This window comes from Peromyscus eremicus, chromosome 4, assembly GCF_949786415.1.
Source record: "Peromyscus eremicus chromosome 4, PerEre_H2_v1, whole genome shotgun sequence".
Lineage (NCBI taxonomy): Eukaryota > Metazoa > Chordata > Mammalia > Rodentia > Cricetidae > Peromyscus > Peromyscus eremicus.
Genome location: NC_081419.1, coordinates 136,108,339 through 136,252,517, shown reverse-complemented (window position 1 = coordinate 136,252,517; position 144,179 = coordinate 136,108,339). Strand labels below are relative to the sequence as shown.

The 144,179-nt window shown below is 45.7% G+C and overlaps 2 protein-coding genes and 1 pseudogene across 3 annotated transcripts in view; all 3 read right to left on the bottom strand.

The window, feature by feature from the left end:
* Window positions 1-16,264, bottom strand: part of L3mbtl1 (L3MBTL histone methyl-lysine binding protein 1) — a 29,345-nt gene extending 13,081 nt beyond the window's left edge. Inside the window, exons 1-10 of one of the 2 annotated variants that reach the window (XM_059261845.1) lie at window positions 16,129-16,264; window positions 15,592-15,809; window positions 15,209-15,341; window positions 14,852-14,999; window positions 14,556-14,673; window positions 13,638-13,719; window positions 1,927-2,015; window positions 1,334-1,438; window positions 457-592; window positions 44-135 (exon numbers count right to left, since the gene is read on the bottom strand). In XM_059261845.1, the coding sequence (XP_059117828.1) occupies window positions 44-135; window positions 457-592; window positions 1,334-1,438; window positions 1,927-2,015; window positions 13,638-13,719; window positions 14,556-14,673; window positions 14,852-14,999; window positions 15,209-15,341; window positions 15,592-15,809; window positions 16,129-16,264 (1,257 nt within the window). Of the gene's footprint in view, window positions 1-43; window positions 136-456; window positions 593-1,333; window positions 1,439-1,926; window positions 2,016-13,637; window positions 13,720-14,555; window positions 14,674-14,851; window positions 15,003-15,208; window positions 15,342-15,591; window positions 15,810-16,128 lie in introns of both variants that reach the window. The other variant, XM_059261846.1, reaches the window with a different exon arrangement.
* A 13,137-nt stretch (window positions 16,265-29,401) lies between these two features.
* On the bottom strand, window positions 29,402-32,963 carry Srsf6 (serine and arginine rich splicing factor 6). The gene is made up of 6 exons (XM_059261843.1): window positions 32,724-32,963; window positions 32,369-32,517; window positions 30,980-31,104; window positions 30,668-30,876; window positions 30,429-30,512; window positions 29,402-30,327 (listed from the first exon to the last, which is right to left on the bottom strand). Exons 1-6 carry the CDS (start codon window positions 32,828-32,830, stop codon window positions 29,982-29,984), a joined length of 1,020 nt encoding a protein of 339 aa, XP_059117826.1. The 5' UTR covers window positions 32,831-32,963; the 3' UTR covers window positions 29,402-29,981.
* Window positions 32,964-45,175: 12,212 nt separating this feature from the next.
* On the bottom strand, window positions 45,176-132,472 carry LOC131907911 (putative ribosomal protein uL10-like; annotated as a pseudogene).
* Window positions 132,473-144,179: the final 11,707 nt, after the last annotated feature.

The following is a 144,179-nucleotide window of genomic DNA, read 5'->3' as shown; positions in this document are numbered from 1 at the left end:
ACTTTGGCCTGAGGGTGATGTTCACTTTTACTTGGATACTCACGTGGCCTTGGCTTGCAAACAGATGCTTGGGGGCTGCCTGAGCTCTCATGCTGCGCAGGTACTGGCTCCAGCTGAACTCTTCTGCCTTGTAACCTGGGCCCCTCGGGGGAATGAACAGAGCGCTGTGCAGAGGCTGGGCCAAGGTGAGGGCCCCAGTAATGAAGTAGAAACAGGCAGGTCCCTAAACCCTCGGGGCCCTTCTGCTGAAGGAGGACAGGACCTGGTGAACACTCAAAGAGTTTAGAAGCCTCAGAGTGGAGCTGTATCAGAATGGGGCAGAGAAACTGACCAAAGTTTAGGTTTGGTTTTGTTTTTAACAAAAAATAAATGTGGGATACAGGGTGACCCTGAAGGGAGTAAGGAACGGGTCCGGGGACTCACTGCCTTCCATGGACCAACCCAGGGCGGTCTTACCTTTGGGAGGCTGCAGCTTGTGTCCAGTCTTCTCAAACCAGCCAGCAGGATGAATGTCAGGGGAGTTGGCATTGACCCAGAAGTCATGGCACTCAGAATACCCATCAAAGTGCAGGCGCAGCCGGTAGCCACACACCTGGCCATGAAAACAATCGGAGGCACGTCAATGCCATCAGATGCCACCTTCTTCCCACTCCTTCCCTTGTCCTGGTCCAGCCCGCAATCTCAGGGATCCAACGCTAGCAGGTGCCCTGAGTGCTGAGTGTAAGGTGGGTAGACTATGGCAGCCTGCTGCCCTCCTGAGCCCCGGATATGCTGTGGAAAGTACTATAGGTTGTCCTGTGCCCCTGGGGTCTTTCCTCCAGCCACCTGCTCTCACTGTACGTTCTCAGTACACCCTGATATGGTCACACTCTATCTCATGCCCCAGGACCCATTTTGCTGCATCTGCTTGGACTTTCCTGCTCAAACACAGGACATGGCAGGTAGACCTGCCTACACTTTTCCTATCCCCTCAGGCCAAATGGGATATTCCTTGATCTGCAAGCCCATGGCCCATCACTGCTGTGCTCACCTCACAGGTTCCCTTCCCAGAGGACAAAGGCCCTGTTTGATTGGAGACAGCATCCCCACCTTTTGAACCGTTCATATCTACCCCCAGCCCCAGCATAGACAATTTATACTATTCAGTAACACCAGGGTCCTACTGCTCCTCATCTGCTTTCCCAATTTTGCTTTTAGCTTTCCCTATATTCCAATGAATCCTCTTGTAGTCTGGGCTTCCTGAGGCAAAGCAGTGCCTCCCTCCCACCCCCAGCCCCACCCCCACTGGCTCCGTCACTCTACACTAAGACATTGGAGGGTATTTCCAGCTCACCTCAGCCACGGTGAGGATGAAGTACATGGACGGGTGTTGAGGGTCAATGCCTTCCAGCTTCATGCCCAGTTTGAAGCCATTCTTGTGACGGGTGACTGCCTGGGACTGTCAACGCACAGAGTGGAGAGGACCCGGCTTCCATGCAGCCTTATCCTTGCCTAGTGGGCTTGGGGTGAAGGAGCTGCCATCTTTAGAGGCCCCATCTGCCTGCTGGTCTCATAGGGGTGACTTATTGGGGATCTGTCCTGCAAGAGGTTCCCAGAGGGCAAGAGAGCTGCAGGACTATTCTGAAGGGCTGGGTCAGGGCTAGAGTCAAGGGCTCTCTCATCTACCTCCCGGTGCGGTCAATGCTGAACCGGGGAAAATGTACCAGAATCCACAAGTCAGCAGGTGAGGGGTGAGTCTGAAGGGCACCTCCTTATTTCTTCACACCCAGGAAGTCCCTTACAGGATGCCCTTTTCAACTCTGGACATCTTCATTCTGCTAATATGTCAAGGATTGTCCAGAAGAAAACACCAGAAGGCCTGTGCTTGGGGATGAGTTCCTGAACTGAGAAGATAAAATCTCCTTAGACTGAAATTGCCCAACTCACGTCCAGGAAGAGGCTGACTGGGGCAGTGACAGCCTTCTGCTCCTCCAAGTAGGACTCCCAGGACCAGCCTTCCTTCTTCTCTCCCGACACTGCAGAGACAAGACAGGCAGGCTGGCTCCTGGGTTGCCTCCAAGGCATGGACAATCGTCCTCGGTTTCCCAGATTGAGCTCTGTCTTAACCTCTATCTTAACCTCCGAGCAAACCTTTATTTGTCCACATGTGTACCTCTTATCACACTCAGCTATGACAGTGCCGGGCACAGAGGGGCTCAGATTCTATTTGTTCCTCCTCCGCCCCCAAGCCACTGTCAGCAGAAGCTCTTTGGATTATACAGCAACTAAGGTCACAAAGTCTCAGCCACTCTGTCCTTGGAAACATGTAGGGTGAGGATTAGTGATGAAGCCTAAGCCAGAGGACTTAATCATACCGCTACCTAAGCTCACAAAGGGAAGAGGAAGTGGAGAGTCAGGGAGAACAGGTCGGAAAAAGTGAAGGCGAGAATACACAGAAATAAGGAACCTTTCTAAAGATTGTTTTCTTAAGTACTTACAGGCATAGACATACATGTGGGTGTGAGCCTAGTGTGCTCCAGTACGTGGACCAATTCTACAGTCTTCGCAGACATGTACATGCTTAGGGTGAGCATATATGTGTGTGATGGGTACATGCATTCATGGACATGAGCGTGTGCAAATACACACACACACATACACACACACACACACACACACAGGCCCACACAAATACTACAGTTCAGGTCCTGTTCATACCCTTAAGAGTGCCTGGGGCAGGAGGGATGGGAAGTTTTCCTGCTGGTAGATTCCTGGCCTCCATGCACAGGACACCTTAAAGGCTATGACAACCAGTCACCCAGAAGGTAGGCTGACCAGCTCAGCTGAGCTGCTTTCCACTGAAGGCCACAGACAATCAGAGACTCAACACTGTATAAGAATTGGCTTATATTTTGGGTGGAAACAGCTCTAATTTCTGTAAATGGACTCAGTTTTGTGATGCTATCTACCATAAAGCGCTTGTGAGGATTCTGTAACACGTGGTCCAGAAACACCTTATGAAATACCAAGACTAGAGTCAGGTTACTGATTCTTTCTGCTCTTACTCAAGACTGACTGAGCCAGCTCCTCCTTGCTCTGGTTCACTCAGCGTTGGGTCATTCAAGCTTGTGGTGGTGTGTTGCTCAGGAAGATGGTTTGTTCCTCAGTGGAACTCAAGTTTGTTCTACAGCTGCCTAAATTCCTCAGTCACTGTACCAAACCTTGAGCTCCCGATGACCTGACCCAACTGGGCTAAGACAAATATTGATCAGTTCATCTACTGATCAATCAAGCTATCAAACTCTCTCAGAGATATATGTCAATGCCAAATATCTAGTGAACATCTCTTCAGGGCATCCTTTGCCCCGAGTAAGACTTCTACTACACTCCTCCAGAACTCCCCTAGCTCTTTTTGTTTTGTTTGGTTTTCCGAGACAGGGTTTCTCTGTGTTGCTTTGGTGCCTGTCCTGGAGCTTGCTCTGTAGACCAGGCTGGCCTTGAACTCACAGAGATCCGCCTGACTCTAGAGATCCGCCTGACTCTAGAGATCCGCCTGACTCTACCTCCCGAGTGCTGGGATTAAGGCGTGCGCCACCACTGCCCGTCTTCTCCCCTAGCCCTTTACACAGCTTTATACAGCTTCATAAATACTCACTGAGCAGGGGCACAAAGAAACAAAATCAGAGCTCAGGATGCCAGGCTATTCATGTTGGTGCTTTTTTTGGCTGCTGGGATGCCACACCATCCTATCTGACTCTTTATTTTATCCAGATGACCACTGCACTGGCCAAGCAATATCCAGGTCTTTCTCCCTGGATAACACCCCATTTGCCTTCCCTTCCCCAAGCTGTGGCACAAGCTCAGTCAGCGGCTGAGAACTTCCCAGCATTCTCATCTCAGGCACCTTTATTGCTCCTAGGCCCTTCGGTCCTGAGTTCACTCCCCTTTACCCCTCCTCTAACACAGCCAAGCTGTAAGACACACTCCCGACGCCGTAGCAGATGTTTCTCACAGGCACTTTGGTGATCCGTTTGCTCTTACACCACCAGTCCTCCTTCCCATCACTTCCTTCCCTGCGCCAGTACTTAACTTTTAATTTTTAAAAAATGTATATGGTGTCTTACCTGCATGTCTGTCTATGCACTATGTATATGCAGTGCCCATGGAGGCCAGAAGAGGGCATCAGATCCCTCTGGAACCGGAGTTACAAATGGTTGTGAGCCACCATGTGGATGCTGGGAATTGAACCCAGGTCCTCTGAGAAGCAGCCAGTGATCTTAACCATTGAGCCATCTCTATAGCCTCCACCAATGCTATCGTGATGCTCTCACTGGACATAACATGTAACAGGTCTTCAGCCTTCTGTCTCCTATCACACACCACCTTGTTTTACCTTAACTATTCCTTTTACCATTTAGTGGAGCCATCTGTATGCCATGTCTGCTGCCAGAAATTGGGAGTTCAGAGATGCCTCAAGTATTTCATATACATCATCTCTTTTAGAGCTCTCAATGCCTTGAGGTGACAGGAAGGACTGGTAGGTACCTCTTATACAGATGAGAAAAGGAGATCTTGTATTGTGTATCTTCCACTGAAAAGAGGTCTGGTTGCCATACTTCTCTGTAATATCTGGATTCCTCCCATGGACAAGCCCCTTGCTCCCTCCAGTGTCCTGCATCCTTTCCCCTGGAAAACTTTTAGCCTCATCTCCAAGCTCAAGTAAGTCCTAAAGCTCCCCTGTGTGGTTGCACAATCTATATACTCCACACTGACACCCAGGCAAGGAGCTGCAGGGGCTGATGTCCAGGCTGGGTTCCTCGCCAAGTCATGTGGCTGTCTGTTGCTGGGTATTTGTACACTGTGTGAAGATGAGTCGTTGTGACCAGTTTAGTAAAAAGCTGAACAGCCAATAGCTAGACAGGAGAAGTTAGGTGGGACTTTCAGGCAGAGAGAGAAACTGAGGGGATGAATCGAGGCACATGAGAGATGTCATTGAGACATGGAGTTGGACATACAGAATGGAGGAGAGGTAAAATACCACGTGGCGAGCCGGGCGGTGGTGGCGCACGCCTTTAATCCCAGCACTCGGGAGGCAGAGCCAGGCGGATCTCTGTGAGTTCGAGGCCAGCCTGGGCTACCAAGTGAGTCCCAGGAAAGGCGCAAAGCTACACAGAGAAACCCTGTCTCGAAAAACAAAAAAACAAACAAACAAACAAAAAAATACCACGTGGCAAAATGCAGATGATTAATAGAAACTGGTTAATTTAAGTTATAAGAGCTGGTTGGAAACAAGCCTAAGCTAAGGACAAGCATTCATAATTAATAATAAGTCTCTGTGTCATTATTTGGGGGCTGGCAGTCCCCAAAGAAAGTCTGACAAGAAAGTACAACTACTTTGGCACCCAACATGGGGTCATGTATATCCACATAGGGCCCAAGAAAGCTGAAAAAAAAAAAAAAAGTTCCGAACATGGAATCAGACATGACTTCTTAGTAACTGCATCTCCTAAGCAGGCCCAATGCTAGCAGTGTACAGAGATGTGGCTCTTTTGAGAGGCCCTGCTGTGTAGCTGAGCACTTGAAAGCCTGCACACTACTCAGCACGAGGTACAAACTGCAGCACAGACACAACCTTCCAGAACTGAGATGGTTAGGCGAGGTGTGGCTGGGACAGTCAGGTGTGGCTCCCACCACTGCCTGAGGACCTGAAGAGGACAGAGTCAGCCGCTAGCACCATGTGCTTAGCCAGCCACACAGTGGAGTGCCTGGCCATTTAAAGTTTGTCTTCCACAGTCAGAGAAGGCTGTAGACTTTGCAGAGAAGACCGCTGCTGTAGGATGTTCTGTATGGCAAATATGTTAATAAATAAACACTGATTGGCCAGTAGCCAGACAGGAAGTATAGGTGGGACTAACAGAGAGGAGAATTAAGGGAACAGGAAGGGAAGGAGGAGACTGCCTGCAGCCACCGCCAGGACAAGAAAGATGTAAGGTACCAGTAAGCCACGAGCCATGTGGCAAAGTATAGATTAATAGAAATGGGCTGAATATAAGAGTAAGAGCTATTCAATGGTAGGCCTGAGCTAATGGCCAAGCAGTTTAAATAATATAAGCGTCTGTGTGTTTATTTTATAAGTGGGCTAAGGAACTGCCGGGGCTTGGCGGGACCCAGAGAGAAAACTCCAGGTACAGACTGCAAAAAGTCAGGTCCATGCTGAGAAAACCTCTGAATAGGTAGAGTATGCTTGAAAATGTGCTTAGATAGCTTGGCAGTGGTGGCGCATGCCTTTAATCCCAGCACTCGGGAGGCAGAGCCAGGCAGATCTTTGTGAGTGAGGCCAGCCTGGTCTACAGAACGAGATCCAGGACAGGCACCAAAACTACACAGAGAAACCCTATTGGAAAAAAAAAGAAAAAAGAAAATGTGCTTAGATGCTGAAGAAAGAAAAGAAAATGGGTAAAGTCATAGAAAAAATAGTTTAAAAATTAAAGTCTTTAAAGAGAGAGTAAAGTAATATAAAATAAATAAGCCACTAAAGGATGGGAAATATAACACAGGATGTCTGGATCCTGTATAGCACTTTAGCAACTTTAAATTTTTTAAATGCTAATGAACAAAAAATGGCAGCTGCTGAGAGATATTGGATTGTGGGAAAAACTACTGAATTAAACCAGTCTATATATTTTAAGAATGTCTTAACTTTAGAATGGAAGTCAAAAAATGTGCTGTGTTAGGGGAGAGGTGTGCCTTTGTTTCCACAGGAAACAAAAAGCTATGGATTCCTTCAAAATTAATAAAGATGAGATTTAATTGGGAAACCTCCTGAAAATCTTGGCTGCAGACATGAAGGAAGAAACCAAGAAAAACAATAAGACAGGTGACATATAAAGTTCATCCCTGGACATGGGCACAGCTCTGAGACTGGATGAGACATGATAAATCTTGTTAGCTACAGAGTTCTCATGACTTATTATTACATGCCATATTTTCATCTAGCATGGAATGAGATTTATATTAGTTTGATTATACAGTCCGAATGGACTTATAAAGTTGACAGACGTCTTTTACCTGCTCAAACATGGAACAGAGAATCATCTTTAGCTGATTTGTGCATACTGCACATTCCATACTTGTGTGAATGCAGATATGTATGTTACCTTTAAAAGTTTCTGTGTTTTCAGGAAAAAAAAAAAGGACCAAACATCAATGGAGACAAGTAGCCTAGGTGATCCAGCCTCTCAGAATGCCTCTGTTGCAGCTTCCTCAACAATCTGTATCCAGAACAACTTCAAAGCAGCTGGCTGAGATGGTCCAGCCTCACAGACTACTCTAGCCAGGACTTCAGGACTTCAGTTAAGCCCTGCACTTTCCCAATACACAGAGACTGGACAACAAATGATACAGCTAGCTCTCTCAGGACTTGACCATTATCCCAATTTTCTCAGAGTCCCCTAAAGATGCTATCACCCCCAGATAACAGGAAGTAATTTTAAGAACATGATGCCTACATTCCTGAGAGGTGGGGTGGGTGGTTTGGGATATTTGTCATTGTTTAGAGGTATTTGTGGTGGTATTGTGTTCCTCAAAATATTGTGCATGCTAATAAATTTATCTGGGGTTAGAGAAGAGAACAGCCACAATATCAAACATAGAGGATAGGGAGCAGTAGCACATGTCTTTAATCCTAGCATTCCAGAGGCAGAAATCCCTCCGGATCTCTGTGAGTTCAAGGCCACACTGGAAACAGCCAGGCATGGTGACACATGCCTTTAATCCCAAGAAGTGAGCCTTTAATCCCAGGGAGTAATGGCAGAAAGCAAAAAGATATATAAGGCATGAAGAGCAGAAACTAGCAGCATTTTGGCTGGTTAAGCTTTCAGGCTTCTAGCAGCAGTTCAGCTGAGAGCCATTCAGATATGAGGACACAGAGGATTCCAGTCTGAGGAAACAAGATCAGCTGAGAAGTGGCCAGGTGAGGTTAGCTCTGGCTTGTTCTGCTTCTCTGATCTTCCAGCGTTCACCCCAGTAACTGGCCTCAGGTTTGATTTTATTTTATTTTATTTATCATTTATTTATTTATTTATTTTTGGTTTTTTGAGACAGGGTTTCTCTGTGTAGCTTTGCGCATTTCCTGGATCTCACTCTGTAGACCAGGCTGGCCTCGAATCCACAGAGATCTGCCTAGCTCTGCCTCCCAAGTGCTGGGATTAAAGGCTTGCGCCACCACTGTCTGGCTGATTTTATTAATAAATACCTTTAAGATTCGTGCTACAGGTATTGGTTGTAAATTGTTACTGGTTGTGGTAAGGGAGGAAAAAAGCAAGGGAGGTTAGATTCAAGGATCTGTTTCTCAAAAGAAGAAGTGGTAATACATAAATGACAGGATAAAAGGATAGATTATTAAATCTACTTTTAAACTAAAAAGTAACTATCAATCTCAAATATTTTACATTGGTATGGATTTTTGTATATTTATACAAATTTAAGATTATTTTGTTATAACATGCTGTATATATGTTTCTACTCTTTTTAAAGGTATTTTTGTTTATTGATAAAAATTTAAGGTTATTTTTGTTATAACATACTGTAAGGTAATGTACCTATGCAGCTCATTTAAAAATGTAATGTAAAGTTCTAGTTCTTAAAAGCTATTATTATAAACTATTTAGGATAATTTAAAAATGCAGGTTAGTAGTTATCTATAACAATCAAACTTGTAGTCATGTTAGGTATGTTTTCAAGGTCAAACAGAGACATTTTTAGATACCGCGATGCTCTTCAACACTTCAGAGACCTACCAAATATAGCATTTAAGATGTTTTAATAACATAAGGCTTTTCATGACAGTGAGGTATATCTGTTCCTGGCAGCATCAATTTACTTCAGAGAAAATGATGGGCATTGAAGAACCTCCATGTGGAGTTTGCTTTCAATGTGGCAAAGCCAGCCATTGGGCAAGAAACTGCCCTTGCCTCAATTGCTGACAGTATGCTGTTCACACTGGACAAGCAGGACACAAAAGAAAGTTACTGCCAAACTTTGCCAAGACAGGGTAGGACAGTTCTTCAAAAATTTCCTGCTTAACAAAAAAGTCTGTCAGATATTCTAGGCCTGTAGGCCCAAGATAGATGCCCCAACGTTGCAGAGGAACCTTGGGTGACTGTCCAGGCAGCCAGCTGTTTCTGTCATTTCTATAGTTTTGGAAGTTGTTTTCTCTGTACTTCCTGTTTACTCAGGTAATAGTATATCCTTCTCAGGTGTTTGATGGGGTTGAAGACTAGATAGTTATACTGTTTTCTTTGTTACCAAGTTCAAAAAAGAAACTTACAAAAGAGATATAAAGTTTATAAGGTTGAGAGACATAAAAGCTTAAGTCATCCATCTAAGAAAATGTTTTTAGGTCTAAAAAGATACTTTTAGATTGGTAATACAAGTTATAATAGAAAGCAGTTATATATAAAACTTTGGACTTATCAAGAGAGATAGATAATAGAGCAATTTCTCCAAATTGCCAAATACAAATGGACTGAGTATTGTAAATGTAATTCTTACCTGATAATTGTTCTTTTTTTTTTTTTTTTTTTTTTTTTTTGGTTTTTCGAGACAGGGTTTCTCTGTGTAGCTTTGCGCCTTTCCAGGAACTCACTTGGTAGCCCAGGCTGGCCTCGAACTCACAGAGATCCACCTGCCTCTGCCTCCCGAGTGCTGGGATTAAAGGCGTGCGCCACCACTGCCCGGCTAATTGTTCTTATTGTATATAGTTTTACTATGTCAGAGTTAAAACCTCTCCTTTTTATTTAGACAAAAGGGGGGGAATGTTGTGGGATATTTGTACAGTGTGTGAAGATGTGTTGTTGTGATTGGTTTAATAAAAAGCTTAATGGCCAATAACTAAGCAGAAGAGGTTAGGCTGGACTTCTGGGCAGAGAGAGAAACTGAAGGGATGAATCTAGGCACATGAGAGATGCCAGTGAGACACAGAGGGAGTCGGACATACAGAATAGAGGAAAGGTAGAAAGCCATGTGGCAAAATGTAGATTAATAGAAACTGGTTAATTTAAGTTATGAGAGCTAGCTGGAAACAAGCCTAAGCTAAGGCCAAACTTTCATAATTAATAAGTCTTTGTGTCATTAGTTGGGGGCTGGCGGTCCCAAAAGAAAATCCGACAAGAAAGTCCAACTACAACTGTCTACAGTGAAGAAGGAGCCCTCTTCTGACTGGTCTGCAAATAAGAGGCATCTTTACATGATTTGTGTGAAGGCATCACAGAGGCCAGCTGTAAACGGATCCTCTCTGGCTTCCAGAAATGCTCCTTTGCTTGTTCCTGCTTCCTCAGATGCCCTGGGCAAGCTTAGCCTGATCAAAACCAACCTGGAAACTACGACACCAAAGCTTGTGGCCCTTTTGGTACTGTGTATCCCAGATAGTGGCACCTCCATCCAGTCATCTAGCCAGGGACCTGGCACTGACCTGTGTGCTTCTCTATTCCCCAGAATCCTCTAGTCCTGCTGATTCCAACTCCTGTGTCTGCTGAGTCTCTCTCCACCTCTCCTCATTTAGTCCTTACTCTGAACCAGTCCAAGATCCCCCTTCTTGATCTTTCTGTTCCAAACTTATTATACTTCTAAAACATCTCTGAAGTAAAGAGTTTTTTTCTTAAGTCCTACAGTATCTTCTCATTTCCAACCACACACAAAACCAGCAAAGCCCTCTGTGAGCTAGCCACTCCTTCCTGCTCACGCTTCACCATGAGCCTCTCCACCTCTGTACCTGTGGCTTTGCACAGGCTCAGCCCTCTAGCTCAGGTATCCTGCTCCACAATTTTCTTCCATCCTCCTATTTTTTCCTCACCCTCTAAGACCCAGACCCAGCTACATCATCTAGCTAAGGCTTTACAAGGAGTAGATGTTCAACAAGTGTTCATTATATGACTAGAGAAAAGATGGATGTACCAAGTCATGAAATGGCTGACTGCATGTGGCAGTTGTCCTGTGAAACAGCTTTGTGTTTACGTATTTCACACATGATACTTGTTATATGATATATAACATACTGTTATGTGATATATATAATACATCATACTGTTATATGACAGATACTTGTCTACATATCCATCTCTGCAACTGTGAGCTCCTTAGGTGAGTCCTAGTGTCTAGCTCACTCTGAATGCTCAGCTCCATACACAGTGGACAATATCTAGAGAAAGAGGGAGAAAATGTAGCAAACAGGATGCCAACATTCATGAGCCATCTAAGGCTACATAGTGAGATCCTGTCTAAAAGACAGGTGGAGTAGGGAGAGATGACTAGGTCATGAGGACAGTGCCCGCATGAACATGCTGCTATTGAGGAAATATTCTGAAAAGCTAACAAAAGGCAGGGACCATCTTCTCCCTCCAAGTTAAGGGTTTGTAGAATTTTGCATGGATATTTGAATTAGGAACTTCAGTCAAAAAAGTGTTTCTATAGTTGAGCATGGTGGCATATGCCTGTAATATCAGCTCTATAGAGGCAGAGGCAAGGTCAGCTTGAGATGCATCATGAGTTCCAGGCCAGCCTGGACTTATCGAATGAGAAGATGTAACAAACAAACAAACAAACAAACAAGAATCAGAATGCATTTCTAAGCTGGGTGAGGTGGCTCGTGCCTGTAACTTAGGATCTGCAAAGCAGAGGCAAGAAGACTGTAAATTGGAGTCTAGCTGGAGCCAAAGGTTAAGACCTTGTCTCAAAAAACAAAAATACCTCACTAAACCAGATGGGATGGTACATGCCTTATAATCTTAGCGCTTGGCTGAGGCAGGAGAATCATTCCTTTGAGGCCAACCTAGGTTGTATAATGAGACTCTGAATCAAAAAACAAAAGGCCCAGGAGTGGTGGCACACATCTTTAATCCCAGTACCAGGGAAACAGAGGCAGATGGATCTCTGAATTTGAGGCCAGTGTGGTCTATGTAGCAAGTTCCAGGCCAGCCAGAGCTACACAGTGAGACCCTGTTTCAAAACAAAACAGAACATCATCCTAAAAAGCCAAAAGGAATTCTGAAAGAAAGGGGTTGGGGAGGAAGAGGAAGAGAGGAAGAGAAGGCAAGTGAGAAGCAGGAGAGTCCCTGAAGTTGATTCCTGACTGGTGTCTATACTGAACTACACTCATATTCTCAGGCCCCTCCCAATTCCGTATGTCACTATAGCATTTTAACATAGAGTCAGCTGCTTACATTCAATTTAAAAATAAGCAAGGGTCTGAGTTTCTCCAAAGAAAATATATAGATGGCCAATAAATTCATAAAAAGGATGTCCAACATATCACTTACTAGTCATTAGGAAAACACAAATCCAAACAACAGGGAGATAGCATGCCACCCCCACAGGATGGCTAAGATAGGAAAAACAAAGAGATGTCACTAAGTGTTGAGGACAGGGATAAGCTAGAATCCTGCACATTCTGTCAGGGATGTATAGCCACTTTGGAAAACAGCCTAGTAATGTATCCAAATGATAAACACAGAGTTATTATGTGAAAGAAAAATTCACTCCTAGGTATATGCCCAATAGAAATGAATCATAAATCTACACAAAACTGTGTACAATAATTCAGATAAGAGTACATAACAGTCCAAAATAGAAGCAATCTGCCCATCAATTGATGGATAACCACAGTATGGATGTCATTCAACAAAAGGGAATCAAGTCCCCACGGATACTAAAATATGGCTAGACCTTGATACCACCATGCTAAAGCAAATGAAGTCAGCCACACAGGACAACACGCATGATGCCATGTGAATGAAATGGCCCAAACAGGCAAATCTATATGCAGAAGGCAAACTGTTGGTTATTTGGGGGGGGAAAGGTGGCTTGTGGAGATGACCACTGGTGGGCACAATTCACCCACCGAACAGGCATTCTTTGAGAACCCACTCTATACCAGGCTCTAGGCTAAATGTCCAAGACACAGTGATTAATAACCTTAGTCTCGGGCTGGCAAGATGGCTCAGTGTGTAAAGGCACTCGCTGCCAAGCCTGATGACCAATCATTGATCCCCAGGACCCATGTGGTGGAAGGAGAGAACTGACTCCGGAAAATTGTCATCTGACCTCCAACAGGCTCCAAGGCACATGTGCCTCCCCCCAATAGATAAATGTAATAAAACTATAAATAAACAGATAAATAAATTCAGGCCCTGTGTTGATAAATTTAAGTGTTTGGGGAGGAAGACATAAAATTGATACATAGATGATTACCAGTATGATAAGCTCTGCTTAGATCCAGCTGACAGCTGTCACCTGGGACTATAGAAATACTAACAGCAGGCCTGAGGGCTAAAGCTAGCTATGAAGGACCTCTTTCTTAGAACCAGAAGATCAGGAAAGGGGCCCAAAAAGGAAGGCCAGGCTAACGAACAGTGTGGGCTTACCAATACCACCAAGGGGAAGTAATACTACACGCTCCTCAAGTCTTCAGAAACCAAGCCCAGACTTCCCAGTAGGGCCTCCTCACAGCTGAATAATGCAAGATAAACAACCCCAAGAATAAACATATAGTCATGCACAAACCACAAGTGGTCTCACTCAGTTTCTTTCACATCCACTAACCTGTGCTCACATGTACTGTATACAACCACAACCATGACCTACACTTCAGTCCCACACCTTACCCAGCTGGCTCCTGCTCCACTCTTCACTCTCTGGGGTGTTGGCAGTAGGCTGTCTCTCTGGATCTTTTCCTTCTCCTTGCTTCTGCAGAAAGAAAGCCTGACTCTAGCTTCCTGCCCTCATGGGTTGGGACATAAGTTCAGCCTCTGGTCCCTGGCCCCTGCCTGGCTATCTGGTCCAATGTTATGCCCGAAATTGGAAGCGTTTCCTCTAGGGTACTGCAAGATCTCTGCTCTTGCAGTCAGTCATTGCTTGGGTCTGTACCATTGGGGGAGGGTACAGACTCGTGTGAGTACACATACCCTTGTCACACAGCCTGACTACAACTTTCATTCCCAGATGGGGAAACTGAGTATATGAACATCTGCTCTGTGCTGACTTTACCTGCCTAAGAGAACCTTCCTGCATCTACAGCTTCAGCCCTGTGTTTCCTGACCTCTCATTTCAGTACTAAACTCCAGAGATTTCTTTTTCCACCTCCACACATCTACTTCGGGTGCCAGTTCCCTTGCGTGTGCTGTAACCCTGACACCAGGCCAGGATGGGAGCCACAGAAAATTAGGAGAGTGATTTGTAGGAGGTGTGGTCAGGAGGTAGAGGCAGAAAGATAGGGGTTAAGGCCAGTCCCATCTACTGAGTAAGTTCAAATCCAGCCTGGCTACTAGGCTATATACTAAATGATTCTTTCCTTCTTTCTTTCCTTCCTTCCTTCCTTCCTTCCTTCCTTCCCTCCCTCCCTCCCTCCCTCCCTCCCTTCCTTCTTCCTTCCTTCCTTTAATTAGGTCTATACCTGATTCAAAATGGAACCAGAAAATATGGGAGTAGGTCACAACAGAAGCGCCAACCCCCATCTTTGATTGACAAGACTACAAAACTGAGGCTCCAGCTTCACATTTCTCCCCCTGAGCCCCTCCTTTTACCATGGCCTCTGGCTCCGACTCCTCTGACGGACTCTGGTACTCCCTATGTTTCCTCTTCTTCATGGGTTTTAGGAGCTCAGAAGCGATGGTACAGCCTGAGTTCTCTACTATGACTGACCTACAAAAGGAACGGTCTCATTTGAGAAAAACAAAACAACAATTAAAAAAAATCCCCAAAACCCCTATACAGTTTGTAGTATATAGTGTATCCACATTTTCCTAAGCACGGAGCCGGAAAGGGACCTTAAGGGCTAAAAACCGGGCGAGAAAGGCTGTAACCCGTCGTTCTTACTTACCGCTTCTGAAAAGGCGGAGGGAAGCGGTCGCCTGAAGAACCCAGGTCTGGGGCAGTGCCTTGTTGAGGTCCACAAGTCTGGCACTCGCAGGAGCTCGCGTCCTTTGGGGGTTCCTGAGAGGTGACTTCTTGAGGGTTCCGGTGGACATCTTCTGTGGGAGCCCACTGGGCCTTAGTCTTCCCATCCCTGGACAACCACATCCAGGCCCCGCCCACATCCCTGCAGCGCATCTCCTACTGGACAGCATCCTTCAAGCCTTCTCCGCTTAGGACTGCCTCTGGTTACATGCCCATCCAAGAGTCCTCAGGGAGCTAAGCCTCACCCACCCACGCATTGCCCTGGGGAGCAGGATCCTACCGGGGTGCTGGGTGCCCGTATCGCCTCCCGTAGGGCCACCTTCATGTCTGACCAGCCCTTCTTGCTGTCGTTCCGGGCATGGTGGTCGTTCTACTCCCATCATATTCAGTGGCGCGTACTCACTTATCCGGAACTAGGGATGCAGAAAATTCTGAGGACTGTGACTTCTGCACTAGCTCTCTACCCACCTTGGGTCACCCACACTTCATTTTGCTCTGCCAGCTACACTTCAGGCCTATAGACTCCGCCCACTCCTCCCCAACCACGCCCCCACCTACGGACCAGTCTAAACCACGCCCACCATCCTCAGCCTTTCTGCCTCAAGCCCCGCCTTCAAGCCCACATGCCCCGCCCCACAGCTGCCAATCCTCTTGGGCACTAACCCGCAGGCCACTCCCAGCTGAAGGTGTGGAAACCCCTGTCCAATCCAGAAGCCTGACTGTGCTATTGGTCCCCGACCCGGTGCTTAGCTGTGGCAGAATGGTGGCAGTAACTGGTTCACTGGTGCTAGTCACCCGCTCCAGGGTGCCCACATGGACTGGCTCCCGGGGATAGGACACATCCAGGGCTGTGCTGGGCAGACCAAGGGTAGCTGCATTGGCTAGAAACAGATACACAGATAAAACAGGGCACAGATGAGCCTGGTGACCCATGCAGGTAAAAAGCAGAGCGTGGTGGCACATGCCTTTAATCCCTGCACTTAGGAGGCAGAGGCAGGCAGATCACTGAGTTCGAGGTCAGCCTGGTCTACAGAGCGAATTCCAGGACAGCCAGGGCTACATAGAGAAACCCTGTCGCAAACAAAACAAAACAAAACAAAACACAATAATAAAAAGATGGAAAATTGGTATCCTCATCTGCCCTCTATCCACACCCTCTTGAGTAAGTATGTGACCTCCAGACCTCTGACTTTGACTTACTAGGAATAATAAAGGCAGTTGCAGGCAGGTGAGGACGGGAGCCTGCGCTGTCTCTGGCCACCAGGTGCACACTGACCTCCCCTGTGGAAGATCCCTTCAGTGTCCTTAGTATCTCCATTTCCGTGTGCCCCTCCATCCAGAAGAGTCTACAAATCAAACACAGCCACCAGGATGATGAGGATGGGGAGGGAAGGGGCTTTTTGGAGGAGAAACTGGTCACTTTCACATCAGCAACATGCTGAGAAAGGTCTCATCTCTGAGAGGAGTAGAATGTCCTAGGACACCAGCGTCAGGTCTGACTCCTGGCCTTCACCCAGGTTATACAGAACTCTGGCCAGGCCCTGCATCTGCCCCTGCCCATTATTTGTGGCATAATGGCATGTGTGAGGATAACATACACACTGCGTGTAGAAATGGCTTATAGGAAGTGTGATTCAGGCCAAGGTTGTTTTGGCCAGTGACAAAGCCCAGGCTAAGTCCAAATCATCTCTTTCTTGATCCCCCACTCCCATTCCCTTTCTTTGAGAACTCAGAGTCTTCAGGTACCACATTCTCCTCTATCCAAATAAGGTCGGTCTTTGTGGAAGACCATCTTTCCTGATCTTGTTCTTTCGTGTTTCCCTGTGCACTACTCCCACCAAACCCAGCCATGAATGATTAGTTGAAAGAAGGGTATAATGCCTCAGTGAAAACCTCTCTTGAACAAATGCACGTACCTGAATAGCAAAAGTGTAGCATATGAAAACCCAGTCAGCACAAGGTCCAGAAGCTGGAGGTATAAGCCTATTGGCAAAGCACTTGACTAGCATGCATGAGTCCTGTGTTCAAATCCAGCAGAGGGGTTGGGGGATGGAGAAGAGGAGGGGAGGGGAGGAAAGGAGAGAGAACAGTATTCTGTAGCATGGTTGCTACTCAGTTGTCCCTTAGCAGCCATGGCTTAAGTGGTAAGGAAGGAGCATGAGGCTGAGTCCAGGACGGAGTCTTGAGTTAGATGCTCAACTTCTCTACATTTTCACCTGTGACTCCAGAGAGCAGCCTTCCCACTCTGGGCCTCAGTTTTCTTTTCTTTGCCTTTTTTTTTAAACACATAGGATTTTTTTTAAATAGATTTATTTATTTATTATATATACAATGTGTTCTGTCTGTGTGCATCCCTGCAGGCCAGAAGAGGGCACCAGATCTCATTACAGATGGTCGTGAGCCACCATGTGGGTGCTGGAAATTGAACTCAGGACCTCTGGAAGAGCAGCCAGTGTTCTTAACCACTGAGCCATCTCTCCAGTCCCCTTTTCTTTGCCTTTTTTTGTTTATTGTTTGAGACAGGGTTTCTTTGTGTAGCTCTGGCTGTCCTGGAACTCATTCTCTAGATCAGGCTGGCCTCGAACTCACAGAGATCTGCCTGCTTCTGCCTCCCGTGTGCTGGGATTAAAGGTGTGCGCCACCACTGCCCGGTGAGCCTCAGTTTTCTTAACTGTAAAATAAAATAAAGGTGGTAATGGCACCTACCTGAAGGGGCTCTGGTGAATGCTGGCCGTGAGGTAGCGATACCAGCAAGTCTTTCACAAATAGAACTCCTCTCCCTTTAGACAGACACTCCAGGTTGGTTGGCAGCTTCTAGCCAATACCATGGGCACTGTCCACTCGCAAAATCAGGTTGCAATGGCTGCTGTCTTGTGCCTACCCTCCCTCTCTCTTGCTGTTCTTGTGTGCTCATTTATTTCCAAGAGTTTCCTTCCTAAAATGGAATATATTATAGATGTCTGTCATTGCAAGTATAAAGCCATGGTATAAACAGATAAGGTCAGATATGTGACCTAATTAAAGAAGCATTCAACCCAAACAAGATGAATTTATAATCCAGAATCCCACAAATTTCAATCCAATTTATTTTGCTTTTCACAGCTTAAGTGTTTATACCATTTAGAAATATTTACTTTTATTTTATGTGTACAGTTGTTTTTACTGGAATGTGTCTGGGCACGTGCATGCAGTACCTGCTGGGGCCAGAAGAAGGCTTCGGATCCCCCTGAAACTGGAGCTCCAGATGGTTGTCAGACACTATGTGGGTGCTGGGAACTGAACCTGGGTCCTCTGCAAGAGCAACAGGTGCTCTTAACCCTGAGCCATCTCTCCACCCATGCCTTTGTGCCCCTTTTAATTATTTTAAATAGAATAAATCTTTTATTTAAAATACTAACGATCATGAAGAGTGGCTGCTTATTCAAAGAACTCTTTCAAAAACCAGTCCCAGAAAAGCAGCTGAAGATGCCCTTTCTGACAGGGCTTGCTGTCTGCTCTCAGCAAGTCCTGGAGAACCAATGAAGTGCCAGCACTGCTCTATGCTCTGGGGACACTGGTGCTACCAGGACAAAGGGCTCTCATGAGGCTTATACTTTAAAGACAAAAGGAAGAGGGTGGAGCTGGAGACATACTTGAAAGTTGTTGTACACAGATGATATTTAAGACATAGGAGGGAATGCGGAGAAAAGAGTGGAGCCTTGGAGCACCAAAACAATTACAGGTTGGGAGGGCAAGGGAGATGCAGTGCCAGTGTGAGGAAAGCCTGCAGTGACGGGCCTGCAGTGAGGGGGAGGAGAGTCAGAGGAGGCCCCCTTCTGGAGACTAATGGATAACCGGCAGCCATCAGCCTCAGGTTCTCCGGAATTGGCCAGGGGACTCATTCAAATGTTCTCTCCCCAAATCAGCTCTAGATGACCAGATGACAGAGGGCTATAAAAGCCCCACCCCTTTACCTTCATTCAAGGCATCTCTGTAGGGTCGTCTCAGGTTTAGGGCGTCCTGCTCCACAGGCTGAGGCCTCTGTTGAGATTCCACCAGCATTTTACCGTCTCTGTTCCATCTTGCTGGCTTCAAAGGCTACTCCCATAAACCTACACTTAAATCTGTGTTTCCAGGGAATCCTACTTAAAATGAGAGTAATTGCACATAGCAGATGTTCAATAAACAATTTTTGAGCGTGTCCACGCTGCTGTCTCTTGCTGTCTGTCAAGCTTTCCACACACACTCCACCCAGAGCCCTTTGAGGCCTTGTATACAGTAGACACCCAATAAATGCCCTGGTGGTAAGTGTTGGAGAGAGGGGAGATAGTGCTGGAGGCACACAGAAAACTTGGGGGGTCCCCTAGCTCGCTCCCGCCAAAGCTGCAACGTGACGCTAGCGGGTGGAAGCGGCCCTGAGCAGTTGGAGTGTCCAAACCCGCCACCAGCCTCCCTAGACTAACTAATGCAGACAGTCGCGGGCGGGGCGGTCACTGATCCACCCGCTCTGCAGAAGGGTTACTTTTTTAAACGCCAAAATGGCGGAATTCTTTAGCTCTTTCTTTCCCGCTTCATAGCCAATTTTTTTTTTAAATCTCATTTTCTGTTAAAAATATTGAAAATTAATGACAGCGGAAAGTTTGCCAAATGGCCTATGGAAACCCCAAACTCGCCCTCCACACCCTCTCATTAATGGAAACTCTTAATCGATTACATCTCTTTGCAAGGCCGAACCTCTGTCCTCCCCGCCGCTCTGGATGCAGATAGCAGTGCCCGTGGGGCTCGCTCGCCCGGCATCCCGCAGCCCCCACAGGCAGCGCCCATCCCTGGGTCTGCGGAGCCACCTCCCCAGCCCGCGGTCGGTGCGGCAGGAGCTGGGAAAGGACCTGGGGCGGGGCCCACAGGACACCAACACTCGCCGTGCCGGCCGGCTGGGACTGGCCGGGACTGGGGTGTGATGTTCCGAGAGCACCCAGCCCGAGCCCACCGACCCGTGCTTACCTGCAAGGCTAGCGGGTGCAGCCCGCGCCAAGTGACCGTAGGAGCCCGGTGCGGCGCGCGCCTGCGCACACAGGGGGGCGGGCCCGTTCCCTGCAGAGCGCAGCGCGGAGCTCCTTAGCCGCCTGGTCTGAGCAGCCATGGACCCATGTTGCCGCTTTTGCACAGGGGTGGGATGGGGGTGCAGGCTTAATTGCCGCTTCCCCACGGGACCTGCTAGCTTCTCGGGAGAAGTGGGTGGGGATTCTTACAGTATTCTGGGAATCACCGAGCCTGGAGCAGCACCCAGCCTGATGGACCTCCAGCTGAATGGTCTGTACCAGGCAAAGCACCCAGGTCCCACATTTGGAGAAGGGGACTTCAGGAGTTTTGGGCAACTCTCCTAGGACGGGTGAAGAGCACGCACAGCAAGAGCAAGGAAGCCTGGCACCAGGCGGGTCTGGCCTTGAACTTGCCTGGCATGAAGGACCCCAGCCGTGGCCAGCCTTTGGGTGACCCACTGCCACTGGCTGATGTGTCCTGGCAACATTACAGTCAATATTGGAAGACTGTCATGCTGTGTTCTAGAGTTCGATAATGGTTCCTGTGGTGTTGATTCCAACAAGTCACCGGCTCCTCTTTTGCCATCCATTTCCCTAACTCAAGTCTCTACCAGACCTCTACTTTCATTGGTTCTTATTCTAGCCCCAGGGCTGTAACGTCACAGAGACTTGAGTAATTCAAGAGTTAAGGAGGGCCTGCGCTCTAGGATGAAGGAAACCCACCAGTTTTTAGTATCCCCAGTTCCTAGCAGAGTGGGTACTAATTAATAAATGTCTTCTGATTGGCTCTTCAGTGGCCCACTTTCCCCTTACACACTGGTTTTTAATTTTACCCCCTTATTTCACAGAAAAAGAAACAGGTCTATTTGGCTCTTAGGTGGTAGCTATCAGCCAAATCCTTAGACTCCCAGACTAGATGAAAAAGTTTACTTAAATGGTAAATTCTCCCAATTGCTGTGACCAACAGTTTAAATTTATGCAGATTTTAACTGTTCTTTTCATGTGTTCTGTCTGGCCTCGACGGTTTTAATCACATTTTGTGTTCATAGGGACAAGATTAGTCAGAAAAAGGATGGAGACTGCCATAATCATAGAAGCCTCTTTATATACACCAACACACAACCATCACTCAGTTGTCTTTTATCTCTATTCAGACTCTAAGATTCCAAGATGGTTAAGTATTAAAGGGGTAAACCTATCAGAACACATGGTTTCTTAATTACAAATCCATCTTTTAGTGGTTCAAACAGATGCATCAAATTTGAGCAGGTGGGATCCAGAAACAGCCCACATAGACTTCAGTTGCTATTTTCTGCCCATTTACATCCTCACCAGTCTTAATACCTGTTGTTCATTCCAACACCTTCAGGGATGGAGAGCCGCTTCCAAGCTGATGTGATGTGGGCAGCTCTGTTCTTATGCTCACTTTACCCTCTGGTCCCAGCTTGCCTTTAGGAGAGAGTGAGCAAGTCCAGTGCTTCCTTCACATTCCACCCCCTTCCCAAGAATGGGCCCAGATGGTGTTGCATAGAGAAGCATGGAGGAAACTGTTGTTTGGAAGCAGCCCACACTTCTGTTTCATTAGGAGTTGAAGTCACTGTTGCAGTAGTCCAAGGGTCTCAGAATAACAGGGTTTTGCCCTTCACATGTGGAAACATTTCTGCTTCCACAGACACATCGGACTGTGCAAATCTGGAACCCTTCTAACAGACACCTAAAAAGGCTACATAAAAATATCACAAGGGGGCTTGGAGAGGTGGCTCAGTGGTTTAGAGCACTTGTTGCTATTGCTGAGAACCTAGGTTTGCCATGTGGCTCATAACCATCTGTAACTCTAGTTCCAGAGGCTCCGATGCCAACTTCTGTGGTACACATGCATGCATGCATACATACATACATACTATATACAGACATGCAAGCAAAACAGAAGGATTGGAAGCAAATTCGCTGAACTTGTAAGGGGAAATTGTCAGGAGCAGCAGCACACGGGGAAGCAGCAACTCTGCCCTGGCATCTCTTCTTGTGGAGGTAGTTTTGGGGTTGGGCAAGGCCCAAGCGGCCAGTCTTGGGTTTTATCACTCACAGTGACAGCAGATGGGACATTAAGCCCTTGTGGTATTGTGGACTTGGGACTGAAATTCCCTAAAGACCACTCACTCACTTCAGGATGGGGAGCCCCTTTGAAATTGTCCTTTGCTTCCTTCACCGGAGTAAACAGTCATTACCGACTGACTCCATTCTTTACCTCTGGTTTGTTCTAAGTCATTTCCCCTCAGCTCATACTGACTTCCAGAAACAGCCCTGCAGGCTGGTAATCTTATGTCAGAACTTAACTGCCCACTCAATGATTTCCCAGGTGGCAGCAATAACTCCCTAGAACTAGCCCTGTATGACCAGGCTATGTGTATTTCTTGCCCCGAGTTCTGTCTCTTCTTCAGGTCAAGCTTCCGTTAGTACCTTGAAGGGGCTTATGGCACTGGTCCCATTTCTTCCAGACCAGCCATACTAAATTCTTTACTGGGTACAGAACCTAAGGATTCATGCATGCTAGACCAAACCAACCAACCCAAAAAAACCAAACCCCCTCTTTTATTAAAAAAAAAAAAAAAAAAGTCATATTGAGACAGTCTAATATAATCCTTTGTCAGCCTCCCAAGTAGTTGGGATCACAGGTATAACGGGCCCAATTTAGTCATTATTATGATTCTTAAGGCAGATAGCCAAATTTGGTCTTTAGAGACCAAGAATCAGGCCTCTGGCAACTACCTCACAGGCCATTTGGGGTGGGGCTCAGGAAGTGTTTTCCCTTGTTTGGATGCTCAGTGCTTAGTGGAGACAAGTCATGTGAGGAGGATCAAATCCCTAAGCTCATACCACATGCACTGGGACTCTGAAAGTTCATCCCACCCTTTAAAAAGTATTGTACGATGTGTGAGTGCAGGTATATGTGTGCCAAGGCTCATGAACGGAGGTCAGAGAACACCTTTTGGGAGTCAGTTCTTTTCTTCCACCATGGGTTCCAAGGATCAAACTCCTGATGGCAAGTTTGTGTGGCAAAGCTTTTCCTGGTGAGCCATCTCCCTGGGCCTACCCTCTTGGCACTCATACTGAAGCCAGAAAGGCAAAGCAAAATCTGTTCTGGGCAAGTGATTCACTTGTACAATTAAATGTACTACTCCAAAGAGACAAAACACCAGAGTCATGGGAACAACCTGCTCATTTAACCATCAGACTTGTTAAGTAGGGAAGAGTAGTATCCACACTGACTTGAGATACCAGTACAATTTGAAGAGTATTGGCACAAAGGCACATTCATGTAGTAGTTCTGGTGATTGAGGCAAGATTTCTTGAGCCCAGTTCTGGACTTGCTTGGGCAACATAACAAGGTACCATACTGTTAACAGGTTACCTTCAGACTGCTTTATAAGGATGTTCTGCCTGCATGTTACATTTGTGTTCCTCTTGTGTACTTGGATCCCCTGGGATTGGAGTTACCATGTGGCGCTGGGATTTGAACCCGGGTCCTCTCAAAGGGCAGCCAGTGCTCTTAACCACTGAGTCATCTCTCTCTAGCCCGCATACTGCTTTCTTTGCAATTAATAGGGCAGAGGGGACCTCCCTATACTGCTGAGACTGGTTTTTGAAATTTTGCTTTCACTTGATTTCTTGGAAAGTCACCCAAATAGCTTAATTTGGGTTGGTTGGTAACAGAACTTTTACCAGAAATAACTCCTCCATGTTAGTCTATTGTGGTGTTTACACATTCTGTTTTGTGTATGCATGCAACATGCTTACATGTCTAGAGGACAACTTGCAGTTTTTTGACCATGTGGGTCCCAAGGACTGGACTCAGGTTGTCAGGCTTGGTGGAAGGCGCTTTGACCTGTTGAACCATTATCTTTTACCCCCATTTTGGTCTGTTCTTTTAGGGTCTACTGCTGGAGCTAAATCCCAAACAATGGCCTCCTGTAAGCTTTCACATAGGAAGGAAGCTCATTCTTTTTGGCTTGTGAGCCCACCCTAAGACTACAAATGCTCCATCACCTCTTGAACCTACAGGTCCCAACACTCAACTGTACTGACAGCTTGCTTGCTCTTCATGCCTTTAGAGTTGAAGTACAGTAGTCACCAATGGAAACTTATGGTGGAGGAGGAGGAAGAAATGTGTACTGCTGAAGGATTAGAATCCTCCAATTCCTAATCAAAATACCACTGAGGTGGCCGGGAGGCCCAGTTGCTAAAAGCACTTGCTGCCAATCTGGTCACTTGAGTTTGATTTCCAGGACCCACATGGCAGGAGAGGGCTTCTGAACGCAGTCTTTTAGCATCCACATATGTAACAGTAATAAGAAAAAATACCATTATGAGTTGGGAATATAGCTGTGGTGGAATACCTGCCTGGAACACACAAAGTCCCAGCAGCTTTGCTCCCTACTACAGAATGCCACAAAGCACTGAGTTCTCAGGAGTCCAGAGGTTTGGAATGCAGATTGTTAATAGCTGCATAAACACTTTCCTGAAAACCTGGGTGTAGCTCCATTTTCTCCAGCTTTTTGCAGTGGCAGGCACTGTACTAGCTGGGGCCTTGTATGTGCTTTAACACTTCAGCTGTTAACTTTCCTGGCCTGGCTATGACTCAACTGTACTGAAATTATAGGCAGGTGCCACACACAGGTCCAGAGCAGGCTCTGGGTGGCAGGGCCAGTGGAACTTGATGAGTTAGTGACTGAACATGTGGAGCTCATCTGTGATGGCAGTGGTGTGTTTTGGAGTGCAAGGTATCAAACCCATAGCTAACTTAAACACAACCCAGATCCACAACATTGTATTAAGGTAACCATTCTGTTAGGGGAACTCAGAACTGGGTGTAGTCACAACTACCATGAACTATAAATAATTAGTAAATCTAAAGATAAAATTGTCTTCTGCTTCTAGAATCAGGCACCATCTACCTTAGAAATCAAGTGCTCTGATGAACTGAGCAGAATGGCTTCACAGGCAGAGGAGGGTTGAAGGAACAGAAGAAGGTGGGGTCCTTCATTTCAGTGTTCCTTTTCTTATAAAGGCCAAAGCAGAAGGTCTTCCTTTTCAGGCCAGGCAGGACGGGTCTAAGTGAGGCTCTACCTATTGGCCTTTCTCATTTCTTGGAAGGCTACTAAACAACTTTGCTTTTTGCATGACTTCAAATTTCAGCATGAATGGTTTCTCTCTGCTCGGTTGGGCCTGGTACAGACGGTCTAAACCCACACCCTTTTCAAAATTTCACATTAGAACCACTTGAGAGCTTATTGGGACATGTAAGGCTGGATGGATTCCACCCAGTATTTCTGGGTCAGTGTGTCTGGGGGTGGGTTGGGGGACCTGAGATGCTGCATTTCAAACACGTCCCCAGTTGGTGGTTTAGGTAAACATCTGTGAAAAGTAACAATCTAAAATCTAGCCATTTACAGCAAATGCAAGGCACAGAATATACTTAACTAGAGCAAAACCAAGATTAGGAAAATATACAATGACCCAGCTTCTTCAATCAAGGTGGAGCAATGGGAAAATGGATTTAGAAACCCATCTTCCTTTTTGGGACAATCTTACCTATTTAGCCCAGGTGCACCCTGATCTCAAAAATCATCTTGTGTTGGATTACAGGCTTTTGCCACATTTTAGATGCCCTCTAGAATTATGTACTATATTATTACCATTATTAAATGCCTAGGGTTACCTTCAAAATTGGAAGTGCACAGGTATATACCGTTAAAGCTTAAGTGGGTGGTAGCTCATCCCACTATTCATACTAGTGTTTTAAATTCACTATAAAAGTAACAGCCTGTAATCCTAGCTCTCAGGCCGAGGCAAGACTGTTGTGTGAGTTTGAGACCACCTAGGTCAGAGCACTGTCTCAAAACATGAATTCAACATATTTAGTACACAAAGGCCATTCATGAATGAACAAAATGGATTCGGTACATCTACCAACTGTTCTTGTATACTCTTAACCCTTCAAAACTTCCTCTTACAGATTGTCATTTCCCAAATAATGGCCTAATGGCTATTATATATAGTAACCTAAAAATGGCTGGGGGTTTTGTTGGCTGAGGACTAGTGCACTGGAATCAGTGCCCTGGGATATTACTATATGTATGATCTATTACTCAGGCTGTCAAGAAGCATCTCCAAAGGAGTATAACACTAGCATGTCCTGCTTTCTCCAAGGAATTATAGGGGATTTTGCTGCATTACCTTTTGTCTACATTTTATTTTTGAATTGAAATTCCTTTCTGATAAAACCAGTGTCAATCACTTTACTAAATGCAATAGAAGCCTGTAAATTACTAAGAGTCAGGTCTACCTACAAAAGCTATTTATTTAGGATCTGGAAGACAACTGTATTAGCCACCCTTTTAGCAAAATGGTACATTTAATGTGGTTAGGAATTTATAAATATACTTCCTATTCAAGATACAATCATGGACTGAAAATACATAAGCTTGAAGTAGCCTTGTGAATATGTGTTGTAATTCATGTTACACGAAATAAAATTTTCAATTTTGAGGAATGTATGCTGTACATTCAACAGAATATTCATTATAACTCATTGCCACGTATTGTGTAAAATCAAGTTACGTATTACTCAAGGTGTGAACAAACTGTTAAAAACAAGACAGATGTGGTGTGGTGGCTCATGCCTATAATCCCAGTACTCAAGAGTCTGAGGTGGTAGGAATGCTGAGTTGGAGGCCAGCCCTAAATGCATAGTGTCAAGAAAAAAGCGACAAGCACACGTACAAGCGTGATAGTACATGCCATTGATACTGCCTGAAGATCACAAGTCCAAAGTCATCCTTAGCTATAGTTTGAGAGACCAGCCTAACATATAAAAAGATACTTTAAGTAGTGCCTACCTTAGTAACTGGACACACAAAATTATTTTATACTCTAAGTGCCCCTCCCCTGAAAGCTACCTTGCTAATTATCACTGGCTGGCCTCAAATTCAGAGCAATCTTTCTGCCTTAGAGCCTACCATGCTAAGATTAAGAGCGAGTACCACACTACAATCAGTCCCTGTGTATATGTGAGAGAGAGCTGCTTGCACAATGAGTACTGAATGCAGGGCACTACACATACTGAAATTAAACGCTCATCCTGAACTATACTTACAGCCCTAGATTATTCTTATAAAACAAGAAAATGAAGCTCCACACTAGGTTCCCACCATATGTCTGAAATCAGATCAACCACTAGTGAAGCTTTTAAGAACAAGATTAAGCAATAGGAGTGCAATGGTATTGAAGGAATGCCTAGAGTGCCCAGGATTAAGGACATAGGTTAAGGATTTGCAAGGTATTTTAAACTTCCTAATTTGAGAAACTGTGTTGAAAAATATCAACCACAAGAAAAAATGGACAAGAGTAAACACATGAAAATGAAGCAAGTTATTAGGAACATAAGACAAACCATCTACTGTCGGCCCCCAAACCCTGCTTTCTAGAGCTAAAACAAGAACACACATCAATGGCTAGCCAATGGTAACTACAATTCAAAAAAACTACTGGCCAAGTACTCTGTGCCAAGGGACAACACAATAAATTCAGAACAAGTCTTTCCCTTGGTAAGCATTTTATTGAGTATGCATAAAATAGGTTAACAAAGTAGAAAAAAAGAATATTCAAGATGAAAGCAATGTCAACACAGGAGGAGTGGGAACATAAAGACTGAAGTAGGCAGGACTCAAACTGGCCATAAAGGCACTGTGGCATATCAAGAAACGCTATCATGTCCAACTGGACTCAAGATGTTCCCCACTTCTCTTGTGCTCTTTATCAGTTGGTGCTGCTGATACTCCACCCAGGGCATCAACCAATGTGTGCAAGATGGGACTCTTAGATTCTGCGCATTAGTTGGCAGGGAACTGAATTCACTAGTCAGTAAGGAACTAAACATTTTAAGTCAGTCAATTCTGCTAAGGCCAACGCTTGAAATGCAGTGGTTTGTTTAGTGCATTTAATAACTAGGGTCTACAGGTATGAAACAGGCCTAGAGTTTTAATAAAACAGCCTTTGCCCCCACTAGGAAAATTATACGGGCGTTGGCATTTACCTATATGTTATATTACTTATTGGGGCAGCTAGAAATAGTCAAATGCCTCCATCATGTACTACATTAACAGACGGCAAGCCCAGCTGAAGATGTGTGCAGTCAGAAGAGTCAAATTTTACTGATAGCCTTTCCTCTTTAAAAGGCTGTGGCTCAGAAAGCTTTTATTATATTTTTCCCTGAAAACAAAGAACTTTGGTCAAATCCAATTCTTAAAGAGCCATCACTTCTGTCTTTGAACAGGCAAAATAGTAAACTACAACCAGAAACAATTTTAACTTCTGAAATGTACACTGGAAAAATAAACCTATTTCTTATAAACTTATCTAAACAAAGCATCAAAGGAAAGATGACTGACTGAAGCAGCAGCTTTATTTGACACTATATCCTAAAGTTAAGTCTCTACGATTCTGTAACAGAAAGACATTTCTTGAAAACATTCTCCTTTCCCTGTTGCCAAGTATTCCCAGCTACTGACACCTATCTAGGTCCTTGAATATCCATTTTTTCCACTCAGCCTCATTTTATTGCCATGTCTTCTGATTATTTAGTCCCACACACCATCCCCACAACACTATGTTTTATTATAATCCAACCTTTGCTAGGTTATGTAGCAACAGCTGAGGAAGGTATTAAACCTTAGCCAATTCATCTACACCTTGACTAAAGACTGAGGTGAAGTATTTAGGATGAAATGACTTTAACATGTCCAAACAATGAAAGGGTTGTAAGGTAATTCACTTAATGGATTGCAGTCTCAACTAACTGGGCATTTGGATGCATGGAAACTGTGAATCCAGTTATTCCTACAAGTTTGCACTATTCATTTTAACTTGGTTTCCACAGTATTCATTATACTTTACTTACAAAGTACAAAGCATTTTAGCTTATCCATGTCACTGTTTTTTCAAACCAACCACAAATGCCCCACCAATACGGTGAGGACTGATTGTTGGAAAGAATTTTAACCAGCAAATATCTTACCAAATAGTCTGCTAAGCACCTGTTAAAATATAATCACTTTTCAGCAGAAACACAGCATATGCGCTTTTCCACTTTGAATAAGATAACTAAATTTCGAATCAAAGGCTACTTCTGTTTTCCAAACATTAAAGACCACCAAACCATATACACTAACACTAATCACGATGACCACTTCCAGAACACAGGATAACAAGATCCCAAGTACTAGGAACCTACTTCTTGAGTTCAAATTGTAATCCTTTAGTTTCATTTATTTAAAAACCTATTAATTAGACAAAATCTTGTGACACTAACTACAAAGTCCCTTTTACTTTTAACTCAACTTACTAAAGGGGCAGATAAAAAAAACTTTGGTAGATTTGATTAACAGCACAAAATAAGGTTATCCAAACTGATTAATTTATTGCTGGTCTGAGGCTTGCCTTGTTTTACACTTCAGTGGAATTTACACTGTCTCCAGAAATGGCAGGTATCAACACTTACAGGGCCCTAGTAGTGACCTATTCAATAAGGCAATCATCTTGGTAGCAAACTTTTATTTAACGAGCTTCATAAAAAGCCAACATAATTGAAAAATTGGGTTCTCCCTCTAAAGCCTGCAGTATCCAAAGCTTCAAACAGTTAATTTAAAAATAAGCAAACAAAACAGAACCCTGCAGCAGATTCTGCTGCAATATTAAAAAAAAAAAATCTAAATGAGCTTAATCTTTACAAAAGTTATTTTAGGCTCAAAGGCTATAAAATCAAAATTATCTTAATTCTAAAAAGAAGGGAGAGGGCGTCATACCACCATTTTAGAACCTCATCTGTTTCTCATTAAATTTGGCCACAAATTAAATTCCTGTGTTCCCTTTTCAGGAAATCCTCTTGAAGAAGAGGCCAAGTACAAACTCGGAAGAGTAACTGCCTAAGCAAGTAGGAAAGTGTTCCGTTATAGTGTGCAAAGAACATAGAGTTCAGGGTTAATCTCTGGAACTTGATCTGGACCTTGAACGAGATCTAGAACGGGACCTGGAAGCTCTTTTTGGCGGAGGGGACATGGAACGAGCCTTTGAAGGTGGAGCAGGCAGAGGTGAATGGGATCGAGACTGGCTTCGGGATCTGGATTTTGACTTTATATCTCCTTTTCCATTTTCTTTGGGGGACCGAGAACGTGACCTACTTCGGGACTTCCCATACTCATCCTTAGATCTGCTTCTTGAGTGTGAATGGGAACCCCGATCAGACTTGGGCTTAGATTTGCTCTTTGATCTGGATTTCCTGCCTTTTGAGCGGGACCGGGATCGACCTTTGCTCCGCGACCTAGATCTGTGTAAGAAAAGCCAGATTTCTTTCAGTATCTTGTCAGAAAACACATGTACTCCACCAACAGGTAAAATTAAAGAGAGACCCAACACCACATTATTTACCGGGAGCGACTTTTTGAGATACTTCGAGATCTACTGCGGCTGCTCCTGCGACTCCTACTCCGTGACCGTCTTCTAGACCGTGATCTACACACAAGAGACAGTGACATTTTAATCTCTTTCAGAATGCATTTGTACTACTCAGCCGTGGCTGAAGTATCTGCTTACTACAACCAAGAAAAGCTGCAAGTTCAATTAAGCAACAACCGAAAACTACAAGCCGCCCCAGTGTCTCATGTTACCTGGATCTACTTCCAGAGTAAGAGCGCCTATGGCTTGTTCGTGGTTTATCTTCAATAAGCCTAATATTTCTGCCATTTATTTCTGTGCCATCCAGTTTATCCAAAGCACGCTTCATGTCGGAGTAGGATCTAAATTCAATTACACCCTCATTTGTGCGTTCTTTGTGAGCATCTGCATAAGTCACCTCTCCTGCTTGCCGCATGAAATCCTAAAACAGTAAGACTGATAAGCCCCAGGAATCTAAAGCACATCTATGTAGCACTAACTCTTAAGGAAATGACTGCCCACTGTCATTTAATTCCAGGCCATACCTTTAAGTCCTGCCAACTGCAGCGACTAGACAGATTTTCTACAATAAGCCTGTATTCTGTACGAACAGGTGGTCCATATTTGTCTCTGCCAGAAGTTCTCCGACTGCTGTATCCACCTCCACCACCTTTATCACACGGAGGGAGTAATTAGATGCATTGCAATGACAGGTACGCATGTTTTTGAAAGTTAGTACAAACATAGCAACGTTTATTACTGGAGTAGGACTTTGCTATTATACTGCTAAACCCTCGATACATTTGTGATTTGCCACAAATTAAATTAAGGGCAAGTCAAATAGACTAAATCCAACTAACCCTCTCCTACAATCTGTTAGAGAGTGACTGCTCCTTTATTCAATTTACCTCGCTAAGTTTTATTTTACAGAACATTGTAAAATATAAAACTTAACTGATTACATGCATTTCTACATTTTACAAAAATGTTTACTAGTTACACTAAGTACTTACATCACAGTGTGAGGTTTTTGGTGGTGGTTTGGCCACAAAACACGCAAGGTAACAGTCACCTAGTTCAGATTAACCAGTTTTGTCTAACCCTTGGAATCCTCACCATCACCCTGCGTCTAATGGCAAAAGGCTGCTGTCGTCATGGCTTCCGGTAAGGTCAGCCAAAGGGTCATAGGGCAAGGGTCACACAATGTATGGAAAAGCCAAGGCCAATCAGGAAAGGCAGTCATCTTAGCCTCAGTGGACACAGCCTCAGCCCCATTGGTCACTTTTAAATTGAAACATCAAGGACTTGTTAAAAAGTTTGAATTCAACATGCAACAATTTCAACAATAAACATTTCACATAACCAAAATCCCCCCAACCCCCTCCCAGTAACATGCCCCAACTAATTCAAATACAGCATAAAGCTCATTTACATTTACTTTGTGGTGTTCTACCACATTAGTTTAAAATGGCATTTTCTTTGGCCCTCGCCAAGTCTCCCATCTCCTAAGACTTATGCTCCAGGCTCCGCCCCTTTCCCCGCCCCCTGCCCCACCTCCACCCCAGCTTTCCTCGAAACTTCCTCGATGCTAGCTAAAGCACTGACAGATAAGCAAGGGGGAATACTACAAATACAAGCAACCCTCGCTTTCAACGCGGGCAGAAGCCACGTCAGTGCCAACGAGGGCCAACTGAAGCCACCCCCTTCCAAACTTAGCCAACCGGCCACCCGACCCGATCCCCGCGCTCCGGTGTCCCATGGCTACCCGAGCATGCGTGGAGGGAGAGGGGCCCGGGAAGACCCAGGGCCAACGACCCCCTGCCTCCGCGCCTGCCCGGGTTGGGGAGGTCCCACCCTGCACCCGCCCCCTCGCGTCTGCACCCGCCGCCCGCTCCCGGTACCCAGGACGCGGAGCGCGCGGGGGTAGAACTCACTGCGGCTTCCGTAGCTGTAGCCATCGCGGTCGCGGCGCGGGCCCCGGGCGTGCTCTACGATCACGCGCTCGCCGCACAGTTCCTTGCTGTTCAGCTCGTAAACGGCGTCGTCGGCGTCGCGGGAGTCCTCGAACTCCACGAAACCGTACCTGAGGAGGGGCGGGGCGCGGGCCGCGCACCGGCGGGCGTGTCGTTAGCCGGCGCTGCGCGCTCCCGCGGCCTCACCCCCCCCGCGCGCGCGCTCGAGGCGCCGCCGCCATTTTGGAGGCCCTGCCACGCGGCGCCGCGGCCTTGGTCGACTCGGTCCTTGGGGGCTCCCTCCGCCACGGGGCGCGGACCCCCAGACCCGACTCACCCATTTTTGAGGTCGATCTCGAGGAGGCGGCCGTAGCCGCTGAAAAAGCGCTGGATGTCCTTCTCGCGGACGTTGTAGCTCAGGCGTCCTATGTAGACGCGCGGCATGGCCGTGGCGGGTGGGCTCCCGGAGGCTAGCTGAGGTGCGGCGGGCCGCGGGGCAGGGCTGCGGTGCGGGTGCGGGGACGGCGAAGGCCCGAACACGCGCCTCACACCGCAGCGGCGGCCGAGTCAGCCACACAATGGTGCGCGCGCGCGCCGGCCTACGCTATAAGCGTCCGGGGGCGGGGCGCGGCGCGTGACGTCGGCGCGCAGCACGTCCCCCTCCCGCGCCGCGGTCGGCTCCCGGGAGATCGGCGCTGCTGCGGCGCGCGCGGGGTTGGCGCCAGCCGACCTCGCTTCCGTCATGTTCCCCTGGCGCTCGGTACCCGTCTCCGTGCACAGCCGAAGCCGGGGCCTTTGACCGGTGCCTTTTAAGAAACTGCTCGCGTGCCCAAGCACGCGGAGAGCGGTCGCTGTTTCTCATTGGTTCTCAGGGCCGTCCGTCTAGGCCATTTTAGCCTCTGATTGGTTTCCTAAAAAAAGAGGTTGCGCTTTCCCTTCAGCGGTTGGCTCGCACAGGTTTCGGTGGGAACGTGCTCTTGGACTCGGTCAGTTCCTTGGTTTCTCAGCCGCGGGAGATCTGGCCGGGGAGATCGTCGTGACCAGCGAGGCAGGTGCTGTGTGGCGGCGGGTCTCGGTGACATCCTTCATCCTGCTCCGAACGCTGACAGCTCTGAATCCCGCGCTTACCGCGGCTGCTCACAAAGGGAGCGTGGCAGGGCCCCGCGCACCAACAGGCGGGTGCCCTCAGGGTTGAGTCCGACCTGGTGGTCCCCCAAGAACACCGAGCCCCTTCCCTACGCACACTATCCTTAACCAGGTTGCCTCGGAAGGCACGGTATTTATGTGGCAGAAATACGCACTTAGGAGTTTATAACGCTGTAGAGCTAGATAAAACACCCCGGTTCCGGAGTAAATTTAACTATCGAGGAGCATGCCTTGGGGATATTCAGAAATTTACTAAAGTGCAGCAAAGGAGTGACTAGAGAGGTTAGAAAACTGAAAGCATGGCATGGTGTGATGGAAGCTGGGAGAACAGACTGTCACTGAGTTACTACCTGCTCTCGAAGCAGGGCATCCCCAGTCTTTCCAGCTAAGGTGGGAAGGAGCGTCCCCTCTAGAGACAGGCAACGTTGATTGTAGCGAATGGGGGGTGAGTTAATACTAGTATCTAGTGGGGAGAGGTTCTTAAATAACATTAGAAATAAAAAAAAAAAATAGGGGCTGGAGAGATCGCTCAGAGGTTAAGAGCACTGCCTGTTCTTCCAGAGGTCCTGAGTTCAATTCCCAGCAACCACATGGTGGCTCACAACCATTTATAATAAGATCTGGTGCCATCTTATGGTGTGCAGGCATGCATGCAGATAGAACACTGTATACATAAATAAAGAAATCTTTAAAAATTATCTATGTAAAAAATACGGGTAGACAGCTTTTTAAAAAGAAAATATTCATGGTACGTAGTTACAATGAATTCAACAAATAACTTTTCTCATTATCAAATTGTCAATTTCTTTTATCATCATCATTATCATTATTATTTGGTTTTTCGAGACAGTTTCTCTGTCTAGTTCTGCCTGTCCTGGAACTCGCTCTATAGACCAGGCTGGCCTTAACACACAGAGATTCGCTTGCCTCTACCTCCCAAGTGATGGGATTAAAGGCTGTGCCACCACCGCCAGGTCAAATGGTCACTTTCTGAAAATGTGTTAGAACTTATTATTTGTGGGCTGGTGAGATGACCGAAGCAGGTAAAAGTGCTTGCTACCAAGCTTGAGGACCCGAGTTTGATTCTAGAGACCATACTGTAGAAGGAAAAAAACCAACTCAAGATATCCTGTGACCTCCACATGTGTATCATGTTCCCAATAAATAAATAACTAAACGTGATAACACATTTAAATTTACTATTTGTAACAGCAAATATATCTATATCTATCTACATATATATGTATACATACACACACACGGACATACATATGTATATCTGGATTCCATGTGAGGAAAAAAGTATTTGTCAGTTCATCCTATTACCGTCCTTTGTTCCCTCCACATAGTGCCCTTTCTACATTCATGACCCCCCACACACACACCCCTAGTTTCTGAATATAAGAGCAAACGTGGGATACTTTTCTACAGCGCCTCGTTAGGTGAGCAGCACTGTGGGGGCTTGTTGTGACTTAACTTGGTACTTTGGAGGAACAGTGTAAAGGTGAGGGCAGGTGTGCGACATGAGGATTTATTATTTCCCGTCTAGTGGCTTATGGGGAGGGGAAAGGAGCTGAGCTGGGAGGATTGCTGTGGGTTCTAGATCAGCCTTGGTTACAGTGAGACGTTGTCTTAACAACCAGGAAGGGAGGGGGCATTTGGGAAAGTGCTAGCCGCAGGAGCTTGAGGACCCGTGTTTGATCCCCTCCAGAAGAATGACACCTAAAGTGACCCTCGGCCCCCACACTTGATGCACATGCTCACAAGGGCTCTCATAGGTACACTTTTGCACACATACACAAAACCAAAATGCCAAATAAAATCAGAGTTGGATGGAAACTCTTTACTGTGTTTCCTGTTTCTGCAGCTTTTGGACAGTCTAGTATGGACCATCAGAGCCTCCATACTGATGAGAACCAATCCCTACGGGTGTACCCCCCAGCTCCCATGCTCACCCATTCATTCTGTTCCCATGTGGAATCCCAACCAACGAAGCTACCCAAGAGTATTGTGGGGAATGGAGTGAATGTAACAGGCTGCTTTGGGCACACCATCCAGAACTGGAAGGTGTCTGTGACAGAGTTAGGAAGAATTACTAGTCAGGTAGGCTTCTGAGGTTTGTCTGACTGGGAGACGGGTAAGCGTTGCCAGTCTAGTCCAAACCCTTGTTTAAAGACATGTGAGCCAGGTGTGGGGGTGCAGACCTGTAATGCCAGCAGGATCAGGCTTCCTAGCAAGAGGATCAGTCTACTTAGCAATGTCCTGGGATATGGGTCGATGGTGAGGAGGGCATACTGTTCTTGCAGAGGATCTAAATTCATTTCCTAGAACAAAAGGCAAACAGCTCACAACTGCCTGTAACTCTAGCTCCAGCGGGATCCAATGCCTCTAGCCCCTGTGGGCTTCTGCACACACAAGCACATACCTACATACACACACACACACACACACACACACACACACACACAAACAAACACACGCTTTTAGATAAAAATAAATATTTATATTTATTAAAAATCGTCTCTGCTCCTGTTCCCAAGAAGCTACTGATGATGGCTGGCATTGATGACCGATACACATCAGCCAGGGGCTGCACTGCCACCCTGGGCAACTTTGTCAAGGCCACCTTTGATGTTATCTCTAAGACCTACAGCTACCTGACCCCTGACCTCTGGAAAGAGACTGTGTTCACCAAGTCTCCTTATCAGGAATTCACTGACCATCTTGTGAAAACCTACACCAGAGTTCAGAGGACCTAGGCTCCACCTGTGGCCACCATATAAGGGTTTTTATACAAGAAAAAAAAAGTGAATTAAGTCTGTTAAAAAAAAAAAAAGCTCCAAATATGCCTCAGCACTCAGGAGGCAGAGGTAGGGCCATCTCTGTGACTTCGAGGGCAGCTTGGTGAGTTCCAGGTCACCCAGGGCTACATACTGAGATCCTTTCTCAACCAAACAAACATCCCTAAGAAAAATAAAAAGTTCAAAACAAGCCAGGCGGTCGGTCGTGGCGCACGCCTTTAATCCCAGCACTCGGGAGGCAGAGCCAGGCGGATCTCTGTGAGTTCGAGGCCAGCCTGGGCTACCAAGTGAGTTCCAGGAGAGGCGCAAAGCTACACAGAGAAACCCTGTCTCGAAAAACCAAAAAAAAAAAAAAAAAAAAAAAAGTTCAAAACATCTGTACAAGATCCATTTAGAGCTGGGTTCCTCAGACTCCACACTGCTGGCGTTTGGGGCTGATCATTGTTTGTCGTGGGCTGTCCTTTGTGCTGTGTGACATTCAGCAGGCTGCCTGAGCTCTGCCCACTCGGTGCCATTAGTGTCCTTCCATCTCCAGTGTGACTGAAAAAATAAAAAGTCTCAAGCCTTCAGATAGTGACAGATGCCGCCGAGGGACAGAATTGCCCCCTGTAGAGAACTGGTTCTGACTGGGAGGACCTGACCTGCTTCGCTTGTGTTTGTGTGGTTAAGGATTAACCGGAGTTTTCAAAAAGATGTCACTGGACAGTGAAGTTGCCTTGCCTAAGAGCAGACGTATGCTGAACTAGCTAAAGATTTGATATTATCTGGCTATGCTGAGGGCATCTAATGGTTACAGTGTAAACATACATTTTTGTCATAGTAAGCACACAAATCTGGACCTACAGCACCCAAGTCCATACCTGGCAAAATGCTTCCAATATGAACTTGTTAACAAGCTCTGTCAGTGCTACATGGGAAAGCATGGAGGACCTGATAGACAAGTCTTCGAGTTGTTATAAGGAGGATGAAAACTCTGAAGAGGATGAACTGCAGAGCAGATCCAAGCATCATGTTCTGAGAGTTCGATTCCTGTCTGTATACAATTTGTGTGCTGCTGGGGACTGAACCCAGCCAGGGCTTTGTGAATCCGAGGCAAGTGCTCTTCCACCAAGCTCTACCCTCAGCCATCAACTCCTCTGTACACATCTTAAGGCTGCTGTAGCAAAGTACCAGCAATCCAGTGGCTTAAAGCATTCCAAATCTGTTATCTTCAGGTCTGGAGATCAGAAGTCTGCTCTGATTTCCAGGGCAAAACAAGGGCGACATTGTGACCTTGTCTTCCGGAGGCTCCAGGGGGAGAATCTATCCCTTTTGCCTTCTCCAGTGTCCAGAGGCTATTTGCCTTCTCTGGCGTGTGGCTCCTGCCGTTTTCAAAGCTATTGACTTGATGGAATCTATTACACATGTCACTTGGACTCCAACCCCAGCTTCCCACTTGTCCCTCTCTGAGCCAGTTCTCTCTGTGTGGACCCTGGTGAGGACATCGGGCTCATGGGCATAAATCAAGACAAACTCTCCACCTGAAGTTGCCTAAGGTAAAGGCCTCTGCAAAGTTCCCTTTGCTACATAGGGTGACTTCCGCACGTTCCACGGATTAGGATGTAGACATCTTTAAGGGAGGGAACATTTTGCTTAACATGGGAACTCTGAAACTGAGTCGAATTCAGGAAAATCAAGTAGGGGGTGGTGGCTAAGGAGGCAGAAGAAGAACCCAGCTCTCAAGAATGCATAGCACAGATGGTAGAAATGGGAAGGACTTCAAGGAACTAGTGATACTAAGTTCATAAGCTTTGACTCAGCAACCTCACACCTAGACATCTATGTGATGAATAAGAGGTCCAGTTTGTCGCCTGGAGTACAGTATGCTTGTCCCAGCTCTGGGATACTCTCTGTTAAAGAGAACACAGTTCATTCATTCACCAAATGGTGATTGTGTGAACTATTCTCACCATTGAGGATTCAACTATGCACGTGTCCCGGCAAACTAGAGCCTCAGCCACAACTGGTCCGCTACTTGTTTTGTAAATAAAGTTTTATTGGCATGCGGACACATCCATTCACTTACATAGGGTCTATGGCTTCTCTCAAGTTGTAACAGTATTGCATAGTTATTGTGTTGGAGTAGTTGCTACAAAGACTGGTCTGAAAAACTTTAAAAATTTATTTAATTAAATTAGTTAATTTTGGGGTCAGGATTTCACTATGCAGCCCTGGCTGGTCTGAAACTTGCTGAGTAGATCAGGCTAGCTTCAAACAGAGATCCACCTGCCTCTGCTTCTTAGTTGCTGGGAATAAAGGTGTGTGCACCACCAAGTTCCACTTTATTTTTTAAAGATTTCTCTCTCTTTTAATTGTGCGTGCGCGTGCGCATGTGTGTATGTGTGTGCCATGTGTGTAGATGCCCATAAAGGCCAAGAGAGGGCATCGTGTTCTCTGGAGCTGAAGTTACAGGCAGTTATGAACAGTCTACTGTGGGTGCTGGAAACCACACTCAGGTCTTCTGGAAGAGCAGCAAGCCCTCCTAACCACAAGCCACCTCCCTTGAACATGCTAGGAGAGTGTACTGCACTAAGTTAGGAGAGTGCCTAGCCTGAGTATGCTACTGTCTTTGATTCTGTATTGTTTAGTAACAAAACAAATGGCTTTAATATATGCCTGAGACCATTTTTGTAGACCACTTAAAATTCTGAAAACTCAAACTCTTTTTATGACTATTTTTGTACGGGTGTTAGATGCCCGCTGCTGCTGCCCCCCCCCCCCCCCCCCGTGTGTGTGTGTGTGTGTGTGTGTGTGTGTGTGTGTGTGTGTGTGTTGCATATGAATTCTGAGCATGGAGATCCTCCAGGGCTTTGAGCATGCTAGACAGCCACTCTACTTTGGCCCTTGACTACTTTTTAACAGCAGTTGGACAGGTTCTACATCCAGCTGTGCTCCATCAAACCTCACAGCCTTCCCTGCCCTTATTCCACCAGCTTCTCTCTTGAATGTGACAACATACACCCACCCCAGCCCCTTTTCATTGAACAGCTCTCCCTTTCTGGAACATTCTGTCTTCTGGCTTGCTTCCTGGCTTCTGCTTTCTGCTCCAAGTTACCAGGAGAGCCTCTTTATACCCATGCATCTTCCCCTGACTGTGTCCTCTTCCAACCACGCCCCCTGCACTCTGTCTCCTCTCCCAACCACGCCCCCTGAACTCTGCATTCTCTTCTGTTTTCTTTTTCCTTGTCACATTTACACCCCTTGTCACATTTACCGCAGCTTCATCAGAGCACTGATGTCATGTTTCTTTCTCTGTTCTCAGTACCTAGAAGAGCCAGAGGCACCCTGTGTTGTCTCAGCAAGTGGGACGCCATCCTGGGCTTTTCAGAACCCAGGGCATGGAAGTCTGCAAGAGAGTCTCACTCCTCTACAGATTCATTGGGATATGCAGGTGGGAGGAGATTTTCCAGCTTCTGTTTGTGATCACCTGTTTGCGCTGCTCGGATGCCCTGGAGGGAATGATAAAGACCTGCAGGAATGCCCTCCCTCCTCCCTTCCACCCAAACACCTCTGAACAGAAAATTCAGGTTTGGCGAGGAAGCCATAGAGCAGTCAGACATCATTCCTCGAAGTGTAAATTTTTTTTACAGTCGCCTTGGGGTTCAAAAGTGCACCTAATGTCTTCTGCTACCAAAATCTGGAAGTGGTCATTCCATGGCTGAGCCATTCCACATCCTGCAGAGATGAGTTCACAAGCTTGCAAGGGAAAGGAAATGCAGAACAGCATTATGGGCAAATCCCTTGTGATGGCTATTCTTGATTGTGGACTTGACTATGACTGGAATGAACTATAATCCAGAAATGGAGGGCACACTTGTGATCCGGATCTTGAGGCAAGAAGACAACATGCCTTTGATCCGGATCTTGAGGCTAGAAGGGACACTCCTTTAATCCAGACCTCGAGGCTGGATGGCACACCTTTAGTCTGGGCCACACCTTCTGGGGGAAGCCAATGGAAGGACAATGGAAGAAGGAAGGGTCTGTTCTTCACCTGCTTGCCCTCACCTGGTCAGCACATCCATTCCTTCTTTTGGATCCCAGCAGACCAGCTGAGACACCCAGCCTTGTGGGATGGAGCAGCTACTAGATTCTTGGACTTTCCATTCATAACTAGCCATAGTTGGAATGCAGCCTGTAAGCCATTTTAATAAATTCCCATATATATATATTTCATTCTGTATGAATCCCCCCATATATATAATATATATGTATTGTATATATTCATTCTGTAAGTTCTGTGATTCTAGAGAACCCTGACTAATACACCCTTCAAGCTGGAAAACATGCGGATGCCACCCCCCAGTAGAGTGGAGGATTGAACTGTGGAATATTCACCCCAGGCACCACCACACAACAGTGAGGCTGAGCAAGCCACTGTGATGCAGAGGAAACAGGGCCACCCCTCCTCCTACAGTGTTATTCCACAAACGCACAAACAAGAAACCAGCAAGACTGAGTAAGGGTGCTGGATGCAGGGAGGCACCTTCGGTCTGGTGGGGGAGTGGCAGGAAGAGGCCTGCAGGGCTCTGGGGTTCTGGTCCCAGTGGAATCTGCCAGGTGCTGACTACACAAGTAAGTTCTGCTCACAGACATCTGTTACTTGGTTACTTATGATTTGAATATTTTGCATTAGCCTCTCTCTCTCTCTCTCTCTCTCTCTCTCTCTCTCTCTCTCTCTCTCTCTCTGTCTCTGTCTCCTCTGTGTGTGTGTTTTAATAGAAAAATTTAAAAAAAAAGTAATCTCAAGAAAAATTCCAGTCTGGGTATGGTGGCTCGTGCCTATGATCACAGTTCTTAGGAGGCTGAGTCAGGATCACCAGGAGTTTGAAACTAGCCTGGACTACACAGTGAGTTTCAGGCAGCTGGGACACAGAGCAAGACTGTTTCGAAACAAACAAACTAAAAAACCAACCAACCAACCAAACAAAAAGAACAAAAAATCAGATTGCTTGTGATGAAACCCTTTGGGTCGTTCTGGGTGTCTGATCACGAATGTCAATTTATCTGAATCAATCATTTGTTTTGTTTTTGTATTCCAGTTAGAAGCTAGCTCTGAAGATATGCCTTTGTCGCCACCAAGTGGCTGCATGTGGGATTGCAGTAGTAGAGAATTTACGAGGGTTTCGAATAAAACTCAAGAGTCGGAAAAGTTTTGAAGTTCTGAAATTGAAATCTGGTTGTCCGATCTCTTATTCCTCTGAGGATTTCATGCCATTGCTTGAAAGGTCATTTCTGGGCGTCTTTCACTGTCTGTAAATTATTCTTTATATAAATAAACCACTGTCTCCAATTGTTACCTCTGTGGGTCCTAGTGTGCCCAAAGCTGTGCAGATAAAATACTACATCTGTTTACCACAAACAAATCTTCCAGATGTTTGGGCTCAGCACTCAGACCCTCTTTTTAAATGTCCTTTCTTGTTGCCCACTGTCCTCCCAATTATTTCTCCTTTGACCCGATTTCAAGTTCATTTTTTTTTTTCCACGTTGGCAGCTGTCACGTATGTATGGCATCTCTGATGTGACCCTCAGGCCTCAACTCTCCTACACATATGTGGGTGTGACTGCTGCTGCTGGAGCTATACTGTCCGCTACTCCCAGCCACTAACGAGCATAGATGGCAGCTGGTGTTCAGACTCTTCCCTGGGCCCAACAGTTGTTCAATGGCCCAAACAGGGATCAAGATGTCACCAGAGTAGCCGGCTGTAGCCCAGAAGCTTCATTTTAGAGTTGTGGATGATTAGGTGGCAGGGTTAGAAGTAGGTCCTTGTGGGTGGTAGGCTCAGGATCATTGTTTAGGTTCAGGGGTAGCGGGTTGACCGAGATGCTGAAGGAGAAAGTCTTAGGTGGACATGTATCCAGGGAAGAGCACAAAGGTGCAGGAGAAATGAGAACACTCCAACCAAGTGACTTAGAGGAGGAAAGGGTTAATTTCACCTTGTGGATTGCACTTCATCGCTGAGGGACATCAGGGTAGAAACTCAAAGCAGGCTTGCTTGCCTTCCCATACAACGTTATTTCTGATTGAAGAACCCACTACACAGTCAAGGAATTACAGCAGGTGTGGTGGTGTGAGAGGAAATGGCCCCCAAAGGGAGTGGCACTATTAGGAGGGGTGGCCTTGTTGGAGTAGGTTGGTGTTTTTGGAGGAAGTGTGTCACTGTAGAGGCGGGCTTTGAGGTTACATATATAGTCAAGCCAAGTCCAGTGAGTCAGACCATTTCCTGTTGCCTGCGGATCAAGATGTAGAACTCTCAGCTACCTCCCAGCACTACGTCTGGGTGCACGCTGCCTTGCTTCCCATCACGACGATAATGGACTGAACCTCTGAACTGTAAGCCAGCCACTCCAATGAAATGTTTTCCTTGATAAAAATTGCTATGGTCATGGAGTCTCTTCACAGCAACAGGAGCCCTAAGACAGCAGAAACTATGAAGGATGCTGCATGCTAGCTGCCTTGCAGGCTCATGCCTGGCTAGCTTCTTCCAGGACCACCTGCCTAGGGAATGGTGTTTCCCACAGTAGGCAGGGCCTTTCTATATCAATGAACCATCAAGACAACCCTCCACAGGCCAATCTGAGCAGGGCAATCCCTCAACTGAGACTCCCTTCTCAGATGACTCTAGGCTGCATGAAATCGACAGTTAAAGCTACCTAGGACAGGAAGCAGCTGACAGCATTCTGACACTGTCAGCACTCACTTCCACAGCCCTCTCCCAAGCTTACAAAAGCAGTGGACGATGGCTGGTCACGGGAAACTGCAAGTCGGCCAGGGAGCTCCAGGGATGAAACTTTCTTGAATTGTTGCCCATCTTGGGGCAGGCTTTTTCGTTTTGGTAATGGAGCCGCCATTGAATCACACACATTCCTGCAAGTAACCCTTCACCTATGCTTGTTTTAAGTAAAGCTAGATTTGGGTGGACTAGTCTCTTTGGTTGACCTTTGGCGCTCTGTTTGGGTCAATAGACCCTTGTTCATGTCTCCCCATGAAAAACCACACAATGGCAGGTGATGAGTAAATGTCGTGAAAACATGTACTGATGGTTTAGCTGGAATGGATGGACTGGGGAAAATTTGTTTCTCTCTTTGGTGGGGTGTGGTGGGGAGGAAATGTCCCTTGCTTTTTATTTTCTTCTGGTGCCAGCATGTATGTAATAGGAAACATTTACTGAAGGGATATAGCTGTGGAATATTATTTTAACTATGTATAGATTTGTTACATTTGTTAGTGTTGTGGAATATTACTCTATGTAAAGTTGTGTTACCTTTGTTTGTGCTGCATTTGTTTAATGGTGTAAAGGTGTGTTGCATTTGTTCCACCTTGTCTGCCTAAGGCACCTGATTGGTCTAATAAAGAACTAAACAGCCACTAGCTAGGCAGAGGAGGGATAGGTGGGGCTAGCAGGCAGAGAGAATGAATAGGAGGAGGAATCTAGGAGAATGAGGGAGAAAGAGAGGGAGATGCCTGAGGCCAGCCATCCGGGCAGCCGCCAGCCAGACACAGAAGAAACAGGGAAAGTAGGACATACAGAAAGAGAAGGTAAAAAGTCCCAAGGCAAAACATGGATGAAGAAAAATAGGTTAATTTAAGTTAAAGGAAAAAAAAAAGCTAGCCAGAAATGAGCATAAGCTAAGGCTAAGCATTCATAACTATTAATAAAATCTCTGTGTCATGATTTGGGGCTGGTTGGTGGCCCCAAAGAAAAAGCCTGCTACAGATAGAAGCCCATGACATTGGAAGAGAATAGCTCTGGAGTTCAAATCCACTTACCATATCCTCAATTTGTCTTCTGGGCTTAGTAATAAGACTCACCGTGTAAGGCGGTGCAGGCATTGATGGAGATCGCGGTTAAAGAGTACGTGTGCTGAGAAATACTTTCTAAAGAGAAGCGCGAGTCCACTCTCTTCTGTGATTGTTTAACCCCATGGCCTTTCCACCTTAGCTTCTCTGCACAGAAGACCATTTCTTACCTCTTCCACTCTGCACAAGCAGCTTTTTCTGGCCCCTCTGGGGCTCTGGGAGGGCACCAGGAGAAGAAGTGTATAAAGAAGGTTAGGGGAGAGCCAAGCTCCCTGCTCTGAATTCAGGGCCAGGCTGGCCGTAACGGCAAACCATCAGCCATTGCCCCAAGGGCTCTGAGTTGGCCGTAAAGAATGAATGGCCAGGAAAGGTGTCTGCCAATTATTTTTGCACTCAGGGTGCAGAGATTATAGACACTCAGTAGAGCCCATCTCAGATCCAGGCTGGCTCCCAGTGCTGGCTGGCAATCACCCAGGAGACATCCATCTCTGGAGAGCTCTGGGAGTCAGGATCTTGCCTGTTAGGGGATGCTCAGACTCCACACGCGTGCAGGTCTCCATGTTTCTCACAGAAAGCTGGCGGAACTGGTTGCTTTTTGGCGGTCGGTCAAGGAGACCAGATCCTCTGTCCCTGTCTGATTCTGCCGATGCTTCCCTGGCTTCAGCATTATTTTGGGGTTGCAGAGCAGATGCAGTAAGAGCATCAACTATAGCAGCGAGGTTATGGGACAGCAGTCATCAATGCAGATGGGCCAGCGAAGAAGGCTTTGACTTTCTCACCAGCTTGGACGATGTACTCAGTCTTCCCAGAGCCCTCTGGTGTCCACTGACAGAATGTGACACCAGACAGTAGTCAGGCGGCCAATGTGCAAACACTGTCAGCATCCTGGGCAGCCGCCAGGAAGAATCCAGTTGCCTCTGTGATGGCAAGCACTTCCCGGTTGTGGACATTGCTATTGGCACAGATCTACCTTGCTGGACGATCAGCTCAGAGGAGAAGGGATATTCACCAGCTTGGCTTCACTGATTTCCACTTTGTCTCTATCAGCTGCACATCACTCAGGATTTCAATGGTGCCTGTGGAGACGGTAGTGGTGAGGTCTAAAGGCTGGAGGAAGGAGGTCTTCTGGGGCTCCACACCAATGTTTTGGGCTGGCACAATGACCTCACACGGGGCAATGACACCAGTGTGGACAACAGTTGCTACCTTATTGGCCAGAAGCACGTCCCTGATTTCAGTGAGGTCCTCTTTGGTAGACAAGAAGCTCCCCTGCTTTCAGATACAAGGCAACAATTTCTTCAGAGCTGGATTATTTTTCAGATGTCCTGTGCAGGCATTTACACCAGGGCTGTGCTGGTTAATCTCAGCTGCTAACTTGATGGGATCCAGAATCATCCATGAGATAATCCTCTGGGCATACTGCTTGTTGGTTATCTAAATTAAGGTTAGCTTCTAAGAATCTAAGGATTATCTCGATCACATTGATTGATGTGGGATGTGGGTGCTACCATTCCCTCTGCTTAGGTTCTGGAATGTATAAAAAGGAGAAATGGAGCTGAGCACATACATTCATTCATTCCCCTCTGCTTTTTGACTACAGATGCAATGTGACCAGCTCCCTCAAGTTCCTGCTGCTGTGACTTCCTCATCATGGTGGCGATGTAAGCTGCTGCTGTGACTTCATGGTGGTGATGGACTGTAAGCTGCTGCTGTGAGTTAAACCCTTTCTCCCTTGAGTTGCTTTTGTCATGTGATTTTGTCACAGCAACAGAAACATAACTAGCACAATGGTGTTCTTGCCCCACAAGCACCATAGCCTTCCCCATAGGGACGTTCAGACCTGCTGCACCTGTCAGGAGGCCACACTGTCTGTCCCAACAGCGGAGCATTTTGGATAATCATCCACAAGTTGGATGATCTTAAGGGAGTAGTTGTATTTCCAGCTTCCATCTCTGCCCCCATCATTGTTAAACCCTGCTTGGAAATCATGAGAGTGTGTTAGGAATTGCCAAGCATGAAGTTTAAAGATGATGTTAGGTTAATTAGGATGCCTGGCAAGAGGCAGAATATTCTTCTTCTTTTTTTCCCCACGAAGAAGAGGGTCAGGAAAGTGAAGAATGAATGTATGTCTTGGTTTGGATTGTTCAAGAAGTAGGTCAAGGATTCAAGTGCATTCAAAGACCTGGGAGGTATCCCGAGAAACCCTTTGATGGGAAGGAAAGTAAGATGCGGAAGGGGCCCAGCAAGCTGGTGTATTATCAATCCATTTAAACCGTGGGTAACTGAAATCTCACCTGGGGACTCTGGGAAATGAATCTTGAAATTCTATCTTGGAGTCATCCCATCTGAGAGACAAGGCAACTGAGATATGCTGTGTCCTGAGTGTCATTAGTTGAGGACTCTTTCAGGTGTGTTCATCACCTTGCCCTTCTAACCTATTTCGTTTGGGGGTCAAAAAAGTCCTCACACAGGAAACACATTGTTGACAGCTGGTGTGCCCAGGAAACAGCATACCATGGTCTCACAGAGATCCACCTGCCTCTGCCTCCCAAGTGCTGGGATTAAAGGCGTGCGCCGCCACCGCCCAGTGAAGGTCGATTCTTTTTTTTTTTTTTTTAAAGATTTTTATTTATTTATTATGTACACAGAAGAGGGTGCCAGATCTCATTACAGATGGTTGTGAGCCACCATGTGGGTGCTGGGAATTGAACTCAGGACCTCTGGAAGAGCAGTCGGTGCTCTTAACCTCTGAGCCATCTCTCCAGCCCCAGAAGGTCAACTCTTATTGGTTGTAGTATTAAGGCAACCCCATATAGTTAAAAGGGAGGTTTATTTTGTGGGGTAACTTACAAGTAAAGGGAGAGGTTACAGGGTCCAGGAAAGGTGTAGCACAGTCCAGCGATGTTCTCTGGCAAACTCTGCTCAATCTACCTCCAGCGTCCAGGATCCAGGAACCAAGAAAGCTGGCACATTGGATCTTGGGTCTTAAGGGCTCCTGTCTCAGCCCTGCCTTGTAGGCGTGACAGTCACCAAAGCCTCAATGGGGGTCAAAGCTGGAACAGCTACCCACTACAGTCTCTCGTCCAGGCACTGAGCACCTGTGATCTTACTTTACCTACATGTGTATCCAAGGCTGAATCTTGGTTGATCCTCTCTCCCTAGACCTATTCTTCAGCAATGAGGTTGGGTAGGTTAACTCAATATTTTACCCTTGGGCAAAATTTAAGGGGGCATCAAAACAAATACACAAACCTCACCAACAACCTAGCAATCAAATAGTTTTTAATGCAATATGAAAAAAGAAGAGAAATAATAAAAAAATCCATGATGAACAAACTATTAAAACTTTTAATCAACAGGATCAGTAACCTTGCAGAGCTGAACCACATTGGAGCCTGAGGCAAAAGGAAAAATGAGTACTACTGATTGTGTTCCTGATGGATTGTTTTGTACTCAGTCTAATTTTTAGAAAGTTATTGCATTAAAACATTGTCTTGATTACTAACCTTTCCCCCACACCCTCATGTCTTAGTCTGATTTCTATGACTATAATGGAATACTGCAGACAGGGTAAATCACAAAGAATAGAGGATTATTTAGTTGATTGTTCTGGAGGCTGAGTTCAAGAGCACAGTACCCACTTCTGGCAAGGGCCTTCATGCTGTTAGTGACTTTCTACGGAGTCATGAGGTGGCACAAGGCGTCATAAGGTGAAGGAGCTCATTGGAGACAGCTGCTGGATCTTCTGATAGGTTCTTGTCTGTAGTACCCATGGCCTCTCTTCGGCAGTTCTAAGTGGCCTTTGCCTTTCCCACAGGCTCAGGTGTGTCCATTCACACCAGGGCTCCCAGCAGACATCAGTGACACTTCTGTGACTCTTTCCTCCATGTGTCCAAGTCCTCCCACATCTGTGTATATTCTTGGATCAACACAGAAACTTTCATTCCCATTGTGTTTGTAGAAAGACAGCTTTTAAAATTAAATTCTGCATTACAGCCATTTCTCTGTATTTTTTGGTCCTTCCCACCAGATTGTACACTTGCCAAGGTAGGAGTCATTTTGTTTTATTTATTACTCTGTCCCCCAAACCTGGAATAGTGCTGGTACATGCTACACACTCAATAAGTATTTGTGGAATGCATGATCTTAACTTCTCTCCATTTAACTGATGATGATGATGATGATAATGATGATGATGATGATGATGAGTGCCTGTGTGCATGTGTGCACATGAATGTGCACGTGTATGCACACCCCACAATGCTTGTGTGGAGCTCACAGAACAATTTTAGGGGTAATTCTCTCCTTCCACCATGGTGTAGGGATTGAATTTGGGTTGTCAGGCTTGCTCAGCAAGCTCTTTTGTCCACTGAGTGGTCTTGCCAGCCCCATTTTAGTTATTAGCATATGTTGGTTGTACATGTGACAGATTTCATTGTGGCATTTCGGTACATGCATAGCATGTACTGTGATCCTTATAAATTTCACAGACAGCCTGAGAGACATCTGATTGAGCCCTTTTGGGAATAGTTTCTGGGGCTATGTTTCCTCAATCTTTAGAAGCATCTGGGGTTAGAATCTCCAGAGTATAAAGACTCCGGGCTATGAAATCTCACATACCATGGCCGGGATAATTCCAGCCAGTGCTCTTTCTTCTTTCTTTCTTCCTCCTTCCTCCTCCTCCCCTTCCTCCTCTCTCTCCTTCCTCTTCCTTCCTCCTCCTCCCTTCTCCTCTTCCCTCCTTCCTCCCCCTCCCTCCTCTCTCTCCTTCTTCCTCCCCCTCCCTCTTTTCCTCCCTCCTCCTCCTTCCTCCCTCTTCCTCCTCCTCCTTCCCCCTCCTCTTCTTTCTTGGTGAGTGATCCTTCCTCTGTGGAGGGTCAGGGGTAGGACCTTGTGATGGTTGATGCTGATTGTCAAGGTGACAAGATCCAGAATCACTTAGAAAACAAGCCTGCAGACATGCCCGTGAGTTACCGTGACTAGTCTAGCTTCTGGGCCTGCCTGTGAGGGATTCTCTAGATTAGGTTGAGGTGGGAAGACCCTCCTGAACTGTGGACAGCACCATTCCATGGGCTGGAGTCCTGGACTGAATAAAAAGGAGACAGCCAGCTGCAGCATGCATTGCTCTGCTTTCTGACCACAGTGTGAGCAGCTGTGTGACCACAGTGTGAGCAGCTGTGTGACCACAGTGTGAGCAGCTGTGTGACCACAGTGGGAGCAGCTACCTCGAGGCCCCTGCCGTCGTGCTGTGACCTCCCTGCCACGACAGACTGTTTCCTTGAACTGTGAGCCCAGATAAACCCTTCCGTATCAAGTCAGGTGTCTCTCTTCACAGCACTGAGGAAAGGAACTAACACAGAATTGTTCTACTTCCAGAACCAGAAGACGGAGTGGACATACACAGAATCATCTCTGCAGTTACCATGTGCTACATTTCCTCATCTTTAGTGGAAATAACAGCAACACAGGGGTTTCGGTCCTGCACTTTGGGTATTTGGGGCTGGATAATTCTGGATTGGGTAGTGCGAGTATCTCATGTATTCTAGGGTGCTTAACAACATCTACCCACTAGATGCCAGTAGCAAACCCAGTTATGACAACCATAAGGTCTTTAGACTTCACCAAATGTTTCCAGGTGGCAAATCCACATCTTTCCTCACCCTTCTCTGAAAACAGCTCCAGTAATATCTACCTTATACCGTTGTTGGTAGTGTGAGGCAGGCCATGGAAAGTGCTTATGGTTACAGCTGGAATAGAATAAGGATTTAGGATGCACAGGTAAGATTTATTCCTGTTATTAGTATTATCACACCGAAGGCTGTAGAGGTTGGGTGGTAGGGGTCCACACAGGATGCAGGAGAGCCCAGGAGAAGCCGCTGTGGTACTATGGGTGTACAGTAGTCACCTTCTCCACACTTCTAGATGATACTGATGGTTCCATTTTCAGGAAATATGCAAACAAGTTGTTAAACATAGCTGTCCTTGAACTTGGCAATAGCAATGTAGGAGTATTCACACTCCAAGAATTGCAAAGACTGCGCAGCAGAGCTGGAGTTTAGAGGCTGCCTGGCTAGTGTAGTGCTTTTTCTTTTCTTTTTTGAGACAGAGTCTCATGTAGCTCAGGCTGACCATGAACTCCTCATCCTCCTGCCTCAGCCTCCTGAGGTGTGCACCACCAGGCCTGGTGGGTGGTGTACTGCTTAATCACGAAATGAAAAAATGCAGTGGTAGGTCTCTTGACTCTTGGCATTTGGAAAGACTGATAAACATGATAGAATTGTAAATTGTCATGTGCTGTTTGTGTCTGTTGATGGCTGACTCTGAGGACAACATGGATCCCCCTGTCTCAGACTCAAGCACGTCCACCTCAAGGGTCCTCAGAGACTCCTTTTCCTGGGGCAGGCTGGCCCTCTGCCTTTGTAACGGGGGAAGGAGAACAAGAAACAGCTCTGGGTATTAAAAGCAGTGCGCCCTTGAGAACAGCTGGAAGACAGGCCATTTACAGCCGAGGTTACTATTGTTTATCCCGTGATGTAAAAGTGTCTACGGCGGGGAAGAGGAGCTGGAAGCTCATCTGTGGGGAGAACGCACTGCCCCACAAGCTCCCCACGGGGAGCTCTAGCATGACTGTTTCTGCAGGGCTCCCGAGTAGTTTCTGCTGGATGCTGACTGCTTTGATGTTTTGCTATCTTTCGGCTGCTTGCTATTTGTTCTTTTACTTTTGCTTGATACATGATTAATAAGCTCACTCATTCAAATCCTGAAGTATGGCTATGATAGGTCATCTCCTGACAGAACCAACTGGGATATAGTATCAAAACTTGTGGTTTATACTGGTAGACACATCACAGGTACTGGTTTGTTGCCCACATTCCAATTTGATAGAAATATTGAATTTCCTTTTGAAGTAGCAGAAAACATTTAAAAAATTTTTATGGACCTCCCTTGCCCAATTCTACTGATGGACCTCAGGTAAGATTTTCTGTTCTGAGGGCCAGCAAGATGGCTTGGGTGCTAAAGGTTCGATTCTTAGGATCTGCATGATGGAAGGAAAGAACCAGGTCCCAAAGGTTGTCCTCTGACCTCCATACATGCCCTGTGGTACATATGTGCTCAATGCTCCCCATCTCCAATAAACAAATTAAAAAGTGTTAGCTCAAGATAAAAAAGGAAGCTGGACAGTGGTGGCACACACCCTTAATCCCAGCACTCGGGAGGCAGAGCCAGGTGGATCTCTGTGAGTTTGAGGGCAGCCTGGGAAGGTGCAAAGCTACACAGAGAAACCCTGTCTTGAAAAAACAAGAAGAAGAAGAAGAAGAAGAAGAAGAAGAAGAAGAAGAAGAAGAAGAAGAAGAAGAAGAAGAAGAAGAAGAAGAGTTTCTGCACTGAGCTGGTCCTGGTGGTGCAGGCCTGTAATTCTAAGAACTTGGAGGCTGAGGCAGGAGGATAGCAAATTTAAAGCCTGTCTGGGCTACAGGGTGAGTTTAAGTCCAGCCAGGGCTATAGAGCAAGACCTGATTTTAAAAAAGAAATAAGAAAAAGAGAAGTGAGAAGAGGGCTGGGTGATCTAGTTTACCGGTAGAGTGCTTGTCTAGCTTGTTGGAGGGCTGGTGGCCACATCTGATGTGGAAATTAGACAGTCACTGCTTGGATGGCAAGTTGTAAGTCACTTAGAAGGACAAGGAGTAGTTTTCTCAACTCCTAAAATTCTCACACATTGTGGTGGGAATAAAATCAAAGGGTATATTGGTTTATGGAGGTGCTGAGGATCATTCCCGGGGCCTTGTGCATCCTAGAACTGCACTCTACCTCAGGATTACACCCTGATCCCAAAGGACGTGATAAACGTGCTGTGACACCAGCCTGGCACCCACTCTTGTGCATGCTTTGGGATGGAGGTACTTTACTTACAGCATCTCTCAGTGTCTACAGAGATCTCTGCCCTCGAACAGCTAAGGCTGGTGACAGAGCACGTACCAGGGGGCGCCCTGGGCTCATCTTCGCTTTCGGTTTGTCTGGATGAAATTTTTGTGTCGTAATGCATACACGGGGCAGAACAAATAGCATTACGACTCACTTTCCACAAATTGTGTCAAGCATTCCACATACTTCCACGCCTGATTTTCCATACTGTTTTCAACTTACAAAATGTTTTCTTTCCCTCCCTTTGAGACAGTAGGCCATGGGTCCCAGTGGGCATGGTGTGTGTCCTCCTCCTCTTCTTACATTCCTCAAGGCACAACAAGCGAGGAACCACATTCTGTCTCTTCCTTAGCCTAGAAGTGCCATTATTCCCTGGCACAGGACATTTTTCCAGCTCATTAGAATCAGGAGCTAAGATAAAGGAGGGCAGAGCCATTAGGTAGCAATTTCTATGTAAATGTGCAAGTTGCCAAAGAAAGATTTGCCTCTTGTTCTTTAGCAAGCAATCAAGTTGGGACCTTCTGGAAAGTTTGAATCAGCATCTTCGGTCCACACAGGAGCTCTGGAAATTGCAAGACCCCTCTGCCAACTCTGAGGTGTATCTCCTTGACTTCACTCAAAAGGAGACTGCATTAGTTGTCTAGTTATTACCACAAAAATATCCTGTGAGAAGGAACTTAGGGAAGGAAGGAAGGAAGGGTTTATGTGGCCTCATAGTTCCAGTGTGTCATCCATCATAGCAGGGGGAGGGGTGGAAGGTGGGGTGGAATGGGTGGGGGTGGGGGATAAAGGTTGGGGGTTGGAGTTGGAGGTAGGGGTTAAGGGCATGTTGGCAGGAGCTTGAAGTTACTGGTCACTTTGTATCCTCAGTCAGGAGAGAGAGATGAATGCTGCTGGTCACTTCACTTTCTGGTTATTCGCCCAGGACCCCCGTCCTAGAATGTTTCTGACCATGGTTAACGTGAGTCTTCTTACCTTAATTAAACCTAATCTAGGCAATCCCTCACAGGCATGCCTTGGGCTAACCTCATCTAGATGATCCCTCACAGGCATGGCCTGGGCTAACCTCATCTAGATGATCCCTCATGGATGTACGGCAGGCTTGTGTCCTGTCAAGTTGACAATATTAACTATCACAGAGTCTGATGCCTGAGGTAGCACAATAAATAATGTGGAGGACCAGGACTTAAGGCCCATAGGTGACCCCATGCCAGTCCTTGGCCGTTTTGAGGGACATCTCAAGAGGATGGAGGCCTCAGCACAAGCCACAGCCTCACTCTCCTTTCTTCTTCCCGAAGTTTCTAGCCAGTTCGGGATGGCAAGAGGAAGTTTCCTTCGGCCTACACTTCAGTGAGCCTCATCCTTGACCAGGCGACTGTGTTAGTTACTGTTCTGTAGTTTTCATAAAACACTACGACCTAAGGCAACTTAAGAGAGAGTGTATGGCAGTAGGAGTAGAGGGTGATAGCAGAAACAGGGAGCCTGAGAGACCTACTCCACCCTGTGTGTGCATGTGTATGTTCGTGTGCGTATGTGCACACACATTTGTGTTTGTGTGTGGGTATATTTGAGTGTGCATTTGTGTGTGTGTGCGTGTGCATTTGTGTATGAACTCATACGTGTGTGTGTGTGTGTGTGTGTGTGTGTGTTTATCTGTGCATTTGTCAAGGATCAGTGCATGTTCTACGGCATGTGTGTAGAAGGTCATCTTTTTCTGGAATTGGCACGCTCTTTTCACCTTCCTGTTAGCTCTAGGGGTTGAACTCATAATGTCAGGCCTGTGCAGCAAGCGCCCTTTACCAGCTGAGCCCATCAATTCAACTTCGGAGTGTGGTGAGGAGGGGGAAGGGGTTGAGGATCACTTCTTTTTTTCATATAGATCTCTAGTTGTTCTGGAACCCTGTGTGGGAAACAGACCCTTCTTTATTGGGTTGTTTTTTGTTAACAATCCAGTCTCCCTGAGGCAGCCTGTGCTTCTGAGCCCTCTGTTCTAGACTCCAGAGTCTTCTGTCCTTCATCCCTTGCTGTCACGCCTCAGTCATGGCAGCATCACGGAGAATTTGTCACATTGAGGGAGCCCACAAATGTGTCCTTTCCCAAGATCGTTTTGTATATTGGCATTTCTTTATACATTTTAGAACCAATTTGACAAATCTTACAAAATGGTTGGGCTAAGTAGGGCTGGAAGTTTTAAACCTGCAGGTGGTTGACGTCAATAACACTGACTATTCCAGTCAATGAGCTTGGTATATTTCTCGATTTATTTAGAGAGTCTTTAATTCTCTGTAATATCTTGTGGGTTTTAATGTAGTTTTTATTTTCAATAGAGGGAATGTCATTTGTTATATTTATTTCTAACTATCTCATGGTTTTTGACAATACAATAAACGAAATTGTTTTTCTTATTTCACTTTCCAATTTTTTCACCATTAGAATATAAATATGATTGATTTTGGTATATTGTTATTGTAGTTACAAGTTTTCTTTTTTACTTATGAGTTTTCAAAGATGTTTTATAGACGCCTTAAGATTTTCTGTATAAACAACCATTTCGTCTGTGCAGAAGGACCATTTTCCTTCTAATTCCCATGCCATGCACTTCTTTCTTCCCTTGCATCACTGGCTAAGATCTCAATGCAGCGTCAAACGGAACTGGGGGAAATGGATAGCCTTGCTGTGTTTTAAATCTTAGCAGGAAAATTTGATATTTAACTTCTAAGTATAATGTTAACTGTCGTCTTTTGATGATGTCATTAATCAGATCAAGAATGTTCTCTTTTAATTTTGGCTTGATGGAAGTTTCTCTTTCTGTTTTGTGATAGATAGGGTTTTATTATTATACTCAGGCTAGCTTCAAATTCCTGGGCTCCAGCAATCCTCCTCCTGCAGCCTCCTAAGTAGCTGGGAAAATGGTTGTTGTAAAATAATCCTTGAGAGACAGTTAGAGGCACCACAAATATGAGGCCAGGTAAGAGTCGTTTATTTAAGACAGTGACCAAGAATAGGCTCCCGACACAAAGAACTCTCACTGCAGAATCTCAGGGGTACAGCTTTTACAAGGGCAACACCCTCAGTGACGTCACTGCCAGGGGTCTGTCAGGGGAGCCTTAGAACATGTGTTCTGGTTTTACATTTAGCAGTTGTTTTGGTTATACATCTGTGCTATGGTCAGGGTCATGCAAAGTCCCGAATGTGTTAACCAGGATGTGACTGTTCTGGGCGCTCAGGGCCTGAAAAGCTCCCAAGCAGACAGAAAGTGGTGTTAGGGTAATTTCGGGACAAGATGGCGTTTCTTTGGACACTTCATCTGGCCATCTTTTTTTTTTCTTCCAGCTTTTGTTTATAAATGAGTAACTGTTGATTTCCTTTCTAAATTATTTTCCTACTTCTTAAAAAATAAAAGATTTTAAGAAATGTAAAATTAGCCGGGCGGTGGTGGCCCACGCCTTTAATCCTAGCACTCAGGAGGCAGAGGCAGGCAGATCTCTGTGAGACCAGCCTGGGCTACAGAGTGAGATCCAGGAAAGGTGCCAAAGCTACCCAGAGAAACCCTGTCTTGAAAAACAAAAAAAACAAAACAAAACAAAAAAGAAATGTAAAATTATGTGTCTGTGTGTGGAAATGTGAGTGCCTGTGGAGCCAGAAGAGGGCATCAGATGCCCTGGAGTTGGAGTGCCAGGTGAGCCACGTGACGGGTGCTGGGAATGGAACCTGGTCTCGGCAATAGGAGCACCAACTCTTAAACACTGGGCCATCTCTGCAACACCCGATTTTCCTACTTCTATTCCAGTGAGTGTACGACTTTAAAAATATCTGCTAATATAGGGGTTCTTTCCTTCCCTGGTGCTAGGGATTGCACTCAGGCCCTTGCATGTGCTAGGTAGACACTCTGTCACTGAGCTGCACCCCCAGATCTTCAGTCTGTTAATAAGGCTCATGACATCACTTTGGCTTCTTAGTCAGTTAAATCCACCTCAGAGCCCACGGTATACCCAACTTGGTCATGAGCATTTTGACTTTATATAGTATGGATTTTTTTTTTCAAAACAGGGTTTCCCTGTGTTGCTCTGGCTGACCTAGAACTCACTTTGTAGACCAAGCTGGCCTCGAACTCACCAAGACCCGACAGCCTCTGCCTCCTGAGTGCTGGGTTTAAAGGCATGTACACCACCACCTAGCTATATTATTGATTTCTATTTGACAAATTCTGTAGGATTTTTTTTTCCACTGATGTTCATAAAGACTATTGGTTTAGAAATTTATTTCTAAGACTTTAGTATTGGGCTTGTCATTAAGATCATGTTAAGTCTCATGAAATGGGTTGGGGTGTATTCTTTTCATTTTGTGAGTTTGTGTGTTGAAAATCACTGTTGAAAACATGTAGAGTTCTCTTTGTGAGACGTTTGCTGTGTTTGTGTAAAGTTATTTAAATTATTGTTATTATTCTTCAATAGCTATGGAGTTTGTAAGGCTGTGGAGGAGTCGGATCTCCATTACTGTAGGAAAATAGCAGAGAGAAGCTGCTTATGCAGAAGAAAGGTTTATTTAGCTCACAGTTTGGGAGACCAAAGGGCATATTGCAGCTCAGAGAGGGTTGCCCTTGGTTGCATGGATCATGGTGGATAACAGTGGTAGGAACAAAAAGCAGATCTGATCTCTGTACAGTAAGCAGAGAGACCTGGGTGTAGCTGGGCTCATATTTTTTTTTTAAATCTATGCCTCACTTCTTTTTATTTATTTATTTACATTTATTTATTTATTTTTATATCCTGACCAGTTTCCCCTTTCTCCTCTTCTCCCAGTCCCTCCCTCATCCCCATCCACTCCTCCTCCCTTTCTCTTCAGAAAAGGGCAGGCCTCCCGTGGATATCAACCACCCATGGTCTATCAAGATGCAGTGAGACTAGGCACCTCCTCTTCTATTAAGGCTGGACAAGGCAATGCAGGAGGAGGAAAGGGACTTAAAAGTAGTCAACAGAGTCAGAGACAGCCCCTGCTCCCACTGTTAGGAGTCCCTCAAGAAGACCAAGCTACACAACTGTAACGTGTGTGTAGAGGGCCTAGGTCAATTTCATGCAGGCTCCCTGGTTGTATGCCTTACCTCTTAGAGGTTTTTCAACCTTGAAGTATTGCCTGCAGACCAGGGTTTCAATCACATGAATCTTGGAGAAGAGGGACACACAAAAACAGATACTTCTCAAAGCAGGCTCTCCTGTCTGTCTTTCCTGATGTTGGTAATCTGTGTTCTTTCTCCGTTTGGTCAGTTGAGATAAGGATTATTTATTTATTACAGCAGTGGGAATTGAAACACTATTCAATTATTCCTCCTGCCTAAGTATTCACTTAATTTTCAAGTTAGTTCCATAGTGATCTGAACATAATATCTGAATTATTTCAGTTGGACTTCTCGAGACTTCTTTTATGGTCCAGAATATGGTCCTTCTTGATGAATACGTCATGAGTTTTTGAAGCAAATATGCCTTTTGCTGTTGAGTACTCTGTAAGTTTATATTAGATCAAAGTGGTTTATGGCATTGTCTAATCTTCTACATCTTTAATGATTTTTGCTGTGGGATGTATGGCAAATGTGTTGCTGATTAATCAATAAAACACTGATTGGCCGTTGGCTAGGCAGGAAGTATAGGCGAGGCAAGGAGGAGAATAAAGCTGGGAAGTGGAAGGCTGAGTCAGAGAGACACTGCCAGCCGCCACCATGACAAGCTGCATGTGAAGATCCTGGTAAGCCACGAGCCATGTGGCAAGGGATAGGTTTATGGAAATGAATTAATTTAAACTGTAAGAACAGTTAGCAAGAAGCCTGCCACGGCCATACAGTTTGTAACCAATATAAGTCTCTGTGTTTACTTGGTCGGGTCTGAGTGGCTATGGGACTGGCAGGTGAGAGAGATTTGCCCTGACTGTGGGCCAGGCAGGAAAACTCAAGCTACAGATTTTGGTAAATTTATTTATCTTGTCAGTTGTTGAGAGAGGTGCTCTATAATTTGTCAGTTTTGGTTCCATTAATTTTGAAGCTATTATTAGGTAGAATTAGGATTTTTAAAAAATGTCTTTCTGACTGAAATGAGCTAGTTGAATATGATAAAACATACCTATTTTATTTTTATTATTTAATGAACTAACTAGCTGGTTTTGGTGTGTGGAGGGGACTGTATGGCCTAAGCTGATAGTTCTCCTGCCTGAGCCTCCCAAATGCTGGGGTTAATGAGCCACCCTCCACCTCCCTGACACAAAGCTGGGCTTTGTTTTGACATAGTACTGGTATCACGTGAGGGAGTCACTTAGGAAAAGGACACTACACACCCAAGATACTCAGTGTCCTAACAATAGGACTTTGGTGGCTGCTGCTTCCTGTTTAAAAACTGTTTAATCTTGCCAGTCGGTGGTGGTGCACATCTTTAATCCCAGCACTCAGGAGGCAGAGCCAGGTGGGTCTCTGTGAGTTTGAGGCCAGCCTGGTCTACAAAGCAAGATCCAGGACAGGCACCAAAACTACACAGAGAATCCCTGTCTCAAAAAACAAAAACAAAAACAAACAAACAAACAAAACCCCAAACCAAAAAACTATTTAATCTCTCACATGTGTGTGTGTGGGGCACATGCATGGCACATGTGGAGGTCAGAGGTCAGAGAACAACTTCGTGGAGTTGGTTTACTCTTTCACTTTTATGTGGGTTCTGAGTGGTAAGTGCCTTTACTTACTGCTCCATCTCACTGCCCGCCCACCCCCCCACCCCCCAGTCTCAGTAATCAAAGTTGGACTCAAACTGCCTGTAGCCAAGGATGGCCTTGAACTCCTGATTCTTCTGCTTTTACCTCTCAAGTGATGGGGCTGCAGGGATATACATACCACTAAGGCTTGATAAGTTTGGTGGCTTCTGATGTTGCATTATTTACCATTTTTCTAAAGAACCTCCTTTTATCTTTTGTTTTATTTGTTTTTATTGTATGTGTACGGGTGTTTGCCTGCATGTATGTCTGTTGACCACAAGCACGCAGTGCTCACAGAGGCCATCAGATCCCCTGAGCCTGGAGTTATAGATGGCTGTGAACAGGTTCTCTGGAAGTGCTTTTAACTGCTGAGCTATCTCTCCAATCCCTTTTTTTTCTTTTTTTCTCCAAATGCTTTTTAACTTTTATTTTTATTTTGTGTGAACAAATGTTCTGCCTAAGTGTGTATCTGTCCACCATATGTGTGTGGCATCCCCTGGAACTGGAGTCACAGACAGTTGTGAGCTGCCATGTGGGTGCTGGGAGTTGAACCCTGGTCCTCTGGAAGAGCAGTCAGTGCTCTTAACCCCTGAGCTGTCTCTTCCGGCCTTCAGTTTCTTTTTTAAAATCGGACCCTATGGTGGTTTCTGAGGTGACTGACTTGAGTACAGGTTGGAAAGATGTGATCAAAGACCATGGGGTAGAAGGTCACAGGGGACTGAAGACATGCTCTGCCATAAATAATGTTCCCAGTCTTAACTGTGAGATCTTCACAAAGTGAATAGGTTTACATCTGGGAAAGGAATAAGGTTAAGTTTTAACGTAGTTTTTGAAGTTAAAAAGTGTCCATTTGGTTATTTTCAGTAGTTTTTGTCTGTTGAAATTTCTTATTTATTCATTTAACTGAGGTGCTTAAAATCTATTATTATCATCATTACTATTGTTATCATTATTGTTAATTATGTGTATGAGCATGTGCACGTGCCCATGTGGGGATCAGAGGGCAACTTTTAGGAGCTGATTATCTTCGTCCATGTTGTTTCTACCGCACGCTGTGTCCAGGCAAGTGGCCTGGTGATTCTCTGGGGATTACAGATTCCAACCACCATATTCCTCTACTTAAGAGAGTTCCAGGGATTGAACTCAGATTTTCAGATTTGTGCAGCAAGCCTTTTTACTCACTTAGCTGACCCCATATTTTCTTTTGAAAAATATCTATTCCCTGTGAATAGATGTGATATTTGCCTCAAAATTATTTCCCTCGGTTAGAATTCTGAGATGTAGATGTTGAGATATGTTGGAAGGTACAAAAGATTTATTGTGGAATAACACCTGCGCCAAGAAATGTGACAGAGTAGGGCTGGGCGGGAGGAGCCACCACACAATGACACATTTGAAGACGGCGACTCCTGCCTGTGGAGCTCCGAGCAGCGGTTCCCCAGCAAAGGAAAGCCCCAGCTTGCAGAGTTGGCTCAGCTCCTGGGTCTCTCTCTTGTTCGGAGACTTGAAGCCACCCAGAGAAAATGGGGCTGAAAATAGCTGCTGGGTCCCCTTCTCCTTAGCTGGCACTGTGGCTTTGAAACGTGTGAACTTGGCTAGGCTGAACTACATTTCACAGATTGCCTTACCTATAGATTTCTTGCTGGAGTGAGCCGCAAGGGAGGCTCTGGTGGGAGATTTGGAGGGCAGAGGTGAAGCAGAAACCATTTGTAGTTCACACGCGGCCTCTTATCTGCAGGCTCACCTTTGAGTCCTTGCGTACCCGTGGTGTCTTTCGCCATCTACCGTGTGAATGACTTTCTGCTAGGCAGTCCCTTTCTTCTCCACAGATCGAACAAGCTATTCAAATCTTCCCTTAATTCGGGGGCTGTTCCCCTGTCGTGTGTTTGATTAGTGTCTGTCCTCTGACTTTACTTTGTCTCCACCTGGAACATCTGCTCACTGTGTTAGGATTCCTGAATCTTCCCTCTCAGTCTTTCTTCTTCATTATCTTTCTTCTCTGAGCTTTAAGGTATTTATACTTGATCTTCCAGGTTTCTGATTCAGGGTTCAACACCACCGTTGTCTTGTCTTTAATTTTCCTATTTTTTTTCAAAGCTTAAAGTTCTTGGGTTTTTTTTTTTTTTTTTTTTTTTTTTTTTTTTGTTTTGTTTTGTTTTGTTTTGTTTTGTTTTGTGACAGGGTTTCTCTGTGTAGCCCTGGCTGTCCTAGAACTCACTCTGTAGACCAGGCTGGCCTCGAACTCACAAAGACCCGCCTGTCTCTGCCTCCGGAGCACTGGGATTAAAGGCATGTGGTGCTGCCACCACCACCACCTGGCTAAAGTTCTTGTTTTAAGCTTCAAAAGTTCCTTTTGTGATGGGAATTGGAAATTCTTAAAGCTAACTAATTTTTTTTTAAATTTAGATGTTGATTTGCCTCTTCAAGCTACAGTTTCATCCTCCTTTAGCAACCCTCTGCTGAGATGGTGTCGTTTGCAGCCTGCTCCCCAGGTTTTAGATGGATACCTAATGTCTTCTGTGCAGAGTGTTAGCTAGTCACTGCAGAGAAGAGTTTTACAAGGAGAGGGACTTTATTCCTAAGGCTGCCAAACATGAGGAGGAGGGAGGTCCAGCTCTCAAACAGGCCTTCTCAAGGCTAAGTTTAGGGATGTTCTGGGACAAGGAAGGACAGTGGCCTTGAGGTATGGGGAAAGGTGATTGGAGGCAGGGCAGAGTACACTACAGACACTCTGTGCATGCTTGAGCAAACAAACTTCATGGGACATGTGTTCAGAAGGTGGCACTGTTATGGGCTGAGTGTGGAGTTTGGGGCATTCTGTCACTCATCATCAGACACCTGAGCAGGTCCAGGTAAAGGGTTGATGATTTCATCTAGCTTGAGCTAGGGTAGGCTATCCCCAATTCCTGACAAACGTCTTCAGTCCTTCTAAAGGTGACTGTACTGCAGAGATGTTGTCCCTTCCAGGCTGACCTCGAGCTCACAGAGATCTGCCTGCCTCTGCCTCCCAAGTGCTGGGTTTAAAAATGTGTGCCACAACTTCCTGGTTTTTAAAGTTTTTTTTTTTAAATAAATTAAAACTGTCCATTTGTTTATTTTGTGTAGTTTTTGAATCATTTGAAATATCTTACTTGTTCAGTAAGTTGAGGCATATTTTCTTTTTTATAATTTATAATAGTAATAACAATAGTTGTGTTATTGTCCCCCCCCCCCCCCCCCCCCGTGTGTGTGTGTGTGTGTGTGTGTGTGTGTGTGTGTGTGTGTGTGTGTGTGTTTGGTCACAGCCTGTATGGAGCTCAAAAAACAACGTTTAGGAGTTGGTTCTTCCCCCTTGTGATTTCTACTGTACCGTGTATTCCAGACTAGCTGGGAGCCAAGGCTTGGGAGGGACCATCGTGAGTGCCTCTTGCCAAGGTGCCCACAGGAAGCCTCTCTGCCTCTGTCTCTTCATAATCCCAGACTTGCTGGTGGGTTATTCAGACTGTGTTGGCAGCTTGTCAGCTTTCTAAGGGCCAGGAAAGCCTGAAGTCTCCTGCAGGGCCTGTGAATCCAGAGAGCCCAGCCTTTTTGCTGAACTGGCCACTTTCTCTGTTACTTGGAGTTACTCACTGGTTAATTGTCTAAGAAGCTGCAAGCCCCTCAGTGGTGCTTTCTGCAGGAACTGGGTCTCGAAGGCAGCAGCCTGGAACTGGATGGAAGCGGGTCGGAAGAAGGGAATGCAGTCCCGCCCTAGTGTGCTCGGCAGCGACTTTTCATCAAAGTAGTTACCTGAATATTAAACATTTCTTGCAGAGTGAGCATGAGTCAAAGATTTAACTAACCCAAGAGTGAGCAAAACTTCCTCCCTTTACTCCTCCTTCTTCCTTCATCTCTCTTGCTTCCTTCCTCTTTCTCTCCCTCTTTTTCTTTCCGTATGCCACCTTAGAACTTGCTATGTAATCCAGGTTGGCCTTGAACTGGCGATCCTCTTGTCTCAGCTTCCTAAGTGCTGGGTTTATATGTGTGCCATCATACCTGGCTCCAAATAATTATCCAGATTGGATAATTTCTATTGGCCTGTGTTTAAGTTTGTCCACTGTTTATTTTTCTTTTCATTTAAGTGCTTGTTAAACTACCCTGTGCACTAAAAAGGTCACTTTAAAAATGTTTTAGTAAGTGCTGGGATCACAAGTATGCATCACCACACCCTATTTACGCAGTGTTGGGGATCAAACCAGGGCTCTGTGCATGCTAGACAAGCCTGCTACTAACTGAACTGCGTCCTTAGCCCCTCACTTTCTTTTTTAATTTAGGAAAACATGCCAAAATCAGCTTCACAACCATCTCGGCCTTCATTTTATAGAACACAACATTTCCCTGAAGCTACTAGCAGAATCACTTCTGCCAGCCACCAGCTCTGCAGGAGGAATGAATCCATAATCACCCCTCTATGGGAATGAGGTCGATTTCAATGACTATCTAATAAAGGGCTAAATTCAGCATTAAAAAAATCCCAGGATCTCTAGGAGTCCTAGAGGCAAATGGCAAAGGAAATTTGATCTGATAGAAGCAGATCTTTTATTTATTTATTTTAAAAGAAGGCTTTTCTTATTTTTACACTCCCAACACAAAACTCCATTTTAAAAACCGTAGGTGGATTTATCAACAAATCTCTATTTAAGGCATTGAATGCAGCACTGACTCCACAGCTGGCGAAGACTCGGTATTACCACACAGTCTGAGTTGGTCCAATTTGGTCTGAATCAGTTTGAAAGGATGGTTATGTAACTCTGACACGCTTAATTACCTTCGACGCAAAGTGAGCTGAGAAATTCATTTACCTCCGGAGTCTGGGATGTCACGTGACAAGCTGATAGAGGAAGTTTGTCATCAGCAGATCAGTGTCACCACCTCCTAATGTTGGTCCCGTTGTTGTGTGTGTGGGGGGCAGGGAGTACACTTCTCTGTCATTTTCTGGTCCCTGCTGGTGTTTGTACATCGGATGAAACGACCTCATTCTCTGAACTCTTAGATGGAGGGATGAATGTGGAGATTGAGGTTTCAGGGCTGAACCCAGTTCTCCATGACTCCTGTTGATGAGTTCCAGTAAATGTCTCAAAGAAGGCGGACAGTGTTCCTGAGGATGATGCCTGAGGTTGTCTTCCACAATCTCCAGTCCCCACATCTATCAGCACACATATGTGCACACATACATTAGCATGCACATGTACACATGAGTCTTTATGACTAGTTCTCTTTTCAATGTATGCTCATGTACTTGGCATACAACCATTCCAACACTAGCAAGAAGGGCTAGAAGTGTTGTCCAGTTTAGAGCAGTCTCCCTAGCATTCATGAGGCTTTAGGTTCTACCCTCAAAGCAGAAATATATATATTTATACTTATACATGTTTGAAGAGACTGTTAATACACTGCTCTCTGATGCATTTGAGATTTGTTCTCTGTAACAATGCCAAGAGTTGACTGGCCTCTGTCATGGTTAGTTTTTGTCAACTTAACACAAACCTGGACATATATGGGAAGAGGAAACCTCAGTTGAGGAACTGCCTCCATCAGACTGGTCTGTGGGGCATTTTCTTAATTGCTGATTGAGGTAGAGGGGCTCAGTCCATTGTGGGCTGTACCATCCCTAGGTAGGTGGGCCTGGGATGTATAAGAAAGGTAGCTGAGTAAGTCAGAGGAAGCAGACCAGTAAGAAGTGTTCCATTGCCCCCATGTTCCTACTTTGGTTCCCTCGATGCTGTAACCTGTAAGTCAAATCCTCTTCTCCCCAAGTTGCCTTTGGTTGAGATGCTCATCGAAGCAACAGAGAAGCAAACCAGGAGAGCCTCTTATGTTATGTACCAGATTCCAAGCACTGTCTGTATATCCTTCTAGCTAATCCCATCACAGCCTTATGACATACACTTGTTTACAGTTTCTACATGACAAGGAAACTGTGGCCCAGAAGTACAAATTCCTAACAGATAGTCCCACAGTTCTTTTGTTCTCAATATCCTTAGTATACTAGTTCTGATGCTCCCATGGCCAAAACAAAGGCCTAGTAAGTTTTTTAAAAAGGTATTTGTGTGTGTGTGTGTGTGTGTGTGTGTGTGTGTGTGTATGTGTGTGTGTGTATGAATGTATGCCACATGTGTGCTGGTGCCTTTGGAGGCCAGAAGAGGGTGTTGGATCCCCTGGAGCTACTTGACATGGTGCTGGGAATGGAACTGGAATCCTCTGGAAGAGCAGTAAGCACTCAGTTGCTGAGCCTTTTCTCTAACTCCTATATAGTTTTGTGATTGATTAAGTAGTTAGACCTAAATAACTTGTATCTGTATCCTAAAAGATCAACAGTCATTTGAAAGATCAACCCACTTAAGTTGAAAGAAAAAATAATATTTATATTCCATGTCAAATAACCAGAGCCCAATAGTAATGGGTTATGTGCCCTGTGGATCCTCATAGCTTTTCAGAACTTAGCTGCTATCATGGTGATCTTGGTTGTCAAGCTGACTACATCTGTAAGGCCAAGCTGCTGGGCACTCTTGTGACGGATTTTCTTCTCATGGTGTCCCAAATTTCCTGGACGTTTTGTGTTATGACTTTCTTGGCAAGAGTGTTTTCTTTGACTATTTCCTCTATTGTATCTTCAGTGCCAGAGATTCTCTCTTCCATCTCTTGCATTCTGTTGGTTATACTTGCATCTGTAGTTCCTGTTCGTTTACTGGGATTTTCCATTTCCAGCATTCCCTCAGTTTGTGTCTTCTTCATTGCCTCTATTTCAGTTTTCAAATCTTGAACTGTTTCCTTCACCTGTTTAATTGCTTTTTCTTGGCTTTCTTTAAGGGATTTATTGATTTCTTCTAATTTTTTGTTTGTCTTTTCCTCGATTTCTTTAAAGGGAATTTTTCATTTCCCCTTTAAAGGCCTCTATCATCTTCTTAAAGTCATTTTTAAGGTCTATTTCTTCTGCTTCTTCTGTCTTGGGATGTTCAGGTCTTGCTGCTGTAGAACTACTAGGTTCTGATGGGGCCATGTTGGTCTTTATGTTGTTGAGTGTATTTTTGCACTGGCGTCTACCCATCTCTTCCTCCACTCCGTGCAAGTGCTGTCTGTGTCTGAGGGAGCCTCTCTTGGCCTGATTGATACTCTTGGTCCAATGGGAGCTCTTGGTCTAATCAGGACTCTTGGTCCAATCAGTGTTGATGGACTCTGTGTCTCAGGGAGCAGCTATTCCCAATTGGTGCAATGTGGGCTTATGACTCTGGTGGTCACTGGTGCCACAGGGGATGATTGGCTTGGTGAGGGGGCAGGGGAAGAGGCAGCTGCCTGGTTTCTGGGACTCCAGTGGCTGGTGGGAGGGACATGGAATGTGCCCCTGGGCATAGGGGCTAGAGACTTGGTCTGCCCAGTCTGGAGACGGGGCCTTACCTGTTCCCAACTGGTGCAGGGTGGCCTTATGGCTCTGGTGGTCACTGGTGCTGCAGGGAATGGTTATGACGGATTTGCTTAATCAGTTTGTTTGAAGCAGGAAGCGCCACCCTAAGTCTAGGCCACACCTTCTGGTGGCAGCCTTCATAGAAAGACACAGAAGAAGGGAACTTGGCTTTTTGCCCTCACTCTCACTGGCAAGTTCATCTATCCTGCTGTTGTGGCCGAATATTAAATCCAAATTCTTCAGGATTCCAATGCAGACTGAAAACCAGCAGCTCCCCAGGAATCCTCATGGACTCTAGCCCCAGGATGAGACGGCAGAGACGTTTGGCTGCCTGGACTGACCACCACCAGATTCTCGACCTTTCTGTCATGACATAGCCATTGTAAGACTACCCACCACCACATCCTGCTGGCCAGTCTAATAAATGACACACATACACACCTATGCGCACACGTGCACTCACGCACCTAGTTCTGTTCCTTTAGAGAATCCTTATTACTTTAACCTCATTTCTAATTTCTGTAATCACCAAAAAGCCACCTGTGCAAAGATATGACATCATCAAAAGCAACATAGCACCAACGAAGCTAGAACTCTGACCTCCCTGAGCTGTGGCTCGTAGACACTTGACACATGCTGCTCTGCTTCTCTGGAATATTTAAGGTGACCATGGTGCCTTCTTCCCAAGAGTGTGCTGTAGAGCCCAGGGCTGGTTTCACTGGGCCAAAGTTTCTTTGACCTGACTACTTGAACGGTCTTGAGTCTGTTTGGACTGCCACAATAAACTGTTTTAGACTGAGTGGCTTAAGCAATGGACTAGGGGTTTAGAGATGGCTCAGGCAGTAGAGCCCCTACCTTGCAAATAAGAAGAACTGAGTTTGACCTCCAGAATCTGGAGGTGGTGGTGGGAATCTTGGCATGGTTGCATGTACTTGTAATCCTACCACTGAGGAGGCGGAGACAGGGTGATCACTGGGGCCTGCTGTCCAGCCAGAACAGTCTGGCTCCAGACCAGGGAGAGACCCAGTCTCAAGAGGTATTCTGGAATTTGACACCTGAAATTGTTCTCTGTAAACTCTGGCTTCCAGACACGTGCACACATAGGCATGTGCACATAGGCACACATGCACATAAAAACCCCAAACAGTGGATTATAAATTATTCTTTTATAGTGTAGAAGGCCTGACCTTCGTACCAGCAAGGTTGGTGTCTGGTAAGAGCTCTGCTCCTGGTTTGCACAAAGCCACTTTCTGGCATGAGTTTCTCAGGTGGACACTGCATGATCTTTTCCCCCTTCTCTTCTTGTAAGGTCATTGATCCCAGCAAGAGGCCTCACCCTCATGACATTGTCTGGTCACAACTGCTTCCCCAGGATTATCTCTAAATATTATCATATCGATGGTGAGGGCTTCAGTGTAGGAATGAGGGGGACAGACATGGTAACAGGTGTCTTAGTACACTATTTGGGAACTGTGAATCTTTAGGGAAAGACCAGTGGGAAGGAAGGGTACTGGAGCCTGAGCAGTCTAGATTCTGAGCTGCTGCGTGTTCATCTCAACCATGTGCTGCCTCTGTCAGAAACAGGCTCTTTCAGCCAGCAGGTATCTGAGAGCTGACGCATGGTGGCAGCCACTGCGCTGGGCTGACTAGGGAAGGAACAAAGAGGAACTGGCTCTAGGGGTTGCTTTTCAACCCTCTCATCACCTGGGAAAACCACTGCAAACCAGACGTAAGAGAAGGCTGTGCCAAGGACGGCCTGGTGCAGAGAGAGGCTTCTGGTGAGCAGGGGCAGGGCTGATCTTCTGTCAGACAGATATCTGTAACCCTGGGCACTGCGAGCTCTGATCTTCTCAGTGCCCAGGATTACAGATATCTGTCCGCCACCACGGCTGGTTTATGTGGTTCTCTGGTCCTCATGGGTGCTGGACAAACACTTTACCAACTGAACTATATCTCCACACGACTTTCGGAAAGTTGGTTTGGGGAAAGAAGGGACTCACTCCTAGAATTACACGTTTAAGCTGGAGAAGAGACAAAGTGGGTTTCAACAGGCATCTTGCCAACTCTGAAGGCTGCTGTAGGAAGAGTGGGTGCGTTGAGCTAGCCTGGGATGACACATGTGGGGCAGGGACCCGCTGAGCTTCCTGTTATTGCCGAAATATCAAGACGAGACCTACTTCAGAGGGGACCAAGCTACTTGGGTCTTGAGTGTCTACAAAAGGTCAGCTTTATAAAGCTGGGCTTCTGTCCTTGACTGACCCTTAACTGGCCACCACCTTGGCTCCAGTGTGTCATGTCTGTCACTTTTCTTGAGACATTGCTGTTGGTTTAGGCTTATACTTTCTGGAAACTGATTCTTAAGAGTTTATGGTAAATGGGCTTACCCTGAGATTTCAACTAGACTTCCTACCAAGATCAAGGTTAAGGAGAAAGGGTAGGTTGGTGGAGAGAGACCTCTGACCCCCTCCTCCACATGCCAGAGGGACTTCTCTACAATGCACACCTTGCCTTTGATACAAGCAATTTTGGGGTGACTTTGAGTTTGAAGGAAGCCTTTCCTCTCACCTTAGGTGGACTTTAACTAGGGATCTAGGGTGTCATGTGCTTATGGTTACCCAAAACTTCCATTGAACCAGTGGCTTTTTTGAATTTTTTGTTTATTTGTTTCTTTTTAAAGACAGGTCTCTGTGTAATCCTGCTGTCCTGGAACTCACTCTGTAGAACAGACTGGCCTCGAATTCACAGAGATCCATCTGTCTCCGCCTCCTAAGTTCTGGGGTTAAGGTGTGTGCCATTGCACCCTGCCAGCTTTTGGGTTCTTGTATCTTGAATTCATGGGCCATGGAGGATGAGTTTCAGAGAAAAGGTTTGCTATAGAGTCATAGATAAGAGTGAGAGCGAGAGTGAGAGAGAGAGAGAGAGAGAGAGAGAGAGGGCAGAGCTTCTCCATGGAAGAAGTGGGTCCTGAGGATGGGATACCATCAATGTGCTAGTCTGGGCTTTTTAAAAGGCTTATGGCAAACACTGGGGTGAGGAATGTAGAGGAGGAGGAGCTGGTCAGTCCTGTGGCTTCACCAGGTGGCTCCTTTCAGTTTCCACCAAGTCCTGAGGTATGGCTTCCAGACAAGGATATGAAAGAGGTAACTGGGAACCAGGAACCAGAACTCTCTCCTGGTGTTCCTGCCTCCAGCAGGACAGTCTCATAACTGCTACTTTGGGGTCCTCTTCCCACCTGACCACTTTCTAGCTCCTGCTCACATCACTTTTCTGCCTTCTGCTGCTACTGTTTACAGGAGAAAGCCAGACTCCATGCTGTCTGGGAAGTCCTCTGTGGCAAGGTTTCTGGCCACCTCACTGGCCCCATCTTGCAGAGGCCCTCTGGGTTCAAGTCTTCTTGAGTGATACACACATCTCTAAGAGCAGGCCTTCCAGGCCCACCTGCCGGTACGTAGGCTGTTCTCTCTGGCTCTCCCTGCCTCGTATACCTGCTCTCCCAGATGTGGCTCTGGCCTCTGCTTTGCTGTGGAGGGCTTTATGCAACCATTACTTCATATTGCAATTGTGTAGTTGGGCAGTTCCACAGGGGCTCAGTGGGGTGATCTTTTGGGCCTAGCCTGGGCTTGCTCACGGGTTTTCAGGGTTCTTGTGTGTCTGAGGGCTGCCTGGGGTTGGCGGGTGTTTGATGGCCTCACCAGCTAAGCTGATGGGGGATGGGATTCTCTGAGTGGTTTCCCTTCCTCCATCAAGTCACTTCGGATCCCCGCCCCCACCAACACCAAGCACTGCAAAAGAGAATAAACCTCACCTTCCAAGCCTGAGGGCCTTGTGAGATCCTGTGGTGCTAACATCCTATTGGCTGAGACAAATCACGTGACTCATTCATCATCCTTGTGGGACTGGGAGGAAAATACGGGTGCCAGTATGAGTGCTGAAACACAGAGGAGGGAATTTGGTGGCACTTGTACAACTGCCCAAGGGGGGACAGGACAAGATGACCTACTTGTGTGGCTTTACGCCTCACTGACTTGCGGTCTTCTTGAGGTCTTGGCTTGAGATGCGCCACTTTCCCTAGAGCCGCGGACAGAGCATATGCGCAGTATTTATTTAACCTGGCCTCAGTGGTATCAGGTTAACTTGGGTTTTGGGCACCGGGTAATGGCCAGAGAACCCCAAATGCAGCTGGTTTGGAGAGAAGGGGAGAAGGGAGGGGCAGAGGCAATCGTTTACAATTTTGAGGTTTTTTTTTTTTTTGGCTCAACATCCTGGGGTTCCGATTCATCCCGGAGACTCTGATCTGTTTCAGCCAGTCTGGTCTCCACCTTTAAATGTTGGAAACTGCATAAATCAGCACGTTTCCCCCAAAGCGGAGTCTATATCCAGCATGCCAGGCTGCTCGCCATAATTAGGCCTCCAGCAACGATTGTCTCTGCTCCTTGGGTTTTGTTGCCACCTCCCAGGGAAAGGGGAGGGGAGTGATGTGTGTTATGACGTCTGTGAAACCCTAAATAGGAGAGGTCTTGGGCACGGAGAGCAAGTGACTGCTCAAGCTGGGGTCTTCTTTCCTCCCCCTAGCCCCAACATGTGTGGATGGCCTACATCTCACATCTCCTTCCCCTCTCCACTTCCTTTCCCTTACCCTATAACCTCCTTCTGGCCCGGTGAGGCTAGGGGTGCACACACTGGAGACAGCCCACCTTAGGCAGGAAAGACACTACTGAAGATGAGCAAGCCTGTATGCAGGCTCAGGGCCATTTAGACAGGGAGTTCCTGGGTCCTTGCCCGGGTGTGTGCGGCTGTATATAGATAGGCATGTACTCTGGGCCCTTCAGCTTCCTGGCTGTTTGGGAAGAGATGTGGCCACAGCAAAGTCAGGAAAGGGCCTGGAAATCTTTAGCCTAAGAGATTTTCCTGGATATGAGCAGTACAGAGAAGCAGAAGTTTCTGGGAGTCTGGCTCTGTCATTCTGGCCGCAAGACTGCACAGGCCCTCCAGGGTCTCAGGAATCATCTGAGTGGATTCAGGTGTGTTTGGAATGCTGGCAGTCCCAGCCATCAGTTCTCACATGGGCACAGCCCTCTATTGAAACGAAAGCACTCCATCTGTTTCTGTTAGGCTCTTGTTGCCGATCTGTGGGTCACAGGACAGGGTGTTGCAGCTCCCACTGACCAGGCGAGGAAGCTGAGACTCAGAGGTAGGAGACTGCCGTGCCCCAGTTACCCCACTGTAGTTAATCAAGCAAGATTTGAATCCCATGGTGAGCTCCCTGCATGGTGTTTCTAGTGCCGTCCTTTGGAGCTTTTAGTGTGTGTGTGTGTGTGTGTGTGTGTGTGTGTGTGTGTGTGTGTGTAGTGTAATATAGTATATGTGTGTCTGTGCACCTGTACCTGTGCTAGAGGTCAGAGGTCAATGGTCAATGTTGGGTGTCTTCCTAATCACTCTCCTTTCTTTTTGAGACAAGGTTTCTATTGAACCTGGAGCTCACTGATTGGCTAGCAAGCACTCAGTAATCCTTCTATCTCTGCCTCCCATGCTGTGATTACAAGCATGTGCCACCGCTCTTGATTTTTTTTTTTTTTTTTTTTGGTGTTTCGAGACAGGGTTTCTCTGTGTAGCTTTGCGCCTTTCCTGGGACTCACTTGGTAGCCCAGGCTGGCCTTGAACTCACAGAGATCCGCCTGCCTCTGCCTCCCGAGTGCTGGGATTAAAGGCGTGTACCACCACCGCCCGGCGCCACTCTTGATTTTTAATGTGGGTGCTTGGATCTGAACTCAGGTCCTCAGGCTTGTACTGCAAGTACCTTGCCCACTGAGCCACCTACCTCCTTTTTATGTGTTTGTGTTACCAGGGATCAGTCCTAGGGCCTCATGCACGCTCGTTAAGTGTCCTACCACTGACCTACATCCCCAGCCTTAGAGGAGATCCTAATGGTGTCCATCTGCTCCTCACACTTAGAGTTGTTTGAAATGTGGGTTGTTTCCAGGTTCTGTGGCTGTTGTGGGCAGTGTGGCTGTGAGCATCCTGGTACTGACAGTGCCGTGATCCGTATCTCAGACTGAATCCTGGCAGTTAACTGTTTCTAAGCCTCGCCGAACCTCGGTTTTCCCTTTCATGTAACAGGGACAGTAAAATCACTTTCGTGAGCTGTTGAATAAGTGAATATGTGGAAAGTGGTGGTGGCGATGGTGATAATTATGGTCCCGGTTGGGTGTTCTGGTTTACACCCAGGACTTCAGTGAGCTTGGTGGTCTGAGGCTGCATGTCTGCATCTCACACATCCTGGACCCCAAACTAGTTTTAGCCAGTGTAGGCGAGCTTGCCTATGCCCTCTGTTCTGTCTATACTCTCCCTCCAGCTGACTCCGGAGAAAGATAACTCTGGTTATCCTGATGACTCCCAGATTTGTATCTCTAGCTGTGATCTTTACACTGAGTTCCAGGCTTGAATTACTCCTTTCTACTGTGTTTTCAAGCTGTGTGCAGTAGGATTCCCTTAATTCCAGCACTCAGGAGATGGAGGCAGGAGGATCTTGAGTTTGAGGCTAGCCTGGGCTACATAACAAGGCTCTGGCTCAAAACCTCCATCTCCCTCCATATCCTACATCTACCTACACTTCTTTATTTCTTATTCTATTATTATTATTATTACATTTTATTTTTGTACCACAGGGGTATAATCAACAAAGTCTATCAACAAAGTGGGACACATCAGAACAAATGATCAGGTTCTTTCAACAAATAAGTTGCAAGAAAATTGCATGCCTTATAAACAGGAGTTCCAAAGTTCAGGGAGCATAGAAGATAAGGTGGCAGTTCAAGGCAGCCAGAGGGGGCTCTTTGGGGAAGGTGACCTTGGGGGACTTTCTCAAAGAAAACTATGTAGAAGAGGGAGTTAGAGGAGACACCAGGAGACAGAGACACAGGAGACACACTCAGTGTGCTTTCTGAGTGCAATCATTTATCGGGGGCTCATGCAAATGACAGGAAGGGCAAGGACTCTAGACTGGCTTGGGTGGAAATCAAGTGTTTTCTGGTTGATACCCCAGCTGGCACTTTGTGGGAGCATTTTATCTATCAGGCGCCCACACAGATGGAGCAGCGAGTCACCATGGCATTTGAAGCGCCACGCTAGAACGTCTGAAAGGAAAGCCACATCCCTCCCAGAGTGAAATTGCCAATAACCTGTGCTGCTGAGAACACAGCTAGTTTCATGGGCCCCAGATGAAAGGCTGAATCCCGGGTGTTGCTTCCAAGTGTTGGGTGTAATGGTAATAAGATGCCAAGATTTTAAAGGCCCCCTTCATGGGCAGAATGCCTCTCTATTCACAAATAGAAGCTTGCTGAGAATTTAATTAAGATCAGTGTACATAAAACTCACTGTTCCCAAGTAAACAAATATTAAGCAGGATCCTTCACTTTCATGTGATGGGCTCCTTCGGGAAGGGAGATGAAGGGCCAAGAGGGGTGGGTGTGATGATATGGGGGCGTCGGGTGGGGGGAGATACATACAGAGCAGAAAGTAGATTCCAGGTTGGGGAGGGAGAGGAGGTGAAAGGCAGATGCACACAGCGCCAAGGGATGAGAGAAGCAGAGGCAGATAGAAAGAGCCCCCCACTCTCTGGCTCCATGTTCTTCTGCTTCTGATGCCTAGCACTTAATTGAGATAAACTGCTCTTTTCACACCTGGCTGTCCCCTAGGCTTCATGCAGGCCCCACTGAGAGCTCACAGTGGACGTGGTACCTGTCGTCCCTAGATGTGCATGGTGTGCCTTCTTGTGGGCACCTGCCATTTTCTGTCCGAGAAGTCCTCTCAGCCCTGGAGACACTGGTGGGAATGTAGCCATGGGAACAGGTAACAGTAGACAGAAGGTGGAGTCTAAATCAATTCCCTTTGAACTTCTGGGCTGATTTCTCTTGCCTCTGTCTCTTGAAGCTGGGGTTATAGGTGGCCCCACCATGACTGGTCTGTGTGGTGCCTTTGTGCATTCTAGCCAAGCGCTCTACTAACTGAGATGTGGATGACTTTCCAGCTCTCTTTTTATTTCAGTTTAAAAATAATTAATTAAACCAGCTTTGGCACGTGTACAAACTTGTACCTCTATACACTCCGCTTTCTGCTCCTCCCCCTCCTGTGTCTTTTCTCTCTAGACAGTTTCACTTCTACTTTTTGTCCCCCATGTGGATGCTGGGACCTGAACTTAGGTCCACTGGGAGAGCAGTGAGTGCTTTTAACTGCTGAGTCAGATCTCCAGTCCCATCCATACACGATGAAAAAAACACTTTTTACATTTATTCAGTGGGTGTATATATGCTTCAGCCTTCAGGAGTTGTTTTTCCTTTTTCCACTATGTGGACTCCGGGCTTTGAACCCAGGTCATCGGGCTTGGAGGCAAGCATACTTCCCTGCTGGGTCATCTTGTGGGTCTGTATACACGAGTCTATGTGTAATATAGGAACCATAAGTGACAGATAACATATGAGATGTGTCTTTCTGAGATTGGCTTAATCCACTTAATATGATTATCTCCGGTTGTATCCACTTTCCTGTAAACCACATGTCTTGGTTCATTATATGTGAGAAACAATTCCGCTGTGGATGCACACCGCAGTTCCTTTATCCATTCCTTTGTTGCTAGACATCCAGGTGGGCGCCAGAAGTTGAACCTGCATTTCCGATGAGACTTCAGTTCACTGGCTGTTTATTCACTGGTCACTGAACCCTTGTGGCCCTGGCATTTGAGCCTGGCCACGCAGAACAAGGTACTGGAAGCGTTTGCTTGCCAGAAATCTGTAAGCCAGAAGGCTGGGATAGACCTGAAGTGGGATACTTCCTGTCTAGATGGATTCACCTCTCTGGTCAATGTGGCATGAGGGAGTGAAGAGCTAATTCTGTCTCACTGGGTTGAGAGGGCAGTCAGGAGGTCTGTCTGTAGGAGACACCGTGAATGGAGCCTGGAGTGCGAAAGTGTGATCAAGGCTGTGCAGGATTTAAAAGGCCGGCATTGAAAAGGGTACACTGAGGCTGACGAGCACACACAGGCTGAAGAGCCTTTGGCTTTTGAGAGCTGGGCCATGCCATTGGTGGTACATCCCTGCCTATGGACAGAGTAAAATTCCCTCTGACCTCTGCCACCTTTTCACCGTGTGCTTCTGAGAAGGTGAACGGGTCCAGCTGTACCTTCGTTTATTCGTCATAGTTCAGCTGGTGACAGGCGAAAGTACTGCAGAGCAGCTCAGAGCAGTTCCAGGGATGTGGTGAGTGCTCAGCCAGAGTGACTTGTTAGTACTTTGCACTATGAAGGGAGTTCATGTCTACAGACTTCAGATGCCCTCACGAGGGCATCTTTGTCAAAGAGTGCTCTGGGCAGTGAGGGTCAGATAGTGGACTACCTCCAGGCAAACGGATGGTCTCACTGGCCAGAGAGTTACATCAGTTCATTAGCACCATCCCACTGCTTCCTGGGATCTAAGAACATTCGTCTTTGACACCAGGATACAGTGATAGTGGGAGTGTTGTGTGATGGCACTCTACCACCTCCTATGCCTGTGGGGAGTCTCACCGTCGGAATGGGGCTGGTCTGGTGAGTGTGGGGACAGGACAGAGTGGCAATGCTCCAGACTTCTCACTTGCCTTGAGGCCCACGTCTCACCCTTTTCAGATGCATCTGCAGCCATGTTCTCAGATAAACTGGAGACCTCCCAACTGCCCACCCATCCTGATGTTGCTCTGCAAACAGGACCAGCAGATGGGCAGTGAGCCCTGTTCTGCAGAGAGCTGGAAATGGCTCTATTTTCCTTAGACTTGGGAAATAGAAAGGGGCAGAAAGGAAAGTTAGGACAGCCCTGCATTTGTGTAGCCGAGGTAACCTGAGGCTCAGAGAGGCAAAGGGATGGTTTGTTTCAAGGCAGGCTTTTGTCTCCTTGGGTCAATGTAAGCTCTTTCCTCATCTGACAGCTGGATACTCCTAGTCTGCCTTTAAGGAGCTTTAATGCTCTCATTAATAATTTCTCCATCCATTCGTCCATCCATCCATCCATCCATCCATCCCATCTATCCATTGCATCTGTTCATCCATCCATCCATCCATCCACCCATCCTTCCATTCATCCATCATCCATCCATCCATCCATTCATCCATCTATCCATCTTCCATCCATCCATCCATCCATCCATCCATCCATCCATCCATCCATCCATGCTTCCTTCCATCCATCCAGTCTCTAGCAAAAAAGCCATGATATTGTCTCTATACCAGACACTTTTGTTGCTGAGGATTTGGAAGTGACAAATGGATTATGAATTTGAACCCCTGTTGAGGCAGGGAGGGCCTGGAGTCACACAGCTGGTCTAATAAATTTCTTCTCTATTTTCTCCCATATGGTTGCATTTCTTTGTTAATTTAAGGTCAACCTTCAGTAAGTCACAGCCCCTTTGTCTGGCAATATTTTTTTCTTCCTTCCAATATGGATCCTGCTGTCTGTCCTAGGTCTTGCTGATGGGCACAATGCGGCTTCCAAGTAACTACTTCTGGTGCCAAGGGGGGGCATGGTGGCTCTTGTTTCTCCAGGAAGATCAGAACCCTTTTCAGAGGTCGTAGGCCATGGAGAAGATGGGAAGGACTTCTCAGAAGAAACATTTCTGAGTTAAGGGTAAAGGTTGCAGTGGTACATTTTCCTTTAGCTCCTGAAGATTGTAGAAAGTGTTACCTGTACTCCTGCATAGCCTTAGAAGTGAAAAGGCACCTCCCCTCCCTTTCTGTTCTCCCCTACCCTCGGTGTGTGGTATATACTTGTTTGTGTGTGTGTCTGTACACCATTGCCCTTGCCTGTGTACATGTGTGGAGGCCCAAGATCAAGGTCAGGTGTCCTCATCTGTTGTCTCCACCTTGTTTTTTGAGACAGGGTCTCTCAGTGAGCCTGGAGCTCTGTTTCAGGCTAGACTGATTGACCAGTAAGCCCTTGGGTTTGCCTGTCTCTGTCTCCTGTTCTCCCATAGTGCTGGAGTTAATAGAGGAAGGCTATTGTGCCTGACTTTTTTGTAGATGCTGGGGATCTGAACTCAGGTCCTTACCTTGCACATCAAACATTTTACATTTCCCCAGCCTTAAAAGGTCTTTTTTTTTTTTTTTTTTTTTGCCAGACAGTGGTGGCACAAGCCTTTAACCCCCACACTTGGGAGGCAGAGGCAGGGGATCTCTGAGTTCGAGGCCAGCCTGGTCTACAGAGCAAATTCCAGGACATCCAGGGCCACACAGAGGAACCCTGTCTTAAAAACAAAAAGCAACAAACAAATAACAACAACAAAAGGTCTTTAAAAAAAATTGAGCTAAGCCTCTTTTGTTATGAGAGAAGCATGGTAGAAGCCAGGAGCTTCCGCGTTTATAGGCTTACAATTTTTTTTTTTTTTTTTTTTTTAGTTTCTCTGTGTACCAGTCTTGGTATCCTGGCTGTCCTGGAACTTTGTAGACTAGGCTGGCCTCATACTTAGAGTTTTGCTTGCCTCTGCCTCTGGATTGCTGGTTTAGGCTCACAATTTCAACTGCCACAGGGAGGGAGGGATTCAGTTTTCACCTTGTTCCATATTGAAACTCTCAAGAAGGGAACAGTTGGTTCAACTTAGATAGAGCACCCTCTCTAAGCCAATCAGCTGTGTCCAGGGAAGGGGAATCCTGGTACCCAAAACAGCAGCTTCTGTAGTAATCCCACAAACAGTGGTGAACATTCTTAGAAAAGCTCTCAGGAAATGGTAGCTGTGTGTACATCCTCTTTATTCAGGATACTCACCTGGGAGTGGCCTGGAGATAGCAGTGTCTGATTGACCACTGAGCTCACAACATCTAGGAAGGTGTGATGAACTTTCCAAGTTTCTGTCCTGTTCTTCAGACTTCGAAGGGCCCGGAGAACCTCATAAGGCATCCTGGCCGGGCTGGCCTTGCCTCTGTGGTGTTCATGGTCTGGCAGAGACAGGCTGAAGCTGGATTCTGGTTTTCCTCATTCCTGCTGCCTTGTCTTCAAGGAGGAACCTTAAAACAGAAAGCTCATTTCCGGGTTGTACTGAGCCCTGTTCCCATTCTGGCTCTGATATTGCTAAATCGTTACCAATCATTATTGATCTTTATGAGCCTCAGTTCCCTTATTTAGAAATAGAGACAAGAACAAATCACCTTGCAGAGGCCAGAGACAACCTGTCCTAGTGGCTTTCAGACTGTGTATCTGTATCCTGTTAGGGAGAGGATCCACCCTCATGACTTCTAGTGGTATGGCTTGGTTGTTTGCATTTTGAACCTGTTCCTAGTGATGCTGGTACTGCTCATCTGGGCACCACAGGTTGAGAAGCACTGGTCTACATTTATGATGATTCTCAGCCAAGGGGGATTCTGAGGCACCATATCAATACCTCCCTTCCCTATGCAGATATTTGGCAATATTTGGAGGTAATTTTGTTTGTCATGACTAGTGTGTGTGTGTGTGTGTGTGTGTGTGTGTGTGTGTGTGTGTGTGTGTTAGAGATAGAGATAGAGACAGAGATAGAGACAGAGAGGGAGAGAGATGCCCATATATATATATATATATATATATATATATATATATATATATATATATATATATATATATATGGTGAGTAGAGGTCAGGGATGCTAAGCATACTACAGAGTACAAGGGTAACCACAATATAGAACTGCAATCCAGAATATCAGGAGTGGTGAAGCTGAAAACTCTGGTCTGCAAGGTTCTTGTCCTAGCTGTCCTTTGTAGATGTGAAACCCTGGTCGTATTGTCTCACTTCCCTGAGCCTCACTAACACAGAATTAGTTCTAAGGACCTTTACCACTCTAATATTCTATGATTTGGACAAACAAAAATTTATCAGGGCTGGGGAGGTGGCTCAGTTGGTAAACTGCTTGTTGTGCAAACATGGGGACCTGGGTTCGAATCCCTAGTACCCACGTAAAATCTGGGCATGGCAGTGTACATTTGCAATACAGCACCAGGGAGGTGGAAATGGGAGGATCCCTGGAGTTCATTGGCCAGACAGTCTAGTTGAATTAATGAACTTTAGGTTCAGTGAGAGACCCTGCCTCAAAAGTAAGGTGGAGAGTGATTGAGGAGGACGTCCATAGTCTATCGCTGGTCTTTGCTTGCATACTTACACAGACATGTACACCTCTGTACAGACATGTGCATCCCCATGCACACAAACATATACCACACATACACATACAGAAAAAAAACACTTATTAACCACCAGCTATAGGCAAGATATGGCAACATTTCTATGCAAGGCATTCCCTTACATGGGATTCTGCTCTTGGCAAGCAGTCTGAAAATGTGGTTGGGTTTTACATTGTAATGTGTAATGATTGCTTTTACAATCTGCATAAACTGTACTATGTTTTCTTCCTTGTCTCTGGTGGGATTCAGAAAAATGATGCCATGGCTTTTTATTTTCGTTTGTGTGTCATGAATGTATGCACTAATGAGGCTTCTGGGCACGAGCTTGCTAATTGGTGATGGTAACCATGGGCCTGTGTGCAACCCACCAAAATCAAATTTTCACACTTGGCTAATTGAAGCCAACCTTTTGTTTGAGAATTAATAAAATATGTATTGCAATTAGTTGTGGTCAATAATTAATTGTATGCTGCTAACTGACAGTAGCAGATTGAGGTGGAAGGAGCAGAAGAATCTCCAGTGAGGGACAGCAGGTTTTGAGGGTAAATGTTTGGCTGTTGTCCTTGGTATCCAAGCAGCTTCTAGAGGGAAAAAGACACCTCAGCTAGAGTGACAAAACCCTTTCCTGCTTGCCTAGGATTCTCAGTGGATTTCACTTGTTTTATACCCTGGGAATAAGGATATTCCTTAGTCCTGGGCATACATGGATAATTGATCACCCTAGTGGAGACAGAAAATTTATCAATAAGAGATTTTCAAAGGAGACTCAGGCAAGATGGAAAGGAAAACTGCTTCCTGTCTAGTGTTTCTTAAACTGACTGTTTTATTCATGGTTAGATGAATGGGAATGTGACTGGGAGACTTAACAGGAAAGTCGGGGTCGTGTTAGAGGGGACATACCAGCCAAAAGCTTATGTAAAAGCTCTGAGGAAGGACAAGGAAGTCATCATATAAAGAAGCTTGGTAATGCTGGAGCACAGACAACCGGGGCGTGGGTCGAGTGGTGTGACGAAAGGCTACAGCTTGAGACTTTATTTTTAAAATGAAGTCAGTGGGAAAAGGGCTGAAGGGCAAAACTGTAGGAATATAAGATCAGAAAGTTTTTGTTAGCACAGAGATCACTCTGGCTATTGGCATAATTATGAAAAATAGGCTTCCTGGGAGCAGGGAGAGGAGAGCTAAGCAGAGAAACCCCTTAGGAGGCCAATGTCATCATCTGGAAGAGAGATGGGTAGTGGCAGACATAGTGATGAGGAGCCTGAGAAGAATTCAGAGAAGGACTTGTAGATGGCTAGGTTAAGGAGCAGCTTTGGGAATGAATCTTTGGGTGATTATGTGGTTGGAATGAGGATGCATCAATAGACTCATGTTTGAATACTTGGTCCCTAGTTGGTGGAACTGTTGGGGGAAAAAGTAGGAGGTGTGGCCTTGTTAGATAAGGTGTGTCACTGGGGGTGGCACAAAGCTTTCTCTCTGCCTTCTACTTGTAGATGAGGATGTAAACCCTCAGCTACTCCTCCAGCACCAGGCCTACCTGCCTGCTGTCATGCTCCTGCCATGATGATCATGGACTCCAACTCTCTGAAACTGTAAGATCCCAATAAAGTCTGTAAGTTGTCTTGGTCATGGTATTTTGCCACACCAATTAAGACAGTGATGGAGGGGCTGCTGAGTAGTAGCAAGTAGACTTGAGGAGCTGAGTGAGATGGGGCAGCTGGCTCAGGAGATTGAGTGGCATACTGAAAATAAAGAATTTGACTTGTTATATTAAATTCAAGATATCTAGAAGACCCCTAGTAGACCTGGAGAATGAAGTTGGATATTGAGACCATATGCAGAGACTTGGGAATTTTTCCTAGATAGATTTGAATACTTGGGATGAAGAAGGCAGGATGGAATGATAAGATAACTTCTCAGCTAAGCCCTGAGTCTGGTGGTTTCTGGTTGGATGCCTTTAATAGATCTTGAGAAAAGAATTTTATTTGCAATTAGCTTATTACATGGTAGTTGATCCCCAAAAGGACCAATTCAAAAGTGGAAAAATGAGACAAGGAAGTATTTTAATGTGGCCATTAAAATATACCCATGAATCCCTTGTAGCTCCTCACATCAAGTAGAGTCTACTAACTCACTCTTAGAACCTGGACTGACCTGCTTAGCTTTCTTGATTGACAGTAGTGAAATCATGCGTTTTCCAGGGCTTTCTTTCCTCATGATGTACTCTGGCCCTTATGTAGGAAGAGCAGGCCAGACTATTAAATGGTAAGAGTCCACATGGAAAGCAAGTCCTCACCAACAGGCATCACCAATCTCCATATATGGGGCTTCAGGTTTTAAGAGACCTGAGCGGAGCTGCATGATGACTGACCACATGGGTCATGGGTGATTCTATGCAGGACCAGAAGAACTGCCCAGCAGAGACGGGGCCAAACTGCAGAATCATGAGCAAATAAACACTACTCTATCAAGTTTCAGGATGTTTTGTTACACAGCAGTAGACAATTGATTTAGAAAGGAAGAAAGCCAAGAGTTGTAGAAAGCAGTACTACCGAGGACACCAGGGCTTAGCCCAAGAGGCTGACAGATTTGCTCTGACCACCAATCTTCTGCTATATTGTTTATCTGTTGCTGAAAACCAAGTTATCCCTCATTTTTCTAGTTGGTCTTCTGGTTTAGAGTTCCTCAGAATGCTGCAGTTGAGGTGTTGACTGGGTATATCACGATCTCAGTGTGTGATGAGGAGGCTCTCTTTCTGAAAGTCTCATTGTTGTCTGGGATTGCCATAATGAAATGCCACCGTCAGGGACTCAAACAATAAATGTCTTCTTTCACAGTTCTGGATGCCAGGTTCAGAATGCTGTGAGGATGGTTCCTTCCTTGGACTGGGAGGGCGAATCTGTGCCACGAGTTGCCCCAGATTCTGGCAATGGCCACCGTTCTTAGTGTTCATTTGATTGCAGCTATGACATCCTTACTCTGCCCCTGTGCTCACGTGTGCACACGTGTGTGTCTCTTCTCTTCTTACAGGACACCTATCATACTGGATTAAAGGATGCTTTCTTTATTTTTATTTTATGCATTGGTGTTTTTCCTGCACTATGTTTGTGTGAGGGTGTCAGATCCCCTGGAACTGAAGCCACAGACAGTTGTGAGCGGCCACATGGGTGCTGGGAATTGAACTTAGATCCCCTGGAAGAGCAGTCAGTGCTCTTAACCACTGAGCCATTGCTCCAGGTATCTTTTTTTTTTTTTTTTGGTTTTTCGAGACAGGGTTTCTCTGTGTAGCTTTGCGCCTTTCCTGGGACTCACTTGGTAGTCCAGGCTGACCTCGAACTCACAGAGATCCGCCTGCCTCTGCCTCCCGAGTGCTGGGATTAAAGGCGTCCGCCGCCGCCGCCGCCGCCGCCGCCGCCGCCGCCACCACCACCACCACCACCACCACCACCACCACCACCCGGCCGCTCCAGGACTCTTAAAGGATAATTTCTATATGATCTCACATTAACTAATCTTATGTTTGATAACTACATTTTCAAATGAGGTCATTTTCTAAAGGCATGGACTTTAGGACCTCACATTACTTTTTTGGGGAAGGGATGGGACTTCACATCTTTTTTTGGTGGAGCAAAATTCAACCCATAACAGTTGCCTGGAGATATTAGTCCTCAGAACATGGACTTGACCATAGAATGTCTTCCAACGTGCAGCTGGTTTCACAGAGCTAGCAAGAAAAACACGAGAGAGACCCAGCAAATTTGTCTGTTTTGTAATGTAATCTCAAAGGGACACAACCTTACTTTTCCTGCATTTTATTTATTAGAATTGAGCCACAGGTGTAGATCTCAACCAGATCTCCTTCCCACTGGTTGAGAGCTACTCCCAGGGATTTTCTTGGTTTTAGTGCAGAAAGTCTCACTTTTGGAAAACCTTTCAGTACCAGGCAAACTGGCTCACCATGGCACAAAGTCTGCTACCATGGCACCACATGAAACTGTATGCTTGGACCCCCAATACTCACAGCTTAGAGGCAGGGTCAGAGCAGACCTGACAAAATGTCATCTGTGGAGAATAAATCAGTGGCTCTTGCTTACTCCGAGCTCATTTAGTGCCACCGGTTTGAAGTGACTGTCCATAAAACTGGTGCAATAGACTTCAAGAGGCCTATCATTAAGGAGACCAAATGCACAACAATGGGCAAAAGCCCAGGCCGTTAGGTGGTCGCTTATCAAGATCTGGGAGGGGTATGCATTGATTTGAGATGATAAAACAACATCAGAGCAAATCAAATTCTTAGCACTCTGAAGCAGGAGGCCAAGAGATGGTTCCTGTTACAGGCAGGGGAAAGGACAATGGATACCAGAGTCTGGTTTACATAGAAGCTCCTCTGTTTATTAAGGAAAGATGGTCTCATAGTGGAGAGCTGAGATCCGCCAGGAGTGACTGTGTTGCTATGGTTGCTGGTTGTCCACTTGAGGGAGAGTGACCAGCTGTGGTCAGCTGCTTAAGAAGTTCCCAGGGAACAGGGGACAGAAGTCCTTTAGTGTTCTGTTTCTTATTTGTTTTTTTTCCCTGCTGGTTTTTTTTTTTTTTTTTTTTTTTTTTTTTTTTACTGCTTTGGGCAATGGATCTCAAATTCGAATGTGCATTAGAATCACCTAGAAGGTTTGTGGAAGCACACTTGGCTGGTGCCCAACTTAAGAATGTCTGAAAAATTTCCCAGGTAATATTGATCAACTACACTTTGAGGGATACTGGATGGGGGCTATGAAACACCTGCAAGTGTATCAAAGAAATTTAATGTTCATCTTATCAATTCACATAAGAAAACGTTCTTCTAGTGTTATTCTCTCCTTGGAGCAAAAGATTTCAGTCGGTGAAGATGGTGGAGAAGGCATGGAGAATGAATTCATGGCGGTGGGAGCAGGTAAAACATGGAGAATTGATTTATGGCAGTGGGAACATGTAAAGGAAGGAGGCCTTTCACATCAAACCACAAAGCAGAGAAACACGAAGCTCCAGAGGCTTTCCCAGCTAGGGCCCCACCTCTTAAACATTCCACAGCTCCCTAAATAATACCACCAGCTAGGGGCAAGCACTGAGATAAACCAGTAGAGGACTTTCAGATTCAACTGTAACAGTGTGAATGAGAGAGAGGGGACAGAGAAGAGGGGAGAGGAGGGAAAGGGAGAGAGAGAGAGTGCCAAAGAGCATGCACAATCGTGCTGGCTCGATTTATGTCAAGGACACAGGCTAGAGCCATCAGAGAGGAGGGAGTCTCAATTGAGAAAATGCCTCCATAAAATCAGGCTGTAGGTAAGCCTGTTGGCATTTTCTTAATTAGTGATTGATGTGGGAGGGCCCAGCCTATAGTGGGTGGGGCCACCCGTGGTCTGGTGGTCCTGGGTTCTATAAGAAAGCAGGCTGAGTGAGCCCTGGGGAGCAAGCCAGTAAATAGCACCCCTCCATGGCCTCTACATCAGCTCCTGCCTTCAGATTCCTGTTCTGACTCCTTTTGATGATGAACTGTGATATGGAAAAGTAAGCAACATAAATATTTTCTTTCCCAAGTTGCTTTTGTTTGATGGAACACCAAGTTGCATGGTGTTTCATCACAGCAATAGTAACTTTAGCTAAGATAACAACTTTCTGGATTTCTCTCTATTTTTCACATACAGTGAAGAACTCTGAGTTAGCCTTCCTGATGTTAATATAATGTTGGAAAACTTCCCTCATGATTTTGACATCTTCTCATCAAACTCTGCTAAGGGCTATATGAACCCTGGCTGAGTATTAGAATCCTGTGGTATTTAAAAATCCCAGCATTATTAGCCCCAACTCTGGTGTATTAAATCTGGAGCTGGGGGAAGGGGGATGCCATTGATTTTTATGATGAAACCAGAGCTATTCTTAGATGTGGAACACGTCCTATGCAGAGACCATTCTAGGCAGGTTGTCTCCAAACTTTGCTATTCATTAGAATCACCTGGGGAGCTCTTACATTTCCCAATGTCCATGAAGCACCTCATGTCAGTTACTCAGAATCTCAAAGGGATGGGATCCAGTTATCAGGACTTAAGAAATTGAGAACCATCACCGGAGATGGGATGGCCAAACACCCTAATTGTCGTGCTAGAAACCTCATCTAACTACTGAGGGATCGGGATGCAGAGATCCATGGCTAGGCCCCGGGTGGATCTCTGGGAGTCCAATTAGCGAGAATGAGGAGGGTTTATATGAGCGAGAATTGTTGAGACCAAGGTTGGATAAAGCACAGGGACAAATAGCCAAACGAATGGAAACACATGAACTATGAACCAATGGCTGAGGGGTCACCAACTGGATCAGGCCCTCTGAATGGGTGAGACAGTTGATTGGCTTGATCTGTTTGGGAGGCATCCAAGCAGTGGGATTGGGTCCTGTGCTCATTGCATGAGTCGGCTGTTTGAAACCTGGGGCCTATGCAGGATTGCTTGGCTCGGCCTGGGAGGAGGGGACTAGACCTACCTGGACTGAGTCTACCAGGTTGATCTCAGTCCACGGGGGAGGCTTTGCCCTGGAGGAGGTGGGAATGGGGGGTGGGCTGGGGGGAAGGTGAGGGGGGCGGGAGGGGGGAGAACAAGGGAATCCGTGGCTGATATGTAGAACTGAATTGTATTGCAAAATAAAAAAAAAAAAAAAAAGAAATTGAGAACCATGGTCTACAAGCAGAATATGATAGTGCACCTGAGAGAGGAAGAGGGGGCAGGGAGAGAAAATAAAATGAAATTAAGACCACTGAAAACACATATAAATAAAAAACTTAAAATCTCAGATTGGGTAAATCTAACTCCAATGAACTCTACATTAACTTCGAAGAACACACTGGAGATCTATTTTCATTAAATTATAAGGCAGAATAGTCACAGACACACTAGCCAGACACAAACATAAAGGTGATAAGAGCCATAACAGGGTCACCAGAGGAAGGACAGTTCTAGGACAGAATCATTATATGAGATTAAGAGGGTCATTTAACAAACTGATGGAGGGTTTAATCCACAACCACAAGGAAACAGTTCTGAACGCAATGAAGCTTATCTGGTGTGCTGGTTTGAGTGAAAATGACCCAAATAGGCTCACAGGGAGTGGCACTGTTAGGAGGTGTGACCTCATTGGAGTAGTTGTGGCCTTGTTGGAGGAAGCGTGTCACTGGGGGTGGGCTTTGAGGTTTCAGATACTCAAGCCAGGCCCAGTGCCCAGTGTCGGTCTCTCTTCCTGCTGTCTATAGATCTGGTTGTAGAACTCTCAGCTCCTTCTCCAGCACCTTGTCTGTCTGCATACTGCCATGCTTCCTGCCATGATGACAATGGACTAAACCTCTGAACTAAGCCAGCCCCCAATTAAAAGCTTTCTTTTATAAGAGTTACCTTGGTCATGGTGTCTCTTCACAGCAATAGACACCTTAACTAAGGTATATAGATATATATTTGTGTGTGTGTGTGTGTGTGTGTGTGTGTGGTGTAGCTGGAACTACAAGGAGAAACAGACAGAAAAGTGAGTAGTGAGAAACTTTAAACTATTTGCTTAATTTTGATGGATCAGATTGATAAAAAGTTTTTTTTGTGTGTGTGCATGTGTGTACATATGTATTTGGGGTTGTGTGTGTGCAAGTACACATGTGTGTGTATTACATATTCAAGAATGTTTGAGAATGTAGAAGCCAGAGGATAACCTCAGTTGTTGTTTCTCAGGCACTGGCAATCCATAATGTTCCTGGACAGGGTGTCTGACTGGCCTGAAACTCACTAAGCAACCCCAGGGATCCACCTGTCTCTGCCTCCTTTGCATTGATATTATAAACATATACCACTACACCTGGATTTAAAAATTATTTTTATTATTTTTATTTATGGATGTGTGTTTGTATGAATGTTTGTCATGTGAGTACATGCATGCAAGAGGCCAGAAGTGGGCATCACATTCTCTATAGCTGAAGTTACAGATGAATGAGCCACCCAGCATGGGAACTCAGGTCTTCTGGAAGAGCAGTAGTGCTCTTAACCTCTGAGCCATCTCTTTAGACCTACATTTGACTTTTTTTTTGAACCAAGGGAAGGTCAAGGTTTTCCCCCAAATATTTTATTTAAATATTAAATTAAAAAAACATACATCAACTGATCATTTGGCATATGTTTCTCACATTAACATGAGAAATGAAACAATTCCATCATAGTAAAAAAACAAAAACAAAAAACCATTATATACATCTGAGATCACGTAGTGTCTTTAAATAGGCGATTCCACTACAGTCCAGGACAGGGCTGTGAGGATCTACAAAAGCACACCATACTTGTCAAAAAACAACTTAAAACCAGGATGTTACTGTCCCCCAGAGAAGGTTGACAGTGACTAGAAGACACAAAAACTGGCAGAAAGTAAACTGCTTGTCACTTCTGACACACAGCAGTGCCCAGGCCTTTGATCTGTGGTATCTGGACAGGAACTGTGGGAGACAAGGGCTGGCTGCCCAGGCCGCTGGGTGCTTCCCCGATCCATGCATCTGGTGGGTCGGCAGGAGGGACACTTTTTGGCTTGTTCTATGGAGGACATCAGTTCTGACCCAGAAGAATGGTCTGTCACCTGTCTTGAGAGTAAGTGGTACAAGATGGGCCACAGGGCCGACAGGGAGGACCATGCTGTGACATCAGGTTGAACCCAGCCTCTTCCTGGTCTCAGGTAACTTGGTCAATCTTTGGCTTTTAAAAGTGCCTCCTTTCCTCTCCCTTAACGACCTCAGGTTAATACTGTGGTGTTGAGATGCCAGAGTGGAAGTCACCTGGGAGGCAGAGGGACAGATGCCTGATGTACAGTGGAAAGGGGTGACATCTCTGGTTGCTTCCAGAGCTGCACTTGTCAGGTGGGTCCACCCCTTCCCTAACACCTCTACTTTGTGCCGGAGGTGGGCAGCCTGCAGCCCCTTCAACACAATCCTGGCTTCTAGAATCTGAGGGAAGCAAGGCTTTGGTCTGCGTCCACAGCATCTGAAGTATTTCATTGTTTAATACTTTTCAATACCAAAACTTCAATTTTCAAGGTTGGGGACACTTCTTAATGTGACCATCCACATTTGACTTTTTTTTTTTTTTTTTTTTTTTTGGTTTTTTGAGACGGGGTTTCTCTGTGTAGCTTTGTGCCTTTCCTGGAACTCACTCTGTAGCCCAGGCTGGCCTCGAACTCACAGAGATCCACCCGGCCACATTTGACTTTTTAAAATTTAGGTTCTAGGGATTGAAATCAGGTCCTCATGCTTGCAAAACACTAATTGACTATGCTAACTCCCCAACCTTGAAAATTTAAGTTTTGGTATTGAAAATTATTAAACAATGAAATACTTCAGATGCTGTGGATGCAGACCAAAGCCCTGTTTCCCTCAGATTCTAGAAGCCAGGATCCAGGGTCTTCCTCCATGATCCCTAATTGTTCTTTGTAAACTGAATCCTGTTTTAAAAGGGAACAAATGGACAGACAAAGGAAAGTCTGAGATGGGGCTTTTTCATATGTGAACTTGGTCTCAGCACCTCAGTCAACTGCTGTACAAACTGAGGTAGGATGCTTCACCTCAGTGAGCCCCAGTTCCTTCATCAATAGAACTTACAATAATCTCTCTGCTTAAAGAGTTCTGTATTCGGAGTGAAGCCTGCTCCAAGCTACAGGCAGAGCCTGACCACAGCAGACTTGCTTCCTTACAGGACAACAAAGAGCCAGCACAGTGTGGACTCAATGACTTAAGGACTGTAGCTAGAGTTTTCCTTTCTGGCCCACAGTCAGGGCAAATCTCTTTCACCTGCCAGTCCCACAGCCTCTCAGACCCGACCAAGTAAACACAGAGACTTATGTTGCTTTCAAACTGTATGGCCATGGCAGGCTTCTTGCTAACTGTTCTTATAGCTTAAATTAATCCATTTCCTTTAATCTATACCTTGCCACATGGCTCGTGGCTTACCGGCATCTTCACAAGCTGTTCCTCATCGTGGTGGCTGGCAGTGTCTCTCTGACTCAGCCTTCCACTTCCCAGCTTTATTCTCCTCCTTGCCCCGCCTATACTTCCTGCCTAGCCAACGGCCAATCAGTGTTTTATTGATTAATTAGCAACACATTTGCCATACATCCCACAGCACTTCCCCCCTTTTTTTTTTTTCAAAAAGGAAGGTTTTAACCTTAACAAAGTAAAATTACATATAATTTGGGAATTTGGGCGTAGCTTCTCTTACTACTTCCTGCTGGAAGGGGGCGCTGTATCTTATGGGGAAACAAAGAAAATTTTAGAATTATGGAATAGTCCATGAGGCTGTATCGTCTGAGCCAGATGCCTTCAAACCATTCTGGATGTTGGATCATCTGGGCCATGGTGTCATCGGAGATCTTTCAGGGGGTCTTGGCTGGTCAAACCTGATGTATCTTAATCTGGAACAAATCCATAGCCTTTGGCTTTCTGTGGAAACAAAAGAAACTCTTTTCCAAAGCAACATATCCTTATATCCAAATTTTGAAGTCAAGGTATCTTTAAAGTATACATATTGGTTTAACTCAACAGCTTTTACAATCAAATGTTTTTCTGCAGTTAAAAATCCCAAAGACAACACAATCCAGATTCTCTGTGTAATATCCATTTTTACGTGGCTTATTTTTTATACTACCTTTACTGTCTCTTTAATGACTTTATTTTTTAAAACTATGTATTTGTTTCTATAACTCTATATATCACCTTTTTTGTCTCTTTCAAGCCTACGTATCTTTTACACACATTGTAAACTATTACATCTGAATCTGTCTTATTGTGAATCTATTGCCTTAAACTGCAGCAGCTGTGGCTGCTGGCTCCGCCCACCTCAGCTTCCCAACATGGCTACATTTACCGCCAGCTCTGGGAGCTATCGTGGGTCTATGCTTTTATCCAAGCAGCGTGTTTTGTACCTGCAAAGGCTAAATCCACCATGCAGCTTAATGTGCCACTTGCAGAGGCCTGATTCCCGCCATACTGCAGGTTGAGCACGCACGCCAGGAACCCACCAGTAGCTGAAACCAGCAGCTGCCGCTCATTTGAGAGAGACAATTAGGAAGCTGTTTTTAGCTCCATTTTAGAATCTTTTTTCTCAGTTTTTAGGTGGAAACTCTTGCCACCACGTTGGACGCCATTTGTAGCTAGAGTTTTCCTTTCTGGCCCACAGTCAGGGCAAATCTCTTTCACCTGCCAGTCCCACAGCCTCTCAGACCCGACCAAGTAAACACAGAGACTTATGTTGCTTTCAAACTGTATGGCCGTGGCAGGCTTCTTGCTAACTGTTCTTATAGCTTAAATTAATCCATTTCCTTTAATCTATACCTTGCCACATGGCTCGTGGCTTACCGGCATCTTCACAAGCTGTTCCTCATCGTGGTGGCTGGCAGTGTCTCTCTGACTCAGCCTTCCACTTCCCAGCTTTATTCTCCTCCTTGCCCCGCCTATACTTCCTGCCTAGCCAACGGCCAATCAGTGTTTTATTGATTAATTAGCAACACATTTGCCATACATCCCACAGCAAAGGACCATAGCACTGCATAGACATATGTCTGTGGCAGGGTTTCTTGCCCTCGGCACTACAATGATATTTGGGCATCAAGAATTTTTGCAATGGGCAGAGGTGGCTTTGTAGGTGACTAATGTCATACCTGGCCTCTACCTACTGAATGCCAGCATATCCCTCCCAGTGTAATAGTCAAATATCTTTATGTTCAGACATTGCCCATTTCTGTGGGACAATGCTGTAGTCAGTTGAAATTCTTGGTGCAGTGAGAGACTTTTAAAGCATGCTCTCTAGAAAGGTAAGTTTGGTCTCTGAGTTCTGTGATTTGAGATTGTTATTATTTTTCATTAGCTTGTTCTGCATTTCTGGATGCGGAATCTACAAAGTATACACATTAAAGTGCTGAATTAAACATGAATGCTCGGTACTTTGATTTTGTGGCTGAGCAGAGGTGCTCTGTCCACGCCTATCACTCCCGGACCACAGGGAGAGACTTATTCAAACCCCTTTTGTGCATGGCTGCCTCTGGCACCTGTGAGTTCTCCATAAAGGAATGGTTTCTCACCCTCCTTCAGCTTTCTCCAGGAGGGAAGCATTAGTGTGAAGGCTCTCTCACACAGAGTGGGGTGGTCTTTGTATGAAGTTGGTATCAACTTCATAACTTTATTCCAAAAGAGCAGACAGGCTATGTGTTGACAAAAATCAACCAAAATGTCAGCCATTAGCTGGGAATCCACCTGAGCTGCTGTGTTCATAGCAAAAGAAATCTCAGAGACCCCCAAAGCGTCGCATCATCATGTTTACAGTGAGCTCCGAAATGGGTAAGAAATGCTCTATTGAGTCTGATTTCTCCATTTTCTTGTTGCGTTCAGGGTTTTAAAAGGGATCAAAATTCCATTTTTTTCCTGAAGAAAGGGAGCGCAGATTCATAGATTTTATTACCAACTTAAAACAAATTGAGCAAAAATGTACAGGGAGTTCCTCCCCCCACCCTACATACCCAGAAAGGCCTCCTTTAGAAACCAGCACACATCTGCACACTTAAGTACCTTCTGCCAAGGTCTAAGGAAGTCAGTCTATGGAATATGTGTGAGTTCATTGACTCTGCTTCACTTTCAGAAGCTGAATAAGAAATGAAGACATATCTTTTAGTTTGTTTTAAAGACTGAAAAAGCCTGATGCATCTGCCAAGAAAGTTTGGATGGGGCATTGAGAGCTCATCAGAGGCAGATGTAGACTACAGCATTGGGTTGGAACTGGGCCAGGCATTGGGGCAGCTTTTGGATTTTCTCTTCAAATAAATTAAAAAAAATTCAAGCTTTTCATTTAGCTGTTTAAAAATCATTCCCTGTGCTCTTTTTCTCAGCATAGAAATACTTGTTTGCATCAGAAAGGGTACTTTCAAGTACAGTAGCCATGAGGCATGTTCAAATTTATTTCCATTCATTTCCCTTCAATTAATGAAATAAGAATTTTAGGGGCTAGAGATGGCTCAGCAGTTAAGAGCACTGGCTGCTCTTCCAGAGGACCCAGGTTCAATTCCCAGCACCCACATGGCAGCTCAAAACTGTCTGTAACTCCACTTCTGGAGGATCAGACACTCTCACACAGACATAAATACAGGCAAAACACCAATGCACATAAAATAAAAATAAAAATAAAAGATTTCCATTAAGAAAAAATAAAATAAGAATTCCAGGTCCTGGTCAGCTCAGCCATGTGTCGAGAGCTGGCAGTTCTATGAGGCTACTGGCTTTCCCACCATACTGGAAAGTGCAGAGCTAAGGGATCTGGGAAACAAGGACCAAGAAAAAGGAGACACAGTTAGCTGATGACTTGTTCTGTGACCCTCAGAACTGTTGCTGTTGGCACATGGTATATTTCCTTCTGATTTTAGTACTTTTCAAACAAAAATTAAAAAAATTTCTTTGATTGGGATGCCAATCTTTGTGAATTGTCCTTTCCTCCGTGTGTGTGTGTGTGTGTGTGTGTGTGTGTGTGTGTGTGTGTGTGTGTATGAGAGAGAGAGAGAACACATGTGGAACACTTCTACAGGAACAATGTTGGATGTCTTTCTCTATTGCCCTCCACCTTATTTTTTGAGACATGGTCTCTTACTGAACCTGGAACACGCTGATTGGCTAGACTGCTGGCCAATGAGCCCCTGGGGTCTCCTGTCTCTATCCCTCCTCCTAGCACTGAGGTTATAGGCAAGCACTACCATACTTGGCTTTTTACTTGGCCACTAGGGATCTGCTTGCACAGGAAACACTGTACCCACTCTGTCCAGCCCTCACCTAATATTTTATCAAGGGACTTTTCTTTGAAAGCATGATTTGTAAAGTTTTTTTTCTTTTCTTTTCTTTTTTTTTTTTCTTGAAACTTGCTGTTAGGAAACTGAAGCAAAGTGAAAGTGGGCATGCACAAGTCCCCTGGAACTACTCAGTGACAAAGATTCTGACCATTTGGTGAGCATTCTTTGGGTGTAAATACACAGATGGGCTTATAAATAGACATTCAATTTTATTAGGGATATTTCCATGTCAGTGGATATAGAGATGCATTATCCCTTTTACTGGCTGCCATTATTGCATGACAGATGCTGTGTTTGACATCTCTTGTTCCATTTGATCAATTCTCCCTCCTTTCTCCTCCTCCTCCCTCCCTCCTTCCCACCCTCTTTCCTCCCTCTCTTCCCATCCCTCCCTTCCTCTGTCCCTGTCCCCCTTTTAAGTTCAAGTGTGTGTAGGTGCATATGTCTGCATGTGCCTGGAGGCTAGAGGACAATTTCAGGTTATTCTTCTGGCGCTGTCTGCCTTCTTTTTGGAGACTGGGTCTTTCACTGGCCTAGAGGATCCCACTGTCCTAGGTCTCTCACTTGCCAAGTGCACAAGGCTGAGTCATCTCTGAGTCCCAGTGATTCGCCTGTCTCTGCTTCCCCAGTGCTGAGATTACAAGGGGGGTGTCACCATGTCTAGCTTTTATAAAAGGTGGGTTTTGGGGACCAGGCTCAAGTCCTAATGCTTGCAAGGTAAGCACTTTATTGACTGACCTACCTCTCCAGCCCCTCCTCTGGAAAATTTTACTCTTCCTCTTCCCTCCCCTTCTTCCTCTATTTATCCCTTCCCCCTTCCCTTTTGTATCCCTCCATTTAATACACACTTTCTGTGTTGGTGCTATCTGTAGTGTAGGGTTTCAGTGGTGAGGAGCGTAGTAAAGTTCCTGCCTTTAGGAGCACATAAACCAGCAGGAGAGTCAGGGAAGATGCTACACAGGGGATGAGATAGCATCTGTCATCTGATCACAGGCTGGGGGAGTGCCAAGAGGGAGGCAGACTGCCTGATGGCCAGTGGGGTGTGTGCCGGCTTGGGCTCTGGAGCCAGCCTGTGTGGCACAGCCCTCTCCTTCCTTGTTTCACTTTGTGACCTGGGTAGTGGAGAGGGCGGATGGCTGGGCCAGCGGGGGATGCAGCTCGGGGTGGGGTGGCTGCCACTGGGGCCAGGGTTAGGGCATGGGTGCCAACATTGCTCCAGGCCACTGGTTTTCTATGGGGGCAGTGGTGTCCTCCGCAGGACACTGGAAAATGCCTGTAAACATCTTTGTTATAGCTGAGGGGTTTGTGCTGCCGTTTGCATGTGGTGGGTGGAGGTCGGGGAACACCCTACAGTGGACAAGATGTTCTCCACCACAAAGAATGCTGTTTGACGATCTCGTTCACAAGTGGAAAGTGCCAAGGCTGAGAATCCCTGTTCTAGAAGATTCTGGGACTTATTGGGGTTGGGGGGAACTGAACTCCAGGCAAGGAGAGTTCTTCAGGTGGAGTGATGGTGACAAGGAGGGGAGAGAGGAGAGGAAGGGACAGTTATCTCTGAGGCCAGGAACTTTAGTGAGGAGCAGAGTGGTTCTCTACTGTACACTGGGACCCTAAGGTGCGCTGGTTGGGGGCAGGGAGGAAGGCACAGGTCCTGCTGGAGATGTCTGGAAAGAAGGGTATTCTGAGGGGCTGAGAGCTTCATCAGAGGTAGGCTCAGATGCTGAGCTTTGGGGGAAGTAGTTAAGCGTAGTGAGGTTCCAGAGAGGACAGGGGGAAGCCTGGACAAGAGAGAGTAGAGGAAGAAGGGTCCACTAGGAACAAGGACAACTAGAGTGGATTCTGTTCTTGGCACCTCAAGTAACCTTCCAGTAGCTGGAGGGTGGCTGGGATATAAGTCCAAATCTGTCAGTCCACCTGGGGTAGGGTCTGGGGTACTAAAGATGTCCAATGGACAGCTGCTGCTGGTGTGTAGACAGGCTCTGTAGGAAGTCTGCCTGGGGAGGTCCTGCTGCCTCATCCGAGGATGGGGACCTGAGTTCCTGACCCCATCACAAGAATTGTGTGTCTGGTGGATGCTGGAGAGTTCCAGGGCATTGTCTGGGTTCTGGCCCAAACCTTCTCTGGTGTAGAAGACAGGTCGGCCTGAAGTCAGAGAGAGCCTGACTTCATCCTTGCCTGCATCAGATGAGTACAGAAGATAATTCTCTTATGCTCTGGAGACAGGAAGTCCTGGTTCAAAGCCCCGCTCTGCCACTTGTCTACCAGGTACTTCCAAGCCATTGAATTGACTGGAGTGTTAGCTTGCCCCACCCCCAAGCATGGTTTGCTGAGGGGATTAAATAAGACCAGAAGAGTCACCATGCTCTAAGATGGCAATGAGCCATCTGGTGTGAGACATGAGGAAGGACCCTAGAGAAGGAGACGGAAATGGCTTGGGAGTTTTCCATCAGACACAACCCAGGAGGAAGATGTGTGAGATGCTCTGGATTGGAAATGTCACCATTTCAGGCTCAGGGAATGGTATTTTCAAGCTTATTGCTCAAGGCTGAGTCACAAAGACTTGGGCATTCACAAGGTTGCTTCCAGTGCCTCACGGAAAGGTAATGAGGGGAGGGCAGAGATGGAGTCGGCATGAAGTACCCTGCCCAGCAAGCCTTGTCTCTTCACTAACAGTTCCCAGGGGGCAGAGGGAGGAGGCGTGGTGACAGTGACTTTGGCCTCTTTCCATACTCTCTCCCTTAATCTTCTTCACGCTTTTGAGAGATGGCATTTGTATAAGTTATTTGTTGTTGTTGTTGTTGTGGTTGTGGTTAAATACCTGAGAAGAAGCAACTGAGGGTCCCTTTGGACTTACAGTTTAAGAAGGGGTTCAGGAAAGACATGGTGGCAGGAGTAGAGGGCAGCTGGCCACATTGTATCCATAATCAGTAAGCAGAAAGTAGAAAGAGGGCCACGCTATGAAAGCTCCAAGCCCTCTACAACTGATCCACCTCCTCTAGCCACTCCTGAAGTTCCACAGCCTTCCAAGGTAGCATCACCTGCTGAGGACCATTGTTCAACACAGGAGCCTGTGGGCAACAGCACACCGAAACTGCAACAGCATTTTATCCTGTCACAGATGAGGAAGCTGAGGCCCAGTTGGCTGAACGGACCTTGGCTCACATGCGTATACTAGGCACCGCTAGGCTATAAAGCAAGCCACTCTGCTTGTTTCTGGAAAAGTCTTTTTGTCCTCTCATCTCTTTGGCTTCCGTCAGGGACAGTGTTTAGGAGGTTTTAGAATAGGTTCAGTGTAAGCATGTGGGACCCCAGACTTCAAGAAGCCAAACATGGAGGCCTAGTGGCTCAGGGGGGCCCACTGGGGTACATGGCAGGCAGAGGGTGGGGCCTTTTCTCTTGTGCTTTTGAGTTAACTGGAGAATTCTCAGTGTGCACGGGTGAATGGATTGCCATTCTGCTGTGTAAGCAAAAGGGAGGTTTGGTTCCTCAGAGCAGGACCTGCTGCTGTTGAGCATTCTCGTGTTTCAGGCCACGGTCAGATACAGTATTATTCCAAGGGGGCCCTGCGGAAACCCAGCCGCTGATCAAGTTGATGATGGCACATTTTTGAGCATTTGCTGCGTGTGCAGAACTACCCTCCGAAGGACAAGAAGAGTCCCGTGTTAGGATGTTTGTGGGCCTCTTGGGGGAAACCTGATGTCTTGTGTATCTGAGCTCTTGCTTATCCTTCAGTCTTTCAAAGGAAGCCTTTCTGGCTTCTTTCATATCAGTGTTGGTGAATGCATTTTTTTTTTTTTTTTCCGAGACAGGGTTTCTCTGTGTAGCTTTGCGCCTTTCCTGGAACTCACTTGGTAGTCCAGGCTGGCCTTGAACTCACAGAGATCCTCCTGGCTCTGCCTCCCGAGTGCTGGAATTAAAGGCGTGCGCCACCACCGCCCGGCTGGTGAATGAATTTTGTGTATCTAATACATCTGCTATATTCATCCCACACTAGCCTAAGAATTCCTGTCCCCTACCTTGGAGGCCCTAGGATGTAGCACAGCATCTGGACACAGAGATATTTTGAGGGAATGCATGTTTTTACCACATGATGAAGTCAGTTTTCAGATAATTTGTGAATGGTCATGGCTGGAGGATTCCAGAAGGAATTAAACGTCCATGCTTTTGGGGAGATTGTGGATCTGATGGATTTCTAGATACAGATTGCGTCAGGGAACTTGGAGGGAAACTTGGACCCATATCATAGTCCTGTGAGGTTGGTATTACTTATTGTATTATTAATTTGTTATTGTTTTTGGTGAGAGAGCGTCTCACCGGCATCCCAGGCTGGCATGGAGACTCATCTACAGCCCCAGACTGGCTGAATTTTCAGTGCTTCTCTGGCTTCAGCCTCCTTCAGCTGGGATTACAGGTCTGAGTTACAAAGCTTGACTGGTATCATTACACCTATCTTATGACTGAGTGTGCTGGAACCCAAAGGAAGGAAGGTTGGTCTGAAACATTTCTCCCAGGAAGAGAGCTGTAGACCCAGCACGGGAACCCAGGCTGGACCACTGATCCGTAGCTGCCCATTTATCTGCTTAGCAAACATCTATGGAAAGTGCCTTGTTGGAGCTCAAACTGCTGTCCCAGGAGCATTGTCTGGGAGCTTGTTAGGAATGGAAATTCTCAGACCCACCCGGATCTACTGAGTGCTGTAGAACTCTGTCCTCTGAGCATAGCAGCCATTACCATAGTAATCAGAGCAGCTGTGACTGTCCACCAGCGACGCTCAAGATCAAGTCGACTGATATTCTCTCATGAAAGGAGGAGGGAGTAAGGGGGTCTTTAGACCCTCTCCTGAGCTCTCAGCCACCCCACCCCTGCACTGTCCTGCTAGCTGTATGTAATTGTGCCCCGGCTGCATGTATTATTGTTGTCTCAGGGGGTGTTAGAGTATGTACGCTGTGGAAGGTTAACTGACGGGGACTCCATCTGTGGGGCTGTAGGGACATCATCATCCATGCTAGGGGGACTTTTTGGTAGTGTAGCATTTTTGGAGTCACCAACACTCCTTTAACTAACCCAGCACCATGCTCCATGAGTAAACTTAATAAACGTATTGATTTGCCAAGTTGGACCTTGGTGGAATTGTGACTTTGGGCTGTCTTGGGTGTCCTATCTTGGGGGAATAGATGTGTACTTATGCCTCCCTAGGAAAAGTTAGCTCAACCCTGAGACAGAAACTTAGGGTCCCTGTACTGTAAAGGGTTCTCCAGGCAGCTGTGGGCAAGATGAGGCCTGTGGGTCCTGGGAACTGTTCCCACAATGCTGGGCAGGAGAGCTGGGGATGGACGTGGATTGAGTCAGTCTGGTAGAGGTCCAGAGAGGAGATGGAGGCTGTGGTAAAGCCTGGGCATGGACAAGCAGAAGCCACTGGAGAGGGAAAGGCACATAACAAAGACAGTCTAGTCACACTTCCGTTGTCTGCATTGCCTTTCAGCAGCTAGACTGACTTTAAAGATTTTTTGAGACAGGGTCTTACTGCATCACTCAGGCTGACTTTGAACTCACAACCCTCCTGCTGCAGCCTCCTGGTTTTGTTTTAGATGTTGATATTGCAGTATAATTAGCATACAGTAAGATATTCAAGTTTTATTTTTTTGAGCCAGTGTCCCACTAGGCTTGAACTTATGATCCTCCTGCCTCAGTCTCCCCAGTGCGGGATAATGCACATACTTTAAGTATGATGAATTTTCTTTAGAAACTTATTTAAAATTTTTTTGTGTTCATTTATTTTTTATTCTATGTATATGAATGTTTTGCCTGTCTGTATATTTGTGCCTCACAAGCATGCCTGGTGCCCTCAAAGGTCAGAAGAGGGTATCAGATCCCCTGTAACTGGAGTTATGGGTGGTTGCAAGCTACCCTGTAGGTGCTGGAGCTGAACTCAGTTCCTCTGTAAGAGCAGCAAGTGCTCTTAACTGCTGAGCCATCTCTTGAGCCCCAAGTATGCTGAGTTTTGACAGTGGTGTAGAGTGCCAGGCATGTTCAACTTTTTGGTGTCGTGATATGATATTTGACATTTTGGCACAACAGTGCCATCTACAAAGTTTACACTCAAGGACTATATAATTGAGTCAAAAAATTCTAATCTTTCAAGTAGGTTTACTACCCTTGCGTTGAGCTGCAGTCTTAGATATCTTGTAGGCCATGAGTGGGACCTGGACTTCTATGACAAAGATGTATTTCTCTCAGCCCACAATATTTGTTCCTTAGGAATCATGGCCTTTGGACCAGCAATACCAACAACTTCTAGGATCTTTCTAGTCAAACCACCCACTACTCTCCTTCCTGGAGAGAATGGTATACTCATTTCTGCCACCACAGTTAGTTCTTTGAAGCTGTGTTTTGTCACGTGACTGTGATGACTTAAAGTTTCAACTGTCTCCAGCTGAGGGTACTTGTTTGAGGGGTATGGAACCCTTTGCAGGTGGGGCATAGCCAGCAGCAGGAGGTCCCTAGGTGCCACTTTTGAAGGTTACTACCCACTTCTAGTTCCATCCATGCTCTCTTGGTCTACTACAGTGTGAATAGCCACTGCCTCAGTCTCCCACTGCCATGCACAGAGCCTTTTTGCTATACCTTCCCTGTATGATGGACTGCAGTTCCCTGAAACTGTGAACCAGATGCATTTTCTTAAGTTGTTTCTGTCTTCATTTGGTCACAGAAGCACAAAATTAATACAGTGACTAACTTGTTTGACTTTACTTGGCCAGTTTCCATTTTAGAACCATGCAACCCCCAAAACAGAGATGGCTGCTCACTCCAGCCAAACTCTATGCTTTAACCCTGTTCTTTTCTTTTTGCTCCACAAAGCTCACAATCCGTAACAAAGGGATGCCGATGCCTTAGTCCAACCAGCCACCGTCTTTGGGGCACATAGGTTAGGTTTGGTCCTTGGTTAGGTTCCTAGTTCTTTTGACCCCAATACTGTCATATTCTATCAATATTCAAGTCCTTGCTTATAATATGATGAAGAGGCGAAAGGACAAAGTAATAGTTGACATGAGCAGTGGAGAGGCTTGCTTCTTAAAGTGTGGTCCATGGGCCACAACCACTAACAGCATCAGATAACTTGAAAGCAAAGTAGCATTTTAGTACTCACTCACCCTGTCCACTTTCTCTCCCCAAGGCATGCTGAAGAGCCTGCAGATAACCCCTATGTTGGGAGTTGAACTCAGGGCCCTTGTTTGTGCTAAGCACACACTCATCCACTGAGATCTGCATATTTACAGGGTCTCTGTGTGATTTGTGCACCCATTTTGTCTTTTCTTTCATGATTATAGGGCATGGAATATTCCTTCCTACCTTCTGGATGAGCCCTCACCTCACACCAGCCAGAGTGGCCTGTGGAGGGATCCTCACCCCATCTTGCTGAGGTGCTGATGAATTATTAAACTGGGTGAGAGCCCCCTTGCACCTCCCTGAAGTATGTGGAGAAGCATTCAGTGCATTAAGCCCTCTCTCTCTTTTTGTTCAAACCCAAGGTCATCTCTAGTCAGGATAGAGGGAGCTAGATTTTAGCCTGCACTGGACACTCCTGCCCTGCTTGGGCAATGAATTATTGAAATCCAAGAAATACCATTTGGTCAGTCATGCTGGCTCAGGGGGGTCCCAGAGGGCAGCACCTCAGAATAGCCTCTACATTTCTTTCATCAAAAAGTTAAAAATAAAAGAAAAATACAAAAGCAACGAACTGACACAGCCACTACCCAGATGACTATATATTTTTATTTATATATTTAATACATGAGAACAAACATAGATGTTGATATATTCTCCAAATTGAGTCCTCACCCTTTTTCAGAGTCAATGCTATCTTGATTTTCATGAATAGCTATGCCTTTTGAAATAATTCTTTAGAAAACCTTTATATTTTCATATATAGCCATATACATATGATGAAGGGAAAATGCATGGTATTACTTTATAAGGACATTTCTCAACATTTGCTCAGATTTATTCCTGGTCCCTTTATACACTACTTGTTTTGCTTTTGACCTCTCTTCTTGTTGATGTATGTAGCTCTAATCCCTTCATTCAATTGGCTGCCAGGTATTCTATCATGTGGAGAGGCCATGTTTAGTTTCTCATTTACATCCTGTTGCATATTTATATTGTTTCCAATTTTTCACCATAACAAACAATTCTGCAGGCATCATTCTTGCCCTGGGTCTCACCAGGCCCACGAGGGAGAGTTTCTGAGCAGACATGTCTCTTGGAGTGGAATCATTAGCTTCTATGGTATGCACACTTTCAATTTTCCTGGGTATTTCCACTGCTCTTCCAAAGGAGCTTTAGTGATTTACATTTCCACCAGGAGTCTAGAAAAGTACAATTTTCTCACATCCTCTCCAACGCTTGATATTGTCAGGATTTTTTATTGTTGCTCGCTCCTCAGGAAAAAAATAGGTTGCTTCTATGGTTTGAATTTACTGCTTGTTTCTTTTGGTTGGAAGTGGTGTCATCAGGGTGGGATGAGGTCCAAGATGAGGTTGGTAGACTGATCCTTGTTGAGCTGAGAGGGAGACTGGGTAAGTCTGTTGCCCTCTCTGGTCTTCTATGGTATCTTAGATCTAGATGGTCTCTGGGAGGAAAGTACCCCAAAGGGGGCAAGGTGCTTCTGACTTGTAGGTTTGGCATTTCTAACAATAAGATCGATACAGGAAGGTCACTCCAGTTAGGGACCTGTGCTAGGGCTCCAGGGTTACCTCTTAGCAAATTATTCTTGAATTAATGAAGAGGCTCCATGTTGTAGAATGCGGTTCTATGAACAAAATACCTGCCATCTTCACCAGATCAGCCATGCCTGGTTGCACGAGATGGTCACCATTGAGCCTGCTGACTGACTATTGACCATTGTGTCAGAGAAGGAGAGGGTGGAGAGAGTCATTGAATTCTCACCTGAAATTTGAGTCACGGCTCCCAGCCATTTGTATGTGACTCTGCCCTATTTGCCCATGACTTTAGAGTCTTGGGAGATGCTAGAATGCATAGGCTGGGAAGACTAGAGGAAGGAGGCTCCATTTCTGTGACTATGGGGAGGCCCTCATCCATGTCAGGTGAAGACATTTTAGTGTAGTTGCTTTGGGCTCCCTATGCTCTTGTAAGTAGCACCTCATCCATGTTCTATAGGTAAGCCCAATAAACTCATGGGGTCCTTAGGGTGAACTTCAGTGCAGTCATACTTGGGTTTGTCACTGGGGCCTTGTAAGGATAGAGGAGATGTTTATTTCTCCCCAGAAAGGGATTCTCACAACACTCCAATGTAGGAATCAGAGGTGGGTTTTAGTCCTGGTTCTAACATTTCCCTAGAGTGTGGTTGTGGATGGATGAGCTGGTAGAATTCCAGTACAAATCCAATTCAAAGGCAAGGAAGCCTATAGGGGAGCTCATGTTAATAAGGTCTTCTTCCAAACAGGGGCAAACTGGAGTAGTAGGAGTAAGCTCTGGGCTTTAAGTGCAGATCTGGCAAAGTGTCTTTCCTGACTGACTCTGCCCTTGGTGTTGGCTAGAATGTTTTTTTGTTTGTGAAGTGGAGGACATTGCTTCAGCTGCCATAGGTGGCTTAGTGTGAGCAGGAGCTCGATTTACACCCCTGGAAACCTTGTGAATAGGACTGAAGGGTTATCAGAGTTCCACAAGACATTCTACAATCCACCCTGTAATTTACATGAAATGACAAAGTTTTACTAGGTATTCTATTCCAGGTAGTAGCTGAGATGCTACTCAATGGATGGTCTAACTTGATAAGTAATGAGCATCTTGCCATTGGATATATACATATATATATATATATATATATATATATATATATATATATATATATATATATATATATATATATATATATATATATATATATGCTAGATGAACTATGGGAGGAGATGCTGGGCACGTATACAGTCTTGAAGCCTCTGCTTGCATGTCTCCAAGGATAGGGTTCTCCATGTTGCTGAAGCAGCTGTGGCCATCTGGTAGTAAGACAAGACAGACAACCACCCAGGCCTTCCATATCTCCATCCCTGAGGTTGGGAATATCTCTCAAAAACTGTCCCTAGTAAAGCACTGTGAAGCTGTAATTCTCAAAACATGATCCCTGGACATTAGCATCCCTGGGAATGTGACAGAAATGCAAACTCCCAGATTCTTCTCAGATAACACCATGATGGCTCATCTTGGCTTTTCAACTTGATTGGGTTGAGAAACACCAAGAAGATTTGTAAAGTACACCTCTGGGTGTGTCTGTGAGAGCATTCCCAGAGCACCAGATCACAAGGGCTCTGACCCAGTGAATAGTTTAATGCATCCACAGATTCAAAAATTGACCAGATTGAGGGCTGGAGAGATGGCTCAGTGGATAAGAACACTGGCCGATCTTCTAGAGGATCCCCGTTAAATTCCATCAGGGCTCAAAACTGTCTGTAACTCCAGTTCCAGGGGGTCCAACTCCCTTTTTTTAGTCTCTCTGGGCACCAGGCATGCTCATAGTGCACAGACATAAAGGCAGACAAAATACTCATACACCTACAGAGATAGAGTGCTAAGAGATGATAGGCCTGTGGATGGTAGAGCCTAGTTAGAGAGAATGAGCCACTGGGAGCATGTCCATGGGGACTGTATCGTGTCCTGGCCCATTCCTGTTAGTGTTTCCTTCTGCTTCCTGTCCACCATGATGGAAACTGTACCATCATGCCTTCTCCATCATGGTAGATTAAAACCTCTGAACTCATGAGCAAAACAAACCTTTCTTGCTTTTTAACTGACTTTATCAGGTATTTTGTCAGAGTGACAAAAAAGTAACTAACATGTCCACTGAATTAGAAGTTTGGAGCGAGGATTCAGCAATCTGTGTCTTTATAAGCCCTCCAAAGGCTCTGATGACTCGTCATACTTGAGAATTGACTCGGAATGCTAACCTAAGCTCCAGAAGCCACGTGTGGTGGTTTGAATAAGTATGGTTTCCACAGACTCATGTGTTTGAGTGCTTGGCCCAGTGCTAGGGAGTGGCACTGTTAGGAGGCGTGGCCTTGCTGAAGGAAGTGTGTCACTGTGGAATGGGCTTTTAGGTCTCATATCAAGGCACACCAAGTGTGGCAGTCTCCTGCTGCCTGTGGATCAAGATGTAGAACTCTCAGCTCCTCCAGCACCATGTCTGCCTGCATGCCACTGCCATGCTTCCTGCCATGACAGAAATGGGCTGAACCTCTGAAACTGAAGCCAGCTCCAATGAAATATTTTCCTTTATAAGTGTTGCCATGATCATGGTGTCTCTTCACAGCAATAAAAGCCTAACTAAGACACCATGGCTATGAGCTCTATGTCTCTGGTGGTAGAGTGAAGCCAGAAACTGGATTTGGGGTGAGGGATTGGAGGGAGGGGAGAGGTGGGACCCTATAGGGAGAACACTCAGCACAGAAGGTGAAAGGCAGAGAAGCCTGGTAGTTGTTAGAGAATTACATTTTTGTTTAAGAAAAGGCTTTTGTCTATTTGGGTCAGGCATGGAGGTGAGATCTCAGCTTCTACTAGAAAGGAATATAGTTAAATGGCAGAGAGGGGCTGAGAGGTAGATGGGCAACTGTGTACACTGTAAACAAGGGCAGGAGCAACATGGGGAAGGATGGGTCATGGTGAGTGGCATATCATTTTTCTGACTCTCATCTCTGAAAGATTTCTTGCCACAGCTGTGGCCCCAGTGTGGAGGCGGGAGCAGGGGGAGAGTTTGGTCATGGTCTGCCTTTTTACCATCACACATGTCCACATGCACTTTCAAGTAACAGCAATTGTCCTGTCCTCAGAGGCTTGCAAGCAGAAGCTACATGAGAATCTCAGCATTGGATGAAAGGTTGGCCCATGGAATCTCATGGGTGGGGTCCCATCCAAGATTATGTAACTGCTCGGAGGGTCAGTCACATAGCTTGGATTGTCTAGCACTGGTCACATCTCATTTGCACCCAGTTCTAGCTAAATAATGTCTGTCTGGACATTTTTAATGTTGGGCAGAGAGGAGGGGCTTTAGGAGTCGTGTACTAGAGGAATGGAAGGCAAGGGTCAATGTGGAACAGCAGCGCAAAACCTCTGCGCTTTTGCAAAGAGCAGTTGTGTTCTTTCCACTATCTGCCTTTACTGGGAACATTCCTGATTTTTTCTCGAAACATTTTGTTCTTAGCCCTATGAACATCTCTGCAGGCAGTTGTATGGCCACTTGACTGTCACTTTCATTTCTCTGCCAACAGGTCTCACGTAACCTGGCTCTGGGGCAGGGTCTGGGAACTGCTGGGCTCACAGGGGGTTGTGAATGCCAAGGCCGTTTCTCTGCAATGCCACCATTACCTCAGCATGATTGTGAGCCGAGATGTTTCTCTGGCAGCTGGCCACTTGGCATGAGGAAACACTGCCACACCATTTGGCTGTTTTCACCGGCTCCATTTGGTAACATAATGCTGGGTGGCTGTTAAATCTGGCTGTGGGATATGTTATCCAGGTTGTTAACAACCACATAAACACCCACCTTCCTTTATCTTCCTCATGTTACTGGTCTGTTGTGACCACATTTAAGTCTTCACTGTTGTTACCACTAACCTTATTGGTATTTCTACCTCACTTACAGATTACCAAGTACAGCCGCCTCCTGGTATCCATTAGTTTCTGGGTCTCTAAGGATACTAAGATGCTTGGATGCTGAAGTCCCTTGTGTCAAATGGCATAGTATCTGCATATCAGCTATCCAACCCTCCCACGTGCGCCACATAATGTCTAGATTACGTACAAAACCAAATGCAACAGAGATGCCCTGTAAATAGTTATTTTGTGTTGTTTGGGGGCTAATGCAAAGAAAAAGATGCACACGCAGTACATGTTCACCCTCTGTTGGTTTCTTTGGACACCCCCATACAATGTTTAATATTTTTGCCGAGACATATATATACAAAAAACAAAAAATAAATCTTAAAAAATCATTTTCAAGGTTCTGGGGGATGTGACTCAGTTGGTATAGTACTTACCTAGCATGCACAAGGCCCTGGGTTTGATCCTGAGTTCTGCCTATACCAGGTATGGTGTCATATGCCTGTGATTCCAATAATGGAAGATGGAAGATCAGAACTTCAAAGTCATCTTTAACTGTATAGTGATTTCAAGGCCAACCTGGGCTAACATGGGATCCCGTCTCAAAAAAATTATTTTCAGTTCAAGGTTGGTTGACCTCTTGGACCTGGAGCCTCGGATACAAAAGGTCCCATGTATCGGCGTGTATACCACCTAAGCACCTGAAAGCGTCCTGTGTAAAATGGAAGTAAGAAGAGTGACCACCTGCTGCTTATTGGGACCACTACCACATGTAGTGAGGGTAAATGAGCAAATATATATAAGGAGTTCAGGACATTGACCCGTGCTCCACACTCACTATGTATGAAATATTTCCACTGTCTCAGGTAGGAACGATTTCCCTGTCACAGTGGAAAAGCATCTGAAGATCAGGTATGGCTCCGGGTGCCCAAAGGAAGGATTATCATTAGACCATTTAGATTTTTATGGATGCATAAAATCACATGTGTACTGGTGACGTCAAGGTAGACGTGCACCAGCCTGGGGAAGAAAGAGGACCCGTGGTAGGAGAGAGCAGAAGAGGCAGTGTAGTAAGGTCTCAGGGGAATATGTTCAAAGTACATTCTATACTTTCACAGGGCATTACGTAATCCTACTTAATAAAAAAAAATTAAAAATGCTCAATTAAAACAGCAGCAGAAGGCAACAGTAGAGCTGTCCAGTCAGTCTGCTCTTCACTGTCACTCCACACTGGCCACTCTAAGCCACTCCAACATTTAGCTGATCTCAGATGTAAATTGCTGGGGTTTGTGGAGTTCTAATCATATACACACCAGCTACATATTTCGATCATTTGTTCTTTTTAATACACATTGCATTGTACATGGTCATTAATTTGATGACCTCCTGCATACAGTCATACCTCTAGACATGAGCGCTCAGCTACTTGTGGTTGTTGGGAAGTTCCCAATGAGTGAATCATTGGTGTGCTTTGGGTTCAGCTCAGGGCTCTCAGCCCTGAAGCACTGCTTATTCCTGTGTTGAACCACTGTGTCCATCATCAGCAATGATAGCTCAGCCATTCAGGAGTGAGGAAATGGAATGGGAGTTACTTGAAGTCTGTCCCTCTGTATGACCACTTGCAGTGCTTATTTGTGCTTGAAATGTCTACTTTTTATGGTTTTATAAATTGCAATGAGATCATAATAGGGCCTTGCACATGCCAGACAAGTATTCTACCAATGAGCCACCCTCCCAGATCTGGATGCGCACAACATTTCAAACAGTGAGGTGAAACGTGGGCTGTGAGCTGAAGTAGTTCTCTTTGGTTCATGCAAATTTTAGTGCCTTTGGTAAATGTTTTACTGAATCAGAATAATACATGTACCATTGAAATTCTTCCTTTATAATTGTTGATTGCTTTAAGACTGAAAGATGAATGAGGAAAGTAATGATTATTACTAATTGCCCCGTGATGACGACTGGAATTCAATTTAAGTGTGATGGAGGGGGAAGTCACCTTTTCTTCTGGAGCTGTACCAACTCTGGACAGTGAAGGTCCCTGCATGTACACATTTCTTTTAATGTGCAGGGTGTTCTAGAGAGGGAGGGCCAGCGCTTCTGGTTTGCATTTTTTAAATGATCTATTTTTTGCTAACAATTAACACTAAAGTCTTGCTTATTCTTTACATTCAAATCCACTCCCATTTTGTTTCTTCCTGAGAAAATGTTTTATTACTCACACGATCTAGACTCTCTCCAGTGTATGAGATGAGATCTGCAGCCTGCTTACAAGAGGTCCTCTGGCTTTAGCTCCTGCTGGTGAAAAGTCCCTTCGAGTGTACACTTTATTCAGAGGGTTCCTTGCTGTTTTCCTGCGTGGGAAGGGCACAGCACCTGTGCTCAACTTCTGCTAGTGACTCTCATGAAGGTTCTGGGGACAGTGACATGTGTCTAGTACTCCTCTCCGTGATCGAGGGGTTAGGGTTGAAGTCACCGTGAGAAGCAATTGCTCTGACCCAAGTGCCTCCTCGAAGGCACTGAGGAGCAGCTGGCTGGCCTTCACAGGACAGCACGCACCAGCTAGCCCCCAGCAGCTGGTACTCACAGCAAAGTTTCATTTTTGTTTTCTGGTTGCCAGGTCTGAGATTTCCTGGCACTATGAAACATCAATGGCCTTCATACCACCAGAGTTTGCTCTGGTTTCATAGCTCTGGCAACAATCACAGCCCTACCCAGCCCATTCCCCCATGGCCTTCTGTTTCAGTCTTAAATGCCATGTTACATTCAAGTTGCTAAGCTCTGAAGGCCCTCCACCCTTGTCTTCCTGCCCTCCCCATCTAGCCTTTACTTGGCAGTCCCATTGACTTCCCGAGGTTCATGGCCTTTGGTCACTGGACCTCTACAGTTTTCAATCTCAGCTTTGTCTGGTGGGGCAGAGAATGCCACATGGCCCATGTTCCTCACAAGCATGCGATGTTCTCAAAGGGCACAGACTTGTGGAGACCCAAACAGGGATGATGTCTTTGCTTCTGCTATTCCCTAGGTTAACTCTCCTTTCTCAGCCAATGAGTTCTGAGGCTTGGTGGCTCAAAGGCGGGGAGGGAGAAATAATAGAGAAAGCAAGAGAGGAGCATTAAGGAGGGGCAGTAAACCATGATTTCAGTTTATTTATACAATTTATCTAAAACAACTTTTAGATTACCGAAAGTGCTTGCAACTGGACGTTTCAGAGGTCAGAACTTCTTAGATTTGGGAATATTTACATAGAATTTACCTCCAATATTAAAACCCCAGATCCCAAATGCTCCAAAATTTGGGCCCTTTTGAGTATCATGTTAGTATTCAAAAAGTGTCCAAAACTATTTTGGATTTCAGATTAAGGATGTGTATTACTTACTGTTTTGATGGCTGTGACAAAAGTATCAGGCAGTAGGGACTTGAGGAAGGAGAGTCTATTTAGACTCATGGTTTGAGAGGAAAAAGACCATTGTGTAGGGAAAGGCAAGATGGCGCCTGCAGCCAGGAGGCAAAGATGGAGCCTGCAGCCTGGAAGCAGAGATGGCACCTGCAGCCTGGAGGTAGAGATGGAGCCTGTAGTCTGGAGGCAGAGATGGAGCCTGCAGCCTGGAAGCAGATACGGTGCCTGCAGTCTGGAGGCAGAGATGGCGCCTGCAGTCTGGAGGCAGAGATGGCGCCTGCAGTCTGGAGGCAGAGATGGACGTCAGTGCTCAGCCTGTTTTCCCTCTCTATTTGGTCCAGGATCCCAGCCCATGGGATGGAGCCTCCCACACTCCCAGTGGCTCTCCCTTCTCTGGAAATCCCTTGGGAGACGTAAACAGAATGTGTCTTCTGGGTCAGTTTGACAATGGAGATTAATCATCACAGATGCTGAAATAGCAAAATCTCAAAGCACTGTCCTGTGGCGTAGAAAAGAAACTTGAATCTGTGGACATTTCTGGTAGACAGCTGCCCTCCTCTTCCTCGCAGCCCATTGGCTAACTCGGATTTTAACGTGTCATCTGTATTAGGTTCTTGTTGCTACTGTAGCAATTTACCTAAAATAATCGAATGGCTCCACATGGCCAGCGTAGGCATCTCTGCCTGAGGTACTTCTCTGGCTGCAGGACTAGGCATGGCCTTTGATGGCACAGGCTGGAAATACTGGGGTCTTGATGGCTCTGAAAGGAACCCTAAACTAAGAAGGCACTGTGACTGGTGGAGTCGTCAGTATCTTGTGACTGGGTCATTTAGCAATCTGTTTGTACAGTTCTTGATGTCCCAGGTTGGAAGTCAAGGCGTTAGTAACTGAGCCACACTCCATCCAAGGCTCTAGAAGAGAATTCTTCCTGGCCTCTTCCAGCTCCTGGCATCTTCTGGCATTCCTTGGTATGTGGCCATGCTTCTCTGATCTTTGCTCTCTGATATCTCATGGCATTTTCCTTTTCTCCTTGTGTGTCTCTTATAAGGGTGCTTGGCACTAGATTCGTGTAATCCAGGGTGGACTCATTTCAAGGTATTTGTATTGACAGAGATCATTTTTTAAAATACTGGCAAAGCTGTAGATTCTACAGGCTAGGGCACGGGCATATCTTTTTAAGGCCCACTGTTCAGCCAAGTAGAGGGAATAGATACATGGCTTTTTGCTCCTTAGGGTCATTCAGATGCAGTCCACATAGTCTTTCAAATAGGTCCGAGTTGAGCCCCACTGGCCGACAGTGACCAGCCCTCTTACTAATGTGGCCTCCATTGACTTTGTTGTCTTATCCTTCTCCCATTCCCACCCCGTGATTCTTGAGATCTTCACACAGATAGATTATCTGCACTCAAATCCTTGTCTCCAGATCTGCTTTGGGGGAGCCCAGATCAAGACACACCTTCTTGCTCCTAAGGCCCTTGCAGGCAGCTAGAAGTCACAGCTCAGCAGGTTTCCAGATGTGGTTTGCCTTGGGCACCTCCTTGTACTGCATTTCTGGCTGAAATTTCTCTCAGGAGCTTCCTGGTCAGTCCACGGATCTCTACGGCCTATCCTCTCCCGTGTCACATCGTCCTTGTGATTCCACAACCTCATCTCTATCTCCTTAAGACCCCAGGCGACGTGCAGCCTCAGCAGAGGGGAAGTAATTGCAAAGGCACCTGCTGCCTTAGATAGTGCACAAAGTATCAGAGTCAGCATGTGGCTTAATTGAATTAAAGGAAAGAGTCCTGCGCCTATCTCCACCATGGTAACTCATTGCCCTTGACAGGGTGCAGAGACAGTCCACCCTAGAAATGAGAGTTTAGGCCAAGAGGCTGCTGGGGTACAGGTCTGGCTTTAAAGGAGCCCCTGGTCCAGGAGGGAAACTGAGGGTGAGGAGGTAGGGCTTTGGCCTTGGACTGAAGAGTATCACCCAGGATCCTGGAAGGTCTGATGGGACAGTCCTGTGGTTTGTAATAACAGATAGAAGTGGAAAGAGATGATAGAAGGTATTTTCCCTCTCTGTAGGTACTCTACCTCTTTTGACCATCTGATTGTGCATGTGCTGGGATGGGGTTGGGATTATAGAGACCTGTGGGCAGACCACTGGGGCCCTGCAGTTCTGTTTATGCACAGAGTTGATACTTCTTATAGGAAGAGGTGCTCTCAGGCCAGTGTGGTGCTCCTGTTGGCACACTGTTTTTGGAACTTTCAGGAAAGGTAGAACTTCATTGGTTGAATGTCCAACTCCATACCTCCAGTCTTTGGTGCTCTGAGTTCTCTACTGTGGATGAAAGCAGAGGCCTAGCTCTTGGCAGAAGGGGTGTTTCCTGTCTTGCAACCCTTCTATGATTAACAGTCCCCCAGAAATTCTGCAGAGACGCTGGATTTAGGCATTCTAGATATCCAAATGTGATAGTATGAAGACATCAGTTTGGAACGATTCTCAAGGTGACCTTGAGATACCTTCTCTATCTGAGGACCATGAGTTGCCAAGGGATGACTCCAAAGTGGGTAGAGGCAGCAGGTATTTTGGGGACAGATGCACCTCCAGAGCTATCGAGATCTCAGGGGATAGTCAAGCACCAGGCTTTGTTGGGTTTAGGAAAGAAACTCATTACAGGCTAATCCTGTGTATCTGGATTGCCTAAGCCCTTTGTGTTATAGAGTAAGGCAAAGCTGTCCACTGGGAGCAGAGGCCCATTTTTTTGGTACTTTATATGAATGAACCTAGTCATGTGGGGCTTTGTATCTAACCTTCCTGGGTGGTCTTCCATTCACTTCTCCAATAAGGCTCTTCCTTGGTCATACCCTGGAAGTGTCACAGAGACATCGTCTCTCTGTCTGGTTGGAGAGGCAAGAAGGAGCCAATTAAACATAATCTTGGCCACCAACCTTAGGAAGTTAGCTGTGGGCTTTTTTCAGAGACCCTCTGGGATTTATGGAAGGTTATTGAGCAGAAGCAGCAAACAGTTAGAGCTAAGCCTTGGTAAATGAGAGAAGAGACAAGTGCAAATATGTTAAGACCTTGTGAAGGCCCAGACCTGGTGTTCCTGAGGCTGCATGTTTGAAAAGCATTTTTATGTGTGCCCGGACACTTGTCTCAATGATGTAGCTTCTCAGAGAGCTCATCTTTGATCCCTTCTCACACAAGTTAGCTTCTCATCACTCTTTCTTACAAACATTTATTTCTGATTTCTTTCAAACATTTATTGTGATTTAATGTGTCTTCCTAATCAGAAATTAACCTCTCAGAGGGCAGGATCCATGATTAAAATTTCCTTTACATCTGTCTATCTATCTATCTATCTATCTATCTATCTATCTATCTATCTATCTATCATCTGTCTATCCATCCATCAATCTAGCCATCCATCCATCCATCCATCCATCCATCCATCCATCCATCCATCCATCCATCCACTCATCCACCCATCCATCTATCCATCTATTTTATGTCTTAGTGGATGTATGTGTGCACCATGGTGTGCCTATGGAGGTCAGAGGACCACTTGCAGGAGTTAGTTTTTTCTGCCTACCGTGTGGGTCTCTGGAATTGAACTCAGATCATCAGGGTTGGCAGCAAGTGCCTTTACCCACTGAGCTGTCTCACTGGCCCAGGATCCACTTCCCCCCCCACTTCTTTTTGGTGGTTGAAGACAAGTTGCTCTGGGATGGAGTTTATCAGGCAGGGAAGATTGACTATTGCACTAGTGAAGAGAGAGCCATCCTCAGGCCCCTGTAGCAGAGTGAGCTGGGGGAAAGTCTTGGAGGACATTTGGGGAAAGTTTGGCCTGTAGGATGAGGTCATGCATTTGCTAGTTGGAACTTGTAAGTCACCTCTCAGAGAGGGTGAGAGGGCATTAACTATGGATGGCTACAATTTGAAGAGATGGCTCCCCAGTTCTTGTGAAAGACATTCCAGGTTAGTAAAAGTAGCATGAGACTGGGGGAAGACTGAGATCACAAAGGGAGTTGTTCTTCTAAAATAAAAGTTAGACCATGCAGTTTATAAAGTAACCCACTCTTTAGAAAAATGGAGATTTGAACCTGGAGTCGCTAAGAAATCTGTCTAAAGTATAGTCAAAGCAAGGTGAATTTAAGGTCAGTATTTTCTCCTCCCAGCCCCATGCTATCTTCTCTCCTTAAGGTCTTGGGCAAAGACCCAGCAAACAGTAGGTGTGTTTAGTGAGAGTAACTCCAACACCTATATCTCATTAAAATCCATTCTCCTTTCTAGAATATGAGAACCATGCCCATCTTGTTTATTGCTGTAAAACCTGAAGTTTTCCTTGCTTCTAGTAGAAATTCAGGAAGTGCTATAAGAAGAATGAGAGGATGGATGGATGGATGGATGGATGGATGGATGGATGGATGGAGGAATACAGAAGCATCAAGGATGACTTTCTGCCTTTCATTGTGGGAGACAGCAGTTAATAGGCCAGTGGCAGCTGATGCTGAGCAGTGATAATGCTTGTCTGAGGGTAGAGGCTGCTTGGTGGTGTTCCTAGGGAGTGGAGGCTTGGGGTTTGGTGCAGATGATTCAGTGAGTGCTATTGGAGCCTAGGGACATGACTATACATGTGCACATTACGCCTCTCATCTGACTTCCGTTTGATTTCTAAGAAGCCACACCAGTCCTGGGGGAAATGATAACATATGCTCTTTTTGAGTTTATTTAGAAGACAGAGCTGCGCAGAGGTGAGGGCCCCCTTCTGGGCTACCCACAGGCAGATGGATGCTGGTGCATGTAATTACTTTCAGGGTCAAAGCCGTGCAATCAGCTCTTTTGTCAGCAGCCTTCATTGAATAGTTTTATCAAGCGCCTGCCGGTGATTTGTTCCAGCTCCAGAGTAATTGTCCAATCAACCATGGGCTCCCTTGGGGGAAGGTGGTTTGAAGGAAGCATCCTGAATGTTTGTGATTAAGACTGGACAGCCTTCTTAATTAACTCAACGGACATTCATTGAGAACCTACTGTGTGCCAGATGCAGAGGAGATGGGTGGAAGTTCTTCTTCAGAAGAACCTCGGGTTGTTCAAGGGGGTTGACACAACTGCCTCACTTCTTCTGTTAATCTAGGGCCTCCAGGAGGGAAGGCTCACTCTGGTTGACAAAGCTGGGGAGATGGTTGGAGGGAAGGAAAACTTGGGGATTGTCAAGTGTTAATTTGCCACGGGAATATTAAATTGTTCTTCATGATGGTTCATACAGAGGACTTTTGGAATGAGATGCATCAGGGGAAATAGCAACAGAAAAAGACATAGGGAATGGAGATACACCATATCATACAGGGCCAAGCAAGATACACCAGATCATACAGAGCCGAGATACACCACATCATACAGGGCCTTGTGGGCTTAAGCAAGGAGTGTAGGATTTTACTCCAAGTACTAGAAAAAAGATAGTCAAAGTTTTAAGTTGAAGATGCATAGGTTCAGGGGCAATTATTCTCTACTTCAAGGAACAATTCTTCTGCCTCTGGTGTGAAGAGGAGAGTGGGAAGCCAAAGCAGATATGGTCCAATGAGGGCAGAGGCTACTGTAATGGTCCAAGCCAAAGACAGGATGGCCTTATTTCACTCAGGAGTCAGAGGGATGACTAGAAGTGATGGGTCCCAGGAGAGATTAATTAAGAAGGTGTAGCTAGAGTTTTCCTGCCTGGCCCACAGTCAGGGCAAATCTCTTTCACCTGCCAGTCCCACAGCCTCTCAGACCCGACCAAGTAAACACAGAGACTTATGTTGCTTTCAAACTGTATGGCCGTGGCAGGCTTCTTACTAACTACAGCTCAAATTAATCCATTTCCATTAATCTATACCTTGCCACATGGCTCGTGGCTTACCGGTATCTTCCCATGCTGTTTGTCATCATGGCGGCTGGTAGTGTCTCTCTGACTCAGCCTTCCACTTCCCAGCTTTATTCTCCTCCTTGCCCCGCCTATACTTCCTGCCTAGCCAACAGCCAATCAGTGTTTTATTGATTAATTAGCAACACATTTGCCATACATCCCACAGCAAGAAGGATTATATTAGAAGGACTTGGTGGGAGGCTAGAACCTGTGGGGCCCAGGGGAAGGAAAGGGAAAGGCCAGGGTGGTACCCAGGTTGGGGAAATGAGTAGATGAAGCCGTTATTCCCAGTGCAGGGGCAGGTGTGTGAGCAGAGAAATCAGAAGTATCCATTGTGCCACTGAGGACATGGGGCTAGAGCTTGGTGGGGCTGGGGGAAGGGAGGGTAACTTTTAGTGAGTAGGAATTATTTTCATCCCCAGGCTGTACCTGAGTACAATGGATCCTGCTTGACATCATTGGCTTCTGCCAAATATTGATTTATTTTTTTCAAGACAGGGTTTCTCTGTGTAGCTTTGCACCTTTCCTAGGACTCACTTGGTAGTCCAGGCTGGCCTCGAACTCACAGAGATCCGCCTGGCTCTGCCTCCTGAGTGCTGGGATTAAAGGTGTGCGCCACCACCGCCCGGCTCTGCCAAATATTGAAAGAACTCAAGTTAAGGCCCTCTGGCTTAGGTCCTGCAGCTTAGACTCTCAGAAGGCAGATTTATAAGAGAAAGCCAAACAGAATTTTGTGACATGTGCAGTGTGTGGGCACTTGGGAGACTCTGTGATGTGTAACTGAAGGTGGTTGGAGCTTGGATCTTTCAGGAACAATCTGTAGAGAAGTCACAGACCAAGGAAAGGGATTTTGGACTTGGAGGATCTGGAAATGGTGAGAAGGAGAATATATGAGCAAACTAGTGGTAGATATAGGGTAGCTAGCAAGCTCTGTTTGTAGGCTCTCAGTGCCATCTTGTCTCTGATGCCAAGGCTCTTATCTCTTCCTAGTTGAGAAGAGGGGAACCAGGGAAAGCAGAGAACACATCCTATGCATTTTCTCAATTGACTTTAGTTCAAAACAACCCATATGCCAAAGTGGTATATCTTGGCCATAGCCTGAACCTCTTTAAGGCTTGGGAATTGAATCAGGAATAGGAATGAGCCAATAATGTGTATTACTGAACCAGCAACTTGGATGGCTGAATCCTAGGAGGAGGTGGGGGGGGGTACAAAGCACTTACCTCAGAATGATCCCATGCAGGGGTCAAGGGACACACACACACACACACACACACACACACACACACACACACACACACACTAGTCACTGGAGGAGGGTGGCTCCTCTCTGGAGCGCCCGGCCTGCCTGTCATGTATCAGCAAGACAGCTTTCTGTGGTTCCTGTAACTATAGTCCCTAGATGCAGGAATACAGATATTGACAGATGGCAGTCTCAGGAGCCTGGCGGGACATCCCAGGTGTAAAAGCAGGATGTCAATAGCATAGACCGAAGCTTCTAGTTTGTGTAACTATGTGGATTTGTATTCCAGCCTACTCAGAAGCTGGCCTTCTTCCATCATATTGGCCGAGTAATGATGACTTTCAAATAAATACACTCAAGATTGGGGAAAATTATGCTTATGGCACAGGCAGTAGGGTACAACTAACCAACCTGTGAGCTGTCGTATCTCACCCACTTGAGATTCATTTGTTTGTTAGACATGAATACACATACATTGTACACACACGTACACACACACAAGTACACACACATTTGAGTCAGGGTTTCACTATGTATGTAGCCTATGCTGGCCTTATTTATTAGAGTTCATTATTTAGCTCAGACTGGCCTTGAACTTGGGATCTTCCTGCCTCAACCTCCCAACCTATGATTGCACACATGCTCTAACCATTCTTGGCTCTAAATAAATATTTATCAGGCATCCATTATGTACCAGGCCCCAGGCCAGGTACTTTACACATATGAGCACATTCAGTTTTTGTAACAAACACTCTGAGATGGATACAGCTGGACCAGTTTAATAGATGAAGAGGGTCCAAATGATGTGCTCTTGCTGAAACAGCTCATAATGGGCAGAGCTGAGTTTCGACCCCTTTTCTCTCTTTCACCTTTTGCTACCTTTTGGTAGGTGGAAGTTACTAGACCGAGCTGAGCTCAAGTATTTGGTGAACACTTACGTTCAATATTTATTGAAGTTCCCAGGCCCATACAGTACTTACTGTCAGGACTTAATAAGTTCTAAATAATAATGATTTTCCCCCCTGGATGAGTATAGATGCTTCTGTCAGCTGAGGCTGATTTCCTCCTAATTTGCAGGGAATTTATGCCACACAATGATGAGCTAAATATTTATGCAGGCAGGATGTATGTACAAATCACATTTCCATAAGAAACACAAGGCAAATGAGAGTTTCCCACAAAGGGCTTATTGATGGGAAAAGAGAATTAAACATTAGCCAGGATTAACCAGTATTATCCAAGAGTTAGCCATCTTTAGGCAATCTGGCTTTTATGCCATAGATGCTTTATAGAACATTGTCAGGGATGATTGCGGGGGAGGGACTATTTTTGAATCTCTGGGTTTAGGGAACATGTTTGGGGAAGAGACTAGCTCCTTCTCCAGGTGACCACTCCATCTCATTGGACGGCCATGGGTGAGCCATGCCTCTTTTAGTCTCAGTATCTGAAAGCATTGAGAATGTACATGGTCCTGCCCACTCTGTCTTACAATTCTCTGTTCTACACCTAATCAAGTCTCTCTCTGTATGTGTGGGAATGTGGTGTATGCACACGTGGCACCCAGAGGAAGACTTCAGCTGTCCTGCTCCATCACTTTCCTCTTGATTACTATGAGGCAGGGTCTCCCACTGTACCTGGAGTGAGGCTGGTGGCTAACAAGCCTTGGTGATCCTGCTGTCTCTTCCTCCCCCCAGCACTGGGACTGCAGGTATGTGTGTTCGTACCCATTCTTTCATGGTAGTGCTGGGGATTTGAACTTGGGTCTTTGTACTTGCACAGCAAACACTCCTACCCATTGAGCCATCTCTCTAGCTCTGCTTTTATTGTTTGTTTTACTTTTCCCTGCACTGAGAAATAGGCTGTTGACCTAGGACTATGAGTCTTCTCCCTGAGAGAAAGCAGTCAACATTTAGATAGACTACTATATACCACACACCTGCCTCATTCCTGATGTGAACCGACTCGTAACCCTCTGAGCATCTCCGTGGCATGGGTTTTATTTCCATTTTATGACTAAATACAGATAAATTGTCAGGAGCAGGCAGCACCTCTCAGCCCTCCCCATACCACTAAAATAAATTCAACCCCAAGATGATTTTAAATACATATTTTCTTTCTTTTTTATTAACATGCAAATGATTAATTTCATTATAGCATTTTCCTGAACAAAACTATATTTGTTGTTTCTGTTTTTTCTCCCTATTCTTCCCTCACTTTTACCCCATCACCCCCAGTACCCATTCCTTTCCTCTCTCATGTCAAATATGACTCTTTGTCCTCGCTCCCTTCTCTACAGCCCTTCCTCACGTCTCCTAGCCTCCTAACTGGTTTCTTAGTCTATTCCCACTCTCTCACTCCTTATTTACATACAAACAAATATTAAAAGTTAGGATTCACATATGAGACAGAACATGCAGTTTTTGTCACCTCAGTTAAGAGAATACTTCTCAGATCCATCATTTTCCTGAAGGTTTCATTTTTCTTAACAGCTGAGTAAAGTTTGATTGTGTATGTATGTCACATTTTCTTTTTTAAAATGTTGGTTAAAGTATAATTACATCATTTCTCAACCCTCCCTTTCCCCCCTCCAACACCTTCCATGTTCTCCCACCTTAATCCTTCTCAAGGTCATGGATTCTTTATGAATATTTACACATACATATATATGAATAAAAATATACATATACACACATATGTAACTTGCTGGATCTGTTCAGTGTTGCTTGTATATATGTGATTTCAGGACTGACCACTTGGTATTGCTAACTAATTAGGTTAGCACATTCTTGGGTGTGTCACATTTTCATTGCTCATTCCTCTGTTGATGGGCATCTAGACTGGTTCCATTCCCTTGCTATTATAAATAAGATAGCAGTAAGCATGGATGAACATGTTTATCCGTGGTACAGTGTAGAGTCTTTTAGGTATATGCCTGTAGGGTATAGCTGGGTCGTGCGACAGTTCTGTTCTTAAGTTTTTGAGGAACCTCCACACTGATTTCCACAGTGACTGTATGAGTTTGCACTCCTAACTGCAGAGGATAAGTGTTCCTCTTTTCCCACATCCTTGCCAACGTGTGTTGTCTTTGGTCTCCTGATCATAGTCATTCTGACTAGGGTGAGATGGACTCTCAATGTGATTTTAATTTGTGTTTTCTTTATGGCTAAGGATGTCAAACATTAAAAGTTATATTGGCCACTTGTGTTTCTTTTTTGAGAACTGTCTGTCTACCCACTTACTGACTGGCAGTTTATGTTTTTGGTGTTTAATGTTTACAGTTTTTTTACATATTGTAGATATCAATCCCCTGTCTGAGGCAAACTGCTTCTCCCATTTTGTAGGCTGTCTGCTACACCACAAATATTTTTATTTGTTTATTTATTCTTCTCTTATATATTACATCCTGACAGCAGTTTCTCCTCCTTCCTCTCCTCCTAGTCCCTCCCCACAATCTCCCCTCTCCCTCAGATCCACTCCTCCTCTGTTTCCCTTCAGAAAAGAGCAGTCCTCTTAGGGATATCAACTGAATATGGCATAACAAATTACAATAAGACTAGGCACAAACCCTCATATCAAAGCTGGACAAGGCAACCCAGCAGGAGGAAAAGGGTCCCAAGAACAGGCAAAAGAGTCAGAGATACACTCACTCCCACTGTTAGGAGTCCCACAAGAACACCAAGTTACACACCCATAACTTATATGCAGAGGACCTAGCTGAGACCCATACAGGCTCCCTGATTGTCACTTCAGTCTCTCTGAGCCCCTATGAGCCCTGGCTAGTTGATACTGTGGATTGTGTTCTTCTGGTGTCCCCGACCCCTTTGGCTCCTATGATCCTTCCTTCCCCTCTTCCATGTGATTCTCTGAGCTCTGCCCAATGTTTGGCTTTTAAAGATTTTTACTTTTAAAGATTTTAAAAAGTAAGCATTTTTATTTTTTATCTGCTACATGGGTACCAAGGAGCAAAGAGCATAGGACTTGATATTGCATGGGTCCAAGTTTGAATTCTGCCTTCCCAGTGTACAAGCTGTGCTTGGGTGACTCACAGCTCCTGTCAGTCTGTTTCCTCATGTGTACACATTTTCCTGTCATCTTCATGGAGCAGGGCTGTCATGAGTTCTATGAGAAATGCTACTGCTTTTTGGTCCCAGTTTGAGTTGCTTATTCTAGGTTTTCCTCAAAGGGCAATCAAAGATGGCCACTCTCGCTATCTAAAGATGGCTGCTCTCACTACCTAAAGATGGCTGCTCTCACTATCTTCCTGTTTAGGAAGAAGTGCTGGGTCTCCTCCCCACTCTGGCTCTCCTGAGTCTCTTGGTCTTATCCTATTAAAGCCCAGGCCCTCCCCGACTTCTGCTTGTATTTATGGTGCATGGCTGGAGATGTAGGTCCAAGCCCAGCAATTCTACTTTCTATTTGTGTGAGCTTCAGTCAACCACTTGACTTCTCTGAGACTCTATATCTTTTCTGTAAAATAGAGATGATCTTATATTTTGCTCAATACTTTGATACTTTGTTTTTTCATTTTCAGACAGGGTCATGTTATAGCTGAGGCTATCTTGGAACTCTCTGTGGCCTAGGCTGACTTCACACAGTCACCTTTCCACCTTAGACTCTCAAGTACTTACAGGCATATGCCACTATGCCTAAAGTAATAGTTGGTTAAATCCACGTCGAGCTTACAGGTGTTTTGAACTATGTTCTGTCCCAGGGAATGACCTCAGGCCTTCTAAATGAATATTTTTAGTGATCAAGAAATCTTATGATAATGAGCCTATTCTAGTCCAATTTCTGTTAGTGTTACTAAATGGTAGATTCTGGGTAATTTACAAAGAGTGGGGTTTATTCATCTTGTGGTTCTGGAGACAGAGAGTTCCACATCTGATGGGGACCCTCTTGTTGGCGAGGACTTTCTGCAGAGTCCTGAGGTAGCCCAGCCCATGTCATCACATTGTGAGAGGGGCTGTTTTAGTTACATTCCTGTCACTGTGATAAAATACCCTGACAACAAAGCAAGTTAAGGAAGAAAGGGTTTATTCTGGCTTATTGTTCCAGAGGGGATACAATCCATCAAGACAGGGAGGGCCTGGCAGCAGGTGTGTGAGGCAGGCCTGGCAGCCAGGAAGCAGAGAGATCACATTTCACCTTCTCCCAGGGCACACACACACACACACACACACACACACACACACAGAGAGAGAGAGAGAGAGAGAGAGAGAGAGAGAGAGAGAGAGAGAGTGGGGAGGGGCAAGGGAAGGGAGAGGAACAGGGACACACATACACACACACAAACACACACACACACACACACACACACACACACACACACACACACGAGGGGGGTGGGTGGGCAGAGAAGTGGAGGGGGAGGGAGAAAACAAGAAGTAGTTGAGGTCATATAGTCTCAAAGCCTGTTCCCAGTGACAGAGTTCTTCCAACAAGACTCCACTACTTCAAGTTGGCATAACCATCCCAAACATCACCAACAACTAGGGGCCAATTGTTCAAATACGTGCACCATGAGGGGACATTCTCATTCAAACACGACAGCATGACAACAGACTCTGAGGCAGCTAGTCACATCACAGCCAATCAGGAAGGAGAAAGAGATGAGTGTTTGGCGCTCAGATCACTTTCTCCTTTTTATTCAGACCAGGACTTCAGTCCCTAGAATGATGTTGCCTTCGTTTAGGGTAGATTTTCCCACCTCAATTAACCCAATCTAAAATCTCCCTCACGGGCATGCCCAGAGACTTGTCTCCTAGGCAATTTTAGATCTTGTCAAGTTGACAATTGTTATTAACCGGCAACAGGGCACATACAAGCAATGGAATCAAACTGACTTTTCTAACAGACCAGTTCTTAAGATAACCGGGAGTCTAAAATGGCTCAGTCCATTCATGAGGCAGAGCTTTGGTGAGCTAATCACCTCTTGCAGGTCCCGCCTGATTCTATCTCATACTTTTCAAGGAGGATGAAATTTCATCTGAACTTTGTTGGGGATGTGGCAGAGTCTCTACAACATTATTGTGAAGGGATATTTGAATACTTGTTTCTCTCAAACAGCAGTTTTATTGGGATATAATTCATGTACAATAAAAGTCACTATGTGAAAATGTACAATTCAGTAGTATCTAACAAATTCACAAAGTAGACAGTTACCACTGTCTGGTTTTATTTTAATCAGCCCATCCCGAAGAAATCCTGTATCTATTAGCAGTCACTTCTCATACATCCCTGGCAACCACCAATTTGCTTTCTGTCTCTATGAATTTGCCTATTCTGATCAATTTATATGAGTAGACTTGATAGTAGGTGGCCTTATATAATTAGTTTCTTTTGCTTTGTATAAGGCTCAAGGTTTTCAAGGACCATGAATGTTATAGCATCTATTAGAATCTCATTCCTTCTATGGACAAGGGCACTGTATGGCTGGTTACTCCATATTTTGTTAATCAGTTTATCAGCTTCATTGATGGACATTTGAATAGTCTTTATGTTTGGGGGCTATTATAGACAATGAACATCCATGTTCAAGTTTTATGTGGACATATGTTTTCAATTCTCTTGGGTTTAGATCTAGGGGCAGAATTGCTGGGTCATATGATGACTGCATTTTATCTCTGGAGAGACTGGGAGGCTGTTTTCTGAAGGGCTGTACCATTTCACATCCCACCCCCCAAACCTCTCTCATGGTTTATGTTGGCCGATTGCAGATGCTAACAAGTTTTTTGAGTTCCAAACCCAATTTAGTACAAAACCTCAAAGGAACGCTCAGTTTGAATTATAGGATTGGATTTAGCTTTTCCAGAAGAGCTTTCCTTGTAAAATTTATGCTGTTATGCCCAAATTATTCTGCTATGAAATCCAGAATGTCAGATGGTCTTAGATGTGAGTTCTTGAATAAGAGCTGTGATCCAACGGAAGAACAGTTTAGATTGGTACGTGTCTTACCCAGAATTCCCTTAGTTAAGGATTTGAGCATAAGTCATTTCCTTGAAGCTGATGCCAGGAGACATTGGTCAGGTGTAGATATGGGGAGGCAGAGAAGGGAAAGCAGCCAATCAATGGTGTGTTATCAAGAAGCTCACTATTGTGTGTACCCAGGGCTTGGTCATTTGGGGATGAGTGGCCCAGTGTAGAATAAGACTTGAAGTTGCCTCAATTTAGAGACAAGGCAGCTGGGGCTATTAATATTGCCAGTTCTACTGGATGAAGGATGCTTCTTAGGGACATAAACTCCTAGGACTTCTGGATTTCCCTGTACACCAAGGAACCTTGAACTCATAACCTCAGATGGAGAGTGGCATGGCAGTGTTTGCCATGACAACCTTCAGTATATGGAAGTAACAGCTGAACATCTATTGTGGGACCTACTGAAAGCGAAGCTCATGCATAATCTACCTGTGACCATCACTGCTTATATAAAAATGTTTTGACCAGAATGTGCTATAAGGCTGGTTTGTGTCTGTTGACTTAAAGCAATGAAAATCAGGACAAATACAATTTTTCTTCAACCTCTCATTGAGGTAGACAAGGACAAAGCTTCCCAAACATGGGAAATAGCATTTATATATGCTATTTCTTTTCTTCCAAAAGATTGAAGTTTGAGGCATTTCTTTATAAAAGAAAAGAATGGGGCATTTGAAAGGCACTTGCTGAAGTAATCAAGAGTTGAGAGGCAGGATTAGAAATAGGAATCAGAGTCTGCCTGGAGACAACTTAGAGCCATAATCAAGGGTTAGGAACTATGCCAGTTCCCCACAGACCCAACTGCTGGGCTCCTTAGAGCCCTGAGCACATGTTCATCTTTAGGCCCAGCAGAGGAATGGCAGGTTCCAAACACTGCTGGAGACCAGAGTCACCCTGGGTACCACATAAAAGCATCTCTCTGGGATCCAGCCCCAGTAGTTGTGGGGTAGGGAAGGCAAACTGTTCTATCTAAGACCCTGTGGATTCTATTTGGGGACCCCTGAGAGCAGACAGTGCCACAGTAGATAAAGCTCCAGCTATTTCTGGAGAGGAGGAGGACAACGGTGAGTTACTGGGCTTTCCCACATAGCCCATTAGGTTCCCTTGGCTTTTCCACATAGCCCATTAGGTTTCTGTGGCTCATCCTTCATAGCTAAGCCTAGCCTTTTTTGTTCTACTTCTGACTGAGGTGTGTCTGTGGGGGTTCAAGTTTCATCCCTGGAAACCGCGGGACTCTCGGAGCTGTGAAGCCCCCTCTTCAAGTCACCACCTCAAACAAGTAAGTGGACAATTGATCACCAATGGAGTTTGGTCAGTTGAAAGGGATACAAGGGGAATTACTTTAATTTGGATGTTTCTGAAACCAGGGAAGATTCTTCAAGCTTCTTACTCCTCATCAGACTTATTTTGGTCTGAGTTGTGGGTTGTGTTTGTATTCTTCCTACTGCCCCAGATTCATCTGTTGAAGTCCTTAGAATGGGACCGTGTTTGGAGATAGGGTCCTGGCAGGAGTTAAAGTAGTTAAAGTGAGGTATTTGGGGCAGGCTGTCATCCAACGTGACAGTGGCTGTATGGAAAGGAACAGTCTGGAGGCAGATGCACACATGGAGAGTGCCATGCAGAAAGCGTCATGTAGAGAACACTGTTGGAGGTGAAGGTGGTCTTTCACAAGCCACAGGGGGAGACCTAGGAAGAGTCTTCCTTCACATTCCTCAGAAGAAACTAACTCTCTCCATCACCTTGATTATCACTGTTCTGCTTCTACAGCTGTGAGCTGGTGAAGTTCTGTAATTTTTTTTGTTTGTTTGTTTTCGAGACAGGGTTTCTCTGTGTAGCTTTGCGCCTTTCCTGGAACTCACTCTGTAGACTAGGCTGGCCTCAAACTCACAGAGATCCGCCTGCCTCTGCCTCCCAAGTGCTGGGATTAAAAGCATGCACCACCACCACCCGGCGAAGTTTTATAATTTATAGGTAGCCAGTCTATGGTACTTTGTACAGCAGCCTGGCTAATGGCTCCAGCTAGCTTTCTTCATTGTAGATCCACTTCTTGAGTTCCTTTCAATCTTTTCTGGGTGCTGGAGGAGGGAAGATGGGGAGCTGGGGAGACGACTCAGTGGTTAAAGCATTTGCTTGGCAAGCATGAAGACCAGAGTTCAGATCCCTAGAATTCATGTAAATGCCAGTTGGCACAGTAGGCAGCAGCCACGTGTGTACATGCACCTGGGCATGCATGCACACATGCATGCACATGGCACATGCTTGGGCATACAAATCCTCACTCACAGTGAAAAAAGAAAGAAAAAAGAGGGAAGGGAAAAAGGTGGCTCTGTAGGTGAAACTTTCTGTTCTGCCAGCCATCTCCCAAATAGCCAACATGGAGACTTATTATTAATTATAAATGCTTGGGTGATAGCTTAGGCTTGTAACTAACTAGCTCTTACATGTTAAATTAACCCATATTTCTTACCTACATTCTACTGTATGGTGGTAGCTTTTTTCAGTATGGGCAAGTTCATCTCCTGCTTCCTCTGCATCTCCTGGTGACTCCGCCCTTCTTCCCAGCCTTCTCTCAGTCTTGCTTTCCTGCCTAACCTCTTTCTGCCTAGCTATTGGCCAGTTGGCTCTTTATTAAACCAATGAGAGCAACACATCTCCACAGTGTACAAAAGGATTATTCCACAGCATGGCTCTCCCTTCCTTCTTTTGCTACACTACTCCACTTCTGCTGTCAGGCTTCAGAATCTGAAATGTACCCTATGGGTTCCTGTTGGAGTGTTTGTTCACCAGCCTTAAAGGTCGTGACACCTTTGGGAGAAGTAGATCACTGGGCAGGGCCTTTGAAGGCTCTCCTGCTTCTGGTTCTGACTTGCCCTCCCTGTCCCATGCTTTGCCAAGCTAACATCAAGAGCAGGGCCTGGATCATGACTGATGTCCTTTGAGGGCTGTGGGAGGGTGTGGAAGGAGAGGGGGCACTGTGGATAGGATCGAATTTCATCTGGCTGAAGCCTCCTGGGTACATTCCCTGTCCTTGGAGAGATCTTGGTTTCACAGTGCAGACCTTCCTGTGTTGTAGAATATTATTTTAAGGTGTGTTACTTTTGTTTATGTTGCATTTGTTTAACTCTGTGAAGCTGTATTACTGTGCCTGTCTAAAATACCTGATGGTCTAATAAAAAGCTGAATGAGGCAAATAGTGGGGCAGAAGAAGGGATAGGCAGGGCTGGCAGGCAGAGAGAATAGATAGAAGGAGAAATCTGGGAGGAGGAAATGAGAAAGAGAAAGAGAAGGAGGAGGACATCAGGGGCCAGCCACACAACCAGCAACAGAGTAAGAAAGAAAGATATATAGAAATGGGAAAAGGCAAAAACCCAGAGGCAAAAGGTAGATGGGATAATTTAGATTAAGAAAAACTGACAAGAAACAAGCCAAGCTAAGACTGAACATTTATAAATAAGAATAAGCCTCCATTTGTGATTTATTTGGGAGCTGGGTGTTGGGCCCTCCAAAAGAGCAAAAACAACCAACTACATTCCTGCTAACAGACCAATGGGACAGTGGCTACCTCATGTTAAGGGTAAAGCCAGGTTGCTGGGGAAAGGTTGAAGAAGTGGGAAGGAAGAGATGGGTTGCTGGAATGGATGGCAGGAAGACTCCCAGTTTCCTAGGTGCTGCTGGCTTGAGAGTGGCATGAAGACTCCATAGAGAGGCTGCATGGAAACTTTGGGGTTGTGAGTTCCCCAACCCACAGACCCTTTTGGGCTTCTGCATTGTTGACCAGAGCCATGTACTGCCTTGTCTCATGGCTTCCAGGGACTGAGGCTGAAATACCAAATGCCTGTGTGAGGTACCTGCTTCAGAAAACAAATCCTTTCTTTCTCAAAGCATCTCCTTACTTCCTGCTGACCTGGAACAGGTTCCTGAGGCTCTCTGGCAGGCAGGCCGTCTGTCCAGAGAGCTCATTGTCCCCAATTCAGCCTGCTGAAGGACAGCCCTCTCCCACAATCCTCATGTCCTGGCTCCCTGCATTTCAGGGCATGTGGGCACATTGCTAGGCTATTTGGGCTTGGTTTTACATAGCTGTAAAAATGTATCTTTAAAAGAGAATCAGGGCCACACACCTCACCGCTCTCTCAGAGCCTTCTTTTGGGAAACCTTCACAAACACAGCCCCATCTCCAGATTGATGCTGTTTGCTGACTGATGCTGCCAAGGAAGCCCCACAGACTGCTTTGGCATCCTGGAATATCTGTCTGCTTCCCTAGATGTCTCCAGCGTTCATATCCTCCCTCCCCTTCTCTGCCACAGGGCTTAAATTGGTAACTCTTCAACCACAACACAAATAAGATAAAATAGGAAGGAAAGTGTAAATGAGGAAATGGAAAAATTTACTCTATCAAAATGCTCACTGTGGCATAGCAGAATGGTGGTGGGGTAATTTATTGGAATCCCTTTGGGCTTTGTTGGTGCTTGTTATGGTTTGAGTTATTGAACGTCCCCCAAGTGTATGTATTTGAACTTGATTTCCAGTGGGTGGTGCTGTTTTAGGATGTTGGGAAGCCTTTGGGACCTGTGACTTAGGTACTGTACTAGCCCTTTGAAGCTTACAATCCAGCCCTGCTTCCAGTCCCATTCTCTCTGCTTCTTGATCTATTAAGATGTAAACAATTGGTGCCACAAGATCCAGCTTCAGTCACCCTGCTGTCCCCACCATGTGGGTCTTCACTTACTCCCAGGCTGGGATCACAGTTCTGTGCCATCACAGCTGGCTACAGGACATCTCCTGCTGGTTCTGTTTCTCTGGGTTGTTTAACCTTCTCACACTCAGTACATTTGGGATAATATTTGGTAGTAATTATCAATATTTATTAAGAGCTATACTCCTGACACTGTTTAAATACTTAATATTTAAATACTGCATTCACATTAACTCATTAAATCCTTACAACAGTCCCAGGAGGGTACTATGGGGGCCCATTTTACAGGAGAAGAAACTGAGGCACAGCCATGAAATTTCTACCAACCTGGAACAAACTTCTGATAGAGTAAGTACAAGGAAGATCCACACGGTGGGGACAGCATGGTGGTTGAAACTGCAGCTTGTGGTGACACTTGTTCACATCTTGATAGATCAGGGAGGAGAGAACCAACTCTTGCAAGTTGTCTTCCTCATGTCATCCATACACATAGATATAAATTAATAAACATAACAAAAGAATGCACGTGTGTGTGTGTGTGTGTGTGTGTGTGTGTGTGTGTGTGTGTGTGTATGAGAGAGAGAGAGAGAGGGGGGGGGAGAACATTCAGATGTTACATAGCTTCATAAGCAGGTGTCCCTTCCTCAATGCTCATCTCCTCTTAACAATATCCAGAAGTGACAAGTAGGTCCCAGTCCATCAGGGTCTCAAGATAAGCTTCTTCATTCTCTTCTCCTTCCTGGCCCCTGCCCAGAAGGCCAGACTTGCAGCAGCACTCACAGGGAGACTGAGAAAGATAAAATGATAATGTGACCATGCCCCCAAATATAAAGAATTATGCTTTATGTTTCAGTGACCAGATATCTGCTCTTGGATCTGTCATCCCCTGAGTGTTCTTAGCTGCCCACTGTCAGTGCTGCTCAAATGCAGACCTGGTTCATGACATCTGGGAGCATTGTCCCTATAAAGGGAGCTAGACCTTGGATTGAGCTTTCTCACTGCCTTGACTTCCCCACTCTCTCTAGTCCCACCTGCATCTCTGGGCCAGCAGCTGAGTTTCCTGTTGATTCTGTTGAGTTGAGTGTCTAACGGCTGTGTTCTGTGTGGTTTGGTTCTTGGTTTTCTGAGGATGGACACTCACTGGAGTCTCAGCTTCCTTTTTGTTTTTCCCTTGGGGGAAGTGAAGCAGGGATGAAAAATAATGGGAGTGAGTACCCTTCCCGGCTTGTGCTGAGAACCCAGTGGTCTGTTCCCACTTTTCCCAGGCACTTAGCCACTCAGAGCAGGATTTTAGGGGTGGGGTTGTGCATGCTACAGTCTCTTTTTGGTACCACAAGGGAGGTGCCTCGGAGATTAGCAACTTCAAATCCTCACTTTATGGATGGGGAAAATGAAGGTCATGTGGGAATGTTGTCCTGGACTATCCTGCAAACCAAAGTGCCACCATCTTTATGAGTTCAGCCGTGCCTGCTTGCAAAAGATCATCACAGCTTGTTGACTATTGATGGTCCCTCATAGAAGGAGGGATGGGGAGGGTCATGGGATTGTTACCCAAATATCCATCTAACTCTCCCAACCAGTTGTAATCAATTCTGCTGTGATTGCATGTGGCCTCAGGGATGGGTTAGAAGTACACAGGGTGGGAAGAACTAGGGGTGGGTCCTATCTGTGTGGCCATGGGGAGTCATCATCCATGCTGGAGGAAAATCAGTATGGCTTCTTTAAAGTCACCCATGCATCTTCCCAGAGTCCCTCACCCATTGATCTGTAAATGAGCCTAGTAAACTCACTGCTCCTCCAGAGTCAACTTTGCTGGAATCCTGCCTCGGTTTGTATTTGGAACCTTAGGAGGAGGGATAGACATTGCTTATTTCTCCTGCAGGGGAGGAATTTTAGCAAGGGGGAGAAAGGCAAGAAATGAAGGAGGAAGTTCATAGAGTGTGTGATGGAGAGAGATGAGGTAGGTGGTAGAGGGTGGGGGTGGGCAGAACATGATGGTACTTGAATGCTCAACTTGGAGCTTGGTCTCTTCTTGGAGGTGGTGAAGGCTGCTGGAAGGTCTAGGGAGGGAGTGTTGGAAAGATGATGGTCTCTGTGGATGAGGGGCTGTGGGATATGACTAGGTTGGGGACCAGGGTGTCAGGAAGTAAGAAAGGGTGAAAGAGATACAGGCATTTGGTGATGGGTGGGAGGGGCTATAAGAGCTGCTGGCTTTGGGGGAGAAGTAGAACAAGTTGGGGAGATGAACACACTTGAGGGTCATTGCAAAGGAAAATGGAGGTATGGAAATTAAGCTAGGGGAAAGTACCCTTCTGAAGCAACATCTTAGATGTGGGGACTGGGACCAGGTGAGCAAGAAGTGGAGGGCTGAGGCATTGACTTGGACAGTAAGGGGACCCAGGCTGCATGTTTGGGCTCAGGCTTAAAGACTTGACTTGTGATGCCCTGGTCACAGTGAGGTTCTAGTATCATAGCACACCCCACCCTCAACCTCTGAAACATCAGCTACCGAAGGAGAAGTCAGATGGCTGAGCACGGGACCCTAGGCTGTCCAGGCTCCTCTCCTACTTCCATAATCTCATGACTCTTAGAAGAAACCAGCATCGAGGGTATAAGCATATTGTTAAATGCTGGATGACCTGACAAGGAAAAGAACCTTATTGACCAATATGGACAACTGCCTACTGCATGCTGGAAGCATCCACTCAGTGGTTCTGCATTATTTCCAACTTCCGAGGCTCCGTTCCTTATGTGACAACAAGTGCCACACGGGCTGTATTTATTTCAGACCCTTTCCTAGTTCTAATAATTAGTTTTTTGGCCATTAAGCTGGATCTCAGCAGGAATATGTTAACATGCTTATTTATATCTCACTGGGCACATACATTCTCTTGTAAGTAAAGTCTGTGATCCCCCAAAGTATCAGTGTGGAAACTTGAATTGACCCATCTATTTCTCAGCCTGTCTTCGTGAAGGTCAGCCCCTAAGGCGGCTGCCTCTCTGTTACTGCCTGCCCCTCACCCCCAGCTTATAGTTATTTTACCATTTGGATTTTAGAGGATCAGGACCATAGAGTTAAAGTGTTGGAATTGATCTGTGAGAGGGGATGAGGCAGTGAAGAAGACCTTCCAGACTGAGGGGTTCGCCATGTCCTGATCCCTGTGGGGGACTCTGCTCTGTAGCTAACACGGGATGAAGGCTGATGGCTTTCAGACCAAGGATTCTAAACATGGAGACTGGGCAGGTGTATCTCATTTGAGAAAAATAATTATGGTGACTGTTGGAGGTTGGTGGCAGGAGGAGAGGCAAGGAGGCCACAGTCTGATTGTAAGTAACATCCACACCCTCATGCATGAATCAGCTCTGATCAGGGCCATCATTTCAGAGCCCATCGCAAAATTAAAAAGTTGGAGCATGTATTAAAAAAAATAAATATGATGGAATAATACTTGGCTGTATAAAATAGTAAAGTACTAATGTGTGCTACATTGTGGGTAAATCTCAAAAATATTATATTGGGCTGTGGAGATGGCTCAGCAGGTAAAGGCATTTACTTCCTAATCTGGCAACCTGATTCAAACCTTAAATCCCATGGTTGAAGGAGAGAACTGACCCCTGAAAAAGTTGTCATTTAACCTCTACATGTATACCATGGTGGCACAAACACCCCCTTTCCTACAAACATACAATAAATAAATGTAAAAAATATCACCCCCCCCATTATGCTATGTGAAGGAAGACAATTACAAAAGGTCACATATTCTATGACCTGCTCATGAGAAATATGCAGAATATAGAAATCCATAGAGACAGAGGGCAGGTTAGTGATTGCCAGGGAATGCAGGGTAGGGAAATGGAGAACAATATTTTGATGGGCATGAAGTTTTCTTTGAAGATGATAAAATGTTTCAGAAATCAACAAAGCGGAGGGCTGGAGAGATGGCTCCATGGCTAAGAGCATTTATTGCCCTTGTAGAAGACTTGAGTTTGATTCCCCGAACCCATGTTGGGTGGCTCACAGCCACTTGTATGTAACTCTAGTTCCCAGGAGATCTGATGCCTCTGACTTCCAAGGGCACCTGCATTCATGTGCACATACCTGCACACAGACACATACACATAATTTAAAATAAAAAACCTTTTAAGGCAATTGGAAAAAGAACCAACAAAAACAAATTGTGATTGAAAATGCCACAATGACCTAGTGCTGTAATTAAAAAGCTTAAACAAAGCAAAATAAAACACCAGAAAGAGCTAGATAATGGAGCTGGATGACACATGTACTCAATGCCACTCAACTGTTCATTTTAAAATGGTCAGACTTACCTGGCAGGGGGGTTACCACAACCACGAAGATGGTTTTCTCATCTTCTATTGTGTTCTGAATGCGCTGACCCCTCATATTTCCCCAGATTTGGGAAACTTGACTGCATTATTTCTGGTAGTGGAGTACTACATTCATGAGTTCTTTTATATGTACTGTTTATTTTTTGTTTATCATATATATATATATATTTAATTTAAGTGGACAGATTTATTTAGCAAATTTTGTTTTAGTAAAAAAATATATTTAATTATTTCAAGATGGCAGCTCAAGAGGGCCTTTCTAAGTGTAGAGCCCCATGTGACTCCTCAGGAATTTGGTCCCAGAGTCATCATGGCTCTGAGAAACTCAGACTAGTGCAGCGAAAGACAGAGGGATGACGTTCCTGCAAGTTGACGGTGTGTTTCTGGTGAATGCTGGAGGGTTGGTACCTGGTTTCTGGAGCCCCAGAAGTCCTGAGGCTTCAGACACTTTCAGTCCCAACCAGACAGGGCCCTGCTTTCTACCAGCCACCAGATAGAGAGGGGCCTTATCCAAGGTCATGAGCATCTTAGCTTGATTCTCTGGACTCCCACTAGACCACCGGCCCCTTTCATGTCTCCTCTCCAACCCCCTTCAGGTCCTGCTACCTTCCTGTCCTCCTGTGTCTCATTCCCTCTGCCTGTGCAACGGGGCCTTTGCAGGGTTCTCTACGTGACGTGCCTCCAGCCTCCTTTCCAGCAACAGCTCAAGTTTATGGCATCATATTCACCCAGCTCTGGTATACGCTAATAACCTTCACCTGTTCACAAATGCAGAGGCTAGTTGGTTGAGGGGTCTTGCCATCTCTAATTTTAAAGCTCCATAAGAGATTTTGATGCCGCCAAAGTTTGAGTCAGTGCAAAGCATTTCTGCCCTCTGGGGCCACCTAGCATTCTTCCAGTTGCACCAGCCTGAGGCAGAACTAATGGTGACACCACGTGGGCTTGCCTGGAGGAGACCGCTTGGCCTCCAGCGTGCAGCCTGTCGCCAGATGCATCAAAAGGGTCACCCTAGCCAGGCTGCTCCAACTGCTCCCACTGCCAGGACATACCCTGTAAATACACCAGGCCAAATCCTTCCAGTGCCCTGGGCACAGCATGGGGGCAGGGTGCAGTTAGCCCTGGGAAGGTTTTCCACTTAGAAGCGCTCCAGGCCCACAGCCTGCCTCCCAGGTCACCAATGTGACCTGTCCCCTTGGAAGCTCTTGCCTGGCTCAGCGGGGAATGCTGCTTTTCGGAGCTGCCTTTCTCAGGGCTGCTGGGACGAGCTGTGCTTGCCACGTGAGCAGGTCACCTCGTGGGGGTTTGTGGATCCAGATCACAGACCCCCCATTTTACCCCAACCTGCGGTGTATTTCCAGGGGATGTTCTGGGGCTGACCTTGGAATTGTTTTCTTCATTTCTCAAGGAGATGTAAAAGAGTAAACAGAGGGGGGGGGGGGAGAGAGAGAGAGAGAGAGAGAGAGAGAGAGAGAGAGAGAGAGAGAGAGAGAGAGAGAGGAAGAAATGGACAGATAACAAATACCTGGCGGTCCTTGGGCCAGGCAAGACACCAGCAGTTTGTTACCTCCATGAGTTCTTTGATCTCTATTTTCTGTTTTCATTAGCACACATTCATTGTTCACGGTATTGGGTTACATAAGGACACTTTCATTCAAGTACATACACTTTGGGCACCCCCCACCCCTGTTCACCCTGCTCTTCCTTTTCTTAACCCCCTCCCATTAATCCTCGATTCCCCTGGACAGTCTAGCTTTCACATCACTGTTAGTTTTCACACTAGCCTCACAAGAAAGGACAGCTCTCCTGTTTGCAGATGATTGAGACACATGGGCTCATCAGTTGGCCCAAGTCTGCAGTTCTGAGTCTGCTGACTGGGAAGTGAACCCTGGTGCTCTGATTTTTGTTTCTGTTTGTGTCCATTGCCATAACAAATACCTACAAACCGCAGAGCTTGAGAGCAAACAGAACCCTTACACTTTTTATCCTGCAGTTCTAGACATCTAGGCCCATCGGAGGTGGGCCTCACTGGTTAAGATCCCAGGGCTGGGAGGACATGTTCCTTCTTACAGCTTCTAGGGCAGAATCTACTGCCTGGCCTCTTGTGGCTTGTGGGGGTTGCCTGTGTTCCTTGGCTTTGGCCATGTCCTCCCTATGCCTTCATCCCTCTGGCTCTCTGGCTACAACCAAGAAAGGATCTCTGTTTATGAAGACTCACATGACTAGTTAGTTGGACCATCCAGACAAACCAGGATGACCTCCTTCCATCTTAGAGTCCTTGACATGGGTCACATGGCCAAAGTCCCTGTTGCCATATAGAGGTGCATAGGCAGTCACGCATGCTCAGTATTAGGATATGGGTTTCTCTAACTTTGTGTATATATAGGCGCGCGCGTGTGTGTGTGTGTGTGTGTGTGTGTGTGTGTGTGTGTGTGTGTGGTATTCTTTTTCTCTTACGAGCCACGGGCATCTTTAGAAGTGCCTTCATTGTGTTCTTCATGCCTGTGATGGCTACTATTATCAACTTGACAGCGTCTAGAAACATGTATGACCCAGACCTCTGGGCATGTCTGTGAGTGATTTTCTAGATTACGTTAAGGTAGGAAGACTGACATAAATGTGGTGGCACCGGTCTGTCTGTTGGAGTCCCAGACTGCATAAAAAGGGGACAGTGAGGTGAGAGTTCACCTCGCTGCCTCCTGACTGCAGATGTAATGTGACCAGCTGCCACAGGCTCCTGCTGCTATGCTGTCTCTACCATCATGGATTGTGTCCTCACTGTGAGCCAAAGGAAACCCTCCCCTGCTTAGGCTGCTTTCAACAAGTATGTTGTCACAGCAATGGGAAAAGTAACTGTTATAATGCCCTTTCGAGGCATTTCTGATGTGAGAGGTGAAGAGCCATGTTCTTCTAAAAGCCTATTTCTTGACATGGTTTGAAAGAGTGTTCACATGTTTCAGATGAGCTGTGTTTTCAGATGTATGTGCATGAGTGTTGTGTATGTGTGCATGCATGCGTGCCTGTGTGTGAGTATGTATCTGTGTGATCTCTTGGTTCATACTAGTGACTCAGACATTTTGGATGAGCACAACAAATTCCAGAATTACATGTCATTAACTACCATCCTTATATTTCATCTAGTTCGGGTAGCGAAGCTGGCATTAACGGGATTGTGGGACCACAGGGCAGGTTTGAAGCTAAATTACCCAGTCCAAACTTCTGATTAGTCCATCAGAGCATTTGAGATGTAAATGCAGATGTCTCCTCCTGATGGTCTTCTGGTCTCACAGAGTGTGTCTCTGACTGCAGCTGTTTACATGAAGGGTTTTCAGTGCTTGGGACATTTGCAGACTTGGGTACTCTCGCTGGCCAGCTTGTTCCAGGGATCTCCCGACTCTGCTTCAGTGGGGCTAGGATGACAGGTGGCCTGCTATGCCTGTCCGGTGTTTAAGTGAATGGTGGAGAGCTGAACTCAGGTTCTCACACGTGTATGGCAAGCGCTTTACCCACTGAGCCATCTCTCACAGCCCCCTCCCTCCTTCTGTGGGCATCTCACATGAAGTCCTTTCCTGTTTTTCTCTGTATTTGCTTTTGTTTTTGACACAGGATCCCCCTACAAAGCCCAAGCTGGCCTGGAACTTACTATGCAGCCCAGCCTGGCTTCCAACTTCACATCCTTCTGCCTTTGCTTCCAGAGTACTTAGATAATTGGTATGAGCACCATACCCAGCTAGAAGTTTTTCATCTATTCTTTTCTCGAGTGTGGTGCCTGCCTATCCTTGCAGGCTTATAGGCACCCTAAGCCCACTGAAGGTCTCTGAAAAAGAATTTTAACTTCCAAGACCCCAAAATGTGAATGTATTTGGACATGGGACTTTTTAAAAATTAAATTAGCAAAAATTAAAATACAATTACAACATTTTCCTCTTCCCTCTAACCACTTCCATGTCTCTTCCCTCCAGTTCCTTCTATGCCTTCCACATTCCCTGTCAAATTGATACCCTCTTTTTGATTATTATTGCAACATGTATATGCATAAATACATAAATACAATCTGCTGAGTATGTTTAGTGTGGCTTGTGTATATGATTTTACTGTATAGGTTAACCAGTTAGGGGGCTCATCCCTGGAAGAGGCTAATTCTCCCTCTCTGAGCAGTTTCTTGTATTGAGTCTTTCTCTGTCCTGCCTGCCAGTTCCCAAATAACTACATGGAGACTTTATTAATTATGAGTGCTTGGCCTTAGCTTAGGCTTGTTTTTAACTAATTCTTATAATTTAAACGAACCCATTTATATTAATTTACGTTCTTTTACATGGCTCAGTTACCTTTACCCTGTACTTCTCATTCTGCTTCCTCTGCATCTGGCTGACGACTCTGCCTTTTTTCTTCCCAGAGCTCTGTCCCCAGAAGTCCTGCCTAACCTCTTCTGCCTAGCTAATGGGCATTTGGCCCTTTATTAAACCTATCAAAGTGACACATCTTCACACAGCATAAAGGAACATTCCACAACAGTTACTAGATATCTGTAATTCTTTGTCTGAAGTGGGACGCCATGAGATTTCCCCCTTCCATGTTAGCATGTCTGTTGATATTATTCTGTTCAGGGCTTGTTGAGGCAGCCATGTTGATGAAACTTCATGGATGTAGCTTTACCGTCATTCTCAGGACAACACAGTGTCACAGTAAACTTCCTTGCCCTCCAGCTCTTGCAATCTTTCTGCCCCCTCTTCCAACATGTTCCCTGCTGTGGGATGGTCTGTATGTCAAATTACTCTGATTGGTCAATAAATAAAACACTGATTGGCCAGTGGCTAGGTAGGAAGTATAGGCAGGACTAACAGAGAGGAGAAAAGAAAGAACAGGAAGGCGGAAGGAGTCACTGCCAGCCACTGCCATGACAAGCAGCATGTGAAGATGCCAGTAAGCCACAAGCCACATGGCAAGGTATAGATTTATGGAAATGGATTGATTTAAGCTGTAAGAACAGTTAGCAAGAAGCCTGTCACAGTCATACAGTTTGTAAACAATATAAATCTCTGTGTTTACTTGGTTGGGTCTGAGTGGCTGTGGGACTGGTGGGTGACAAAGATTTGTTCTGACTGTGGGCAAGGCAGGAAAACTCTAGCTACAGTTCCCCATTCCGTAAGTGCAAGAGTTGTGTTATAGATGTATCCATTGTACCTGGGCTCCCCGTGATCCATTGATACCTGCATTATAACTTGTGGTTTTTCTGTGATGGTCTCCTTTTGCTGTAAAAAGAAGCTTCTCTGATGAGAGGTGAGAGCTGCACTTATGGAGATGGGACTTAGAAAACTGATTAAAGTGAAATGAGGCCCCATGAGTGGTTGTAGCACAATGTGACTGGTGTCCTTTTGAGGGGTAGAGATAGGAACACAGTGTGCATGTACATGGGGGAAGACTGTGTGGGTGTGCAGTGGAAAGGTGGCCGTCCACAAGCCGAGGAGACAGTACTCATAAGAAAACCACCTTCTAGCTCTTGGACCTTGTTCTTCCAGCCCCAGTATCACAAGAAGATGACACCGTTTTGAAGCCATTGAGTCTGTGGCTGCCCTAATAACCCAGTACTGGGTTTGTCCCAGGTGGTGGCCCTCCTTCCTAGGGGGACTTATTCCATATGCCTACCGCACTTAGTGGCTAAGGACCCAGAAGGCACCTACAAAGCAGGAAAACAACAGCTAGAATCAAGTTCCCAGCAGGCTGCCTACAGGCAGCATGTGCCAGATGTTTGACAGCATCCTTACTCTTCTGGAGAGTTGAGTCCTGATCTTCATGTCTCTTTGGTTGATTCCTTCAACTCCATCTGAATTATGGGTTTCTGTCCCTTCAGCCTTCTTCAAGTTTTAGTGTGTGTATGTGTGTGTGTGTGTGTGTGTGTGTGTGTGTATGTTTGTTGGGGGTGTTAGACACATGGAGACAACTTAGAATTGGGTCTGTTCTTGAGTACTCCTAGATGCTGGGATCCAGTGGGAACTGGTGGTTTTGGAGTCATCCGTGGTTGGGGCTGACTCGGGTTAGGGCTTGATCCCCAGAATATAGTTGGAAAGGCTAGCCATGGTGGGCTTTGGTGGCTTCAAGTCCCTTGCTCCTGAAGTGTGGCTTAGAGTCTCAAGGTGCCTTTCTGGTGCCCACTTCTGTGGAAGTCAGGGGCTGAAGCTCACTGTTAGCTGGATGCCTAAGCAATCTTAAGAGAACAAAGAACAAAGTTCACCCCTTCCTGAGGGTTCAGCCCAGATGGTGTTTAAAGACAGGAATTGATTGTACATGTTGAGAAAGGCCAGTGTAGAAAGCTGACACAGCCGACTGATTGGCTGGCCAAGGTTACTGGGAGCAAAGAAGATAGATAGGAGGGAGGCAAGTGTCTGGGAGGAAGGGTCCCAGGATGGACCCTTATCGCTGACAGCCGGCTTCCTTCTGGGCTCAGTGCTAGAGGCCAAAACCAGTCATTTCAGCGATAGGACACATTTTCTTATGAGAACAGAGGTCAGATGCATTAATGTATATCAGTGTGATATTTGGGGGATGTGAAGGAAAGTGAGGGGTTCACACAGCCAGGGGTGAAGTCTTAATTTATATGAGGCAAAGTGATTTACAGGAGGGAGTGAGGCATCGGCATATTCCCACTGCTTTTCCGTCTCTGGCTGAACCATACCCCTGAGTCTTCTGTGTCAGCTGTTGGATCTAATGAATAATACTGGTGGGAATACTGTAATAATGTTAGTTCTGAGATCCTCTGGTGCAAGGCCCCAAATTAAAGCCCAATATTGTGTCATATTGTGAAATAGCAAGGACCTTGAAGATCCTTATTTAAATTCTCCTCACCACTTTGCTCCTGTTGAGAGGGTCCCCCAGATAACCAACCTCCTTTATCCAGAGGACCCTGCACAATTCCAGCTTCTTCCCAGTGGCTTAGTTTTCCATCAGCTCATGGGCTACTCCAACAAGCCCATTACATCTGACCCTCTTGAGGGCCCTGAGTGTTCACTCCTTCTGAGTACAAGGCCCGTGTGGTCCTGTGGTGTGCTGTGTCTTTCAGACCCAAACTGCCCCTGTCATAAACTGCTAAGGTTGAGTGTCTCCTTCACACTTGGGTAGGTGGGAGTCTCCTTTATTAACCCAGTGCACAGGAGGCAAGAAAAGCAGATGGTCTCGCCAGCCAGATGCTATCATTTGAGGCTCTCTCGAGAGTAAGCTGCCCCTCCCAATTTAATTTAGCTGACCTTTTGGAGTTTCTCAAACTAAGTTTGTGCTAGGTCAAGTAGGAAGGCCCACCTAGGGTCTTGTGTGTACTTCATGCCTTGACCTCTGAGCATGCTGTTTCCACCTTCATTTGACTCAGGGCACCAGGTCCAACCCTTTAGGAGTCCTCTTAGCAACCTACTTACTCTTCCCCTTGGCCTCGACTACACAAATACAGTGAGATTTCTGATCACTGTCAGGACTTCCTTTGTAGAAAAAGGAATGAGTGAATGAGCAAGAGAGAGTCTTATAGAGAGTGAGCCTCTGTATAATTAAGGGATTCAAATGGATGTTTACTAGTTATCTGTATCAGTTAGAATAAAAGATGTTGCTGCTGTAACAAAATGCAACTATACAACATGGCTTATAGAACAAGCAAGTTCCTTTTCTCCCATACTACAGTCTAAGGTAATGTTTTAGGTTAGCAGGTAGCTCTGTCCAATTATTTTTCAAGAATTCAGGTTCATTTGTGTGTGTGTGTGTGTGTGTGTGTGTGTGTGTGTGTGTGTGTAGCCAGAAGCTGATGTTGGTTATCTTCCTCAATTATTCTCCATTTTACTTTTTGAGATAGGATCTCTTCCTGAACTTATCAGTTTGTATAGGTTGACCAGTAAGCCCCCTGTCTGTCCTTCCCCAGCACTGAGGTGTCAGGTAGATATTACTATGCCTGGCCTTTTATGTGGGCTCTTGGTATTGAACTCAGGTCCTCATGCTTGCATGGAAAAAACTTTACTGACTGAGCAATTCTTCTATCGCTTAGGCTCATCTTTGTCTGATTTCTGTTTGATCATTGTTATCTAGTTGGTGGGAGGAATTTCTTTGTCAACAAGTGAGAGAACAATGGCTCATATTGTGTCTGCACACACTTCATCTCTGGAGTCTGGGGCATCCACAGCCTCAAGGGAAATGAGGAGACACAGTCTTTGGCAGGATGGGTACTTGAGATTACAAACATGGTATCTTAGTTACTTTTCTATTGTGTTAAAAAACCATGGGCAAGGCAACTTATTAAAAGGAAGCATTTAATTTGGGGCTTATGGTTCCAGAGGGTTGGAGTCCACAATAGTGTAGCAAAGACATGGCAGCAGGAACAGCTGAGAGCTTACAGCTTGATCCCCAATTATCAGTCAGAAAGAGAGAGGCACACTGAGAATGATGAGAGTTTTTTGACTGAGGGCCAAGTATTCCAATTTATGAGCCTAACGTTGCTGTTTTCATTCAAAGCACTACATACATGAGTTACCACATCTAGTTCACACTTTTGAATTAAAGTAAAAAGGAACAGATAGTATTCATTTTAATAGTATATCTTTACTGAATATGTATGTAAAAACCATCATTACAATACACAATATAAAATCGCTAGTGAGACATTTAATACTTTTTTTTATATCAAGTCTTTTAAATCCAGTGAGTTAATTTGTATTTCCTCTGTCTCTTTCTCTCACCATCCACATTTCAAATGCTCAGCTACCACATGTGGCTTGAGGCTGTGAATTGGTCAGCTTAGCTCTGTATCATCTCTCAGAAGGTTTCCAGGGGAACCAAATTACGTTTGCTGGTGGTTGGCACCTATTCATGAACATGCCCATGTTGGCTTCCTATTTTTATGTTAGACATAGGAAGGGGTCCCCATGTCTGCTTTTGGGGACCCCTTCCTATGAAGGTCAGTCATGAGACCAGATGTTCTCCAGAGGGCAATGCCAGGATGAAAGTCCAGGCAGAGTTGTTGGGGCAGCACTGGAGCTAGCAGCCCACCCACTCATTCATTCACCTGTTCATTCATTCTCTTTAAGTCTTTGGCGAGCACTGTTTTGGAGGAACAGTTCCGTAACTGCCATTATAGAACTGCAGCTTGCTGGGGCAGCTCTGCGAGGTTCTATGAATCAGACTAAGATTTTGGTCACGTGTTGTGCAGCATCCTTTCCAGCCCATCAACACCGCCTCCCATGATTCATCTGTGCCTCAGAGAAGCATCTCACATCGTTAATTGCCTGTATCCTATGGCATGCCACTCCCCAAAGCTGCAAATCAAGGTTTTTGTGACATCTCTTCCCCAGCAGTGACTTGTGATTAGGTTGTTGTTCCTAAAAAAGGTCCATCCCTCATCATCTTTGCAATTTCCCCTTGATTTTCTTGTTTGGTAAATTGCAGTTCCCTAGATAAAGACTGGTTCAGGCGTCTACTCACTTTCCCCCTTGTTACTCAGCCAGAAAACACACCTAAGACTCAGGCTGTGGGAAGCTACTTCAGAGACCATGTGGTCCAATGCTTTCAGAGATGGGGAAACTGAGGACTGGGAAGGAGGAAATTCTTTGCCCCAAGTCACATAGTTTTTATTCCATCTTTTTGGCTTCAACCCACTTCAGTCTCTGACTGTAGGGCTGGCCAATATTGTACTGTATGACATTGCTGGCTTCAAGGTACCCTGGAAAGGAAATATTTCTTTCCATGATGGGAGAAAATGTTTGGCTCCTGAATAGCCCTCAGGTGGTTGGAACTAGCCAACAAAGGTGAGGGAGACTGAATGCCAGCTCTACTGACAACTGTGTAACCCTGAAGGGGTACCCCGCTTCTCTGAGCACTAGTTTCCATTAATGGGGGGCATTTTTGAGACAGGGTCTCATGTAGCCCTGGCTGTCCTGGAACTCACCATGTAGACCAGGCTAGTGTTGAACTCACCAAGACCTGCCTTTGCCTCCTGAGAGTTGAAGGCATGCACTGCCGTGCTTGGCATCAGTTTCCATCTTAACAGTGACATTAACAACTGTGCCACATTAGTTGACGATGGTGATTGTGAACAAATAATTTCTCTAGTCCTCAAAGAGTGGCCTCTGCTGCACTCAGTGACTGACCGTCTCTCTGTCTCTCCAAGCTGTCCTTGGTCTCTGCTACACATCTATGGATCCTTCAAGCTTGCTGTGGTTTTCCAGACACTGGGCTTTTGTCTGTTCCATTTCTTCAGCTAATGAGGCTCTTCCCACTTCCTCTTCTCCTGCTCCTCTGGTTGATACTTTCTTACTCTTCAGATGGTAGCTCCCTAGTGACCTCTTTTGAGAAGTCTTTTTGGTCCTCTAATGAGTCCAGGATACTCACCGTATCACCACACAGCTCTGTGGAGTATTGGCCTCAGTGGTTAGTGCAGAGTAATGGGTTTCATCATGCCATTTTCATGATTATGTGTCACTCTGCTCAGCTCCCTCACACACTGCCCTCCCTTATGACTCCTTCTTCCCCTCTGGCTGGTCCCTTCTCTTTCCATATAGTCTTCCCTATTGCTTTCACGCACTTGTGTTCTGACCTCCTCAAGATCTTGTCCTTCCACTCACGACCCTCTTTCTAGTCTCAAGATCTGTATCATATAAATACATGTATACACACATATAATTTTAAACCTGAGTCCTACATGTAAGAGAAAATATTCAATATTTGCTTTTATGAACCTGGCTCATTTTGTTTAACATAATGATTTCCAGTTGTGTCCACTTTCCTGCATATGTTATGATTTCAGTGTTTTTTTAAAGGCTACATAAAACATCATTGTCTGTATGCACTTCATGTTCCTTATCCATTCAGCTGTTGATGGATATCTAGGCTGGCTCCATTTCCTAGCTATTGTGGATAGTGTATAGGCATGCAAGTATCTCTGTGATGTGTGAGTCTTTTGGGCATTAACCCAAGAGTGATGCAGCTGAATCATATGCTCCTTCTATCTTCATGTTTTTAAGGAACCTCCATACCCACTTCACCCCCATTAGCAGTGAGGAAGCATTCCTCTTTGCCCATACCTTCACCAGCATTGTTTGTCACTGTTTTTTTTTTTTTAGAATTTTTTTAAAATTCATTTTACATACCAACCACAGATCCCCCTCTCATCCCGCTCCCCCCAGCCCTGCCCACTCCCAAACCACCTCCCCATCCTCTCCTCCAAAAGGGTAAGGGCTCCCATGTGGAGTCAGCAAAGCCTGGTACATTTAGTTGAGGCAGGACCAAGCCCCTCCCTGCTGCCTCAAGGCTGAGCAAGGCGTCCCTCCATAGGTAATTGGATCCAGAAAGCCAGCTCATGCACCAGGGATAGATCCTGATCCCACTGCTAGGGGCACTTCAAACGGACCAAGCTACACAACTGTCTCCCGTATACAGAGGGCCTAGTCCAGTCCCATGCAGGTTCCACGGCTGTCGGTCTAAAATTTGTGAGTTCCTAAAAGCTTGGTTCAGTTGTCTTTGTAGATTTCTCCATCATGATCTTGACCCTTCCCTCCCCCCTCCCTTGCTCATATAATCCCTCTTCCCTCTGTTTGACTGGACTGCCAGAGTTCGGCCTGGTACTTGGTTGTGGATCTTTGCATCTGCTTCCTTCAGTTCCTGGATGAAGGATCTATGATGATAGGGTATTCACCAATCTGATTACCTGGGTAAGCCGGTTCAGGCACCTTTTCCACTATTGCTAGTCGTCTAATCTGGGGTTGTCCTTGTGAATTCTTTGGCATTTCCCTAGCACTAGG

Excerpts from the sequence above, each read along its gene's own strand:
- Srsf6 (XM_059261843.1), bottom strand. The coding sequence starts at position 32,830 with ATGCCGCGCGTCTACATAGGACGCCTGAGCTACAACGTCCGCGAGAAG. Across the intron at positions 31,105-32,368 it reads CTACAGCTACGGAAGCCGCA|GTGGTGGAGGTGGATACAGC; the intron begins GTGAGTTCTACC and ends CGTGTGATAAAG. Across the intron at positions 30,877-30,979 it reads GCAGTTGGCAGGACTTAAAG|GATTTCATGCGGCAAGCAGG; the intron begins GTATGGCCTGGA and ends TTACTGTTTTAG.